Consider the following 144,179-nt stretch of genomic DNA (forward strand, 5'->3'; position numbering starts at 1 on the left):
GCTGAGCCGCCTGACAGCGCCGCGGGCCGCTCGGCCGAGCCCGCATTCACCGCCGCCCCCCGGCCCCGCCTCACAATAGGAGCGGAAATCGGCCGCGCTCCCGCGTCCCCGCTCTATACAGGCCAAAGCCGCTTCTCGGCTCCCGCCCGCCCCCTTCGCGGTCTCTTTGGCTACAATATATTCTCTCTCTTATTCATTCTCTCTCTCTCTCGCTCTCTCTCCATCTCTCTCTCTCCATCTCTCTCTCGTTGAAATTGGGGAGCGAGAATGAGGTCAAGGAAGATTTTGCTTGAGCTCTTTGCCTGTCATTTGTTTAATGTAAACAAAGAGCAAGTCCCCCCCTACCCCAAGCCTCTCATCCCCTCCCGTCCAGATTTTTTGATAAACAAACTGGGGAAGGCCAAGCCAGCGGGTGGAAGCGGGCTGGCTGGGTCTTTTAGAGTGCAGGAGAGAGGGGGACGGGGGGTGCATCTGGGGGAGCAGGAGCCGTCGCGCTTTTGGTGGAGCTGGCAGGTGGTAGAAAAATTCATAAGCGGAAAAGGGACCTGGGCTGGGGGTTGGGGGTAAAATCCTCACTTTGGTCGGGGTCGGTTGAAAAGTAAAGACGCCGGCGCTTTGCACTCCGCTGGAGTAATTGCTTTCGGGGAAATTGTTACGGGAAAAGAATTCAAGAAAAAGAAAAAAAGAATCATAGGAGAGTTCTCCAAATTCAAGAAACTTTCCACATTGCTGCTACTTGAGATGACAGTAATAACTTAATACAGAATAAAATTGATACAGAAAAAAATCTTTAAGAGGAAATGAAAACCTTTACCTGTCATTGGAAAGATTTGGATCAATTAAAATAAGCCGCTAGGAAGTTTTGGACCAATTTCCAAATAACCGATTATTCACAAAAGCAGTGCAACTACGTCTCAGAAAACATTTGAAAATATTTTATATGTCATGCTCTCAAATTCTAAAGGAAAACTTAAGTTAATAGATCTTCAGATAGGTGAAACAGAATAGCTATTTTATAATGTAATCTTAGATAGCATGTTAAATCCAGCAAATAATAGGTATACTCTAAAGACTTTCATCAAAGCAGTAAGAAAATCTTATCTCACTTTCTCCATTCCCCCTTCCCCCAAGTAATGAAGTAATTAAAAAAAAAAAGTATTTTGTAAAGGAGAAAGCTTAGTTCCCTAGCAATGTAACCTGTTTTCTTGAGAATACCGAGTGGATATTTCTTTTTTGCTTTTAGGTATCGTTTGAACTAGTAAGATAGGATTTTTAGAATCTCAAATTCCTTTACATCATTCCACCAATTAGTTCTTTTCTTTCTCTGCTGGACCTGGAAGCATCAGTTTAAGAGATAAAATCTTCAGACTAATTTTCCATTTGCTGGTTCTCAAAGTCTTCATAGTTTGGATGGGTTGGGTTTTGGGGAAGCAACACTAGAATTCCCTGGATTTTTCACTGAAATGCAGTACTCATTGTTAGATTCAGGACTTTGGAGAAGCAAGGGAGGCATCTCAGTGAAAAATCTAAGGAGGCACTCCACTCAGAATCTTTGCAGCTGCTAAGTCCACAAGCTGCTCTCCATGATATTCTAAGAAATACCAGGAGCACTAGGAAGCAACATTTGAGTCTTAAGAAAGCTTTAGCATCCCATCATTTCAGAACCTGCAGAAGGTTCTGAAGTAGCTTACTTGCATAATTGTTTACTTTCGGGAAGCACACCAGCTAGATCACAAAGATTTACTACTCCATCTAGAGAATGTATGCAAGAGAGATTTGATGTCAACAATTCTCTGGATATGGGCCATTTTATGTAGTGACAACCACTTATCAAGTCTAATTGAGGCCAAATCTGTTTCAGAGGACTAGAAACCAACAAATTCTACCCTTACTCATCTCTGGGCTCCCCCATATATCTGACCACTTGACTGCTTTCCCCCCTTTTCCATGACTTCATTTATTTTGGTGGGATTACGCACTTATACTCAAGAAAGTCCCCCAATTTCTAAATCACTGATTTTTATGTGCATCTGCTAAGGACCAAAAGCAAATTAAAAGGAGTCTGTGGGGGTTGGGAGACAATTTAAGGGTGAAAGTTCAGCTCAAGTGACTTAAAGATCAAATTTTACAATCTGCAATCTCACTAGAAAAAAAGGCTTATGATCTCTCTGGGTAGCATTTTACAAATTCTTTTGGTACAAGGACAGTGGGTATTTTAGTGTGTATGTTCACTTGTGTATGCACACTACCTCTACACTTTGGGAGGACGAATTAAATCCTGAGAATATTTGCTATTTTAATTGAAGACCATTTTCAAGACAGTGAGGCTCTGAATGACTTCATATTTAATACAGGGGTCAGATTTTTAAATGCCTACCTTTCTCAACAATTTTATCTCAATATGTGACAAGATTACACCTCCCCACTTCAGTATCCCTTTTGTTGAAAGTAATTCATTTGGTTAAAAATGAATGAGTTTGGTTATTACGACCTTGTATCTTCTTGTACTTTAACCCATATGTTCATGGATTCATACTGCTTTAGTATAGGAGGTTGGGAATATTAAAGGAAATGGGAAACCGTTCTCATTGTTAGAGCCTGTGTCAGAATAGTCTTGTACTTTTATAAAATTGGACTCACTAGTAAGCCCCAGAGTTTGACTTCCTAAATTGTTCTTGACAGCCAGTCACTTCATAAGTTTCAGATCAGGTGAACAAACCATAGTTATTTATGCTAGGAATGTGGGAGTTCTCTTATATAGGATGCTCATGGCACCATTTTTGGGATTAAATATACATACATACACACATGCAATCTGATGCTGAAGGTTGTTCTGGAACTACCAAAGGCTGTTTAAAAAATATGCCAGGAGACATCAGAAAAGGCAAAAGATAGACTGTTTGCACAAGGGCCCCTGCCTGCCAAATGAGAGAACAATTTTGTCTTCCTTCCTTCCTTCCTTCCTTCCTTCCTTCCTTCCTTCCTTCCTTCCTTCCTTCCTTCCTTCCTTCCTTCCTTCCTTCCTTCCTTCCTTCCCTCCCTTTTTTCCTTTTCTTTCTTTCATTTAGGAATCTGAGAGAACCTTAATTAAGAAAGGATGCTCACCAGTTTTTATTGTTTGGCTTCTCACACAGAACCCACCTTTCCACCCTATACCTTTAGAAACATTAAGTTATCAAGATATAGAGAAACCTACCACGGTAGTCTCTTAAATAAGTAAACAGTATATATATGTTTTGATTTTTAAAAATTTAAAGCAAAAGTTATACATATATAACAGCGTCCTTTTGACGTGAAATACCCACGAGAAATTCAGGGCTGTCGCGCAGCTTGCAGTTCAGGTTTCCGGAGGCATCTTTGCAGCTAAATCCTTGGGGGGAAAGCAAAGCAAGGAGACTGTGGCACTGGATTGGCCTCGCCAGGGAATCCGGGTGGCAGTGGGAAGGTGCTCCTGGAGCCAGGCATGCAGGGCAGCAGACAGGGAACCTGGCCCCAGTCTCCAGCCACTGTGTCCCGGTCGCTTGGCTTCTTAAGTCCTGGGTTTGCTTAGTCTTGCATCCTCCCTACTGCCTTCATTTTGTTTGTCTAGGTCCTTTTTCTTTTTTCTTTTCTGTTTTGTTTTTACACTGAATTCTCTTTCTGAGCCGGCTGGGTGAGAAACTCAGATATCGCACTCGCTGTCGCTGGACGTGATGGAGATGGCCGAAGTGGCTGCCTTGCTGGATAGGCTGGCGGCTGGGCTGGCGGCGCCCAGCACCTCGGGTGTGCCTTCTTCCTCGGCCCGCAGTACCCTCCCGGAGCCTTGCGACAGAACCTGCTGCTGGAGTCTATAGGAAAGGAAAAGGATACTAGTCACAGTGTGTAACATGGCCATATTGTCCCCATCTACCCCACACATCCACATGCCTCCCTTCAGTGGTGGATCAGATGTGGGCAGCTAATGTGGGTAAGGAGGCAACTGAGGCCAGCAAGGAATTGATAGGACCCAGCAGTTGCCCCATCCTCCTATGAATCTTTTCCCTCTCCTGCACAACCCCCTGACTCATTTCTGTGATGGAGTTTTTATTAAGAGGTTTGCAGGACTGTTGATGACAAATGAGGTAGGGTGACAAGGACAAATCAACTTCTAAGAAAGACTCTGGCCTGTGTCAGTGTCCCCAATGCCAGCTGGGCTCAAACTAGTGGCGAAAAAAGAGCTGTCCTGGGTTGGTTGCCCAGAGTTTTAGGCCTGGGAAAGTAATCAACTCTTGGACAAAATGTTTAGCTAAAGCAGGGGAATGAAAAGCCTCAGCCAACTGCCCTGTTGTTTTGAGAGAGGGCTGGTTAGGGGTGGGAAAAGATCTCCCATTTTCTAGGTGAAAAGAACCACCGTCAGCACTAGTGATGTAGAGATCTGGGCTTTTAAAATGACAGTGCTCAACACAGGTGGCTAATACACTCCGCTTCACTCTACAAGAGCCTGGATCCAGGTTGACAAAAATTCGCTTTAGGTGTTGGGGTCCCTAAATGTTTCAGAACTATAATTTTCCTCTTCTAATGCTGACCATGGTTTGGTGACTGGGAATGGCTGCTGGTGAGATTACCCCCAACCCCACCTTGTGTGTGTGTGTGTGTGTGTGTGTGTGTGTGTGTGTGTGTGTGTGAGAGAGAGAGAGAGAGAGAGAGAGAGAGAGAGAGAGAGAGAGAGAGAGAGAGAGAGAGAGAGAGAGAGAGAGAGAGAGAGAGAGCGCCTAGACTGGGAGAACCCCCAAATATACTCCTACTCAAGACTTCAGAGCACAGCGGTCCCAACTCAAACTGAGCTCCGAATGCCGAGTGAAAAGAAGCCTCGGGGCTCCAGGTAGAGGGGCAGGGGTGAGCGCTCGGCGGGCGCAGAGATCTCGGTACCAACCTGTTCTTGGCTGCAGCCGCCCGGTCCCTTTGTCGGCGGTTTTTGAACCAGTTGCCCACCTGCGTCGGGGTCAGTCCGGTTGCCTGGGCCAGCTCACGTTTTTTGCTGGGGTTGGGGTAGGGGTCCTGCAGGTACCATTCGCGCAGCAGGTGCCGCGTGCGCTCCTTGAAGCAGTGGGTCTTCTGCTCGCCGTCCCAAATGGTGCGCGGCAGCGGGAACTTCTTCCTCACGCGGTACTTGTCCACGGGCCCCAGGGGCCTCCCCCGCAGCTTCTCCGCCTCCTGGTAGTGCGCCTCGAGCCACAGCGCCTGAAGCTTGGCGTGCGACTCCTTGGTGAACTTGTGGTTCTCCAGGATGTGGTAGAGCTCGCGGTAGTTGCCGCCGTGGAAGGCCACGATGGCTCGCGCGCGCAGCACCGATTCATTCTTGTTGAGCGCCTCGCAGGCCGCAGGGGCCACGGGCAGAGACCAGAGGAAGCGACCCAGCCGCTCCACGTCGCCGCTCTCCTCCAGGGTCTCGCAGACCCCGGCCACTTGCTGGGGGCTGAAATTCAGGATGGGCAGCTGGAACATCGAGGCGGTGGGGGCGGCCGCGGGGGCTCGGAGCGTCGAGCGGGACACGCAGCGGCTGCCCGCGGGCCGGGCGGGGTGTGCGGGGCTCTTCGGGGCCGGCGAGGCGCAAGGCCCGGGCGGCGCCGGCAGAGCGGGAGCGCGGGGAGCAAGCGCGGGCTGCCAGCGCTCGGGTTCGACTCGGCTCCGTGCGGGCGCGCAGGCAGGCCAGCGAGCGGGCGCGGCTACTGGGGTGGGCGGATTGGCGGCGCGGGCGCCATGGAGACCCTCTGTCAGTCACCCGCACGCTCTGCCAATCAAGATTGCGACCTGCGCGCCCGGGCCATTTCAGCACCTCCCCGCTCTCGACAGCGCCCGCCGTCCACCCGCGGACTTCCCCCGCAGTATTTTGCAGAACCTGGAGGAAAAGGACGCGCGAATGGCAGGGGGGGAGAGAGATAGCGAGAGAGAGAGAGAGAGAGAGAGAGAGAGAGAGAGAGAGAGAGAGAGAGAGAGAGAGAGAGAGAGCATTTCAAACCCCACCTCCCCCGCCTCTATCCTCCTTCTCCTCCCCACCCCCACCCCTATCCCCGAAAAGAGGCAGTGATGCCACTGGAATCCACTTTGAGGCGAGGCGATTGCTTGGGTCAAGAGGTCTCCAGAAGACTAAGAGGACAGGACCAAATAGAGAATTCGTCCAAGTTTAGTTGTTAGGACGAAATAGCAAACCTTGCGGGGAGTGTAGGGATGGGGAGGGAGCAGGAGTAGATCAGCCCATTTCTTCCCAACACCTAACCCTCCTCCTCCACCCCCCCCCCCCGCGTGCATTCCCTCCTTTCCCGTGGAGCCGCGTGGGAACCGACTTTAAAGCCGAAGTATGGGAATCTATAAGATTCTATTCCCAGTCTTCTGAAATCGCCTCAAATCATTCATAATATGAGGTTGGCCCCTCAGCCCGGGCCCCAAGAACAGAAGTGCTAACCATGAAGTCACACCCTCGCAAGTAAAGAGGGGTTTGACCCCAATTTTATACTTTTCCGTTGCCCCCCACCTTCCTCAAGATTAATGGACTTGAACAAATATGAAGCATAGCCATATTTAGAGTGAAAAGTCATAGGTAGACCAAGACAGCGACTTAAAAACTTATTTTTAAGAAGTCGTGTGTGTTTTTTAAAGGAATAGATTCTCTTTTTCTTTTCTTTTTAGCAAACTAATTTCGCCCTACCCCGCTTTAGAACATTCAACTCTTGAGCTGGGAATAGAAACACTAATCTTGGCCTTATCTATGGCCACAAAGTAATTTAGTTGAACTCAAATTAGAGAAGAAAAAAAAAATCTCAGCAATTGAGAGGGGGGCAGAAAGTCTCTCCTAGCCACGGAGCACTGACCCCTCTGCAGAGAGGAGGAACTGTCTTGACTGCTCTACCCTCAGGCCAGCGGACTGAATTGGCAGATCTCATTGATTCCCAGTTGATGACCACATCATCCCACTTTCCGAGAGACGCCACGGTCTCGTCAGGGCCTTTATCTAATTTTATTTTAGTTTGAAGAAAATGAGTAGAAGAGGAGAAGCCAACAAAACACTAGAAAAAGCGTCTGTGGGAGGCCCATGCTTAGGAAGAAAACATCGCGAGTAGGCGTCGCAGGACTGGGCTGGCCGGGCTGGCTTTTCTTTAGTATCAAGTACAATTCGAAAGCGGCTGGTAGGGATCTGGTCAATCAGAAGGCAGATAGATAGCACAGATGGTTGGAGGTGTCGGGTCAGATCACGCCACGCCTGAGTGCAGGGCAAAGCTCATTCTGACGGAAAGCCCTGATACTATTTTACTATTTTCATAGATCCTCACAGTTCTATGCGGGGCGGGGGGATATATCGGGGGTGAGGGAAGCCCCCCTCCCCCATTCGCATCCTTTTTGAGAGGCTTCCTTTTCTTGAAATGTGACAGGGCAGAGGCAAAATAAAGAGGGTGATGAGGATAACGACGAAGCGCAAACCTTCTGCGACTCGGGCCGACGCCCAATCTGGGGAAGGGCAACTTCTAGTGGGGAAACATTGCTTCCAAGGGTCTACAACGCGCAGCGGGGGCGACCTGGCTGGCGACGGGGGCTGGACAAGAAGTGGAAGCGGCGCCCCAGGGGGGCCGCGTTCCTGCACTGGTCAAAAACGGACCAGGCTCCAGCTCGCAGTGTCTTTAATGTCCCGCCCCACCCCCCCAGACCCCCCCCCCCCACCTCGGAGCTTGTCCCATGTTTCGGGATGGTTCCCCGAGACAGAATCGCTTGGCGCTCGCCTTCGGTTGCAAAGCAGCCCGGCGCACCCCGAGCGGATGCTGAGCCCTGGCGCGCCGCCGCGGGAGGTGAGAAGTTGCCGGCGTCCCAGGGGACCGCGGTGCGTTCCTTTCGCCTCGGCTGGAGAGCCGTGAATTTGGGGACCTTTAGATTCCGTGAGCAAGTCATGCTTATTTCCCCAGTTTAGGGGTCCAACCTCAGGTGCCCAGAGCCGTTTCTTGAACAGCAGATCTGCAAATGTTTTAGTGCGAGGACGCCTGGGCTTCTGCGAGTCTGGAGCCGGCGGGCGATCGAGGCTGAAAGCCTGCTCGGCCGCTGGCGAGCCGCGGTCAAGGGCGCAGCTGCAGGCGGCGGGGCGCGACCCGCTGGACCCCGGGCTGGGCGCTGGGCGGCCGGGGCCGAGAGTGTCTAGAGGCCTGGGTTACCCTCGGGTGACCCTATCTTAGTCATCGTAGGAAACTTGGTCTAATTCTTATTAACTGAAAGGAAAGAAACTGCCCGGGATACCTTGGAATCATGTTTTCGTTCACCAGCTTCACGCTGGGAAGGGACAAACGAGGAGAAATGAGCGAACCCCTTTATCCCTGGAAATAAAAGAAGCGTTTCCAGCTTCCTTAGAAATACACCTGTTGTGGCGGTGACACTTCCACCCCCACCCCCAATCTTTAAGCGCACTTTCCCCAGGCTAAAGCTTCCGGTTGGCTTTCTTAATTTGACAAAAGAGTAGTTTTGTTGTTGTTTAAATACCAATTTTGGAACTTTGTGTCAGCCCTCCAGGAAGCCCCCTCCTCCCCCTTTTCTTTGGTTTTCTTTTACACTAGGCCAGAAAACCTAGAAGTGCTGCCAGACCCTTGGCCCAGGGCCTATCTGGGCAGCAAGATAGATTTGGGCATGCCGGCTGGGGCACATGCTCTTTTCTCCCAGGGAATTAATAAACTTCAGTTCTGCTTTATGCAGGAAAAAACAAACAAACAAACAAACAAAAAACCTCCCACATGCAGAAGACAATGGCCAGGGTCAGATTCTTTGCACAAATCAGTACTGGATTGATTTCCCGCAGAGTGCCCGGAAAAGCTGTGGTGTTTTTTCGAGAAATATTCAGACTTCAGTCCGGAGTTCTCTCGTATTTTGGTCTTCTTCCTCTTTTTTGCCCCTTCTATTTCCCTTTCTAAGACAGAGGAAAGTATGGAGCAGGTTACATACTGTCAAATTTCCATTTCCCACACTTCCCAGCGGCACCCCTGCTTCCTGGTCAATACATTCTTACTTCTAGGTTCTAATCTCTTGTCTTTTTTGGCCTTGTCTTATTTATTTATATATTTTTTGACTTTTCCTAAAAGAGGTATCTGTTAAAAGAAGACTTGTCTTTGTTTTCCTTTTCTACACAATTTCACAGTCAGGGATTTTAAGAAAGTGGCAATTGAATGCATTTGAAATCCTTGATAAAGACATTCCTGTTGAATGTGAGTCACAGCATCGAAGACAATGAGGCCCCAGCCTTTTGTTTATGTCCATTTTCACTTTTGTGGAGGAAAGATCTTGTTTTCTCTTTGCTATGCCTCAAAGCCTTGCACTTCACAGGATGAGGATAATGTTAATAAAAAATAGAAAATTTAAGAATGCATCTTAACTTAAATTTGGAATTTTAGTTTAAAATTTCACACTACAACATTTATTAATGAATTTAGTATTATGATCTACAAATGATACCAGAGCATAAAAGTAGATGTGTTGATGCATGTGGTGATCCAGATTTTCAGATATGAAACGAATTAAATGTGTTAGTTTTAAAATACCAGCTATCTTAATAAGCTTTCAAGATAGAATGTTCTATTTCATGCACCCCTTCCCTGGCAACACACAACTTATAACAAAGAACAGGCATGCTTCTTTATTGTACATTTGTGAAAATAAAAACAATAAGAGAATTATTTTGTAGCTTTTCTGTCACAGTAAAATTGGCAAGTATTACAGCAAAACTATTGATCTAATTTTAATAATTAGGATATTTGTTGCTTCTTGCAAAATTATTTACCAGCTATATTTTAAATGAAAAATTACTTATATATTAAGTGGATAAAATTGTTATGTTTGAATTTGAGAAAATGTGCTCTCAACCCCCAATGTTAGACTGACTATGTTACTCTGTTTTGACCTCAATTTGTGGCATTCATAAGCATTTTGATAAGAATTATATTTAAGCCAAATTACAAGTCTTTTCTTAGCCTATGCCCTTAGATTCATTTTTCTCTCTTTCTTCTTTGTCTTCTATCTTTTTCTCTTTAATATTTTAAGGTAAGCCTAAATCTGAGGAAAGCTACCTGACACAATGGCATTGCTTTCTGATTGCTACGTATCAATAATATTTCATCTGAATTCTCATGTGTAAAACTGTAGCAAGCATATATCACTTACACATAATTTATTATCAATAATAAAACATTAGTTGAATGATAAAAGAATCTTTAAATCATAGTTGTTACCAGAAAATTATTTTTTCTATCAATGAATCTAAGATTAAAATTTCTAAATTATGCCTAGAGATCTTGGTATTCAGAGAAGAGAAAAAGTGTAGGTTTGTGTCCTCTAGGGTGGGTCAAATATTATTCACACTACGTTGCATGTGTGTCAAATATGTGTATTCATTACATGTATCTTAAGTAAAATAAATAGTAATTATTTTCAGAGTACTGTAAAGTCAAGTAAGGCACCATTGGTCTCTGATAACTTGAATTAATCCCATTGATTAGCAGAAAATTCTTTTTAAAAATTGCATTATAAGAAATATCTTTTCATGGCAACTTACCCTTCGAAACTGCAAGTTTCAATGAGGGCAACTTTACTTTCCTGCACCCCCAGGGGACATATGACAGTGTCTGAAGATAGTCTTGGTTGTCACCATTGGTGTCTCTGAACAGAGGCCAGAGAAACTGCTACAAATCTTAAAATGAACAAGACAGTACCACAACAAAAGGAACATCAGTGGTGCCTCTGTTAGGAAATCTTTCTTGGAAGAATCTCAATCAACAAGGTAGACAAATAAAACCTGCTCAAATTCTGTTGTGGAGTTGAAACACTTTCAAAAGAATCAGTTTTCTTTTCATTTCTCTTTAGGTCTAGGTCAGATACTCTTAAAAGTTTTTCTACTCATGACCTTTTCACCAGAGAAATGTAACAAGCCATCACTGCCTGAAAAACCTTGGATTCATTACATGGTAGGATTCATTAATTTTTGGTCATTGTATGTTCAGAAACCTTTAACTGCTGCAAAATTTTCCCCAACCCCCACATTCAGCTATGTGATCTCATCTTGGATTGCAACCCACAATTTAAAAAGTGAGGGTCTAGTCTACGCCAGTGAAATTTGTTCATAATTTTTACTTCTTTAAAATTTACTGTAAATGGTGAGCTCGGTGACTGAATACTTACACATTTATAAATATCTTTGAGAAACGTGGATTTTTTAAAAATCATTTTGCAATCTATATTCTTTGAGTGATTGGAGGACAGATAACACTGTATACTTCATTTTACAAATAGTTGAAATAAATATGAAAGCCAGAGGTTTCTTATATTACAAGTACTATAATCTTATAAGATTACTCATATTACACAACTAGTTAGTGGCAGAGATAGATGTAGAGTACAGATTTAAACCCCTCTCCACCTTTTTTCCTATAAAAGGAGGATAGTCTTACTCTCATCAAGCGGAGGATTTGGATCACAAGTGAAGATTTCTGGTGGCTGCATTGTGTGTCTGCATAAGTGCTTATGCTGATTCTTGTTGCTTTGACTTTCAGAATTTCGTATATTATAGTCCATGGATCTCAGAGAAATTTAAACTATTCTGAATCTTGATGATGATGGGTGGGTCCTTGCAAATTCTAAAAGTCCTTGCACATAAATGTGGCTCTAGCACTTCAGCTGTCTTTTTTGTAGGTCTTGAATGGAGGCAGATGTTGGCAGATGTTGAGTCATTACACTGTAACTAGCAACAAGAAAATGGAACTGAATTCAGGGTTTTGGAGGAAAGATTGAACTTGAGATGCTGTATGCTTTGGTTTAAGTGAAAAAGAAAACCAACAACAAAGCAAAAAACAAGAAACAAAAAAACCTCTGAACTCTTTTGTCAGGTCCTTCAAAAGAATAACAGTGATGCTCACTAGCATTTCTATAATTAACAAGCTGTCAACATTTCTATTATGACCACAGAAGTCTATTACAGACCAGGGAATTGTGATAAATGTTTTTTTAAGGTCTGAAATGTTAGCCTTCATCTTCTTTTCAGCCTGAGGGCAATTTTTGAAACCAATTTTGTTTCAATCATTTTGGATCAGTTGTGTGGTAATTTTGGAAGTGCAGATGCTCTAGGCCCACCTATTGAAATAAAGATTTTTAAATGGAAACACAGAGAGGAGTCTGCTTAAGCCCCAGTGGGGACCAGCTGCAAAGCTCTGGCAGGGAATTATATAGGCAGACAGTGGGAGTAGATTTAGAAAAAAACTAAGGGACAGAGAAATGTTTTGCATGTTTCCTTTAACAACCTATTTTGCCTCCCCCACTCAAATCCTTCGAAGTATGGAATTTTAATCCTCCCTTTTTCTATTTTGTACTTTGTGTCTTTTTACTCTATCATTACTAAATTTTGATTATGTTAATTTGTCATTACAGCCATTAGGATTTGGGACTCAACTGACTTATTTGAATTTTATTATTTCCTTTTTATCCTTCATTTAGTTTAATTTTACCTCTCCCATTTCCTTTCTACTTTTTTAAAAAATCTGTTTACCTCTATTAGTTATTTTTGTAGACTCTGAGAGTTCATATTTACCAATGATTGCATTTCTTTTTTGTAGTTTACTCTGTAGACTAATTTGTATTTGAGTTCTCAGTTCTGTTTACTCTGATTCGATGACTTCTTCTGCTTCTCATTTTCCATTGACAGATAACCTCCTTACCAAATTAAGCCTGGTTGAAACTATGAGGTAGACAAAGATTGATCTCTTCTAAAGTTAGATGGACTATTGCAGTGGTTTGTAGTGACTAAGGAATTCAGTGTCTAAACAAAATAGGGCAGCAATGCTTTTCAAATTTTGTAGATGCAGGTAAAATAGAAACAACAAGGATTTTTAAAATTTGAAGTTTAAATCACTGTACTAATTATATGATTTAAGTTATGTGACTTAAAATCATTATTTAATAAGTAGTATAATACTTTTCATATAAAGTGGTTGTAGGGATTAAGTGAGATTATGAATGTTCCTTCTTTAGTGCTTGGCTCATAGGAAATTCTCAGTAAGTATTAGTTCCCTTCTTGTAGAAAATTCATCCACATAATCTATTAGAGCAACTCCCTATATTAGTGGTGTCTCACTTTCCATCTTATTCTTGGTTTTATAATCCTTTGGTGCTTTGCTTAGGTCTCTTTTCCAGTTTTTCCAGGTAATATGTTCTTTTTTGTTCTGTGTTCCCTTATTTTTATAATTAGGTTTAAAAACTAAGCTTATACGACATTCTCAAGATACCTACTGTATTAATTTCCTGTAACTCCCATAGCAAAAAACTCAAATTGGGTGACTTCAAAAACAGAAGTTTATATTTTTGTAGTGTTGGAGTCCACACGACTGATTCAGTGTGCTGTGCTACTCTGAGGCTCTTGGGAGAAGAATCTTACTTCTTCTAGCATCTGGTGGATATCATAATTTCTGTTTGTGGCACATCTCTTTGATCTCTTTCTTCCTCTTCTATTTGCTCTCATTTTCATTTCCCTTCCTCCTCCTTCTTTGTGTCCTCCTCTTCTGTTGTCTTCTCCTTTTTTCTTTCTTTGAAAATTCTCTCACTTATATTTTACAAATGCATATGATTGCACTAGGCCATTTAACTAGTTGGTACCTTGACCCTAGTACTATCTTCTTGGCCCCAATTTCTTTCTTTATTTTTTTAAATTGCACTTCCTTTTAACATGGTCTTGTAACATTAACTGAAATGAACAATTCGGACTTACAGCTCAGGATATGTTGTAGCACTATGGCACGGTCTCACTGTCATCCTGTGGTTCATTGATTTGCTCGAGTGGGCACCAGTAACGTCTCCATTGTGAGATTTGTTGTTATTGTTTTTGGCATATCGAATACGCCATGGGTAGCTTGCCAGGCTCTGCTGTGAGGACGGGATACTCTTGGTAGCTTGCCGGGCTCTCCGAGAGGAACGGAAGAATTGAACCTGTGTTGGCTGTGTGCAAGGCAAACGCCCTACCCGCTGTGCTATCACTCCAGTTCATAAAACCTCATTTTATGCTTCAAGCAATGAACGATCCTAAGCGTTCCTCAATCTGTACAGTACTCAGTCTTGTAGATTGTGGAATAACATTTTAAAAGGCATTAGAGGAGCCAGGGTGATAGTGCGGTGGGTGGGGCATTTGCCTTGCTCTTGGCCGACCCTTGTTTTATCCCTGGCACCCCATATGGTCCCTGAGCACAGCCAGGAATGATCCCTGATTCTGGTGATGGGATAGGTGTTGGGAAATTGTTTACCTGAAACTTGTTTATGATTAACTTCATACATCACAGCACTATGACTAGCTTTGTAAAACATAGTACCTCAATCTGTCACTGTCACTGTCATCCCGTTGTTCATCAATTTGCTTGAGTGGTCACCAGTAACGTTTTTCTCGGAGAGCCCAGCAAGCTACTGAGAGTATCCCGTCTGCACGCAGAGCCTGGCAAGCTACCCATGGTGTATTCAATATGCCAAAAACAGTAACAATATGTCTCACAATGGAGACGTTACTGGTGCCCGCTTGAGCAAATTGATGAGCAACAGGACTACAGTGATACTGCAGGCAAATTATGTGCTCATCCACTGAATTATTTCTCTAGTGCTGCTCACAGATGTAAGAAGAAATCTGCAGTTTATTAGTTTATTTTATTTTTTTTATAAATTTTATTGAATCACCATATGGAGGGTTACATAGTTCTCTCAGGATTATGTCAGTTATACAATACTCAAACACCCTTCCCTTCACCAGTGCCCATATTCCATCACCAACCATCCCATTATACCTCCCGCCCCCTCCCGCCTTCCCAGTCCCCGCCCTTGAAAGTGATAAATTTCACTTCGTTTATGCTTTATCTTGGTTACATTCCATGTTTCAACACATAACTCACTATTGTTGCTAGGGTTTCCCCCCAAAAAAGAAAAGACAGTCCCACTGTCAAGGAAGCATTTGATAGCTCTCCATTGCTGAGAATGCAGAGATATTAAGTCCCGCTGTTTGTTACATAACTTTTCTATTTTTTCCCCCCACCTCGTCCCGCGCCACCGAGTTCACACCTGTTTAGTAATCACCACGCTGCCTGACAAAGGGAAAACAAACCAAAAAAGATGGTTATTTCCCGTCATCAGCCAGCGTGGGGCTCTGGCTTAGTTGATAGTCTGGTAGAATGTCTGCAAGCAGTTTCTGGAACCAAAAGTAATACGCTGGTATCGGCCCCGGCTCGAGATTCCACCAGCGTCCCGCTGTTCCAAGTACATAATAATTTATTCCCTTGTATCCCACTCCCAAGCCACCAGGTCCGTGTCAGCTTAATGGACATCATACTATGGTTAACGCCACGCCGCGTTTCTTCCCGAGAAAGAAGGATATTTCTTCTCAGCCGGCGTGGGGATATGGCTTAGTTCAGTCTATAGAGATGGCTACCACTTTGATTGCCTTCAATATTTCAGCAAGAGACTTACTATTCTTGTTAGGATTTCCCACCAAAGTCCGACCAGTTAAGAAGGAACCATTTCATATTAGTTATGATTAAATGACATTAGGTCGCGCGGCCATGGCAGCGGCCTCGCAGCTTTGAATTTCTGTATAAAGTACAGGGAAAGTACAGCCAGAAATTACATGTCGCTACAAACTTTAACCCTATTATGGTCCCCCCAAAGTCCAACCCGTTACAAAGGAACCATTTCATACTGCTGATGATTAGATGACATTAGGCTGTCGTGGCCGCGCGGTTTTGGGTTTCTATATAAAGTCCAGGGAAAATTCTGCCTAAAATTCTATCGCTACAATCTTTTACCCTTCAACAAAAAACTCAGTACTATTGTTTGGAGTTTCCCCCCACGGTAAGCCCTGGCAAAAAGGAACATTTACACGTTGCTGACAATCAAGAGATATTAGGTCGCACGGCTGCGATAGCAGCCGCGTGGTTTTGGATTTCTATATGAAGTCCAGGGAAAATTCTTTTGGTAATTGCATCACTCGCTGGCGGTTCAGTTGCCTCCAGGGTCGATCTCACGTGGCGGCACAAAGGAGCGTCCCCACATGGCTCTGTGCTTAAATATCATTGGCATAGGGCGGATCCGGAAGTCCCGCCCCATCGGCTTTCCCGGGCTTCCTGCATAGTCTAAAAACCGGCTGTTGCCTTGCTGCATTCAAAAAGAAAGAGTTGAGAGAGAAAGGACCATACCCCGCTGGCCGCGCCTGGGCCAGTAGCTCCGAGCACACAGTTTGGAGGCATTTTGGGGGCGCCGCTCGTGTCCAAAGTGGTTCAGTTGCCTCCGGGGTCGATCTCGCGTGGCAGCACAAAGGCCTGCAGTTTATTTTAATTTTTCTTTATTTTAGTAAGTTGAAATAGAGTTTTGCTTACTTTTTAATGCTGGTATATAAAAGGTATCTTTATTCTCTTTTTAGGGTTCTTTGGTCACCAAGGCTATACTTGGTAGTGTTTAGGGGTCATGGTGGTGCTATTGAGGATAAAACTTGGGACCTCATACATTCTAGGGATGTTTTTGGTTTTGGGTCACACCCAGCAGTGCTTAGGGCTTAACTCCTGGCTCTGAGCTCAGGGATCACTCCTGATGGGCTTGGGAGGGGGAGGGGTCATATAGGGTCCCTGGGATCAAATCCAGGTCAGCCATGTCAAGGCAAATGCCCCCATACTGTTTTTTTGCTGTTGTTGTTCTGGTCACACATGGCAATGCTCAGGGATTACTCCTGACTCTGTACTCAGAAATTACTTCCAGCAGTGCTCAGAGACCACATGGAATGCTGAGGATTGAATCTTGGTTGACCACATGCAAGGCAAACACTCTACCTGCTGTATTATCTCTCTGCCCCTCCAATACTGTTTTTATAATCTTCCTTTTCCTGAACATTTTCTGAATACTTTGATAGTAAATACATGTTATCATTTTGAATGGCTGCATTATATTCCACAGTTAAGATGCTTATTTAATCGGTCCCTATTAATGTCTTTAAATTTATTTGTTTCTCATCATTATAAACAATGAAACAATAAACATTTTTATGCATTATCTGACTGGTTTATAAATTTTTATAAGTGAAATAGATGAGATAAAGGGTTGATACATTTAAGAAAGCATACATCTCTCCAAGTTTTCTCCAAAAAGGATTTTTAAAATAAGTTTTTATTTCCCATATTGTGTAAGATTGACATCCCCCATTCTGCACCACTAATTCCTAACCATACCATTATTCTTTGAATTCTTTGCGCCTTTGGCAAGTTTTAAAATGGTCTCTCAATTTTTAAAAAATAGTTAGGTTTGTAATACATGGTACATTCACATATTTATTAGTAATATATATTTATTTTGACTTTCTTAGTTTATATCTCTTGATTAGGATTTTTGTTATTTTCAGCCATTTCTTATCCTTTTTCAAGAATAAGGAGACAATTTCCTGTCATATATCACAAATACTTTTCTCTTGTTACTTAATTTTATTGTGCTGTTTACTGTCACTGTCACTGTCATCCCGTTGTTCATCGATTTGTTCGAGTGGGCACAGTAATGTCTCTCAATGTGAGACTTAATTGTTACTGTTTTTGGCATATCCAATACGCCACAGGAAGCTTGCTAGGCTCTCCAAGAGGGGCGGAGGAATCAAACACGGGTCGGCTGCGTGAAAGGCTAACGCCCTACTGCTGTGCTATCGCTCCAGCCCATTGTGCTGTTTAATAAATAAAAATTAATGTTTATAATTTTTACATAGTGGGCTCTATCAAATTTAGTTTTGTTTGAGTATCATACTTAGTAAGTATCTTTTCTAAGATATAGAAATAATAAACACTCTTTTTATCCTACTCTCTTCCTTCTCATTTAGAAAGAGGAATTTGGCTGGAGAGGTATAGGGATTAGGACGTTTGCCTTGCATGTTGCCAATCTGAGTCGGATTGCTGGCATCACAAATGGTCCTCCACGACCCTGCCATGAGTGACTCCTGAGTGCAGAGCCTCGAATAAAGCTCGAATACCGTTGGGTGTGGTCCAAAACCTAAAAAAAGAGAAGAAAAAGTGGAATTTATTATAGACATATTTGAGGGCAACAAGCTTGTATCAGAAACAGCAGCTAGGGTATATAAATAGTAAAACAAGTATGGGTCAATTTAACATCAATTGTTATCTATACAATAGTTCGCACCTAGGTAGGAAGAAAAGCATTAAGTATCAAGGAATAACTTTCATTTTGTCGACTTGGTAATTCAAGGAAATGATGGATTTATAAACCTAATTTGGTCAGGAGAGTCAGAGTTTCTAATCCCAAAACAAGAATAAAATGAGGAAACTGGGAAGGATTTTTTTCTTTTCATATTGAAATGCAAATTTAACCATGCATATTTGGAAACTGGCACACTTCAAGGCTGGCTTTTTCTTTTCTTTTTTTTCTTTTTCACTAATATGATTGTCATTCACTGTATCACTGTATCACTGTCATCCCCTTGTTCGTCGATTTACTTGAGTGGGCACCAGTAAGGTCTCTATTACACTCAGCCCTGAGATTTTAGTAGCCTCTCCTTACTCGTCTTTCCCAATGAATGGAGGCTCTTTCAGGGTTAGGGGAAGGAGACCTATCGTTACTATTTTTGGCATATTGAATATGCCACAGGTAGCTTGCCAGGCTCTGCCATGTGGGCGGGATATCTTGGTAGCTTGCCGGACTCTCCGAGAGGTATGTATATATCTTTTACTGTAACTGAGATATGAATACACAATGGGGAGCTTCCCAGGCTCTCCTGTGCGGGCAATAGACTCTCAGTAGCTTGTCAGGTTCTCCTAGAGGGAGAACTAGGCTATTAGATGACGAGCAGCCGCATCGCCGCATAGAGCGACAAGCTTCTGGGAGCTTGGTTTTATAGTCTCTGGATGTTGGCTGTTGATGGGATTACACAGCACTGGGGGAAGTTTCTGTGTGTGACTGCCTAGCTACTGGAAAATGGAGGATCTGGGTGGAAGAGGCCCAGTCCCGACCCGAGCAGCCTTGAAAATCTCGGCCCAGGGTCCCGCACACCTGGGTTCCTCTGCCGGTTCCTTCATGCGTGAGGCTCTTCCAAACGTGTGGAGAGGGGCCTTGAGCATGGTGGTGGCTGGGTTTAGGAGGTCTTCAACTGTAGAGGCTCTGTTCTCTGTTCGGGGCAAAGACAATCTATATGATTGTCATTCATATAAATAAATTTAAATTAGAGGATTTACATTGTTTCACACTCTCTCTTATATGTTTTCCCTGTAGGACTATTCTTAGAATGAAATGGCATTTATTACCTTAGAGTTGCTTGTGAATTGAATTTGGATTATATCTACTGTGGTAACCTAACATATTCACCAACTGCCAAGATGTTTCTATATGTTGGGGGTGGAGGATAATAGGGAAATGGTCTGTTTTCATGGGACCATTACTACAATGGATGAAATGTAGATTTATATTATAATTATACAAATTATGAGAAATTATAGCCATGTTAAAAGCTATAAAGCATAAGTATGTTCACTTAGTTTATAATGGGAATTGTTAATACTACGAGGCTTGAATTGAGTTTTCTTTTCTTTTTTTTTTTGAGGCTACACCTGGCAGTGCTCGGGGGTTATTCCTGGCTCTGCACTCAAAATCTACTTTTGGCAGTGCATGGAGCACCATATGGAATGCTGGGGATTGAACTGAAGTTGGCTGAAATCACGACAAGAATTCTACCCACTGCACTATCTCTCCAGCCCTGCTTGATTGAGAGCTGAAGAATGACCAGATCATGAAATAGATAAGGAAAGTGCAATAAGAATGAGGAACCAGTAAGTGCAATATTCCTGTGATGAAGCATACTAAGAACTGAAAGAGGGGCCGGAGCAAGAGTACAGTGGGTAGGGCATCTGCCTTGCATGTAGCTGATATGGGTTTGATCCCCTGCGTCCCATATAGTCCCCTGAGCATTGCGAGGAGTAATTGCTAAGTGCAGAGCCAGGAGCATCACGAGTTGTGACCCCAAAAAAACAAACAAAAAAAACCCCTGAAAGACCTGTAAGGTTGTGTTACTGAGAGGAAGATAGAGTTAGTGTAATATGTACATTTAGAGATGGACAGAGACAGACCCTTTAAGTCGAGCTAATAACTGTCCTTTATATTTTAAATACAGCAATAGACAGAAGTATTTTAGTGTATGTTTTTTTTTGGGGGGGGTCACACCCGGCGATGCACAGGGGTTACTCCTGGCTCTTCACTCAGGAATTACCCCTGGCGTTGCTCAGGGGACCATATGGGATGCTGGGATTAGAAGCAGGGTCAGCCGCGTGCAAGGCAAACACCCTACCCGCTGTGCTAGCTGTGCTATCGCTCCAGCCCCTAGTGTATGTGTTTTGAATGAGAGAATTAACTTTGTATTTTATAGTCGCTCTGTAGCTGAACAGATGGATAATGAACAAGAAAGCCAGAGAAGATAGACAAAATCAGTTTGGAAGCCATTTATAGTAATCCAGGTGAGAATAATGGGAACTAAGATGGTGGCTACTGAGATGGAAAGAAATGAATGAATTTTACAGATATTTAAGAGGGATAGATGATAGGGTTTATGATAGATTAAATATGGGTGATGATAGGAAAGAAAGATTGTCAAATCTGATGCACATGAACAAATAGCCCCAAACTAACTATGAAAAGAGAGATAATGAAAAAGTCTCAGGTTTAGTGAGAATAACTAAATATTCCTTCTAAATAATAATTTTCTAAATTATTATTTAAAAGGAATAACACGGGCTGTGTTTTGGTTTATCAGATAGGCAATTAGATGTGGGTTTAGAACTCAGAGGATAGGCATTGTGAATGTTGCTATTATTTAGACTCCCAGAATTTAAATCCATGTATGTTTTGAAGAATGTCAGAGAATGTCAGAGTCTGAGAGAAATGAGATGGAGCATGTAGCTTAGGTTTCTTCAAAAATGTACCAATCAAATGTCAAATATTTGAATTGGGAATAAGTGATCTGCAACAATGTGCCCTAGGAAGAATCCTTTCTGACAATGTGACACTGAAATAAAACCAAGTTTGTAGGATAATGTGGTAATGGTGAAATCGGAGCATATTAGTGCTGGTGGTAGTGGTATGAGATATAGCTGTTAGTGCATGGTTGTGATGTCTTCACCACCAGTTCTGTGGTATGAGTTTGGGTATTGCTCCATGCTATTTTGCCCCTAAACCTTTTCTGTAGCTATTCAGGGCATTTTGTGGTACAAAGTAATTTTTTAAACAAAGTTTGTTTTTGCCTAAACCAGTATCAATTTCTATTATTCACTGTTAATAACTTGAATTGATGTTAGAAATCTACATAAGTGACAGACATTTTTGAGTCATGGGTGTTTGGTTGTATTGAAAGTTGTAGATAAGAATGTGATATTTAAGAGTATAGAGTGAGACTAGAACCAATCCTAAGTAAATTATAACATTTAATGACTAAGTAAAAGAGAGGACTATAAAGAGTAAAATCTAAATTACTAGAGCTACAAGAATAATCAATAAGTACAGTGTCACAGAAGCCAATATATCGGAATTGTTGGTTTTCACTTTATATTTGAGGAAACTGAAGATATGTTAAGAAGTTTGCTCTAAGCTTAGACTCAATGTCAGAAACATAGTTGGACCCTTAAGTATCTGAGTACGAAGACTGTTAATGAAGTAGATGGCGTATGTATGAGTGTCGTATGTGTGTACATAATTTTTACAAAAATTGAAAAAGACCCGTTCAATGCGAAATTAAATTCTGATGGTTGATTCAATTGTTCTTGAGTCTCATGTTAAAGTTCTTAGCATTTTAATTATTATTCTCCAAAATATTTCAAGACCATGGTTACGAAAAGGACTGAACAGTCGTATGTATGTATGTATGTATGTATGTATGTATGTATGTATGTATGTATGTATTTAATTGATCTATTTTTGTCTTCAATAAGAGTCCCTGACACGTTCTCTGCTCTTTTTGGACTCTAGCCCCCCACTCCGGGGCGTGGCAGGAGTGTGGTGGCAGGACGGTTCCGGGAGGAAGGCGTGATCGCCGCGGGTCGGTCTCGAGGGGACTCCTAGTCTCGCGGGGAGTGTGATCTAGTTCTCGCGCGCGGTCTCCCCCTCGCGCGGCGCGCTCGGCCTGGCGGAGGCGCGATTTCGAGTAGCTCTAGGAGCCGTGCTCGGGTCCCCGCTTCCCGGACCGTGAGTGGCGTCTGGGGTATCGGCGTAGGAGGGGCGAGGACTTGGGAGCCCTCGAGGGGCCGAGGAGCGGGGACGGTCGAGGGAGCCCTGTGAGGTGGCCGTTCCCCGGGCGGGGGGGGGGACTTTCCGGGCAGGGATGTTGGGGGGTAAGGGGGGGAGGTCTATGTGCGGCCTGAGGAGACCCCGAGGCGGCGTTCCGGAGGCTTCCGGGCTCGTGCGGGCCCCCGTCGTCGCGGGACGCAGCGCGGCTCGAGGCACGCCGTGGGCACTGCCGCGCCGGGAAGTGGCGCCCCGGGAGGGCGCTGGGCTCGTGGGGGCGACTCACGGCCCGTGGGACTGTGCTTGTGGAGTGGGGCGCCCAGCCCCGCCTCCGGCGCGCGTGTTCGGTCAGGAGCCTGGGCGGGCCTGTGAACCGCGCGCCCCTTTGAAATTCTCGGCGACAAAATGTTCGCGCGAAGATGGCTCCGTGCCTGTGGCCAGGCCCCCCGCTCTAGCTGAGGGGGTTTTCTGGCGGCGTCTCCCCACGTTTGGTCCCCACGCCGCGAGGGCGTATTCCGCACTCGAGGGTTTGGACCCGGGGGCCGCGGGCGCGGCGCTCTTGGGTCGTCCAGTCACCGTCGCGGCGGGCGCGCGCGGGAGGCAGCCGGCCCGGCGCGGCTCTGGAGTCTCTCGAGGGCTGAGGGAGCCTTGTGGACTCCGGAAGATTCACAGGTTTAGGGCACTGCCCCGGGTCACTATTGGTGAAGGCTCCCCAGGCCAGTGTCACACATGTCATTTTCTCGTGGGGATTGCTGAACTCTGGAAGGTGATTCTTGAAAAGAGGCAATTCAGGGGGAAAAAATTGTTTTATGTATATATATATATATATTTTTGTTTGTTTGTTTTGTTTTAAATACAGCATCCAAGATGAATGACTCCTTGTTTGTCTGTTTGGACAAGCTGTTGCTAGAATTTGGTAGGTATCAAGTGAAAATGAAGTAGGTAACTCTTTGTCATTTTCATGGAATGTTTTGACAGTGAGTTCACAAAAGAATTATTTTTAGTTTTCCAGTATGAACAAGATAAAAGCGCTAAAGAAGATCTGATGCATCGGATTAATAGTAAGTAGTTTTGCGTGGTAAAGTTCTTTTAGTCTTAACTTTTTATTGGTGGATCAGGTAATGTGTGGTGGCCTTGTTTGGGCTAACATAGTGGTGACTTATATGCCAGTTCTGTGGAATGTTTAATAATGAGCTATTCACCGCGATTGCAATTTTTCAATGATGAGTTGCTGCATTCATCACCGAATTATTTTTTATTGAAGAATTTTGCTTTAAACAGAAATAACCTCTTACATTAGTTGAAAATGTTATTTTTAGGAGTGACCCCTGATCACAGAGCCAGAAGTAAACCCTGAGCACCAGAGTGTGGTCCAAGAGCCAAAAAAGAAAATGTTACTGCTCTTAATTATCACAGGTTATTTAAAACAATTTGACTGAGCAATGAACTATTGTAAACTACTTTATGAAAATAAAATATTAAAAAAATTGCAAAAAAACCCACACCCAAATCAATTTGAGTGAAAGTTTAATCTTTCTAGAAATCACCAAAGAAAGGCCAGGATTTATAGACATACATTTTTAAGAGTAATAATTGTGAAAACTAAATTAGTGAAAAGGCAAAGCAAATTACACAAATGCAATACTTGAAGGCCTACATAGAAACCAACAAAAGAAAACAAACCATTCACTCTCTGAGAAGACAGTTTCTTATCTTTCCTGTGATAAAAATTAATAGAATAAATGAAAAATTTTAACTTTCTATTTACTCACTAGTAAAAATAAGTGGGTTGAAGGTACACTTACTAATTTTTTGGCATGGAATTAATAAAAATTTTCCATTTGTCAAAAGCAAAACTCATGTTATTATTATGTGTGAAGAAATGTGTACATAAAGGCATAGCATCCTAAATGCCGTTGATCTCATGTATAGCCCTCTATGTTAAAGAAGAATAAATATTTACTTCTCGTAACACAAATTCTTAGCTTTTTGATCTAGTAAAGATCCTCTTTTTTAGGTAAATTGACATACTCATTTTTAAAAAACAAATTTATTTTTAATTTGTGATTTATACTTTTAAGAGAAAATATCTCCTCTTCCAGAATGCCTTGAAAATATTAAAGAAAACAGAGCAAATATTTGTAAAATACATGAAACTATAAACAGTATGGATGAGGAAATTGGTTATTACCATGAGCATAGTAAGGAGATCAAGGACAACTGTAATACGTGAGTATTTTAGAGAAATAGGTGTTGTTTAACAATTACTAGATTCTTTTGTTTAAGGTTTCTGAGTTTATAGTTAAAGATACTTGTTTTAAAGTTGTAGTTTATATTTGCTCAAGTCTTACGTTGCCTTATTTTCCACTGTTAGTTGCGATCAAGGGGTAGAGGAAATGTAGGTTATGATAAATTAAGAAAATAAAATATTGATATGTTTAAGAATTTAATGTGGACAAAAACCATAACTGTTGATAGAATTCTTGAGATGGAACTGATTAGATAGCAAAGCTCCAATATTAAAGTCAATAAATATAAAAAATAAATTTTTTATGTGAAAATAATATATTGGAGACACTATGGTAGAAACAGGTCTGGGTTCATTTTCTTTTTTGCATGTAGCTTGCCAGTTTTCCCAACAACACTTGTTGAAGAGGCGCTCCTCATTCTACTTTATATTTTTTGCTCCTATATCGAAGATTAACTGACCATATACCTGAGGGTCTGTCTCAGGATAATCAACTCTTTCCTATTGATCTGAAGATCTGTCTTCATTGCAATACCATGCTGTTTTAATTACTACCACTTTATAATACAGTTTAAAGTTGGGGAAAGTGATGCTTCCCATCTTCTTTCACCTAAGGATTTCTTTTTTTATTTAGGGGCTGATGGTGTTATTGTTCCATATTAATTTCAAAAATGTTTGATCTATTTCTTTGAAAAATAACTTGGATATCCTTATATAGACTGCATTGAATCTGTACAGTGCTTTGGGGGAGTATTGCCATTTTGATGACATTATTCCTCTAGATCCATAAGCAGGGGTTGTGTTTCTATTTGATTTCTTGAAGTCCTCCTTGATTTCTTGAAGTGTTTTGTAGTCTTTTTTGTACAGGTCTTTCACCTCTTTAGTAACGCCGATTTCAAGGTATTTGGTTTTCTAAGGCACAATTGTGAACAGGATTTTTTTTTTGTTATTTTTTAGTTGAATCACCGTGAGGTGCAGTTACAAAGCTTTCATGATTGAGTTTCAGTAATACAATGCTCAAACACTCATCCCTCCACCAGTACACTTCTTCCACCACCAATGTTCCCAATATCCCTCCCACAACCCCCCTCACACTCCACCCTTTGCTTCTACATAGGGCAGACAATTTCCTTCTTACTCTCTTTCTGCTTTGGGGCATTATGGTTTGCAATACAGATACTGAGAGGCCATCATGCTTGGTCCTTTATCTACTTTCAGCACACATCTCCCTCCCATCCTGAGTGATCCCTCCAACCATCATTGATTTAGTGATCCCTTCTCTATCCATGCCTTCTCCCCCAGCTCATGAGGCAGACTTCCAATCATGGAGCAGTCTTCCTGGCCCTTGTCTCTACTGTCCTTGTGTGTTAGTCTCATGTTATTTTATATTCCACAAATGAGTACTGTCATTCTATGTCTATCCCTCTCTTTCTGACTCATTTCACCTAGCATGATCCTGTCCATCTCCATCCACTTAAAAGCAAATTTTATTAACCCTAACCCTAACCCTCAAGACTTACGTTGCCTTATTTTCCACTGTTAGTTGCGATCAAGGGGTTATCTTTCCTAATAGCTGCATAGTATTCCATTGTATAGATGTACCATAGTTTCTTTAATCAGTCATCTGTTTTCAGGTACTTGGGTTGTTGTGCCTTGTCTTGTGCCTAATCTTAGAGGGAGGTTTTTGTTTTTTCCCACTGATTATAATATTTGCTGTGGATTTATGGTAAATGAGTTTGACTATTTTGTGGATAGTTCCTTCAATTTTCATATTTTTTTAGGATTTTTTTATGAATGTATGCTGGATCTTGTCAAATGCTTTCTCTCCATCTATGATGTGATCATATGATTTTTTATTAATATGTTGAAGTATGTTGATTGACTTACATATGTTAAACCATACTTGCATCCCCTGGATAAATCCTCCATATATATGTATATTTACTTATATATATATACATATATATAAAATTACTAACCCCCTCTGTTCCATTTCTTTTTTTTTTTTGCGTTTTTGGGGTCACACCTAGAGATGCTCAGGGGCTACTCCTGGCTCTGCACTCAGGAATTACTCCTGGTGGTGCTTGGGGGACCATATGGGATGCCGGGGATTGAACCCGGGTTGGCCTCATGCAAAGCAAATGCCCTACCTGCTGTGCTATCGCTCCAGCCCTGTTCCATTTCTTCCTTCAAAGAAAGTATTTCTTTAATAAGCTTTAGTCTAGTCACTCTGTCAGTTGTGACAGAGCAGTGTTGATATCTTCAACTACTATTGTGTTATTATTAATGTCTTCAAGTTTATTAGCACTGTTTTAAGTATTTTTTTGGTTCTTCATTAGGTGCATGTACATTTAGGAGTGTGAGTTCTTTCCACTAAGAAGTAACTTTCACTCTCTTTTTTAACCTTTTCAGCCTGAAGTGTATGTCATCTGATGAAAGTATGGCCACCCTGGCCTTTTTCAGGGGATTATTTGCTTAAGAGTTGTCTTTCAGCATTTGACTGAGTCTGTGCTTGCTTCAGCTATTCAGATTTGTTCCTTGAGGGCAGCATAATGTTGGGTTCAATTTTCTTTTTTTTTAATTTTTATTTTTTAATTGAATCACCATGTGGAAAATTACAATACTTTCAAGCTTAAGTCTCAGTTATACAATGCTGAAACAACCATCCTTTCACCAGTGCCCATATCCCACCACCAAAAAAAAAAAACCACAGTACACCTCCCATCCCGGCCCCCCCCCTACACCCCTCCTCTCCTCCCCCCTCCCCCCCGCCTTGTAACTGATAAATTTCACTTACTTACTTTCTGTTTACTTTGGTTACATTCAATATTTCAACACAAACCTCACTATTATTGTTAGGAGTACCCCACTAGAGTCACACCTGTTGTGAAGAGATATGAGGTTTTGGATTTCTGTACTTTAGCAACTAAGTTCAGAGAGATTTCTTCCAGATATTGGATCATTGTAAGCTTATAAACCCCATCTGTGGTCGTCATAATATGGCGGTCACCACGCCCTTCACCCCTGGCAAGGAAGAGGCGCGAGAGAGAAATACCTTTCCCTTCCTGGCCGGGCATGGGGCCGAGGCTTAGTTCTCCGTCAGGAGACATTCTGCGAGGAGCTGCCCATGCCGAAAAGTTTAGCTGGCGTCTGGAGTCACGCTCGTGGAGCTGCGGAGAGGCCGCACACACGTGCGGCCCCCGGGATCACATCTTGGCAGCAGCTGGTTCAATTTTCTAATATATTTTGTCTCTCTGTATGTCTTAATTGGTGCATTTAGCCTATTGACATCGAGAGACATTGTTGTCATGGGGTTTTGTGCCATCTTTCTGCAGGAGTTTGGCATGTTTGTGGAATTCATCTGAAAGAGCCCCTTAGTTCTTCTTGTAACAATGGGTTTTGAGTCTGTGAGGCTCCTGAGTTACTGTTTTTCTATGAAGTTTGTGTATTGAAGTTGTGTATTGTTCCTTCAAATTTGAATGAGAGTCTGACTGGCTAAAGTGTCTTTGGTGAGGTGTTTTTTTTTTTTTTCACTATATCCCACCACTGAAGAAAATTTTTGATGTGTATTTCAAATGGAATTAAACAGGTTATAAAAACAATAGTAAGAACTCTACTTGATAGTGTAGTTACATATAGCTAGAAAACAGAAATATGTATATCACTGTTTACAGTGAATATATTTTAAGTACACCTTTATTTCTTAAGGAATTTTAAAATACTAAGAATAGATATAATGTAATCTTTGGTATTATTTTATTTCACTTGGGGGAATATTTTTAAAGAAATGATTAGAAAATCAGACCAAATATGTATATACCAGTTCTGTTAACAACAAAGAAACTCAGGATAAAAACAATCAAGGAGAATATACTGTATTTGCATAAGATACTAATATATGTTTATAGTAAGATCCGAACAGTGTGTTAAAATAAGTTATCTCCAGTATTGAGTTATGAATGATAATTTTTATATATACCTTTTTTGCTTCCAAATGTGCATGTATTTATTTTTAATTTGGAAAATTAAAAAAATTAGAGGAAACATTTGAATAATACTTAGGATATCAGCTCCCAGGGTATATGCTAACTTTATTTTTTTTACATTGTTAATAGTTCTTGAGTCTTAGATATCCAAGATGATTATTTTGTTATACAGTCTTAAAATTCATTTTTGCCTATTTTCTTTCTAGCTCAGGAAGACACAGCAACTTGCCTTCCTAAGTTTCAAGGTGTAAATGTTTTTCTCTTTAGCTCTTGTCCAAGCACTCTGAATGTTTTCTCCAGGAGAATTTCTTAGGGACTTAGAAGTATAATAAAGTGATATTGCAATGTTGTAGCAACACATAATCTAGCCACCTTGTATGTAATCTTTCCCTCCTAATTGTTCTAAACAGGCTTTATGTAAAACTTAGTGGATATTGATAGTTGAGCATGTTTATGTTGCATAAATGAAGATAGTAATGATGATGGGAGATGAAATATTTTTCTTTTTCTTTTTTTTTTTTAATTTTTTATTGTGGAAAGTTACAAAGTTACAAAGTTTTCAGGTTTAAATCTCAGTTATACAATGCTCGAATACCCATCCCTTCACCAGTGCTCATATTCCACCACCAAGAATCCCAGTATAGCTCCACCCCGCCCCCTCACACCCCAAACCCCCCCACGCCCCTAGCCCCCCCACCCTAAGGCCCCCCCGCCTGTGTAACTAATAAATTTCACTTTACTTTCATTTTGATTGCATACAATATTTCAACAAAACTCACTATTATTGTTTGGAGAGTCTCTCCCCTAAAGTCAGACCTGCTGAAAAGGAAGCATTAGGTAATTTGTTTTCCATTGCTGAGGATGAAGAAGTGTGAGGTCGAGTGACCACACTTAGCGGCCTCTCAGTTTTGGGTTTCTGTAATTTAGTATTTTAGTAACTAAGTCCAGAGAGATATCTGCCAGAACCCACATCCCCAAAAACAAAAGCAACTGGTGTTGGCGTGGATGTGGGGAGAAAGGGACTCTCCTTCACTGCTGGTGGGAATGCCGACTGGTTCAGCCCTTTTGGAAAACAATATGGACGATTCTCAAAACGTTAGAAATTGAGCTCCCATTTGACCCAGCAATACCATTCCTGGGAATATATCCCGGAGAGGCAAAAAGGTATAGTAGAGATGACATCTGCATTTCCATGTTCATTGCCGCTCTGTTCACAATAGCCACAATATGGAAAAAACCAGAGTGCCCGAAAACAGATGATTGGCTAAAGAGGCTCTGGTATATTTACACAATGGAATACTATGTGGCTGTCAGGAAACATGAAGTCATGAAATTTGCATACAAGTGGATCAACATGGAAAGTATCATGTTGAGTGAAATGAGTCAGAAAGAAAGAGACAGACATAGAAAGATTGCACTCATATGTGGAATATAATGTAACTGAGAAGTACAAGTTGGCAACGAAATATTTTTCTTTATGGAACTTTATTTCCCCAGAAAAAGAAGGGATCCTGTATATTTAATGATTATAGTCATTTTTCTTTTTTTCCTTTTTTCTCTGCATTTTTTATATATTTTATTTTCATAAAGTAGTTCACAATAGTTCATTGTAAATAATGTTCAAACATCAATCCCACCACCAAGCACCTTCCCACCACAATAAGAGGGACGTGTGTGAAGGTTGTTGTATGTTGTATTTTATTCTGGAGCCATTTAAGCCCATATATAAGAGAATACAAGCTAGTATGTTAAAACCAAACAAATGTGTGCTACTTTTGGTATGTAAGTGGGCTGTCGTATAAGAGGTTGTGCTACTGCAAGTGTGACCATGAGCTTCAGGAAATTCTGCGTTGCTGTCTTCCGGGAGCTTTGGTTTAGTCTCTGGATTTTGGCTGTTGAGGAGATTACATGGCACCAGGGGCAGTTTATGGGTAATGTCTGCCAAGCTACTGAAAACTGGGGAGCTGGGAGAGGAGGCCCAGTCCTGATCTGAGCGGACTTGGAGGTCTCAGTCACGGGGCCCACATATCTGGGTATTTTTGCCGGTTCCCACTAGGGTGAGGCTTGTCTGAGTATGTGGAGGGTGGCGGTTGTGGAGGTTTTCGGCTGCCGGGGTTCTGCTTGGTGCAGGGAGGGAAACTCAATTCACCCCATTCCAAGGTGCCCCAATGTCAATCCACCTCACTCTTGAGGTGCCCCAGTGAAGACAGCCTGGTGCAGGGTCAGGACATTCTGCCCATTTCGCTTTATTTCTTACAATGAAACATTAAAAAAAAATTACTATGTTATTTTGTTCTTATTCTGAGATGCTATTTATGATTTTTTTCCATAGCTGGAAGCCAACCTGTGATGTTTTTCATAAACATGAAGACTATATGCAGAACCAGTTTGCTACTTATCAACAAACTGTTGAGAAAGACAAGTATAGTATCTATCTTAATTTAAATGTATAAATTCTATAAATTTGGAATTGCCTACCAAAAGTAGCACACATTTGTTTGGTTTTAACATACTAGCTTGTATTCTCTTGTATATGGGCTTAAATGGCTCCAGAATGTATAAATTCTATAAGTCTTAAAAAAACATGGAGAACATATTTTTTAAGAATGTTAATTGAAAAATGTAGCAATTTTGTGTGTAAATTTCTTTTTGGAGTAGGGTTTTTGGGCCACACCATATAATTGACTCAGAGGTCACTTTTAGAGATACTGAGGGACCATATGTTGTGCTGGGGATCAAACTAGGGTGGATTGCATACAACACAAGCATCTTAGCCCCTGTGTTATCTTTCTGAATCCATTTGTTTTCATTTTTTTAAGTGTAAATCCAGTTTTCTAGACCCTGGATGCCTCTGGTGGTTTGCCTATTAAAACTCTATACAACTTCAGATATGTTTAGATATGGCCTTAGAAACTATCAAATAGCAATTATAGCAGAGTGCTTCAATTAGTGGTTTTTATAACTGAATTATAAGCAAAGATCTGGTAGTAATTGCTGTAGAATTTTAGCATGTAAAAATTTGGTGCATTAGTGTACTTCATGTTAAACCCCTATTTTTCAGATTATTTATTTAGTGGGATATTATGGAGAATGCTAATAGATGTGTGGGTTTATTTTATTATGTATGAAGTCACATGATCTTGAGGATTAATTTAATTAGTTGATATAATGAAACAAGGATATGTAGATATACCTCAGAAAAGTTTTACATATTTATATATTTAACATAATTGAATGAGGACAATATATAATTTAATATTTTTTTACTCTTTTGTCCTGACTTAATTCAGAAGACACTTATAATATTCAGATTTGAGGGAGATAGCATAGCAATATAATACGTGAATTTATTGCAAAATGATTGCCACAATAAGGTTAAATAATAAATCTATCACCTAAATGATAGTACTTAATGTGATAGACATTAATCTATCACATAAGCAGTATTTTGTAGTGAGTGTGTTTAAGATATATGCTTTACCAATTTTTAAGTATGTATGTGTATAAAAATAGTATGACATTCACCATGCTGTATGTTAGATCTCCAGAATTTAGTCATCTCATAACCTTTGACCAGAACCACATTTCCTTTGCTCTTTAGTTCTGGCAATCACCATTTTACCACTTAGCATATTTTTTAAGATCTGTCCACCATGTCACAGATTGCATGATTTCTTTTTATGGGTGATAATTTTCCAGTTATGTTTCATTATTATCTGTATCTCACTTTTTGTTTTGTGTTGAGGCAGACTTGATGGTTCTTTGGGCTATCTTCTGGTTTTGTGCTGGTATCATTCCTGGTGGGGCTTGGGAACTCATATAGAGTATAGAGGATTTAACCAGATTCAGACATGTACAAGGCTAGCATCCTACCTGCTATCCTATCTCCCCAGCCTTGAACTTCATTTTCTTTTTCAAAAATATTTTTCTATAATATAGTTTCATTTTGTTTATTAGTCATTGGTTATTTCCATGTCTTCTCTATTGTGAATATTGCTTCAATTTTGGTTTGCAAATAACCTTTTTGAAATAAGACATTTCATTTTCTTTGATGATATACCCAGAAATGGATTGCTGGATCATATGATGGTTATATTTTTAATATTTTAGGTACTTCCATACTATTTTCCATAATCAGTTTGCATTTCTGCCACTAACGCATAATGTATAAGGACTCCCTTTCATTGTATTCTCATCAATACACAAGTATCTTGTCCTTTTAAAATAGCCATTCTTATGTGAGAGGATAATATGGTTTTGACTTGCTTTCCCTGATGATCAGTAAAGTTTAGAACTTTATTTTAATCTTGTGCCTGTTTGCCATCTGAATGTCTTTGCAAAATATCTCTTTAATTCTCAATTTTGTTTTGTTTAGTTTCTGGGTTACACCTAATGATACTCAGGGCCTGCTTCTCGTGGTGCTTGGGAGTAGTATCAGAGATCGAATCTGGGTCTTCTGCATGCAAACCATAAGTACTTGCATGTTGAACTACCTCTCTGGCCCGTCCTATATTGTAATATATGATTTATTAGTGATTTTGAGTTATGAGTTCCTTATATACTTTGGATTTAACTCCCTTACTAGTTTGAACATTTTCTTTCTATTCTGTAGCTTGTGTCATCATTTTACTGGTTGTTACTTTTACTACACAGCAGCTTTTTAAGTTTCATGTAGTCCCACATATTTATTTTTGCTGCTTTTTGTTTATAAATAATGTCATCTATAAATAATGATAGCTCTATTTTTTTTTCTTTTTGGGTCACACCCAGCAATGCACAGGGGTTACTCCTGGCTCATGCACTCAGGAATTACTCCTGGCGGTGCTCAGGGGACCATATGGGGTGCTGGGATTTGAACCCGGGTCGGCTGTGTGCAAGGCAAACGCCCTACCCGCTGTGCTATCACTCCAGCCCCGATAGCTTTATTTCTTTTTCAATTGGATTCCATTTATATATTTTCCTTGCCTCATTGCTCTGATGTAACTACAAATTGAACACCACTTCTGTTGCTCTATCATTGCAACCTTTGTTATCTTTTTCCCACTTAAACCATTCTGCTAACTTCTTAGCTGTTTCTCTATCGCTCATAGACCCATCTTGCAATTCAGATCTTTCTTAACCTAAAATGTGGTTATTTTTCATTGAATTAAACTTCGTCAGTAGAAACCCATAACTCTTCTAGAAGGTCTCATTCAGGATCTCAACCTAAAGCTCTTTCTGATTTAGACCTCTAACTACTGCTTGTTATACTGGAGTGATAGCACAGTGGGTAGGGCGTTTGCCTTGTACGCGGCTGACCCGGCTTCAATTCCTCCGTCCCTCTCAGCCCAGCAAGCTACCGATAGTATCCCGCCCGCATGGCAGAGCCTGGCAAGCTACCCATGGCGTATTCTGTATGCCAAAAAACAATAACAAGTCTCACAATGGAGATGTTACTGGTGCCCGCTTGAGCAGTCGATGAACAACGGGAAGACAGTGCTACAGAAAGTGCTTGTTTTGATATCATATAAAAAATTTGTTGCCAAGACCAATATGAATGAATTTCTCCTTATTTTTCTTAGGATTTTTATGGTTTCAGTTATTTCATGTAAACTTTTGTTCTGTTTAGAGTTTGTGAGTGTGTGTGTGTGTGTGTGTGTGTGTGTGTGTGTGTGTGTCTGTTATGAGATAGGGATACTATTTCATTCCTCTATATATCCAGTTTTCTCAGCACATTTATTGAACTGACTATGATTTCCCTGCTGAGTATTTTTGGCTCTCTTTTCAAATATTGTTTGATTTTGGACATAGAAATTCATTTCTGTGTTTTTGACTCTGTGCCATTAGTCTTTTTATTTTTATGCCAGTAGTATACTGTCCTGATTACAATATCTTTGTAGCATAGATTGAAATTTGGAAGTTTGAGCTTCTGATTTCATCTTGAGATGAAGGTTGGCTATATGGGACCTTTTGTAGTTTAATAAAAGTGTTAGCATTTTCCCCTATACATTTGAAATTGGAGATTTGATAGGCATTAATATTGACAGACCTAGGTACTATAACTTAACATTAATTTTTCTGATCAGAGAAAACAGGGTATCTTTTAATGTATTTTTGTTTTCAGTTAATTTTATTATTTCTTATATGTTTCAGTGGATAGATTTTTCACCTTCCTGGTTTAATTTATTACTAAATGGCTAGATGTTTTTAAGTATGTATTATAAATGAGATTGGTTTTTAAAATATCTTTCTCATATAGTTTATTGTTAGCATATAGAAATACAACTCAGTTTTGATATTGATACTAAGTTTTGTTTTTTGAAGTAAAACATTTTATTTGGAGGGCTTTTGAAGGTGTGGAGGGGAAGAGAATGAGAGAGAGAGATAGAGAGAGAGAGACAGAGACGTGCTCAAGAGAGAACATAGGCTTCTGCAGAGAGAGCCCCTACAAACATCCCAGCATTAGACATTGAAAGCATGGAAGAACACATCTCAAGAGGGGAGGTTCGGGTGACACATGTGCTTGGGCGCCACATGTGCTCAGCTACATAGGCGCAAACAGAACATGGGCTCGGGCAGCATATGCGCCTTGATATTGATTTTTATAGGATGCATTTATCTTTTATTTTACCCCCAAATTTTATTTTAGTAAATCACTGTGAATTATAAATAGTTGGGTTTTTGATATACAATGTTCCATTACCAGTCCCGCCACCAGTGTCAACAACTTCCCTCTACCAGTGTTCCCTGATTCCCTCTCCTCCCCCACTTGCCCCAGCTTCAGCCTGCAGTCTAGACAGGTACCTTTTATTTTTTATTTTTATTTTTATTTTTTGCTTTTTGGGTCACACCTGGCGATGCACAGGGGTTACTCCTGGCTCTGCACTCAGGAATTACCCCTGGCCGTGCTCAGGGGACCATATGGGATGCCGGGGATTGAACCCGGGTCAGCTGCATGCAAGGCAAACGCCCTACCCGCTGTGCTATCTCTCCAGCCCCTAGACAGGTACCTTTTAAATTTGGTTATTGATGTTTGGTTCTCATGATTTCAGTGTTATTCATTCTGTGGTTTTGATATTTAGCTTAATACCACCAATGTACCTGAATGCTCTGCCCCTTGCCCCCATTGCTTCTCATCTATCATTTTCCCCCTTCCCCTTCACTCTATTTCTTACCTTCTGCCTGTACTGTGGGGTCAAGGGTGATCTAGGCATCCCCCTTAAATCATTGCATTCCTCATCCAGTTACTCTGAATATAATATTTAGATGCATATATTTTATATGTATGTATAAATATCACATATAAGTGATATCCTGGTTTTGTCCTTCTGGCTTATTTCCTTTAACATGCTGTCTCCCAGTTCCATCAAAATTGCATGATTCAGGGCTGAGGTGATAGCACAGCGGGGAAGGCATTTGCCTTGCACATGGCTGAACCGGGTTCAATTCCCAGCATACCATATGGTCTCCTGAGCACTACCAGGAGTAGTTCCTGAGTGCATGATCCAGGAGTGGCCCCTGTGCATTGCCAGGTGTGACCCAAAAGGAAAAAAAAAAAAGGAAAAAATTCCATTAGTTTATTTCTTACAGATGTGTAGTATTCTATTGTGCGTGTGTGTGTGTGACATATTCATAATCCACTGATCTGTTGTTGGATATCTAGACTGGTTTCAAATCTTAGCTATTGTACTAAGTGGTATAGTGAATAGTGGTGAGCATATGTCATTTTGAATGAATACTTTTCTGTCCTGGAGGTAGATACCCAAAGTGGAATTGCTGGGTTATCAAAAGGTAGGTCAATTTTAAGTTTACTGGGAACCTCTATAACTGTTTTCCATAGCAGTTGAACCAGACAACATTCCCACTAATAGTGGATAAAAGTTCCTTTTTCACCGTATTCCCGCCTACACAGATTGTTCCCATTATTTTTGGTATGTGCCATTCTCACTGGTGTGATATGGTATCTCATTGTTGTCTTGATTTGGATTTCCCTAATAATAAGTGATGGTGAGCATTTTTACATGTGTCTGTTGGCCATATGTTGGTCTTCCTCAGTGAAGTCCCTTATCATTTCCTCTCCTTATGTTTTGGGGAAAGTTTTAAAATTTTCTTGTTGCTGATCATTGTGACTACTTTTTATGTCTTGGATATTAAACCTTTATCTGATGTGTTGATCGCAAATATATTCTCCCATTCAGTTATCTGTCTTTTAGTTTTACCCTGTATTTCTTTTGCCATGTAAAAGATGTAATTTGATGTAGTCCTGTTTGTTTATTTTTGATTCTGTTGCCTTTGCCAGTGGCATTGTATTAATGAAGACAACTCTCAGTAATGGGAGTAGCTAGGGATATTTTCATAGATTCTTGTTTGATCCACTTTGAATTGACTTTTGTCTAAGGTGTGAGATACAGATCCAGTTTTAATTCTTTGCACGTGGTTATTCAGTTTTGCCAGTGCTATTTTTTGAAGAGGCTATCTGTACTCCATTTGATGCTTTCAGCACCTTTGTCAAAAATTAGCTGGCCATATATTGTTCTTGGATATGCTATTCTGATCTGTAGTAGGTCAGAAGTCTGTCCTTATTTCAGTACCATGTTATTTTGATCACTATGACTTTACAGTAGAGTTTCAAATTAGATAATGAAGTATCCCTCTCCCTGGTTCTTATTTTTCAGTATTGTTTTGGCTATTTGGGGTCTTTTGTGATTCCATACAAAGTATATTATGAACTTTTTCTAAGTCCTTGAAGAATGAAATATTTTTCTCGTTTTTAAGGTCTTCTGTTTCTTCATTAAGTGTTTTGAAGTTTTCATGGTATGGATCTACCACTTCTTTTGTTAATTCCTAGGCACTTGATGTTCTTGGACACTATTTTTTTTTTTGGTTTTTGGGTCACACCTGGCGATGCACAGGGTAGGTTATTCCTGGCTCTGCACTCAGGAATTACTCCTGGCGGTGCTCAGGGGACCATATGGGATGCTGGGATTTGAACCCGGGTCGGCCGCGTGCAAGGCAAACGCCCTACCTGCTATGCTATCACTCCAGCCCACTATTTTTTTTTTATTTTTTATTCCTAAAAACTGTTTTATTAAATTTAGACAGAAAACATATTTGGCACCATAAAGATAAGGTTAAACTTATTTCTATTAATATAAAAAGATGGATACTTATCAGCTAGATTTTAGCAGGTAACTTTGCCTTTGGATAATTTAGTTAACATCCTAAAATAAAAACGTATAAAATTCTTAATTTTATATAAACATATAACAAAAAATCTAATTACTAAATTGGAATTTTGTAGATATTTATTTTTTTATTTATAAGGATTTATTTTATGTACTTATATCATTAATTAGTCATATAAGTGTACATAGTAACTTGAAAATGTATTTAAATTTCACCTTAACTCTTTATCTGATGATTATGTGCAGCATTTTCTTCATTCACTATGGTGTTTTTTGTTTGTTTTCTTGGAGCTTGAATTTCTTTCATTTTTTTTTCTTTTTTTATTTAATTAATTTATTTATTTTTAATTCGTGAATCACCCTGAGGGCACATTTACAGATTTATACACTTTTGTGCTTATGCTTCCCTCATACAAAGTTCGGGAACCCATCCCTTCACCAGTGCCCATTCTCCACCACCAGTAAACCCAGCATCCCTCCCACCCTCCCCGATCCCATCTCCCCCCACCCCACCCTGCCACTGTGGCAGCAGCCCACTATTTTGAATGTGATAGATTCTTTGATCTCTTGCCCGAATGGCAGAGCCTGGCAAGCTACCTGTGGCACATTCAATATGCCAAAAACAGTAACAACAAGCCTCACAATAGAGACGTTACTGGTGCCAGCTTGAGCAAATCAATAAGCAACGGGATGACAGTGATACAGTGATATAAGAATGTGACTGATTTTTGTGTATTAACTTTGTAGCTGGCCCTTTGCTGTACTGTTTTATTGTTTCTATACTTTTTTGTGGAATCTTTTGGGTCTTTTATCTATAGTATGTCACTTGCAAATATAGATAATTTGACTTATTCTTTTACAATTTTTACCCCTTTGATTTTCTTTTCTTGCTTTATTGCTGTTGCTAGGACATCTAATACAATATAGAGCAAGAGAGGAGACAAGACAGGTACAACCTTGTCTTGTACCTGATCTCTCTGGGAATCCTTTTAGTTTTTCACTATTAAGAACAATATTTGCTTTGGACTTGTTATAGATTGCCTTTACTATCTTGGAGAATGTTCCTGTTTTGTCCACTCCTATTTTTATGAGGTTTTTTTTCATAAATGGATGTTGGATCTTGTCAAAAGCTTTCTCTGCATCAATTGCTCATATATTTTTATCTTTCCTTTTACTGAAGTGTCATATTATGTTAATTTATTTCTGTGTGTTAAACTGTCTTTGCATCCCTGGGATAAATCCTAATCAGTTGTGGTATATGATTATTTTTATATATTGTGGAATTTGGTTTGCTAAGATGTTGAAGATTTTGGCATCGATGTTCATTAAAGAAACTGGTCTGAGTTTTTCTTTTTAGAAATGTCTCTATCTACTTTGTGTATCAGTATCTTTATAGAAGCTATTAGGAAGGACTCATGTTTCTTTGATTTTTTTTTTTTTTTTGCTTTTTGGGTCACACCTGGTGGTGCACAAGGGTTACTCCTGGCTCTGCACTCAGGAATCACCCCTGGCAGTGCTCAGGGGACCATATGGGATGCTGGGAATCGAACTCAGTTCGGCCGCGTGCAAGGCAAACGCCCTGCCCACTGTGCTATCGCTCCAGCCCCTGTTTCTTTGATTTTTTAAAAATATTTTTGAAGAGTGTAAGGATTAGTAGTAGTAAGTCTTCTCTGAAAATTTGATAAAATACATCTGTAAATGCATCTGCACTAGGGCTTTAGTTTTGGGAGAGATTCTTGATTACTGTTTCAGTTTCCTTGCTGGTCCTTAAATGTAGAAAAAAGTAAATAAATGGGAATGTATAAAAAAGTAAATAAAACCAATATAATTTCATTGCTCGAAGGAAGCATTGTTCTTTTGGTATACTGAGATCTAATTTATAATTTATAAATTATAAATTTATAATTTAATAAACTGACAAAATTGTTTACATTAAATGTAATTATGTAATTAATTTAATTTAATTTAATTTTTTTTTGCTTTTTTGGTCACACCCGGCAATGCACAGGGGTTACCTCCTGGCTTTGCACTCAGGAGTTACTCCTGGCGGTGCTCAGGTGACCATATGGGATGCTGGGAATTGAACCTGGGTCGGCCGCATGCAAGGCAAACGCCCTACCTGCTGTGCTATTGCTCCAGCCCCAATTTTATAATATTTTTTAAAGCAAGTAACAAAAATTGCAAAGCAAAACATCAAATATTTAATTAAATGTAACACATCTATCATTTAGCCTAAGTAAATATTTTCTCATTTACCTCATTATTGTTTACCCATTGGTAGAGAGTGACAGAATAAAATGATTAAGGAAATGATTAAAACTATAAGAAAGGTTGGATTTTTTTTAAGCAAGAAAGATTTTATTTCTTGAAGTATCTTAGATTATAAGAAATGATAGCAATAACAGTATTGGAATTCCTTCACATTTGAATAACTATTTGGGCTGGAGTGATAGCACAGAGGGTAGGTTGTTTGCCTTGCATGCAGCCGACCTGGGTTTGATTCCTCCACCCCTCTTGGAGAGCCCGGCAAGCTACTGAGAGTATCTCACCTGCATGGCAGAGCCTACCCTTGGCGTATTTGATATGCCAAAAACAGTAGCAACAAGTCTCACAATGGAGACGTTACTGGTGCCCGCTCAAGCAAATTGGTGAACAGGATGACAGCGATACAGTGATAGAGTGATCTAATGAGTTTAGCCAAAGGTTTATCTATATTATTTATTCTTTTCAAAATAACCAGCTTCTGGTTTCATTGACTTTTGGGGGGGGGGTTATTGCGTTCTTGGTTTCTATATTATTGATTTGTGCTCTGGTCTTTGTTATTGCCCTTTGTATGCTGGTCTTTGGATTAATTTGTTGTTGGTTCTGCAGATATTTGAGATGTGCATTTTGATTGTTGGTTTTATCTTTTTCATCTTTCCTAATGTAGGCCTACATTACTATGATTTCCCTCTAAGAAAGGTGGAAATTTAGAGAAAAAATCTTGCTGTTATTTAGTAGTGTGTTGTTCAGTCTCCAGGTGTTAGAGTTTCTCCATATCTTCTTTTTATGATTAACTTGTATCTCTGTGGCATTGTGATCTGACAGGATTGTTGGTATGATTTTTATGTCTGTGAATTCATGTAGGTTTATTTTATACCCTGATATGAGATCTATCCTGAAGAATGTTCCATATACACCAGAGAAGAACCTATTTGGCTTTGTGAGGATGTAAGGCCCTGAATTTATCCACTAGCCCCAGCTCTTCTAGTTCTTCATTTAGTGCTCTTATTCCTTTGTTCTGTATAGTTGATCTGTCCATTGGTGACAGTGGAGTGTTGAAGTATCCCCCTACTATTGTGCTTTCATCCATATGTTTAAGTTTTTGAGTAAAAGCTATAAACTTTGCTGATCCTACATTCAGGGCTAGTTTAGTTATAGCAAATGCTCTCAGCTCTTTTTGTTTCAGAATGATTTTATCCTTTCCATCTAAGTGAGAGCTTCGTGGGGTAGTGGACTCTAGGTTGAAAGTTTCTTTTCACTGAGTAATTTGAACATACTGTTCTACTCTTTTCTCTCCTGTACCATTTCATATAGGCTGGAGCAATAGCACAGCGGGTGCTTTTGCCTTGCATGCAGCCAACCTGGGTTTGATTCCTCTGTCCCTCTCAGAGAGGCTGGCAAGCTATCGAGAGTATTCCACCTGCATGGTAGAGCCTGGCAAGCTACCCGTGGTGTATTCCTTCACCACGATGTGCCAAAAACAATAACAAAAAGTCTCACAATGCAGATGTTACTGGTGCCCGCTCGAGCAAATCGATGAACAATGGGAAGACAGTGCTACAGTGCTACAGTGCTAACATTTCATACGAGAGATCTGTTGTGATTCTTACGTTGTTTCCATTATATTTAAGTTTTCTCCCTGGAATATTTAAGAAGTGTGTCTCTCTCTTTGAATTCTGCCATTTTGATTACTGTATGTCTTGATGTTGTTCTGTTTGGGTAATTTTGATTGGTATTCTTTGGGCCTCTTGAATCTGTACATCGGGCTCCCTCCAAAGAGGTGGGAAGTTCTCAGCTATGATCTCTCTCACCACTTGTTCTTCCCATTTCCCGTTTTCTTCTCCTTCTGGTGTTCCTATAATTTGAAGATTGTTCCTTTCTCTTATCTATTAAGTACCCTACATTCTTTCCATTCTAGTGCTATTCTTTTGCCAGTTCCCTATCAGTGCTGGCTTGTATTTTGCCTTCAAGTTTGTCTATATGGTTCTTCACCTGTGAAATTCTGCTACACTGGCTTGCTATTACTTCAGTTAATTTTGTATGGAATCTGTCATCCTTTCTATCAGTTCTTCTTTGAGTTGGTTGAATTTCTCATATAGTGATACTTAATTTCATTGGCCAGTACTTGCCTAATTTCGGTTGCTAGTATAGTGAGTGTTGATTTCAGGTCCTCATCAACTAGGCCCAAGAGTTATTTATTTATTTTCAAGATAAATATCTTGAGATATTTATTTTAGAGTTCAAGATGCCACTCTGTCTAACATTCACTGACTTAAAGAAGGCCTTCAATTCTGTTGAGACTAAAGCAGTCGTCGAAGCCCTAGCCAAACAGAGTGTTCAAACTCAGTACATAAAGATCTTCTTCAAGCTGTATTACGAATTCACCACCAGGATCTCACCATTCTACAAGGAAGTGATCATTGACATAAAGAGAGGGGTTCGGCAGGGCGAAACCATTTCACCGAAACTCTTCAGTGCCACCCTCGAGAATGTCATGCTATGACTGGAATGGGAAGGAATGGGAGTGAAGATAGACGGTCGGCAACTATACCCACCTCTGCTTTGCTGATGACATCGTTCTCATAATGCCAAACATTAGCCAAGCGGCACAAATGCTGGCCAGCTTTGACCTCGAGTGTGGAAAGGTTGGACTGCAGCTGAACCTCAACAAGACGATGCTCATGAAAAATGAACTAGTCCCTGATGCTCCATTTGCTCTCAATGGAATGAATATCTCCAAATGCAGCAGCTATGTGTACCTGGGTCGAGAACTCAACATGAGGAACGACTTGGCGCCAGAACTGCGCAGGAGGAAGAGAGCAGAGTGGAAAGCCTTCAAGAGCATCGAAGAAGCGGTTAAGAGGATGAAGGACCTCCAACTCTTTTCGATTCCACCATTATTCTTGCACTAACATATGCCTCAGAGACCTGGGCCCTACACAAAATGGATGAGAACACTATTCGGGTATCCCAAAGAGGAATTGAAAGAGCTATGCTAGGAGTATCACGTCTCACTCAAGTGAGAGGATTTCGGAGCTCCGATCTCTGTCGACGGACAAGAATCAGGGATGCTGTCTCGTTTGCCAACACATCAAAAATGAGATGGGCTGGGGGCTGGAGTGATAGCACAGCGGGTAGGGCGTTTGCCTTGCACGCGACCGACCCGGGTTCGATTCCCAGCATCCCATATGGTCCCCTGAGCACTGCCAGGGATAATTCCTGAGTGCAGAGCCAGGAGTAACCCCTGTGCAGAGCCAGGTGTGACCCAAAAAGCAAAAAAAAAAAAATGAGATGGGCTGGACATGTAATGCGATTCAGAGATGACCACTGGACTAGAGCTATTATCGACTGGATTCCATGGAATGTCAAAAGACTGTGTGGCTGCCCACCAAGGAGATGGTCAGACTTCTTCATCAAAACCTTGAAAGAACAGTTTGAGGCTATTTCTGTTCCTGGAGCGAGCAGATATCATTGGACTACACTAGCACGCGACAGGGACAAATGGAGACGTTACTGGTGCCCACTCAAGCAAATTGAAGATCAATGGGAAGACAAGTGATACAAGTGACAAGTGATATTTATTTTAAATGTAGGAGTACTGCTATTTATTCAGCCATTGATTGAGCTGGGCATGAACTCATTACATTTTTTTAATCACTGAGATATAGTTACAAAGCTTTCATATTCAAAATTCAGCCATACAATGATCAAACATCCATCCCTCCACCAGTGCACACTTTCCACCACCAGTGTCCCCAATATACCTCCCCCCTCCCAGTCCTCACCCTGACTCCATGGCAGACAATTTCCCCAGTACTCCCTCTCTACTTCTGGGCATTATATTTTGCTTGAATTTTCTCACCACCTTTCAAGCCTGGCTGCCAGGGGCAGATGCTAGATCATTTATTGTCCATTGCTCATTTTGAATATCATGGGTGCTGTGATATCGTACTTCTGGAATTCTAGATTATAAATGGGTTATAATCTAGGGTTCCAGAGACATTTCTGTAGGTCATTAATCCATTTTGGGATTCAACTGGGCATCTCAGGACGAGGGCTATTAGTCCGCTAAGATGGCGCCCGGAGGCAAATTGTGGGTGTGACAGTGGGCGGACAGCTGGGGAGGGACAGCCCAGCACCTCTGCTGCCATGCAGCATGGAGATTTAATCCTGGAACCCACATACACTGGCCTTGCTTGTGGAAGCTCTTGGTTGCCAGGATTCCATCTGGAGTAGGTGGGAAAAGTGCACCTACTCCATCTGGGGTGCCCTGGTGAAATTGATTCGGTATAGGGTCCAAAGAGATCTCTGGCTCTGTGGTGCCTTTAAGGACTCGCTCCTGTGTCTCTGGCTTTTGATCTTTTTCAAGATTTATTTATGGGTCTTTGAAGCAAGGCCAGTAATAGCGTTTACAGGGTAGCACTGGAGTTGGTTCATGTGGGTGACTGCCAGTGCTCCCATATTTATTGGGAAGTTGGGGGAGGTAGCCCACCCCAACTTCGTGAAAGCCTGGAGATTTCAGTCACAAAACCCACATACCCGAATTTTCAGCAGATTATATCTTGGTGAGGTCTGTCCTGAGAAAGCCGGGTGTATGGTGGCGATTTTGGATTGTGGAAGTAAGCAGCTGCTGGGGACTCTGCTTGGGCAGGCACAGACCAACCTGCCCCCTTCCAATTTACCCCAGTCTGTTCAGCCATGCGCAGGTCCGAGATTAACTGTGGCTTTTGATCTCTTTCGAGATTTATCTATGACTCTCTGAAATAAGGCCAATAAATGAGCTTTTATATCTGAGCTGGAGGTGCTTTTGGGCATGGCTCCCACATACCTAACTTTTGGCCTTTTAGTTTCTTGGTAAACTTGGTTCCAAGTTGTTGGGGTCTCACCATAGGCACAGTGGCAATTTTGGGGTACCAGGAAGCCTGAAGGCACCATCAGGCTGCTGATGCACTCGCCCCGCAGGTACAAGTTGACCTATTAGCAGCACCGTACCCCCAGACCTAAGAGTTTTAATGAGGTGAGGATTTGCCTGGGTTTCTATACTTGTCTGATACAGCAGATGGGTTCTTTAGTTTCTCCATTGTTCTTTGAGTTTTGTGTGGACTAATGTAGAAGTTTAGATTCCCAGTTACTTAAGAACTAATATGTTCAATTGTTCATATCTGAGGGCTATTGATAATTCCTTTACCATATAGTGCAATTGGACTATGACAAGGGGTTTTTGAACTATACACATGTTTAATTGAGATATAGGAGTATAAGGTTAGTGAAGTATGTTGCATTCTCTGGCTTCTGTCTTCAGTCTCAAGTGTGTTCAGTTAAAATCTTGTATTGATGTATTTCCACATGATTTTGGGTTCAGAGAATTAAAGCTGATGTCAGATTTTGCCATTCCCTGATGTAGGGGCTGGGATTGGTGAAAAGGAAGCTCTCAGGGTCCCAGATATGAGGCTTTCTTTCTGGAGCCTAGCCATGGTGAGATAGCATGGGTGGATGGAAATCCCTTAAATTTCATTTACAAAGTAGTCGTGGAGGGCCAGAGAAACAGTACAGTGGATGAGATGCTTGCCTTGAGCAGAGATGTCCTAGGTTTGTTCACTGGCACTGCATATGATTACCCAAACACCACCAGGAATTATCACTGAGTCGGTGATGGAGGATTCAGTCTTGAGTACAACCAGGTGTGCCCCCCAAACAATAGAACAGTTGTGGAATACTAAAGAATAACTGTGAACCCAAAGTTCTAACATAGAACTTGACTTCACGTAATATTTTTAGCTTAGAAATTGAAAAACCACTGTTGTACAGCTGGTAAACTGTATAGAACAGAAATCTTGTAGTAAAGAGATTTAGGAAGTTGGGGCTGGAGTAATAGTTCACAGGTAGAACACTTGCCTTATATGTTGTTGACCCAGGTTTGACCCCCAGCACCAATATGGTCCCCTGAACCCTGACAAGAGTGATTGATCCCTGAGCATAGAAGCCGAGTAAACCCTGAGCACTGCTAGTTGTGCTCCTCCCGCAAAAACAACAACAACAACAACACACACGAAAGATTCAGTAAGTAATTTATCAAAAGAATCAGGTTCTTTAACTGTAGTGTCAATTATTAGGATGACAGACAAGAAATTACAGAGTTGGACATATTAAATTATTGTAACCTTTGAAAGGAAGCATAGTTTCCTAAGAATGGAAGAGGATTAGGAAATAAAGAACTACAAAGAAAAAGAGTAGAGGATTGGAAAATGATGGAATTAAGGAAAGTTCTAAGGTATGGCAGTATTGAGGGAAGTGCAGGGATAAGTAGATATTTGACTTACCTTTATGCTTAATTTGGTAGACTTCAAGTTACATTTAGTAAGGTTTTGAAATGCTTTTGTTGTGGCAACATAACTTTTGATTTTTACAGAAAAATGTATGATGCATATGTATGTGAATATAAAGATGTTTTGAAGCAATACCAACTGAAATACTCAGAAATACCCGTTTCACATGAATATTATGAGAAGAAAAGAGAGTATGAAGAAATTCAGAGCAGAGTCTTTGCATGTACTGAACAACTTAAACGGAATGAAACTATTTTTATTGAGTTTCTAGGTATTGACTTTTTTGTTTTTTAAAATAGTGGTATCTTGTTTTGGAATAATATATCAATCTAAAATGTGGCTTTATTTTTCAGTGCCGCCTCCCTTTCCATCACTTACTAAGTGGACATTACATCTGTATCCATTATAGTATTTCTAAGTAAAATTTATATTAGAAAAGTATTTTTGTGTTTTCATTGTTAATGACATTTTTCTGGTAAAAATTGGTAGGTGTTTTTGAAGATCATTTTGGATTAAGTTCGCATAGGTAGTAGTTTTATTTATTTTGTATTTAAAATTTTTAATAACAAATTTTAAAAGTTTTTAAAATTTTTTATTGACTGAGATTCTGTGGTTTAAAATACAATTAATAATGAGTTTTCACGTACATACCACACCCATAACCAGTGTTCCCACCTTCCTTTTCCAATGATTAAGTTTTATAAATGTGTGCTTGCAAGGAGTAAGCAATTTTAATGAAAGAAAAGTGATATATGTATTCAAATTTTAAGTGGTTTACCTTAGCACCTATATAACTGAAAAAAAATTTTATGTCTCACTAAAGATAGGATTATAGTTAAATTGATTTTTTTATTAGTATGAAAGGTGTAGGAAGGGGTGAGTCACAATTATTTGTCTATAGAAATTCACTGGGGACCTATCTTGTGATAGGCAGTATTAAAGATCTAAGTTTTTGCTGTCACCTGAAAGAATGTTCCTGTTAGGCATGATTACTGTTTGGGAGTAGAAATGTTGATGTTGTTAATATAAATGGACTTTTTAGAACTTTCTCAGAGCCAAAAAGTAACAAATCATACCAAAATAGGAGCATTCTAGTTTTTAATTCTACTGGCATTGAATTACATACTTATGTAACTCTTAATTAGTCTAAATCTTGTTTAAGATCTTTCCTGATGATGAATTTGGCACTTAATACGCATCTAACCCCCACAATCCTTCATAAGCTTTTCTATGATTATAACTCCCCAGTTTGTACTAAGTCTTCTTTATCCCTGCATTCTACCTTGCATCCTTATGTTTTATTCCTAATAATTCTTTTAACTTCTTTGCTTCTAGTTCTCTATTCTATTTTTATGCTGTTCTGTACTTAGCTATTCATTTGCTACCATCTTTTAATTTCTTAGTAGTAAGGATAGAGGTTGTAGTGCAGAAGTGACAGCAGGGTTTTAGGGAACTGAACCATAGGATGGTATAATATGCAACATCACGTCACCAAGAGAATAGAGGTGCTGGAGGTATGGAGAAACAGAAGTTATGATTAAAATTTCTGCTTAAAGTTTAAATGAACATTTTATGGTATTGTATGATTATATGGCAGTGGTATTATAAATAATATTCAACTGAAACTTTGTGCTCTACCATATATTTATGTAAACCATGTATTTAAGACAGTAAGAAAAGTAAGGTTATGATATTGACAGATTTTCTCTGAGTTTAAAAATTTTTTAGTTGAGTAAATATGGTTACAATAGTGTTAGCATTTATGGTTTTAGTATACAAAGCTACTTTTAACTACTATAACCACTACTGTGTTTATTTTAAAACTAAATGAATTGTATAAAAAGCTTGACCCATTCAGGTTATCTGTTATCAAATGAGAACTTCTCTACTCAAAAGCCAACTAATTAGTCAAACATAAGATAAAACACTTAAAAAAATTTAATTAAAAGGAGAAAATCCTCTCACTGTTTTGGATTACATGTGTTTTTAAGCTCAACATTAATGTAAACAAACTTTCTTAGTCTCTTTGCCTAATTTTTATATTTGCTTTATCCCTGTTCTCAGATGCTATTATTATTTTTATTATATGAAACAAAAATGATATTACATAACATTACTTATTTCTGACATAACACAAATATTGTAAATGAAAATTTACTTCTGTAGTATGGTTCCTTAATGTAAAAGGGTTAATTTGAGAGTTAAAACACAAGATATTATCAAACAAGCCAACAATGTTTCAAAAGGCTCATCTGAAATGAAGAAAGAAGTAGATGAAATAGAAATAGAAATCAACGATTTAAACCAGGTATATATTTTGTTACCTGTGTATTATGTGTGTAATAGTGCGAAAGTGTAATGGAATGCTTGTTGGCAGTCTTAGTAGAGCTATTTTTTAAAAAAATTATTTATTTTTTAATTAGTGAGTCACAGTGAGGGTACAGTTACAGATTCATACATTTTTGTTCTTGTTTTTCCCTCATGCAATGTTTAAGAGCCCATCCCTCCACCAGTGTCCATTCTCCACCACCAGTGAACCCAGTATCCCTCCCACCCCCCAGTCCCATCCCCCCACCCCACCCAGCCTCTGTGGTGAGGCATTCTAATTTGATATCTCTCTTTCCTTTTGGGTATTGTGGCCTGAAATAGGGGTATTGAGTGGTCATCCTGTTCAGTATCTAGTCTACTTACAGCATGCATCTACCTTCCCGTGCAGGATCTCCAGTCACATATTACTAGGTGTTCCCTTAGAAGAGCTATTTTTAAAAAGCCTAAACATAGAGAAATGCCTTAGATATTTTATTTGCTCAGATCACTTTATATTTAGTGTATTCAACTCTCAGTTTTGAGGAAATGAATAAAGAAAGTGGATGAAGGAATAACAAGATTAATAGCAGGAATAAAAACTATTAAAAGAACTATAAGAGTAAATCAGCAAAGCAAATAGAATAGTACATGGTTTGAAGAACTTAATCTTGAAAATTTATTGTGCTTTATAGAGCTAGAATTGTCTTACCTTTAAGGTACAGCATGCATTTCTGGTGTCACATATTGAGATATGACTTTTGTTGAGAAGTATGAGAACACTGCAAAGCCACTCAGGTTAAAAAAAGTTGTCAATACCCCTGTTGCAAACCACAGCACCAAAAGGAGAGAGAGAGAGAGAACAAATTGGGATGCCCTGCCACAGAGGCGGGGTGGGGTTGGGGGGATGGGATAGGGGTGGGAGGGATACTCAGTTCATTGCTGGTGGAGAATGGACACTGGTGGAGGGATGGGCTCTCAAACATTGCATGAGGGAAAAACAAGCACGAAAAGGTGTGAATCTGTAACTGTACCCTCACTGTGACTCACTAAAAAAAAATTTTAAAAAAATAAGAAAAAGAATAAAGAGAAAGGGTTAGAAAAAAAATAAAACATTTTTGTCAATCAAAAAAAAAAGGAGAGTTGTGTGTCTGTGTGTGTGTCTGTGTGTGTGTGTGTGTAGGAGAGCATAAAAATAAAAGAATAATTTCTGAAATTTTTGAAAATTACTTTAAAAATATATGTTTATCATCCATAGGTAGGAAGTTCCAACTAATAGTATTATCTTAGTAATTAGAACTGGAGACCACTTCCTTTGAAATACATGAGAACTATATGTCAATGAGGAGAAATCAGTGTCTACTTTGCTTCTAACTGCTTTTTAATTTTATTTGTTTTTTAACTGCTTTTTTAGAAAGATGGGAATTTATTGAAATTATGTTTTACTACTGAAATGTGAGGAAAGTAAAATGAGTTTGGTTCACTGATAAATTCGGCTCCTTTGCAAATTTCACAAATACCATTCAAATCATTAAAGCATTTTTAATGCTTTTTACTTAATATTTAAAATTTCACTTTTATTTTTCTTTTTAGCACATTAAAAAACATTATGAAACCAAGAGTCTTTTAGAAACTCTGGAAGAAAAAAATAAAGACACGGAAAACAAAAAGGAATTGGAAGAAAGGTATAGATTGACTTTAATATCAGATTTTATGTGAATAGATATTTTGATTCTATATATTATACCAAATCACTAATATTATAGTATTTATAATTTATTATAAGTATTTTTTGTTTATTTTCTATAAAATGTTATATTTTTAAATATTGTGAATTAGTATTAAAATCTCCTTGCTTTTAGTAAGGCCAAGAGTAATGTGTAGAAAGTGATAGGATGGTAGCAGTAGCACATCCATTGTTTTATACCTGTCATGTCTGTACATGTCTTTGTTTTTTTTTTTTTTTTGGTTATTGTTCCACACTGACAGTGCTCAGGACTTACTTCTGGCTCTGAGTTCAGGAGAGTCACTCATGGCAGGGGACAGGGGATGTGATTCAGGGGATCAAACCCATGTTGGCCATGGTATATACATAGTATACAGCGGGGTAGGCACACATCCTACCCCACTGTATACCATCTCTCTGGCCCTCATCCTGTTTATTTATATTGGGTCAGCCAGTGAAAATAGGCACAATGGTGAGAGCAGAAGTATTGGGTTTACCTGTTTGGCACCCTGACCTTGGCTTGGCAAATTTCTTTACGAGAGTGAAGATAAGCTAAAATACTAGATCTATGACAATGTGTTTTCTTAACTTTTATCTTTCTTGCTCGAGAAACTTTTATCTTAATGGTGATAAAATAAATATAGAAACATTAAAGAAAATAATGATTTTGCCTACTACTGTTTCTTTTTCTGCTATATATTTTACATTTTTCCTTCCTGCCTATACCATCCTTTATTTTTAAATTTCCTCTACTTAGGTTCAACTACCCTCTTCATCATTATTATTATTATTATTATTACTATTATTATTTAGCATACTCTGCCAAGTCAGCTTTTCTTGCTGCTTCTCTGGATCCTTTCTCTTCTTGACTCATTTATCTCCTATCCATGAAAATGTGCCTTTAATTTTATTTATTTATTTGTAATACAAAACGATCATAATTTCACTTATCACAATTTTTAATATAAAAATTCTATTAAGAGTAACTTAGAATAAATATTACTGACAAATAAGATCAATATATAAATTAGTATTTAACTCAATTAATCACTGTATCACTGTCATCCCGATGCTCATCTATTTTGCCCAACTTGATTAATAGTTAAAGAAAATTAAATTCCCTCATCTATTATCTTTGTTAGAAGCTGGAGCGATAGCACAGGCGGGTAGGGCATTTGCCTTGCACATGGCCAACCCGGGTTCAATTCCTTCGTCCCCCTCAGAGAGCCCGACAAGCTACCGAGAATATCCTGCCTGAAAGCCAGAGCCTGGAAAGCTACCTGTGGCTTATTCGAAAAGCCAAAAACAGTAACAACAAGTCCACAATGGAGATGTTACTGGTGCCTGTTCAAGCAAATCACTGAACAATGGGACAACCATGCTACAGTGCTACATTATCTTTGTTGTTAATTTAACAGTTAATTTCGGTGCTTTCTGGGGGTTACATAGACTTGGTAGCAGTGCACTATTGATTGCACATGCTGTGGTACTAGGGATCACAAGTGGTGTTCTTCCAAGAATCATACTCTGCTGTGCTGGGATCACACTTATCATGTGAGGCAATATGGGGAATGAATGACAGCCTTGTAAGATAGTGCTCTGCCACTGTGCCAAATCCCTAGGACCAATGTTATTTCTTTAATTTGGGAAATGTCAGCGAAATCTTTCTTCCACAAAAATAAGACCCATTTATCTGTAGAATTAAGAAATTTAACTATATAATTATAACTTTAAAATATATTAATCTTTCTAGCTTAGTCATGTAATTCACTTTTCTCCTTAGAATTTTTGAGAAAGATGAGCATGAACATGTACTTGCATTGAATAAAATATCTGAAAATACTCAATTGTTTCCTCCTCATGTGTCACAGACATTGGTCAGATCAGTAAAGATACATTCTTCAGAAGCAAGAGTATCAGGTATAGTATATTTATTACTAAAATACTTCATTTTCCTTAAGAACACAGAAGAAGAACTAGAAGAAATTTCAGTTACTTTTTTGTATAAGTGGGAATAAACACAACTAGAAACTAATAGCTTTAGGAAAGTACCACTTAGATTTTTACTGAGAGTAGACAAGTTTTGACTTCGATACCTGTTTTTTCTCTGTGAGAAATAACATGATTCTAAAAATGTATTTTGGTCTGGTTGAAATTCTAGCAGAAAAGAATAAATAATTACATCTTCTTTTCTTTTTTACTTGAGAAGTTGTGCTGTAAGCATGTATGATTAAGGTGGATATAGTTTTGTGTTTTGAGATATATGAGTGATGTTCATTGAATCTGCAGATTAGGTAAATTATATTGGATGTTTTTCCCTTTAGTTATTAACATCAGCAATGTAATTTTTCTTGTGGGGGTGGGGGAGGCCACACCTGGAGGTGCTCAGCGCTTTCTCATAGCTTTGCACTCAGGAATTACTCCTTGGGATGCTCAGAAGACCATATGGGATGGTATGACAGGGATTAAACCCAGCTCAGCCATATGCAAGGCAAGTGCCCTACCCACTGTACTATCTCTCTGGCCCCAAAAGAAATTTTTGGTGCTGTGCTTAGGAATCACTCCTAAGGCAGTGGAGTCTGAGGGACATATCTGGAACCAGGTATTGAACCTGGGTTCGCAGTGTGCCAGGCAAGTACTCTACCCACTGTACTATCACTCCAGCCTCTGCACCAGTATATCTTCTTTGGCTCCTCATTATAAAGATGTTTTGTGGGGCTAGAGAGGTAGTACAAGAGATATGACACATGCCTTCCACACAGTCAACCCTGGTTTGATCCCCAAGATTACATATGGTCCCCTAAGCACTCCCAGAAGTGATCTTTAATCCCCTCAAGGTGTGCCACCCCTAAAATAAGAATATAAAGATGTAGGTTTATTAACTGGTTTTATATTACATTCATAATTACTGTAATATTAATAACTTTAATAACATAATAAGACTGACTTAATTTCATAATTCTGTATTTTAGTTTAAATGAAATATTTCATTAATTTTTTAATTTACAAGGATGGGTTAAATGTTGGGTATATATGCAGCTGTTAGAAAAAAGGAGGTCAAGAATTTTGTAGTTAAGTGGATGGGCATGAAAAGTTTCATGCTGAGTGAAATGAGTCAGAAAGAGAGAGACAGACATAGAAAGATTGCACTCATCTATGGTATATAGAATAACAGAGTGGGAGACTAACACCCAAGAACTGTAGAAATAAGTACCAGGAGGTTGACTCCATGGCTTCGAGGCTGGCCTCACGTTCCGGGGAAAGGTCAACTCAGAGAAGCGATCACCAACTACATTGCAGTCGAAGGCCATGTGGGGGAAGGGAGTTGCGGGCTGAATGAGGGCTAGAGACTGAGCACAGCGGCCACTCAACACCTTTGTTGCAAACCACAACAGCTAATTAGAGAGAGAAAGCAGAAGGGAATGCCTTGCCACAGTGGCAGGGTGGGGTGGGGGGGAGATGGGATTGGGGAGGGTGGGAGGGATACTGGGTTTACGGGTGGTGGAGAATGGGCACTGGTGAAGGGATGGGTTCCCAAACTTTGTATGAGGGAAGTGTGAGCACAGAAGTGTATAAATCTGTAACTGTACCCTCACGGTGATTCTCTAATTAAAAATAAATAAATTATAAAAAAAAAAAATCAAAAAAAAAATGTTGGGTATAATATTTGATTCAATATCGAGAATTTATTTGAAATAATTACTATCTAATAACCTAGACAAAAAAGAAGAATGTTTTATGAAGTGGTCAAAGCTTCCAAGTATTGACTTTGGACAAAAAGAGGATGATACACAGGTAGGTATTTCTATTTCAATATATAACTTAAATGTCTACTTTAAATAAGATAAACGTGCTTCCACTTAAGAAGCACACATCGTGTGTGTGGGGTGCGTGTCTGTGTGGGTATGTGTGTGTTTTGTGCACGCATGTGCACAACAAAGAGAAAGAACTATGCTGAATTAGTCTTAAGTATAATAGCAGGGTTTAAAAACTTAATACTTAAATATGACAACTTGAACAGATGTTGTAACTTTCTTTATAAAAAAAAGCCCAGAAAATATATTTAAAAATACCAAGCTTTGTACATAGTTGACCAAAATATGAGACATTTCTGTAGGAACAAAAAAGATTGGAGTGGGAGAGAAATTGTCCAGAACTTACATGGAAGAATACTCTTGCAGAAGTTTTAGGTCTGGGGAAAATGAATAGAGTTAGTGGTTGGGTTGTTTTAGTGGGAGTTAGTGTGGTCTTTTATTATTTTATCTATTGAATTCATAAGCATATCATCTTTGTCTAGGCCTCAACAATAGGTTAACTCTGTAGGCGAATATATAAGATCTTGGTTTACAAGGATAGATGGTACTCTGAAAGGGTCTTTTGTTTTTGGTTTTGTTTTGGGGCCATACTATTGGAACTCAGGGACTTGGTGCTTGGGGCTTATTCCTGTGGTTCTCGGAGACCTTGCAACACCAATGATCCAGTCATTTGAGCTATCTCTCCAGCCCTATCTGTGTTTCTTGATAATCATGAGAAACAAGGAGCATACCATCCTGAAAGCTGTCTCCTTATATGGCACTTCTGTGTTCCCACATTTTTTTATGGAAATCATCCAAAGAGAAATTCACAATGAAAAATATGTTGATTTTGATGAATTACAATTATTACACATAGATATAGGGCAGAGGTATCTAAAGTAATTAGTGGGCCTTAATAAGTTTGAATATGTATTAACTGGGGCTGGAGAGATAGGATAGTAGGTAGGGTGCTTGCCTTGATGCTGTCAACCTGGGTCAGTCCCCAGCACTCCATATGGGTCATGTGTGTCCTACCAGGGATGATACCTGATTGTTGAACCAGAACTTCTGAGCACAGCTGTGTGTGGCCCCAGAACCAAAAAACCAAAGATATTTTAACTATATATTAAAAAATCTGAAAATCTGGAACTGAAATTCTAGATGCTATTAAATATAGTTAAAAAGATGTAAGATAAATGAAAATTTACCAAAGTTTACTGAAGTTCTTTTTATGTTTGAGAATAGAGGGAGCAGATATACTAATTATGTATGTTGTTAGAAAAATGTAAATTTGTGCTGTAAATTTATCCTTTATGTCAAACATATAAGATTGATAACCAGAAGAGATAGGAAATGTGTAAGTTTTAAGTGGTAAAATAAAAGAGGGGAAACAAAAAAAAATCCAGTCTAACAATGCAGAAATGTGGGGAGGAGAAGAATTAAAAACAGGAAAGCATTATAAATAGAAGTCAAGGTACCAGAAATCATTTTGAACAAATCAGCGATCTTAAAAGTTTGACTGAGTTGCTCCAGAGAGCACAGGGAGTTACAGAGGTTAAGGCACTTGCTTTGCACATAGCCAACCCAGGTTCAATCCACAGCATCGCTTATGGGATCAAACCTGGGGCAGCTGCATACAAGGCAAGTGGCCTCTTTTTGTACTGTCTCTCTAGCCCCCAAATACATAGGGGGTGCTGGGTGCAAGGCCACAGGCAAAGGAAATATCCTACCCATAGTACTATTACTCTGGCCCCACCAATTAGTATACTTTGAATAGCCTAGGAAACTGGCTGTTTCTACCATTGAAACAAATTAAGTAGATGAAAAAAAAGGATAAAGGGGATTTGAATATCACATTTAATATACTTTGCCCAGCATTCATAGTGTTTACAGTATTCATCAAACTTACAAATAAAAAGTATCTAAGTCAATTCAAAAGTTGTTTTCACTTATTAAAATATTTTTTAAAAAGTTTAACAAAAAGATATAGCTCACTCCCCAAATACTGTTTTGCTTAAGGAAAGAAATTTACTGTACTTGTCAACTTACTTTTAGGCTGTAAATGAATCAAAGTAGCAAGCAGTCACATTTATCAAACTCAAATTTCAAACTCATTTTGACCTATAAGTTAAAAACTCATTAATTTTTTCCTTACAACTCCATTAGTAAAACAAGTTTTCCTTTTTAATTTTTATTGAATCACTGTGAGATTGTTACAAGCTTTCATGTTTGGGTTACAATCACACAATGATCAAGCACCCATACCTCCCGCATTGAACATTCCCCACCACCAATATCCCCGATATACCCCTCTTTCCCACTCTCCCCTTACCTCCATGGCAGACAATGTTCTCCATACTCTCTACTTTTGGGCATTATGGCTTGCAACACAGACACTGAGAGGTCATCATGTTTGTCCATTGTCTACTTTTGGCACACATCTCCCATCCTGACTGATTCCTCCAGTCATCATTTTCTTACTGATCCCTTCTCTCTTCCATCTGCCTTATTCCCTCCATTCATGTAGCAGGCTTCCAGCTATGGGGCAATCCTCCTGACCCTTGCATCTTGAACTTTTGCAAAACCTCAATGAGCTTGGTCACCATGTGGATATGGTCATTCGTGCTGAATCCTTTTCGGGACCTGGCTTGCTCACATGGTTGTGCTTCGTCTAGTGTTCTGCCAATCCTATTCAGGATGACTCGAGTGAATAACTTGTAGACGACAGACAACAGGCAGATTGGGCGATAGTTGCCAATGTTGTGAATGTCTCCCTTCTTGTATAACAGGATGGTCCTGTTGGTTTTCTATTGTGATGGAACCTTGCATCCAGACAGGTAGCATGTGAAGAGCCAAGCCAGTGTATTGACGAGTACTGGCGGCAGATTATTCAGGTGTTCGGGTCTGATCTTGTCTGTACCAGGTGCTGTACACTTCTTTACCAATGAAATGTCGAGTTGGAGTTTGGAAGGGAGAATGCTGGGAAAGACATATCCATCCACGTAATTTGGTATGTGGGCAGGTGGACGTGGCTATCAAAGATTTCCGAGTAGAAGTTGTGGATAACCTATTCCATTGCCCTTCTGGAAAATGGGATAGATCCATCAGGATGTCGGAGGGCAGTCAGCTTGGTCTTAGAGTTGGCAAAGGACAGGTGTTGAGAATACTTTTCCCGGCTTCTGCCACATTGGCCAACACTGCTGCTCTTCTCTCTTTGAGGTCTTCCTTTATCACTTCTCTGCACAGCTTTGTGAACTCGGACGTTAGCTTGTGATTGCCTGAGGCTCGCACCAGACCACATTGGCAAATGAGCTCGAGAGTTTCTGAAGACAGGCTACTTTTTGTGGCTTTTTCTCTGCATTCCTTGCACAATCATGGAGGTGCTGAACCAGTCGATCATATTCCTTGTTGATGTGAACAAGGGCGTCTTCCCATATTGCTGCAATAGTGCCAAAGAGCTCCCAATTGGTGGTCGTTCTTGGAGTTTTCTTCTTAAACTTTGCAGCCCTTTCTCCCTGCTCCGTGAAGTAGAATTTCACACGAAGGAAACAGTGGTCTGATCCTGTTTGGAACTTTGGAACAACAGTGACATTGGTCAGGCAGAACTGTCGATTGAATATGATGTGGTCTATTTCATTGTGGAACTGTCCACAGGGAGACTCCCATGTTCAACATTTAGACTCGGCTTTCTGGAATTGCAAGTTACCATGGATGGTCTTGGTCAACATGACGAACTCAGACAGTCTCTCACCCTGTTTGTTCCATTCTAGGCCGTGGGTCCCGATATGGAATTCTTTGGGTGACCTTCCAGGTCCTATCTTGGCATTAAAATCACCAACAGTGACCTTATAGAAGGTTTGGTCTTTATAGAATTTCCCCAGCTCCATATAGAACTTCTCCGTTTCTTCATCGTAGTTGAGTGTTGGTGCATAGATGATGAAGATAGAAACTGCCATTAACAAGCCACATCTGTTCAAATGTAAGCGACCGATTCGGGTTATTAAGCATTCGAATGAATCAGTGCTCATGGCCAAGTTTGTGTTGACAAGGACACCAGCACCACCGACACTCTACTGTCACATGTTCCGAGGAACAGTTCTTCTCCAGTGTCAAAAATGGCCTTCTCGTCTCAGTCAATCCAATGATAGTCGTACTTGATTTTCCGCCCTTGCAGCATCAGGTCCTCAGTGATGCTTCCGATGCCAGCGCACATGCATTAAAAGTGCAAATAGTCATTTTAGTCCTTCTATGTTTTGACAGCCTTGTTTGGCCCTGAGATTTTATCAGCATCTCCTTGTTCGTCCTTCTTAACGCTGCCATATTGGGTGCTCTTCCAGGGTTAGGGGAATGAGGCCCATTGTTGTTACTGTTTTTGGCATATCAAATACGCCACGGGTAGCTTGCTAAGATCTGCTGTGAGGGCAGGATACTCCTGGTAGGTTTCCGGGCTCTTTGAGAGGAATGGACGCTTTTAGGCCGGCCTCTAATCACCATTATAGGTGTTCTGATGATTCAGACCATATTTGAACCCCATCAAATATGGTGCGGTAATGATGGAAAATGGGAAGTGCTTATGATGTGTCATGGTCCAGAAAGTGGTCTGGAGCATGGCGTCGATTGGGTAGTGGAGGTCGGCCGATGAGGAATTTATCTGGCGCTGGCAGGCTGGGTCTTGTGGGTGTGGCCCCTGGGTCACCGGAGATTGGTGGAAGCAGGCAGAGGATCTCTGTTTCTGGGTCCCGTTGAGCCTAGAGTCCAAGGTCACAAAGTTCCGTATTACCTGGTTCTGTAGGACTTCACTCATGCGTGAGGCGCAGCCCAAGTGTCTGGAAAGCAGAAGTATAGGATACTTAGAAGTATAGTGAAATGCAAATGAATATTTTTTGATTTTTGAATTTTTTTCATAAAGTTGCTCAAAATAATTGATTTTATTCAATGTTTCAACACAAGTCCCACTACCATTACACCTTCTCACCACCATTATTTTGAATTTTCCCACCATCACCCAAAACTGCCCCATAGGCAGATGCTAAATAATTTATTTTGTATTGTTATGAATAGTATGAAGTGTCCTGGAATTTTAAAATTTAAATATTGGGGGCCAGAGGCATTTCTGTGGAATGCTGCTCTCTTCTGAGACTCATTTGTGCATCTCTGGGTCATGGCCGTTAATGCGCTTAAATGACGCCCAGAGGCAGTTTGTGGATAAGATTTCCAGGAAACTGGAAGGGTGGGTAAATGCAGGAGGATCCAGCTCCTGACTCCATGAAGCCTGGCATTTCCAACCACAAGTCCTGAGTACCTGGGTTTTTCAGGGGGTTCATTCTCATGGTTGGGGCTGGAACTTGGGACGAGTCTGTGAAGGTTGACAGTGAGTGTGGCAGCAATTGGATTCTGGAGATTTGCAGCTGCAGGGGTTCATTTGGGGCAGGCGGAGGGACATATCTTCCCTCCTCCAGGGTCCCCAGATGAAATTAGCCTGGTGTGGGGGTGGGGAAACATCTCTGTGGCGTGCTGATCTCTTTTGAGATTCATGTGTGAGTCTGTGAAATGCAAATTGAACCAATGAATGCAAATAAAACCCATTTTTACCTATCAGAATCAGCCTTAAAAAGTTTGATAATAAGGGTGTCAGAGTGATAGTACAGGGGATAGGGCCCTTGCCTTGCATACAGCCAACCTGGGTTCAGCTCCCTAGCACCTCATGGTCCTGTGAGCCCCACTAGGAGTGACCCCTGAGCACAGACACAGGAGTAAACCCTAGCAACTGCTGGGTGTGGCCCCCAAAACAAAAAGGTAAATAAGTTTGATAATATTCCTGTGACCATAAAAGTTCTTATAACCTAAGAGATGACATAATTAAGAGTAGTAGCTGTTGGCAGAAATTAATGGGATATAACCTCACAGCCATGCTCAAGGCTGCTCTCCAGAGGCTCGGATGAGCCTCACCTACAGGGGAACCTGCAGAAAAGCCGAGGTATGTGGGACCCATGACTGAGATCTCCAAGCTCACTTGGAACGGGACTGGACCTCTTCCCCCCCAGCTCCCCAATTTTTTAGTAGCTTGACAGCAACACCCACAAACTGCCTCAGGTGCCATATACCATATAATCTCATCAATAGTGAGGATCCAGAGACTCTGAAATAAAGCTTCCAAAAGAAAAAGACACAGAAGGTCCTGGAGCGCTCAGCCACGACCTCTTAAACTCTAGCCCACTGAGGAACCAAAAGTAGCACACATTTGTTTGGGTTTAACATATATGTTATACAAGGGCTTAAGTGGCTCCAGGATGAAATACAGCAATCTTCACACACTTTCCTCTTAGGTTGGTGGGAAGGTGCATGGTGATGGGATCGGTATTTGAATACTCTCTTTAATGAACTATTGTGAACAACTTTAGAAAAATAAAAAATTTAATGGAATGAAATATTCATATTTTTGTTTTGTTTTGGGGGCCACACCCAGTAGCACTTAGAGCTTGCTCCTGACTCTAATCAGGGATCACTCTTGAAGAGCTTGGGAGACCATATGGGGTGCTGGAGAATGAACCTGGGTCAGCAGTGTGCAAGGTAAGCACCTCCCTGCTGTACCATCACTCCAGCCCCTAAACTTTTCCTTTTAAATAAGTTTTTATTTTGGGTCAAATAAAAAAATTAGGGACTCTTCAAAATGAGTGATTCATGAAAGAGTTGAAAAAGACAATGCAAACAATATGGCAGTGGTTTAGATATTTATATTATGTAAAACTTCACTGTATCACTGTCATCCCATTGCTCATCGATTTGCTCAAGCGGGCACCAGTAACGTCTCCATTGTGAGACTTGTTACTGTTTTTGGCAAATTGAATATGCCACGGGTAGCTTGCCAGGCTCTGCCATGTGGGCGAGATACTCTTGGTAGCTTGCCAGGCTCTCAGAGAGGGGTGGAGGAATCAAATCTGGGTCAGCCATGTGCAAGGCAAACGCTCTACCTGCTGTGCTATTGCTCCAGCCCTATATATAAAACTTAAAATAAAAATATTAGCTCTTTAATACAAATATAAAGCAAAGTTGCAGGCTTTAAAACAACTTCTTTTAGCTTCTGTACCTCAAAAGAAACAGTGACCAGAATACAGTCTACAGAATTGGTAAGGATATTAACCCAATACCCATCTGATAAGGGATTAATAGCAAGGATATACAAGGCTCTGGTTGAACTCTACAAGAAGAAAATATCCAATCCCATCAGAAAATGGGGCAATGAAGTGAACAGAAACTTTCTCAGAGAAGAAATCCCAATGGCCAAAAGGCACATGAAAAAATGGCCTTTATCATTAATCATCAGGGAGATGCAGATCAAAACAACAATGAGATATCATTTCACACCACAGAGACTGTCACACATCCAAAAGAACAAAACCAACTGGTGTTTGCGTGGATATGGGGAGAAGGGGACTCTTCTTCACTGCTGGCGGGGATGCCGACTGGTTCAGCCCTTTTGGAAAACAATATGGACGTTTCTCAAAAAATTAGAAATTGAGCTTCCATTTGACCCAGCAATACCACTTGTGGGAATATATCCCAGAGATGGAAAAAAATACAGTAGAAATGATATCTGCACTTGTATGTTTATTGCAGCACTATTTACAATAGCTAGAATCTGGAAAAAACCCGAGTGCCCAAGAATAGATAATTTGTTAAAGAAACTTTGATACACCTACACAGTGGAATACTATGCAAGCTGTTAGAAAAGATGAAGTCATGAAATTTGCATATAAATGGATTGACATGGAGAGTATCATGCTAAGGAAATGAGTCAGAGAGAGAGGGACATACATAGAATGACTACACTCATTTGTGGAATATAAAGTATCATAATGGGAGATTAACACTAAAGGATAGTAGAGATAAGGGCCAGGAGGATTGCTCCATGGCTTGGAAGCTGGCCTCACATGCTGTGGAAAAATGCAGCTGAGATAGAGAAGGGACCACCAAGTAAAAGATGCTTGAAGGGCTCCCTCAGGATGGGAGATGTTTGCTGAATATAGGCTATGAGCTGAACATGATGACCACGTAGTACCTGTATTATAAACCATAACACCCAAAAGGAGAGATTGTAAAAGAGAATTTGCCTGCTACAGAGGTAGGGTGGGGAAGGGGGTGGTAGTGGGAGGATACTGGGAACATTGGTGGTGGAGAATGGGCACTAGTGGAGGGAGGGGTACTCGATTGTTGTATGACTGGAACGTACTCATGAAAGTTTGTAAGTTTGTAATTGTACCTCACAGTGATTCATTAAAAATTTTAAAAAATAATAAACAACTTCTTTTATTTCCCATGATTTTGAGATATCTTAGAGAATAGACTCAGAACTCATATGTTCAGTTGATAAAATGCTATGATTCACAGGCATGTGGGATAATGTTTATTTGGTTAAAATGTAGAATTATTGCTAGGGATAGCTATTATACTCATTAAATGCATTGAATTATTTGAAAATATTAAACATTTTTTGTTTCTCAGTATTTGACTTAATATTTTATAAGAAAGTGATTTCAGTTATTATTTGTAGTTTTTGATATTGATAATGTGATGGTAGTAAGGTTGACAATGCTAATGCAGAACCCTGAGTAGCCATGACAAAAAGTTTTTATTTTTTTGTGTGTCCAATTCTAATGCTTAATTTCTTCTATTCAGGAATTTATTGATTCTTCTATGAATAAACATTCAAAATGTTCACATATTAAGACTATTAAAAGTTCTCAAGATTTTATGCAGTTCAGGTAACTTTTAAAAATAGAAAATTCTTTGTAGAATTATCAACTCAGAAGATAAAAAGTTTGCTGTTTTTTTTTTTAGGTTGTTAACCCCACAGAAACAATCAAATTGCAGTCAATGGTTTGAAAAAAGAGATTTAGGTAATGCATAATGAGTATTTACTATATAAAAGTTACACTGTTTCTTATCTATACCACATAAATATTGACTTTCATTTTCAGGTTTTAAGATGGTTAATTCTTTCAGCATAAAAATTCTATATCTATAAGCATATTCAGAATAATTATGTAATATGAGTTTATCTTGGTATAATACTCATACTACATGGTTTTAATACTCAGCCAGTATGGATATGAGACATAGTCAATATGGTCATTCTGTGAAGCCGGATATTCTTTTATTATGCAAGAATTATTTACCTGTCACAGGTGATCTGTTCCACCTGCTTATTATCTATATGTTCCAAGTTGATAGTGTTGGGCTGGAAAAATAGTACAATAGGTAGGACACTTGTCTTGCATGTTTGAGTCACACCCAGTGATGTTCAGATGCTGCTCCTACTTCTGCTTAGTAGTCATTTCTGGTGGTACTCAGGGGACTATATTTGGTACTAGGAATCTTAACTAGAGTCAGCTACTTGAAAGACAAGAGCTTAGATCACTCTAGCCCTTCAGTAAAAGTTTGTTTATTGAAGAATGTTGTATTTTTTGTGTTTGTTTGTTGGTTGATTTGTTTTTTGTTTTTTGTTTTTTTTGTTTTTGGGGTCACACCTGGCGATGCACAGGGGTTACTCCTGGCTCTGCATTCAGGAACTACTCCTGGCGGTGCTAGAGGACCATATGGGATGCTGGGGTTAAAACCCCGGTCGGCCGCATGCAAGGCAAATGCCCTACCTGCTGTACTATCGCTCCAGCCCCAAGAATGTTGTATGTTGAAAATAATAGTTGTTTCTTAAATTCAAGGGGCAAAATTATAAAGCTTCTAGACTGTCATATACAGAAATATCTCTATTCCCTAAGGACAGATTTATAGATAAAGAAAATGTACATATGCACGGAATACTACCCACCTATACGACTAGATAAAGTTTGATTTTTGTGACAACATGAAACAGGGATGGAAAAGCGTTCATACCACACAAAATAAGGAAAGACAAATATTGAATGCCACTCATATGTGGCATACAAAAAAAAACCAAGCAAGGGAACAGATAAAATCAAATTCAAACAAACCCTTGAATTCAGACTGAAAAACTGAGATTACCAGAGGAGGAAGAGGGAGATGTGAGTGAAGGAATGAAGTTGGAGAATCCAGTGTTCTGTGATGGAGGTATATTGGTACTTTGGTGGTAGGTTTGGTGTGGTAATATACATTTGGACGAAGTGTAAAATTATACCCTTTGATATAATTTTTTTGGTTTTGTTTTTGTTACTGGGCCACTCCCAGTTGTACTCAGGGTTCTTGGTTCTGTGTTCAGGGATTACTCCTGGTGGTCTCTGGAAACCATACTGGGTGCCAGGGATCAAACCTGGGTCAGCTGCATGCAAGGAGACTCCCCTGCCTGCTGTATTCTCTCTCCAGCCCCTAAAATACAGTCTTATAAACCAACATCTCAATAAAAATGAAACATCAAGGCTGGAGGTATGGCTTAGTGGTAGAGCATATGCTTTGTCTGTGTCACTCTCTGAGTTCTCTGTGTGTGGAGGGAAATAAAATAATAGTTTCAAAATAGAAAAGGAATTCTGAAATTTTAATAATTTAATAATCATGGTTTTTTAATAAAAAAATTTAAGAGTTAAAAAAAGACTATCAAAGGACATTTTTCAAAAACATATAAAGAACTTATATAAAAAGAAGAAAAAGACAGCTCAGTTGGAACTATGCACAAAATACACAAATAGGCAGTTCAAAATACACAAATAGGCACTTCAAATAGAAAAACTTTTTGACATGTAATATTATTAACAAATCATTTAAATTAAAATACATATTAAAATAAACTATAATTATACCTGCATCTTATTAGCAGAGTTGTTCTCTATGTTGGTGAGAATGTAGGCCAATAGAGAATCTCATAACTATCAAACTGACATTTATATATCACTGTATATTGCGATCATACCCAAATTATAGTTGGAACTAATGATTTTATCTGGTGAGATTGATTTCCTAGAGTATCTTAGGGTGGCTGGTTGCTACAATAAATACTGGTACGGTTTTTGAAAATGAAAATGTACATACTTGTACCTTGTAATTCTAATCCTAAGTGTATTTCTAGAGTAACAGAGTATGTTCATGCATACGATATGTATGTAAAATAATGTTATACATTATTTTTTCTTCTCAAAGCAGAAAACCCTAAACACCTATTTGAAGTTAAATGGATATATTGTCCTGTGTTTATATATTTAATACTTTGCATCCATAGAAATTAATAAGCTAAATAGTAGCAGTGTAGATGAATCTTACAAATATGCTAAACAAAGAAATCAAGAACTTATTTAAGGTCTGGAACAATAGTACAGGCGGGTATGGCATTTGCCTTGCATGTGGCTGAACTGGGTTCGATTTCCAGCATCCCATATGGTCCTTCGAGCACCACCAAAAGTAATTCCTGAGTGCAGAGCCAGGAGTAACTCCTGTGCATTGCCAGGTGTGACCCAAAAACCAAAAAAAAAAAAAAAGACCCAAACCTAATTTAATTATTATATTACACTTTAAATAGGAAAACTGTTGTTTATAGTTATTAAATATTATCATTTAGTAATAATACTTGAGAAAGGAAATTATTATCATAAAGATCAGCAGTGGTAAGTTGGAGAGATAAGCAGTGGGTAAGGTGCTTGCCTTGTTTATGCTTGACTCTGGTTTGATTTCCAGCATCCCATAATGTCCCCTTAACACTGCCAGAAGTGCAGAGTCATGAATGATCCTTAAGCATTTTCAGGTGTGACCCAAAACTAACTAAATTAAAAAGTCAATATGGTTTCCTGGGGCCAGAATGATAGTACACTGGGTAGGGCATTTGCCTTGCACACAGCCCACCTGAGTTCAATCCCCAGCATTCCGTATGGTCCACTGAGCACTGCCAGGAGTAATTCCTGAGTGTTGAGCCAGAGCACAGCCAGGTGTGACCCCCAAAGCAAAAGAAAAAAACAGACAGCAAAAAACAAGTGGTTACCTCAGTGGAGGAATATATGAGGAATTGAAATCTTTACTCATAATGTTCCTTTTGGGGGGCCTGGTTGATATTTACATAATTTCATGTGGTTCAACTAAGTTTTACTTTTCAATGAAATTGCAAAAAGGAAAAAATAGTGTTCTCATATAACAAACAGATGCTGAGTATGGAGATAAAGGAACAGGAAGACAATTAAGAGAATTAAAATGTTCTTCACAAGTAAGTGAAATACTTGCTTTCCTACACGTAGTTTTCTTTTTTAGTTGGTCTTTTTCTCTTTATGGTCTTTATAGTTTATTTTTAAAGCATAATATCAAATTTAAAATATTATCTCTATCTTATTTTATTTATTTATTTATTTTTTACTTTTTGGGTCACACCCGGCAATGCACAGGGGTTACTCCTGGCTTTGCACTCAGGAATTACTCCTGGCGGTGCTCAGGGGACCATATGGTATGCTGGGATTCGAACCCGCGTTGGCAGCATGCATGGCAAACACCTTACCCACTATGCTATCGCTCCAGCCCCTCTATTTTATTTTTGATATAATAAAATGAAGGCTGTTACATGAGGTCTCAATGTGGTGTTAGAAATTCTGTCCTTAGAAGAGTTTTTTTTAATTAAAAATGAAGTCTCAAAAGGTTTACATAAATACATACCATTTTCAACAGTGAACTATATATATCTTGACACAACAGCTAAATCATGGCTTGACAAGACAGTTTTGTTTGGTATTATTTGATGAGTTTTCGAAACAGTTTATGACTAATAGTTGCAACAAAAATATCTTAAAAATATTTTTTTAAGGGGGCTGGAGTGATAGCACAGCGGGTAGGGCATTTGCCTTGCACGCGGCCGACCCGGGTTCGAATCCCAGCATCCCATATGGTCCCCTGAGCACCGCCAGGGGTAATTCCTGAGTGCATGAGCCAGTAATGACCCCTGTGCATTGCCGGGTGTGACCCAAAAAGCAAAAAAAGAAAAAAAATTTTTTTAAGGTGGAAAACTCATGTATAATTTACCATAAATATTAAGGGTTGAAAACATCATAGCAGGGGTGGGAGCGATAGCACAGCGGGTAGGGTGTTTTCCTTGCACGAAGCCGACCTGGGTTCGATTCCCAGCATCCCATATAATCCCTGAGTACAAAGCCAGGAGTGACCCCTGTATATCGCCGGGTATGACCCCCCCAAAAAAACAGTATTCTACTGTAAGGAAAAAACACATTTTATCACTCCAGTTGTGTTTCTGTAATGGAATTTGGAATAACAAACATTTGAGAAATCATATTTATAGTTTTATAAAAATTATATCACTGTATCACTGTCATCCCGTTGTTCATCGATGTGCTTGAGTGGGTGCCAGTAACATCTCCATTCATCCCTGTTGCATTCAGGGCTAGGGGAATGAGGTCCATTATTGTTACTGTTTTTGGCATATTGAATACGCCACAGGTAGCTTGCCAGGCTCTGCTGTGTGAGATTCTGCATCGCTCTCTTTCAGGAGCTTGTTTTATAGTCTCTGGATCTTGGCTGATGATGAGATTACATGTCTGGGGGCAGGGGGGCAGTTAGTGGGTGTGACTGCCAGGCTACTGGAAAACTGGGAATCTGGGGGAGGAGGCCCAGTCCCAATCCGAGCAGGCTTAGAGTTCTTAACCATGGGTCCCGCATACCTGGGCTCCTCTGCCAGTTCCTTCATGGGTGAGGCTCGTCCGAGCATCTGGAGAGTGACCTTGAGCATGGCTGTGGCTGGGTTCTGGAGGTTTTCTGCTGCCAGGGCTCTGCTTGGGGCGGGGAGGGAGACTCAGCCCGTCCCCCCCAGGGGGCCCTGGTGAAGACAGCCTGGTGCGGGGGCAGGAGATTCTTAAATAAGGAAATTTAATATTCAGTTTTCAGTCTTAACAGAGAACATATAATGAGAATTTATGAAAGGTACATATAGCACAATGAGACCAAGATTGCTTTTTCAAATGGCATGGAATTATGTAATTAAATAGTGTGGGGGACATCTTGCCCACAGGCTAATCCTGTGAAGGTCTGTAAAATCGTATGATCTGCCCCTAGAACAGGATAAGGCAGACATAATATGGTTATTATTTGTTGCCACAGGCCCTTCTCTGTGTATTATTTGGTCCACAAATGGCCCTTGGCATAAAAAAGTTTTCCCATTCTGATCTAGAGCATGATGTGGAAATTATAATAAAGATATTACTTGGGACCAAAGAGATAGTATAGCAGGTTGTGTGTTTGCCTTGCACATGGCTGACCTGATTTTAATTCCCAGCATCCCCTGAGCCCATTAGGAGTGATCCCCGAGAGCAGAGCCATGACTTAAGTCTTAAATAGCTCTAGGGTGGCCCCCAAACCAAACAAATTAACAAACAAATGAGGCATCATTCATGGGCAGGGCAGGTCAAGGGATAGGAGCACATGCTTTGCATGTGGGGGACCCAGGTTTGCTCCCCATCACTGCATAATCCCAGCACTGCCAGGAGCACTTCCTGAGCCACTGGGTGTGTGGCACTGTCTGTTGATTTGCTCGAGCGGGCACCACTAACATCTCCATTGTGAGATCTTCTTGTTACTGTTTTTGGCATATTGAATATGCCACAGGTAGCTTGCCAGGCTCTGCCGTGCGGGCAGGATACTCTCGGTAGCTTGCCAGGGATACTCTTGGTAGCTTACCAAGCTCTCCAAGAGGGATGGAGGAATCAAGCCCGGGACAGCTGCGTGCAAGGCAAAGGCCCTACCCGCTATAGTGTGTGACACAAAAAAACAAAAAAAGAAATATAAGTCCTAAACATTTATTCAACAATTTGAATATGTTCTGGTTATCATTTACTTTTTTCAGGAAGAAAGTAAAAATTAGATGATTTTTTTCATTTTTCCAAACAGATCTATTTGATATCTGTTTCAAAAATATACTTTTACTTTACTTCTTATGTTTCATTTTGGTTAGGGGATATACTTGGGTTTCCTCAGGGATTATATCTAGCTCTATGCCAAGGGATAATTCTTGGTGATGCTTGGAGAACCAGGAGGCACTAAGGATCAAATCAGGGTCATCGTCTTGCAAGATGAGCAACTTACACCTTGTACTATGTATCTAGCCTTTTAGTTTGTCTTTAAGTAGCAATAATAAAAACATCAGCATGTATTTTTATTAATTTAACAACATTAATTTGTGTACTGTTGTTACTTTTAATATGCAGGTTATAGGTACAGAAATTTTTGAAAAGCCAACAGAAATGACTAGTGATGAAGTAGAAGAAAGGACTGAGAATTTTCCACGAACTCCTGAAATACCTATGTTTTTAAGAACTGAATCTACGAAAACTCCTGAACCTTTGGAGAAAACACTGTTCTCTAAAACTCCACTATTTGAAAAGTAGGTTATTAATTGATGATTATAATAAATGAGTCTACATCTTGCATGAAATTTTTACACAAATTAATGAGAATAAAATGCCTAGGGTCTGTCTGTAACTTAAAGGTTTAATTATGGAATATTTAAAACATACAAAGGAGTAAGAGATTAGAAGAATATTATGTACCTATTATTTACCTATCACTCTTTGAATATCTACTAACATGCTGCCATTCTTGTTTTATTAAATGTTTTCCACTACTTTCTAGTAACATTTAACTGAGTATTGTCATAGACTCAGTACTATCCAAAATAAGATTATTTAGATTTAAGATTTTCCAAAGGATAAGTAAAAATATGAACAAATTTTAAGTATAATATTGTTACATATAGTCGATTGTTAGTGTAAAATTTTATCAGTCTATTCTTTTGTTATAATTTAATGCTTAATGCAAGAAATACCATTCTCTTTATTAACTTTGGTTGGCATTAATAATCTATACTTTTATTTGACTTTGGAAACTATGTATTTTTAGTGTGAAGTCAAGAATATACTGTTGCATTTAACCTTTCTTTAGTTCATTCTCTTAACACTCTGAAATTCCTCTAAAACATTATAATAGATTCTACTGGATCAGGGGTCTCTTGTCTATATTTTACTTCTCTACTTTAAGTTATAGGATTTTATATATTAGTGTCATATTGTGTTTTTTTTTTTTTTGCTTTTTTGGGTCACACCCAGCGATGCACAGGGGTCACTCCTGGCTCATGCACTCAGGAATTACTCCTGGCGGTGCTCGGGGGACCATATGGGATGCTGGGATTCGAACCCGGGTCGGCCGCGTGCAAGGCGCTACCCGCTGTGCTATCACTCCAGCCTCTTGTTTTGTTTTTTTAAGATGTTGCTCTTGTTTTGTTCTGGGGCCACACCCAGAGGTGTGCTTAGGAGATACTCATGGCTCTGCACTCAGGAATTACTCAGGGGCTTACATGGGATGCCTGGAATTGCCCGTGCAAGGCAAGCTCCCTCCCTGCTGTACTATATTCTATATTGTTTGTTTGTTTTTGTTTGGGGGCCACACCCAGCAATGCTCAGGAGTACTGCTGGCTTTGCACTCAGGGATCACTCCTCCTGGCAGGCTCAGGGGACCATATGGGACGCTGGGAATCGAACCCAGGTTCGCTGTGTGCAAGACAACAACCTTGCCCACTGTACTATTCCTTATTGTTATATTGTTGACTGAAGCATAGCAAGTTCAAAGTGGAACTTAATCAAATATGAGAACTATAAAGGATGTGACAGTAATGTGTTTACTCTTTTATAGATGAAAAAATTTTTTTGTAAATTTAACAGACTCAATTTAACAGACTCAGTAATGGTCTTGTAAATAGGGAAGTATCTATAGACGTCTGTCGTTTTTAACAGTAATATCTCACTGACCATGTATAAACATTTTATGAATGGTGTTTATTTTATTTTCACAACTTTGTGAGATATAAGTATTTCATTATCTTTATTTTACATAAGATGAATAAACAGTATCACAAGTGACACTCCATCTTTAATGGAGTTAAGTTTCAAACTAAGACTGTTCCTGCATACAGAATTCTTGCTTTTAATGTGTCAGTATACTTTTGTATTTGTGTTTTCAGTATACTTTTGTGTCCAACTGTTATTTATGAATCATTTATTTACCTCATTTGTCCAGTAATCTATAAGGGCCCCAGATTCTCATTAAGATGGGGAATCTTGTGACTGGCTTTCAAGATTTTGGGGGAATACCACTACCTTAGGATTTAGTTTGGACTTCTGAGGTCTGGAAGATAGTTTACCAGGCTGAGCACTTGCTTTGAATGTAGGAGGCCCAACTTTGATCCCAGGTACTGCATGGTTCTCAAAACACCTACAGGAGTGATCCTGAGCACAGAGTTTAGAGCTCAGGGATACCCTGAGCAGCACTAGGAGTGTTCCCTACCTAAAAAAATTTGGACTTTCAGGGCCGGAGCGATAGCACAGCGGGTAGGGCGTTTGCCTTGCACGCGGCCGACCCGGGTTCGATCCCCGGCATCCCATATGGTCCCCCAAGCACTGCCAGGAGTAATTTCTGAGTGCAAAGCCAGGAGTAACACCCCTGAGCATCGCTGGGTGTGACCCAAAAAGCAAAAAAAAAAAAAAAAAATTTGGACTTTCAAAAGTAGTTTGCTGCATTCAACTAACTCTTGAAATTATATTTTTTGTTTGTTTGTTTTTGGGCCACAACCCAGCTGTAATCAGGGATACTCCTGGCTCTGTGCTCAGGGATCATTCCTGGTATGCTCAGAGGACCATAAAAGGTGACAGGGAGGGATTGAACCTGGGTTGACTGTGTGCAAGGCAAGTGTCCTGAATGCTGTACTATCTCTCTGGCTTCCTTTAAAGCATTATGCTTCAAAATCCTCTTAAAATTGAAGTGATAGTAGCTATTTTATAGGGTTCTTTTGGGGTGCTGATGAAAATATCTTGAATAGAGCCTAACAGAACATCTCTAGTAGAAATCCACAATTAGTTTTTATTGTTCCATAATTAGTTTTTCTTTCTGTCTTTATTTTTTAAATGTAGACAAAAGCCACAACTGTCGATACAGTTCTAGAGTTGAAAAAGATTAGATAGCAATATTAAAATTGATGTTTGAAAATCATTTTTATGAGAATTTATTGTTGTATCTGTTAACTCCTTTTCTAAGGATATACTAAATTGTTTGTTGCTAGTTGAGACTTCTGTTATTTTTGTTTATTAAGTTTAGACAGCTTCTGTGTTACTTTCCATCTAGTTTGGAGTGCTCCTATTAGAATTTATGTATTGAGGAATTTGGAGGTGTCTGTAGGAGGTGGGTATGGCTGCTGGGGCTTTTGTAAGCACTGTGGAGTGGGGTGAGGGGAGACTGCTTGTCCCCACTCTGAGAAGACCTCCGAATTCTCAGTCTGAACACCTGGGTATCTGAAAGTTTTTGCAGTTTAGTGTCTGTCGAGTATTAGTGAAACAGTGGGCTTCCAGCAGTGGGGTGTGGGTGTGGCTACTGAGGCTTTGGCAGGGCAGGGACTTGATCTTCTCTGCTCACTGAGGGCAGCCCAGAATTTTCAGCTCGGGGTGGCACTGGTGTATCCATAAATTTTAGCTGCTTGACTTACGTCTCCTCTAAGATTTAGTCATGAATCAGTAGAGCAGGACTGGTCAGTGAGTAAACATGGCAGTACTATGGGAGGTTCAAAATTGGTATTTCTACTATATTTAACATCATTCTCCTCTCAAAACATCATCCTCTTCATGAATTAATTACTTTACTAACTTATTTGTCCCTTTTCCTACTGTGATAAATTTTGTTTTACGCCATTGCTTATGATATTTCTAAGTCTGTAGTATTTAATGGATTTTTGAACATTCTTAATTATACCTTATTTCTCTAACAGAAATAGAAATACAGTAACTGAAGGTCATACAAAAAAGGACTCTCCTGGATTTTCTTTCCTTGCAACTTATACTTCTAGATCTCCTGGATTGAATTTATTTGATTCTGCTATATTTGATTCAGAAATGTCATCAGATCAGGTAATATGAGAATCTAGTGTTTTGTTTTGTTTCAATTTGGGGTAGGGGTGCAGAGACATCTGTTGGTACTCAGGGCTTACTCCTGTGCTCAAGGATCAGTCCTGATGTAGGTGTAGTGATTTTACAAACAAAATTGGAGTACTGGGGATATAAGCCTGGTTGGCTAGGCTGCATACAAGTCAAGTGCTCTAACCACTATGCTCTCTTTGGCTCCAGAAGCCAGTTTTATTTTTGTTTGTTTATGGAGCCACACTTGGACATGCTCAGGATTGCTCCGGGCTCTGCAGTCAGGAATTTCTCTGGTGGTACTCAGGAGACAATATGGGATGCTGGGGATCCAGTCTGGGTTGGCTGTATCCAAAGCAAACACTCTACCCACTTGTACTATTGCTCTGGTCCTGTAATATTAGTTCTTGAGTACTGAACTGCTGTGGAACAGAGAAAAACAGGCAATTTTTAAGGTTGTAATTGAGGTAATATAATAATGTTAACATTTATGATTTTTGTGTATAAAATTACTACACCTACATTACCACTAAAGTGCGAAAGACCCTTCACCACTGACCTCATAAAATAGAGGCAATTAAAAAATATTTTTAGTATTATGTAACAAATACTTGACATAATGCTATCTTTACATAATACTACCATTATCTTTTTGTTTTCAGGTTCCCCAAATTGATAATTTCATACAAAAGGCATTTCAGTACAGGGATAATTTTAATGACAGTTAAAGGAAGTCTAAGAATTAATTGGCTTTATAGTTCATGTGCTTAACTTGCAAACAAATTTTATATATCATCATTCATACACATATGTGAAAAATGCTCCAGGTTGGAGGTTGACATTTTTGGTTTTTTTCTTTTTTTTTTGGGTCTCACCCAGCGATGCTCAGGGTTACTCCTGGCTTTGCACTCAGGAATTGCTCCTGGCTGTGCTTGGGGGACCATATGGGATGCAGGGGATCGAACCCGGGTCGGCTGCGTGCAAGGCAAATGCCCTACCCGCTGTGCTATTGCTCCGGCCCCGGAGATTGACATTTTAATCTGTACGTGTGTACATAAAGAGCAACATTTTCATTTGTTATTTTAAAAGATGTAGAAATTTTCCAAATAGTGTTCTAATCTTAAGTAATCAAAATCATGAAAAAGTGCTATGTATATATAAGTAATCAAAATCATAAAAAAGTGCTATCTATATATTTAGTAATTGAAACTAAAATTATGACATTTTATTTTATTAGTAGAAAAATCATAGTATATTCTCTAAAGTTAGATTACTTGAGTGTGTCTAGAATGTGGGATTTAGATATGAAACTTGCTGTTTCTTATCTGTAAAATAGAAGTAGTTTTTAACTTAGTTTGTGAATATTGATTGAGTTTACATACATAAAAAGACAAAATTGATTTTTGGGTGAAGAATGACAAAATTTATAAATTTTCAAAGAAAAAGGACCATTTACTTGAGTAGGGATGTGGATTATCATTACAGATCCTATAGATAATAATAGGAGAACATTATGAAATAGAGGTCTGATAAGGGAGAACATCACTTTTTCCATATTTAAACAGCCTACAAAACTAAAAGAATTTAAATAGAGTGAAAATGGTACAGTGATTGATGAATAAGTGGTACAAACTATAAAGTATTGGAAAGAAATAATTTAGATGATCAAGATGGGAACACATGAATTTTGGTGGTGGGTGTAGTTAAGTTTATACAAATAGGTGTGAAGCTAAACCCCTCAAACTCAGTAGTGTAATAAACCAATGATGAATTGATAGTGAAAAATGTGGTTTATAATAAAAAGATAAAATTATAGGATAGATATTAAATTGGATGAATAATAAAATATAAAAATAATAGAACTGTATGTTCATTGCTACCACTGGAAAATAAATATGCATTAAAATTTTAAATAGCAACCATAAAATTCTCTAGAAGTTCATACCAAATTTTTAGAGAAAGAAGAGTTACCTGAGGAAAAAACTGTAGAGGAGTGGGATGGAGAGATAGTACAGCAGGTAGGCCACTTGCGTTGGATGTGACTGACCTGGGTTCAATCCCTGGCTCCCCATATGATCCTCTGAGTCCTACTGATAGTGATCCCAAGCGCAGATCTAGGAGCAAGCCTTAAGCCCAACGAGGTGTGACCCCCTCCACCCCAAATAAAAGTCTAGTATATATTGCTGTTAATATTTCATTTACTCTCAGAACTAAACGAGTAGGCCTTTTTGTTTTTTATTTTGGGGCCACAACTGTTGATGCACAGGGCTTACTCCTGGCTTGTGCTTAGGTATCATTTTGGTGGTGCTTGAGGGACCATATGGCGTGCTGGGGCTCTAACCCAGGTCAGTAGTGTGTAAGGCAACTGCCCTACCTGCTGTACTATCTCTCAAGATCTTTCAGTAGATTTGATAGATTTTGAATGTAGATATGTACTAATATAATGTTCTATATAAAATTGACATTTGTGTATTATAAGTACTTAATCGATGAAATAAAATTTAGGTTTAGTTATGTTGTTATACTATTCTCTAGATTCTTTGAGTAACATTTAAAGAAAATTATTTTTTTCAGTTTGATGAACATTCTGCGGTAAATATAAATCCCCACTCATCACAACAAGAAATTGGTAAGTGATTATTAAAATTTGCTAAATGTAAAAGCATTTTAGCTTTTATTTCCCGTTTGTTGTTTTATTTTTGGCAGGGGGAGGGCAGGGGATTAATCCCAGGACTTCATACATGCAAGGCATATTTTCTACTACTCAGTCACATTCTCAGAATGGCATTTGAATTTCATTTTACTTTCTAGGCTATAAATTCATTTTTAAAAAATTGCTTCTCTGTGTTACTCACTGATCTTATTTACTTACTTAGTTTTAGATTTTTGGGGTGACACTTGGCTATAATCAGGGCTTACTCCTGGCTCTGTGATCAGGTATCAGTCTTGGCAGGACTCAGGGGACTATATGGGATATCAAGGATCAAATCCAGATCAGCTACAGGCAAGGCAGAAACCCTGTCCACTATACTATCACACTAGCCACATTGATTTTATTTTTAACTGCTTTTCTCAATGCTCTAGAAAAATTTTATCTCTTCGGTATTGCTAATAAATTCCTAGTTATCAAAGTTAAGGGTAATTTGTATTTATTATCATACTATCTCCAAGTATTTGACATAGATTATTCTCATCTTTTTTTCTGGAGTTTTTTTTTTTTTAATTTTCTCCTATCTTTGGGGCTGGAGTGATAGCACAGCATGTAGGGCGTTTGCCTTGCACACGGCTGACCCGGGTTCGATTCCCAGCATCCCATATGGTCCCCTGAGCACTGCCAGGGGTGATTCCTGAGTGCAGAGCCAGGAGTAACCTCTGTGCATTGCCGGGTGTGACCCAAAAAGCAAAAAAAAAAAAAATCTCCTATCTTTAATGTTTACTTTCTTTCTTTTTTTGTTTTTTGTTCTGTGCTCAGGGGTCACTCCTGGGGCCTCAGGAGGTCATATGGGGTGCTGGGGATCGAACTTGGGTCAATCACATGCAAGGCAAGCACCTATTTGCTGTACTATCACTCTGGCCTTTCTAGTGTTTACTTCTTACTGGCTTTTATATTTTCTTTAATTTCTTTATTCTTTAAAACTTTATATATGTATACATAGATGTTTTATATCAGTTTCTACTTTTGGCTCTCCAGTAGAACAGTGGACAAGAAGTTTTCATGGATTTATATTCTAGTGGAAGAGAGATAAATGGACATAGGATCATGTAATATGAGGAAGTAGTGTTCTGAGCAACTGTTAACATAAATTTGAAATGGTAATCAAATTCACATGTTCTACTTTCAAATCCAATATTAGATTTAGTTAAATATGTAGAAAGATACAAAGTAGGCAATAACAGAATATACAACATCTTTACCTCACTAAAAAAATCTACTAGCTAGCTAAGTAAAAATATGCTTTATTTTGTTACTTCACCCACATGGCATGTGTTGGACTACCATGAACAAATTATGACTCGTACTTCCAATCTTTTTGTCTTTTTTGGGAAAGCACATCGGGCAATTTTCAGGGGTTAATCCTGGCTTTGCATTCAGAAATTAATTCTGGTGGTGCTTGGTGGACCATATGGGATTCTGGGGATCAAACTCAGGTTGGTCACATGCAAGGCATATGCTGTAACCTCTGTACTATCACTCAGTCACCTCCTCCACCAGTCTTACAATACCATTCTAATCACAAGATACATGCCTGTATTCTAACATCTGTCACATTGTCATCCCATTGTTCATTGATTTGCTCGAGCGGGCATCAGTAATGTCTCTATTGTGAGACTTATTGTTACTGTTTTTGGCATCAGATAAGGTGTTTGCCTTGTATGTGGCCGACCCGGGTTTGATTTCTCTGCCTCTCTCAGAGAGCCCGGCAAGCTACCGAGAGTATTCTAACATAGGTTCTTTAATTCAGATACTATCCTACAATTGACATTCACAGAGTTATAAATTTACCTCATTTTAGTCTCTTTTAAGAAAACAGTTTTGTGAGAATTCAGACTCTTATTATCGCTTAGGTAATAGGTTTACAGTAGTTAATGTTGATGGCTTTGACATACACACTGAGAAGTCAGACTTAAGTCATTCTTCCAGGGGGGCCTACATAAGCAGAGACTTGATGACTTAATATTACTAACTGATGCTAATAATTACTAAAGAAAAGTAAAGCAGAATAAGAAAAATTAATAGGAATTACTTGGACTAGGAAGGTTGCCATGTTAAGGGAGTTAGCAAAGGCATCATTAAAAAACAACATTTGAGCAGACTTGAAGGAAGTATAGGTACATTTTGCTGAGATACAAATGTTCTAAGCAGAGTACACAGACCTTGATATGGAAACATGCTTAGCATGTTCATGGTGTTGCAGGTAAATTGATATAATAGGAATCAAATAAGGAAGAAATAACTGGTTGGAGATTAAACTGGGGGAGGGATGTGAGGGAGAGAGATAGTAGAGAGAGACAAGAGAGAGAGCAGCAGAGAGAGATGAAGTGAGATTCTTAGTGGTAAGGATTTATTTTCCCCAAAGAAGGTAAAAAGCTATTTGAAAAATTGACTAGGAAGCTGTTAAAATAATACCTGTGAGAATTGATGGTGAAATGACATCAGATTTTGGTAAGTTTTTTGGAGATAGAATTTTAAGAATTTTTTATGAGATGATTAAAGATTAAAACAAACAAGAATGATTGCCAATATTTTTATCCAAATAACAAAATGGACTGCCATTTATTGACATAAGGAAGGTTATAGAACTTAGAGATGCTATAGTGGGACAACATTTTCAACTCATTGTCATAATTCTCTTTGAATAACTTATTACTTCTCAGTACTTCTGAGAAAATGAGTTAATTTGCTATTCATATTTTTATTATTTTTATTTTTATTTTTTGAATCACCGTGAGAACAGTTACAAAGCTTTCCAGTTTATGTCTCGGTCATACAATAATCAAGCACCATCCTTTCACCAGTGCACATTTTCCACACCAAGAACTCCAGTATACCCCCACCCCACCCCTCCTCCTGCCTATGTGGCAGACGACTTCCACTTTACTCTCTCTTCACTTTGATCACAATCAAGATTTCGATAAAAGACCCACCATTATTATTTGGAATTTTCCCCAACAATCAGACCTGCCGAAAGACCATCAGTAGATAATTTGTTTTCTATTTCTGATTATGAAGAGCATATGATATCATGCAGCTGCAAAGTAGCTACGCGATTTTGGATTTCTGATATTTTAGTAATAAGTCTAGAGAGATTTCTGCCAAAAGCTTCCGGGTTCCAAGATTGGTTTGTGTGCCTCTGGGATCATGGCCATTCAGGAGCCAGGAGCCATTCATGGGCAGCAACTCTGGGCCTCATCAGGGCAGGGAGAGGGGCCGGTTGCACACCCCTCCCATCATGTGAGGTCCTGCGTGTCACATCACTGCAGTATCACACCTGGCTGTCCAGTAGGCTCTGAAAAGGTGGTGGTCGCTGTGCCACCGAGGAGAAAAGGCGGAAGGGGCAATCATCTTTCCCCACCCGGGGTGGCATGGCACTGTAGTTTAATTCTCAGTCCAGATGCATTTCTGCCAGAAGCCGCTGGGTTCTGAGATTGGCCTATGTGCCTCTGGGATCATGGCCGTTGAGGAGCTAGGAGCCATTCGTGGCTGGCAACTTGGGGCCTCGTCGGGGCAGGGAGAGGTGTTATTCATATTATTTGGATTTTATTTTTGGTCCACCCCTGGTTTTCTCAGGGCTTAACTTCTGACTGCCAGGAAACACTCCTGGCAGGGCTGGGATTACCGTGTATAGTGCCAGGGATTGGTGAACTGCATGCAAGCCAAGCATTGGTAAGGCGCTGTATTATATATCTCTCTGGCCTTGATTTTGTTCTTACCCTATCTATGCATTTGTTTGCATGTCTCTCTGTTACTATCTCCACTGGGAGTACTTTTACTATCTTTCTACCTTGTATACTAGATTTTTACATGCTTGAATTCAGATTACTTGAGAGTAGGGTTGAGTTTGAATCTCTTTAACTTCCATAGTGCCAGCATCAGTGCTTTGCACATAAGAGGAATGCAGTTACTCATTTGTGGAATATAAAATAACATAATATGACACTGACACCCAAGGACAGAGACACAAGTGCCAGGAATATTGCCCCATAGTTGGAAGCCCCATGAGCTGGGGGAGAAGGCAGCTGGAATAGAGGAGAGATCACTAAGACAGTGATGGTTGGAGGAATCATTCGGGATGGGAGATGTGTGCTGAAAGTAGATAAAGGATCAAATGTTATAACCTCCCCGTATTTGTATTGCAAACCATAATGCCCAAAAGTAGAGAGTAAGGGGGGACTGGAATGGGGGGGTGTATACTGGGGACATTGGTGGTGGAAAATGTGTACTGGTGGAGGGATGGGTTTTTGATTATTGTATGACTGAAACTCAAACATGAAAGCTTTTTAACTCTTATCTCATGGTGTTTCAATAAAAAAAGAGGAGTGCAGTTAAATATCTGCTTAATTGACAAGGAATCAGAGTTGCCCTTATTTATTGAATGCAGTAGAATTCAATAGGTTATGCAGATTGTGTAATACAAATGTCATGATATTGTAATATTTATTTTCCCCAGGAAACTTATTTGGAAAACCAGAAGAAGACTCCTTTACATTCCCTTTTCCAACAGACTCTTCAACTCATACATTTGAAACTGGAAAAGATGATTTTAGTTTTCCATTTTCACTTGAACAGAATCAAAGCACAATGCCTTCTACTGTAAAAGGTTTTTCATCACAAAATACTTCCTCACAAAATACAACACAGCTTTCTTTTTTTTTGAACTAATTACCTTGAATTATTTTCTGTTCTGTAGTCGTGTAGGGCTTAAATTTACATTATTACTTAAAATATCAAGACTGCATTTTTGTTGATTAAAGCCATAATGGGTTACCATAGTTACATTATTTGATTATATTTATTAAATATTGAAAGAAAATAATGCCATATATTCTAATTTTGTTTTTATTGTGGCATTAACTATCATATTTTTTGCTTTGTATTTTGCAAGTCATTCAGGAGGAAATTTTACTCAATACAGTATTATGCTTTTTCTGTTAATTTTTGTTCGTACATATTAAGCTTCTCCCCAGATTCTAAGTTTTATCCTGGTAATATATATATTTGTTTTTGCTTTTGGGAAATTCTGGTAATATTTTAAGAACAAGAACTATATTAGACCATGAGATCTTTTAATGATAATTTCACATTTCTTTCATATTTGCTCTGTACAGAATGGTACATAATAATAAATATTTTGTTATTTGTATTCAATAAAATGTGCAATTTTAATACAAAAAGGATAAAGTTGTAATACAGTTTAATGTAAGATTAATTGTGAAGGAGAATTTCTGAAAATTTTATTGTACTAAGGATGACACTATTAAAATTTTGTTTTTGTTTAAACATTTTTAAAGAATATTTAAAATTTTGTTTTCTGTCTTCAAAAGTCACTCATATTTTATATGCAGTATTTTCTTATCAGTTATTTATCCTAAATGGAGATTTAAATTTTGATGAAGTTATATAAACATTGCTCAAAATCTTTGTACTTTTGTGTTTCAAATTAATTATAGGTATTCCATTCTGCCTATTTCTTTCTTTCACTTCAGGAGCTTTCTCCTCTCTCTTGAGAATCCCACACTATTTCTTGTATGCGTTTTCCTTTCTTCCTATTAGTAAAATATCTTTATCTCACTAAAAAATTAAATGTATTTATGAAGAGATTGACTTCATATTTTGTTTGTAACTAATGACAGATATTAAACTTCCGTATTATTACCCTTTCTGACCCAAATTGGATCAAGTTGATGACAACATTTATGTGTGACTCCTTTGGCACCAATGGGAAGTCTGAACTACGTGGAGGAATTCCTGCTTTTGCCACACACCTAAATTCAAAGTGACTTTCCTTTTTTTTTATCTGCTAAGCCATTTTCATACCAACTTTCAAACCTGTTATTTTCCCTGGAAAATGTATTTGTAAGTAATAATCCTCTTTATAACCTATATTTAAGTTGCATGTATTTAAGTATCCCCATATTTTAATTTAATTTAGTTTTTGTGGCCACACTCAGCAGTGATCAGGGCTTACTCCTGGTAGTCCTTGGGGACCATATGTAGTGCTGGGAAGTGAACCCATGTAGCTTGCTTGCAAAGCAAGAATCCTACCTGCTATACTATCTCTCCAGCCCTCAATCACATTTTTTGGTGAGAGTTTTTCTTCTTTTGTAGAGATGGAGAAACTGTCCCTGTGATGCTTAGTACTATAATACTTGACTAGGTGGTACCAGATCTGACATGTGTGTGGGCAGTGATACCATGCTACTTTGCAGGACCTTACTAGGGGATATGCAGTGATGGGATTCACTGGACTTGGGGGCCTCATAAACAAAAAAGGGCACATGGTACACTCCTCTGAGCTCTCTCCCTGGCCCTCTATTTAGGGTGCCCACAAAATAATTAAATTAAGTCTTCTTTTTAAAAAAAAAAATCTTATTAGTGAATCACCATGAGGTATAGTTACAAACTTAGGAGCTGCATGTATGCAGTTCAGTCACACAGTGATCGTTTACCCATCCCTCCACTAGTGCCCATTTTCCTCCACCAGTGTTCCTAGTATCCCTCCCACCATTTCCAAAATTAAGGCTTCTTAAAGAATTTTTGCAAGTCAAAAGAACAATCTGCTGGTTTGGTAAGAATAAAGAAATTTGGGACTATAGTAAAAACTTTAATAGCTTGTTTGAGGATGAAAATTTCGGTTAAAGAGCTAAATTTTTTTGTTCTACTGTGATGCTATATTAGGTCAAACGTTGCTGCTTGGGGGCCTTCAAAGGCCAAGCCTGGAAATGTGCTGGGGACCAGATGGTGCTAGGGATTGAACTCAGGTCTTGCACCATACTAGGCAAGTGTTCTACCACCTGAACTGTCTCTCTAGCTGGGATATTTTGCTTTTATATTAAAATTTTATTGACCTTCGGGGCTGGAGTGATAGCACAGCGGGTAGGGCATTTGCCTTGCATGTGGCCAACCCAGGTTCGATTCCCAGCATTGCATGTGGTCCCCTAAGCACTGCCAGGAGTAATTCCTGAATGCAGAGCCAGTAATAACCCCTGTGCATTGTCAGGTGTGACCCAAAAAGCAAAAAAAATTATTGGCCTATGATTAATGGGGAGTTTTGGTCTTATAAAGACAAATTATGTATGTGAAAGGACAAAAATTTTTAATTGGTTTACTAAGAGGCTCAAAATTTGTTTTAGCCTTCAGTGACTCAGTGACATTTTGCTTTTTTGTGGTGAGACCTTCTAAATAATGCTTAGGAAGTCCCAGCAATACTCAGCAAACCAGGCTAGAGGTTTGCTTAGAGGAGCTGAGGGTGCAGTGCTACTTGGGCCCACTAGTGTCAGGGACTAATAAGGGCCACCTAGATGGTGCTCAGGAGGCCATGTGGTACTGGGAATCAAATCCTGGTTGGCACATCCATAACCTCTTACTATCTGTCTTCTGGTCCCACATTTTCCTTTAAATGGAGTTCAACCCTAGCACATAAACAGTTTCAAAATTTTGAATTCACATTTGTGAGAAGCAAATGTATCAATATAAATGTATTGGTGTCCTGTGACTGCTGTAGTGATTGCCATGAAGTTGGCAAGTTGAAAGAAAAGAAATCAATTATTTTCCAGTTCTGAAGGCCAGAAGTTCAAGATTGGTTCTCAGATGAACTAAAGCTCTTTGCAACCTCTTAAAAAAAAAAAAAAGAGAGAGAGCAATCCATTGCTTGTCTCAGTTTTTGCTGGCTGCTTAGCATTCCTTCATATCATTCCAATTTTAAAAACCATTATTCCAGGATTTAAAGAAACAAAACCAGTGACATTTGTACCTACCAACCTACCAAGTTTATTTAAAGGAATCGACTTTGATGATTCAGGTGATTATAAATCTGAAATCCACAGGACATTGGACTGAAATTTTAGATAAGAGTTTATATTGCAATCTTAAGTTTGAAATCTGCAGAGCAGACCAGGCAAACTTTCTATGTTATTAGTATTTTGTATCATTTTAATTTATTTCACATTTATTATTGAAGTAATGTGATTACAATAGTTCTGATGTTGATACTTTTGTTATACTACCTTAGTGGACCTCCGTTATCACCAAAGTGTCAATTCATATTATGTTACAGTCTTTTTTTTTTGTTTGTTTTTTATTTCATCTTAAAGGATCTGTATAGCTTTATTGGACATTTGAGGAATTTGTTTAAAATATAAAGTATCTTGGGTTTTTTTTTTTATTATTATTAGTGAATCACCGTGAAGTACAGTTACAGGCTTACAAACTTTCGTGCTTGTGTTTTGGTTATACAATGATCGAGTACTCATCCCTCCACCAGTGCCCATTTTCCACCACCAATGATCCCAGGATCCCTCCCATCATCCCCACCCTGTCCTCTCCACCCCATCCCGCCTCTGTGGCAGGGCATTTCCTTTTGCTCTCTCTCTCTCCTTTTGGGTGTTGTGGTTTGCAATAGAGGTATTGAGCGGCCATCATGTTCAGTCCGTAGTCTACTTTTGGCATGCATCTTTCAGCCTGAATGGGTCCTCCCCACATCCTTTTACTTGGTGTTCCCTTTTCTATCCGAGCTGCCTTTTCCTCCAGCATGTGAAGCTGGTTTCCAAGCTGTGGAGCAGACCTCTTTGTCCTTATCTACACTACTCTTGGTGTTAGTCTCCCATTCTGTTACTTTATATTTCACACACGAATGCAATCTTTCTATGCCTGTCCCTCCCTTTCTGACTCATTTCACTTAACATTATACTTTGCATGTTGATCCACTTATATACAAATTTCATGATTGCATCTTTTATAACAGCTGCATAGTATGCCATAATGTGTAGATGTACCAAAGTTTCTTTAACCAGTCATCTGTTCTTGGGCACTCAGGTTTTTTCCAGTTTTGGCTATTGTAAACAGTGCAGCAATGATCTATGTTACAGTCTTGAGGCCAGATTTCTTTTTTTTAATTTATTTTTTAATTAGTGAATCACCGTGAGAGTATAGTTACAGAGTTACAGATTTATACATTTTCGTGCTCATGTTTCCCTCATGCAATGTTCGAGAACTGATCCCTTCACCAGTGCCCATTCACCACCAATAAACCCAGCATCCCTCCCACCCCCCAATCCCATCTCCCCCCACCCCACCCTGCCTCTGTGGCAGGGTATTCCCTTTTGTTCTCTTTCCAATTGGGTGTTGTGGTTTGCAATAGGGGTGTTAAGTGGCCATTGTGTTCAGTCTCTAGTCTACTTTCAGCACACATCACCCTTCCCCCGCAGAGGCCAGATTTCTTTTTAAGGAAACCCACTTGTGCAAGATCCTTCAGTTTATTGGATTAAATATGTCCACATTATGGAGAATTACACACTTTATTTAAAATCTACTAATTTAAAGGCTAAATGTGTTTAAGAATATTTTTGATAATATGTGGAATGGTTTTTGGGTACACAACTATTTACTGTTGCCTAGTCAAGTTGACAGAATTAACCATCTGAACATTATCTTTAAATTTCCTTTTCTGTGACCTTCTCTGTGTTTGTGAACTCCTTCTCTGCTGCCCTTTTATAAAGATGTGATTTTATTTAATATCCTCTAAGTTGGATAACTCTGTTTTATCACCTCAAGATACATAATACATTTGCAAAGACCTTCCTCCTTTTTTCTTAAAGAGGGAAGTCAAGAGTTCCAAGGTGTGCTTCTGGAAATATATCTCGAGGGTGAAAAAAAACACAGTGGAAATGACATCTGCATCTTTATGTTTATTGCAGCATTGTTCACTGTTCACAATAGCCAGAATCTGGAAACAATCCAGGTGCTCAAGAACAGACGACTGGTTAAAGAAACTGGTACATCTACACAGTGGAATACTATGCAGCTGTTAGAAAAGATGAAGTCATGAAATTTGCCTATAAGTGGATGGTCATGGAGAGTATCATGCTAAGTGAAATGAGTCAGAAAGAGAGGAACAGACATATAATGACCGCACTCATTTGTGGAATACAAAATATCATAATATGAGACTGATACCCAAGGACAGTAAAGACAAGGGCCAGGAATATTGCTCCATGGTTGGAAGCCTGTCTCATGAGCTGGGGGAGAAGACAGCTGGAATAGAGAGGGGATCACTAGTTAATGATGGTTGGAGGGATTGTTCGGGATGGGAGATGTGTGCCGAAAGTAGATAAAGGACCAAATGTGATAGCCTGTCAGTATCTGTATTGCAAACCATAATGCCCAAAAGTAGAGAGTATTGGGAAAATTTAAAATTGTCTGCCATACTGCATGCAAGCTGGGCTTCCTGCCCACTATCTTACTGCTCTGGTGACACTGATCGAGGCAATTTTTATGGATTTTCCCCTTAACACAGCTTTAGCTGCGTCCCATAGGTTCTGGTAGCTTGTGTGTTCATTCTCATTTGTTTCGAGGTATTTTTTGATTTCTTCCTTGATTTCCTTCGTGACCCACTCAATATTCAATATTGAGTTGTTTAATTTCCAAGTGTTTGATTTGGTTCTCCGCGTCTGTGCTTGATTGACTTTCATCTTCAGTGCATCATGGTCTGAGAAGATAGTTGATACATTTTCTATCTTCCCGATTCTATTAAGGTATAATTTGTGAGCCAGAATGTGGTCTATTTTGGAAAATGTTCCATGTGCGTTGGAAAAGAATGTGTATTCTTTCTTTTTGGGGTGTATAGCCCTGTATAGGTCTATTATCCCTGTCTCTTCCATTTCTTCCTTCAGAGCCATTGTTTCCTTGCTGAGTGTTGTTCTTGTCGATCTATCCAGAGGTGATAAGGCAGTGTTGAAGTCTCTTACTACTATTGTGGTGCCACTTATGTCCTCCTTAAATTCTGTTAGGAGTTCTTTTAAGTATTTAGCTGGTCGTTCATTAGGTGCATATACGTTTTTTAGTGTGATTTCTTCCTGTTGTACATATCCCTTGATGAATAGGAAATGACCTTCGCTGTCCCTTCTAATCTTTTTCAGCCTGAAATCTGTGTTGTCGGATACTAGTATGGCCACCCCCGCTTTTTTGAGGGAGCTGTTTGCTTGCAGGATTGTTTTCCATCCTTTGATTTTGAGTCTGTGTTTGTTCTGACTATTCAGATGTGTTTCTTGTAGGCAGCAGAAACTTGGGTTTGGTTTCTGAATCCATTTTGCCACTCTGTGTCTGTAGATTGGTGCATTTAGACTGTTAACGTTGGGAGAAATTATTGTCATGGGATTTTGTGCCATTTTTCTGTAGGGTTTGTTGTTCTTGTAAGTTTTTTCCTTGTCTTATAGTAGCCCTTTGAGTCCTTCTTTTAAATTTGGTCTTGAGGCTATGAAGTTCCTGAGCTGTTGTTTCTCCGTGAAATAGTGTATGGTTCCTTCAAGTTTAATTGAGAGTTTAGCCGGGTAAAGTATTCTTGGTGAGGCATTCATTTCATTGAGTTGGTTCACTATATCTCACCATTGTCTTCGGGCTTGGAAGGTTTCTTCTGATAGGTCTGCTGTGAATCTAAGGGGTGCTCCTTTGTCTATGATCTCCTTCTTTGATCTTGCTGCTTGCAGTATTGTGTCTCTATCCATAGCATCCATCATTCTGACTATGATATGCCTTGGGGATTTTTTATTTGGGTCCCTTTTAGCTGGCACCCTTCGGACTCCTTGGATCTGGATGTCCATATTTTCTAGCTCTGGGAATTTCTTAGCAATGATGTCTTTAATTGTGTTTTTTTCATAGTACTGGTTCCCTGTGGTTCTGGTAATCCAATGATTCTTATGTTGTTTCTCTTGAGGTCATCCCCTAGGACTCTAATTTGCTCTAGAGCCATTTTGAGGTCTTTTGCCATTATTTGTTGTTGCCTATATGCTTTCTGTAGCTCCTCTTCAAAATCACTGATTCTTTCTTTGGCAGTAGTCATTCTACTGTTAAGGGTTCTTACTGAGTTTTTTATTTCATCTACCGATTCTTTTAATTGTGTCACGAATGGCTAAAAGGCATATGAAAAAATGCTCTGCATCACTAATCATCAGGGAGATGCAAATCAAAACAACCATGAGATACCACCTCACACCACAGAGAATGGCACACATTCAAAAGAACAAAAGCAATCGCTGTTGGAGAGGATGTGGGGAGAAGGGGACCCTTCTACACTGCTGGTGGGAATGCCGAATGATCCAGCCCCTTTGGAAAACAATATGGACGATTCTCAAAAAATTAGAAATTAAGCTTCCATTTGATCCAGCAATACCACTTCTGGGAATATATCCAGGAGAAACAAAAAAGTATAGTCAAAATGATATCTGCACTCACATCCAAAAGAACAAAAGCAACCGCTGTTGGAGAGGATGTGGGGAGAAAGGGACCCTTCTACACTGCTGGTGGGAATGCCGGCTAGTTCAGCCCTTTTGGAAAACAGTATGGACGATTCTCAAAAAACTTGAGGTTGAGCTCCCATTTGACCCAGCAATACCACTGCTGGGAATATATCCCAGAAAAGCCAAAAAGTATAGTCGAAGTGACATATGCACTTATATGTTCACCGCAGCACTGTTTACAATAGCCAGAATCTGGAAAAAACCCGAGTGCCCTAGAACAGATGACTGGTTGAAGAAACTCTGGTACATATATACAATGGAATACTATGCAGCTGTTAGAAAAAATGAGGTCATGACTTTTGCATATAAGTGGATCTACATGGAAAGTATCATGCTAAGTGAAATGAGTCAGAAAGAGAGAGACAGACATAGAAAGATTGCACTCATCTGTGGAATATAGAATAATAGACTATAAGACGAACACCCAAGAATAGTAGAAATAAGTACTAGGAGGTTGTCACCATGGCTTGGAGGCTGTTCTCTCATTCTGGGCAACTCAGTGAAGGGAACAGCAAGTAAAATGTGGTTGTTGGTCATGTGGTGGAAAGATGATGCGGGCCAAATATAGACTAGAGACTGAACGCAATGGCCACTCAACACCTTTATTGCAAACCACAACACCTAACCAGAGAGAGAGAACAAAAGGGAATACCCTGCCATAGTGGCAGTGTGGGGTGGGGGGAGACGGGACTGGGAAGGGGGGGTGGGATGTTGGGTTTACTGGTGGTGGAGAATGGGCACTGGTGAAGGGATGGGTTATCAAACTTTGTAAGGGAGAAACATGAGCACAAAAATGTATAAATCTGTAACTGTACCCTCACGTTGACTCACTAATTAAAAATAAACTATTAAAAAAAAAATGATATCTGCACTTATATAGTCATCGCAGCACTATTTACAATAGCCAGAATCTGGAAAAAACCTGAGTGCCTGAGAACAGACGACTGGTTAAAGAAACTTTGGTACATCTATACAATGGAATACTATGCAGCTGTTAGAAAGGATGAAGTCATGAACCTTGCATATAAGTGGATCAACATGGAAAGTATCATGCTAAGTGAAATGAGCCAGAAAGAGAGGGACAGACATAGAAAGATCGCACTCATCTGTGGAATATAGAACAACAGAGTACGAGACTAATACCCAAGAATGGTAGTATATATTACCAGGATGTTGGCTCCATAGCTTGAAAGGTGGCCTCACACGCTGGGGGAAAGTCATCCCAGACAGAGAAGGGAACACCAACTGGAGATCCTGCACGGGAAGGGAGATGTGTGATGAAAGTAGACTAGAGACTGAACAGGATGACCACTCAATACCCTATTTCAGGCCACAACACCCAAAAAGAAAGAGAGATATCAAATTGGAATGCCTCACCACAAAGGCTGGGTGGGGTGGAGGGTGGGACTGAGGGGTGGGAGGGATACTGGGTTCATTGGTGGTGGGAAATGGACACTGGTGGAGGGATGGGCTCTTAAACATTGCATGAGGGAAAAACATGAACAAAAATGTGTGAATCTGTAACTGCACCCTCACTGTGACTCAGTAATAAAAAAATAAATTAAAAAATAAAAATAAAAAAAATAAAATTGTCTGCCATAGAGACAGGGAGAGGGATAGGATGTGTGTGTGGGGGTGTATACTGGGGACATTGGTGGTGGAGAATGTGCACTGGTGGAGGGATGGGTGTTCGGCCATTGTATGTCTGAAACTTGAACATTAAAGCTTTGCAACTATATCATGGTTATTCAATTAAAAAAGGAAGGAGTTTTAAAATGTATGATGTAGATATTTTGTGTATAACCATTTTTCTGACCCACAACATAGGGTCTAGTGCTTATCTGCTTTATTTTAGTTGTAGAGTGCCTAGTCACAACACGAATTTCCAAAGTAATGTAGGATAGTGCTTGTTCTTCTCTGTTCCCTTAATTATGACAATTGTCGTTTACTTGTTCTATGGTTAGATTGTTTGGTGGCCATCTGCATTGTCTTGTTTATTTGAATTTTGGTTGATTAAAAAGATCTTGAGAGGCTGGTAAAGGGGTTCATGTAGTATTCTGAAACAAGAGACTAACTGTAAACATCATAGTAAACTGTGATACTTCATTAAAGAATTTAAAGATTGTATATGTAAAATTTTTTTGTCATGTGCAGTTCTTTTGGTTTCAACAAGCAGAATGATGTATCCACTACTGCAGTACCATACGGCACCGTTCATTCTCCTCCAGATTTCCTAGCATTGGCCTTTTATAGTCAATTCCTCCTCTACTTTTCAAGCATATAGAGCATAATTTTTCTGCCCAACAGGAAAAAAGAAAGGGACAGAATTCTATTTGAAAAAATAATATGCAAGAAGCTATCTAAGTTGAGAAATGATGTGAACACTGGTGAAAGAAGACCAAAGGATTTCAAACAAATTTAAACAAATTGCAAACAGACACTAATTAATAGTATAATTAAATATCAATGCTCATATATCACTTCCACTGTCATCCCGTTGCTCATTGATTGCTTGAGCGGGTACCAGTAATGTCTCCATTCATCCCTGTCTTATGCTAGTGTAGCCCAGTGGTGTCTGCTCACTCCAGGATCATGAGAACACATTGTTGTTACTGTTTTTGGCATATTGAATACGTCACGGTTAACTTGCCAGGCTCTGCCGTACGGGCAGGATATCCTTGGTAACTTGCCAGGCTCTCTGAGAGGGGTAGAGGCTTTGAGCTTATATAGCTGAGTGGGGGTGGTTTGTGGGTGTGTCTCCTACATACCTAACTTTTGGCCGCTTAATTTCTTGGTAAACTTGGACCCAAGTTGTTGGGGTCTGGTCAAAGGCACAGCAGCAATTTTGGGGTATCTGGAAGTCTGAAGGCACCATCAGGCTGCTGATGCACTTGCCCCACAAGTATAGGTTGACCTGCTGATGGCACCATGCCCCCAAATGCTCATGTAAATGTTGAAATACAAAGAATCCTAGTCAGGGAGAAGCTAGTGATAGACCACATTCTTTACATGTTAGAGGTCTTATACATATCACCAAGGAGAGTAAGAAGAAAGAGAATCCTAAAAGTAACAAGAGAAGAGTCACATAAAAGGAAACTCCCCAAAAGGGAGAGACATGATATGTATAAATGCTGAATCGGAACAACTTCTAACCAAGAATACCTACTCTGCAAGGTTATCATTCAGATTTGGAAGAGAAAGAGTTTTTCAGATAATAGTTAATGGAATTCAAGAAATACATAACAGGATTATATAAAGGGGAATGAAGCCACCTTGAAAACATCAAGATAGTGGCTTAAGAGTGCCTGCCCTGTAAGCATATGGTAATGAATTTGTTTCTCCAGTGTGAACCGTGCAGCTCTCCTTGCACCAAAAGCAATTTCTGTACGTGCTACAGCCATACGTGTATGAACAATACAGAAATGGGGTGTGAGCTTCAGCAAACCATACAGCTAAAAAAATTTTTAAATCCTTCATTATAGTCAGTTGTGCATGCAAGCCCAATCCACACAAAAACATGGGCTGGAGAAATAATATATCAGGTAAGGTGCTTGCCTTGCAATGCGGTTAACCCAGGTTCAGTCCCCAGCATTACCTGGGTTCCGTGGGACCAGGTAATGAGGAACTTTGTGATCTTGGACTCTGGGCTCAATGGGAACCAGGAGCAGAGATTCTCTGCCTGCTTCCCCCAATCTCCAGCGACCCAGGAGTCACAGGGGTCACACCCATAAGTCACTTCCTGCCAGCACCAGATAATCTCCTTCTCTGTCGGAGCCTCACGCATGAGCGAAGTCCTACGGAACTCAGGTAATGCAGAACTTCGTGATCTTGGGCTCTGGTCTCAACGGGACCCAGGAGCAGAGATCCTCTGCTTGCTTCCCCCAATCTCCAGTGACCCAGGGGTCACATACCCATAAGCCACCTCCTGCACTATTTCTTTTAGCCCAAATTCTTTGGATTTGTTTGTTTGTTTGCAAGTTTTTTGTTTTGTTTTTGTGGTGCTGGGGCTCAAATTCAGGTGTCAAGCAGGCTAAAGAGAGAAAGAGGAAATACAGAAAAAGGCACATGAAAATGTGAATTGCAGATGAAAATAACAGTGAGATGTCACTTCACATCTATGCAAACGGCTGACATTAAAAAGGCTTGCAGGAAAAGGAACCTTCATATACTGTTGGTAGGGATGTAAATTGATTCAGCATCTATTGAAAACAGTATGGATGTTTCTAAAGTATTAAAAATATATCTACCATATGATTCAGCATCTTCAGTCCTGGATGTCTATCCAAGAAACAGAAACAGTAATTTGAACATATATGCATACCTATGTTCACTGAAGCACTGTTTACAGTAGTTAAGATATAAATTAAACAAGTACCTAACAACATATGAGTGGATAAAGAAACTGTGACAAATATATAATGTTTTCTATAAGGAATTTTACTTTTTGCAACAACGTGAATGGAACTGGAAGAGGTCATGCTAAATGAGATGTCAGAAGGATAAAGAAAAACATTGCATGCTCTAACTCATGTTGGATACAGAGAAGTAAAACAAGGAATCAGCTAAAACATACTGCAAACAAACCCATCACAACCAAATGTGCATGCCTCACAACCATGTTTGCTCTTCACAACATTAACAGATGGAAGGGAAAAGGGTGGTGGGGGAAGGGAGAGAGGCAACTAATTAAAAAAAAAGAATGGGCTGGAGCCATAGCACGGCGGGTAGGTCGTTTGCCTTGCACATGGTCGACCTGGATTCAATTCCCAGCATCCCATATGGTCCCCTGAGCACCACTAGGGGTAATTCCTGAGTGCATGAGCCAGGAGTAACCCCTGAGCATTGCTGGGTGTGACCCAAAAAGCCAAAAAAAAAAAAAAAGAACAAATTGAACCTCATTAAAATAAAATACACAGCTTACTAAGATGTCAAATTGTAAAAAGCATATGAAAAGATGCTCTCAAGGTAAATCATCACAGAAATATGACTTTAATTCATATTAAGCTAGCAATATGTGTGTGGTGCTCTCATATGATGGGCTCATATCACTACAAGTTTACCAAGCTCAGAGAAAGTATAATACCAATAGGGAATATAATTTTGTATAAACCTGGCTAGTAAGTTAATGCTTTCCATTTGAATTTCAGTTGCTGCTTACATAACTTGCCTTAGAGGCTGAATGGCTCATTTAGAAACATCTCATTGCCTTGTTTTTATACTTTGTTCTTGATTTCTTCAAAGTTGACACAAGTCACATGCAATCAACTCTCTATCCCTGGTGGACCTAGAGTCCTGTCAAAATATTTTTGGGCTCAAAAACAGTTGTTTGAAGTTCAACACTTTTACTTTAAGATACACAGCTTAGTATTTTGATGTTAATATGTTCCTGAGAAATTGTCACTTAAAACACCATTCTATAATAGTGTGCCATTTTTACATTTGATATAAATCTCTCTCTCTCTCTCTCTCTCTCTCTCTCTCTCTCTCTCTCTCTCTCTCTCTCCTCTCTCTTCCCCCCCCCCCCGCCCTGTCCCCACCCCCCTGCGCTGGATACCACTGAGTCGCATCCCAGATCCTGAATATGACTTGTTTAAAACTGCCCTAATTTTCTTGTTTGTTTGGGGGCCACAGGGCTTCTGGCTCTGTGCTCAGTGCTGAGGACCACACACAGTGCAAGGATTAAACTGGGTTGACCAAGTGCAAGGCCTTACCTCCCTATTATCTTTTGGTCCCTCTACATTTAAAAGGTACTTTCCTCCCACCTTGGCTTGGGAGAGTGATTTAGGGAGTGAACCCTGTTCTTTCTTTTGTTCTTATTATTCTTGCCATGACTTGGGGTTGCACATTTGCCAGGAGTATTTTTCATGAAGAATGTGTAGCTCCAGATTAATGAATCACAAAAGAGCATATGGAATAGAAGCTGTGAGTGTGGGCCCTGGGCTTACTGTCTGGATTTAAACACAGAGAGATTGATGCTCCATGTAACTCGGAGCCAGTTATTTATCCTCTTAAACTTCATGTTCCTGATTTTGAAAAATGAGGTTGATTATCTTTCCATGCAAAGGTATTCTTGGAGCGAGTATCAAAGTGTCTGATGGCACTTGTCAGGGTATGTCTTGATAAATGGTGGTCTGATTTACTTTAGAGATAAGAGTTTACAAATTTTCAAACAAAACATGATGATGTTTAGATTTTTAAACATTTATTAGAAAATTCTTGCACTCTTGCATCTCTACATTATTTTGGGCCAGGGGAAGCAGGTAGTTGTATGGATTTTTTAGGTGAAACTCCATGTTTAGGAGCCCCTCCTGGCATGGTGCTCAAAGGTCATTTCTGTTGGTGCTAGGGGCCACAAATTGAACCCAGGCTTCCCACATGCAAAACATGTGCTCCAGCCCATTGAACTTATCTCTTCCATAACAGTGTGTTTGTTGTTGTTTTGTTTTTGTTTTGTTTGTATTCCTAGCTCTGCACTCAGGAATCATTCCTAATGGTACTCGGGGGATCATATGGGATGCTGGGATCAAACCTGAATCAGCTGCATGTAAGGCAGGCACTCTGCCTGCTGTACTATCACTCCAGCCCTCCAGTCCTGGTTTTACATTCTCATAGGAATGACTCTAATAGATAATCAAATTTACTCCTGAGTCAATTCATAATACAGCTTTTGGATCACTTGATTCTCTGACCTTATGGTGATTTTGATTTTTACAACCAAGACAACATTTTAGAGCAAAGGTTCTTGCATGGTAGATCAGGGTCTATAACAGTTTATTCTTCTCAAGTCTTGCCTTGCACATCTCCAAAATCTTATATTTTAGGATTTCTGTCATTAAGGGAAAGAATTCATCTTCCTTTGCCCTTTCTCGGAATCCTTCAAAACCTTGAAGGAACCTAATCTCATTTTGTTTTCTCCCTTTGGAAAATGCTTTTTTATCTTATGATACCTCAGGATCTTTTACTTTTGACTAGTAAATTATCTGAAAGTAACTTGTAGTATCTTTCTCTGTTGAGCCCTTTTTGGAAAATTGACATACTGCCAGGTATGGCCCAGAAAACAAAAAGGGAAGTAATTCTTATTGCTAATTTTTGAGTTGGGGGGAGTGGGTCACACCTCCCCAGTCCTAAGGAGCTATTCCTGCTGTGTTTAGGATACCTTATGGGATGCCAGAAATCAAACCAGCATCAGCCAGAGGCAAGGCAGATGCCTTAACCACTATCTCTCTAAAATATTTTCGAACATTTATTATGTAATTAGTGCTGTTGTAAGTTCTTTGCAAGTGGTACCTCATGTGTATATCTCATGTATGTCTCATGTAACAGTTACTATTATTACTCTTGTTATTACTCTTTATAAGTGATAGAGACAAAAGATATCTTATGCAGCTTTTAGTTTGGGGACTACACCCTGCAGTTCTTGGGGCCACTCCCAGCTTCACACTCAGGGGTAATTTTCAGTTTAAGATCCTGTTACTCCTTTGAGTAACTCTTAAACATTGAGTACTCTCTAAAGTAACTTTTAGAATATGTTCATTGACAAAATAAATATTCAAGAGTAAGGAATTTTTATATTCAGTTATAGCATGGTTAAAATAGGTATGAAATATAACAGTTTATAAAAGTTATGCATGTTTTTTCCTGGCCAAGGGAGTAATAATTCTGTCTCTCAACATATCATAAAAGTAACATTTAGATATTTGCTCCCTATTTCCCTTTTTTGTTCCTTATACCTTTGAGACTAATTGATGCCTTATAATAATATATTTGAATTGTGCCTTGATATTTGGTATATGTGGAATTAGTCTCATTTATTATTCTCTGTACTTGGTGAGCAAAAAAAAAAAAAAAGAAAGTTCAAAGGTAAACTGTGACTAGCCTAATAATAATTTATTCCAGAAACACTTGGTATGGCTACAAAGTGGAAAGTACAGACAGTATAAAAAGCATACAAATCACTTAAAATACCTTAAGTAAGGGCATAAATGGGCAAAGTCTCCAGGGAGGAACTAAGCATTTTTAGGAGATGGAGACAGTCAGTATAACCAGAGAATGAAAAGGGTAAGAAAGAAAGAGGAAATAGTTCTGTCTGGCAAATCTCTCAATAACATTTTGCTTATTGTCATTTCATTATCACAGTGGAGAGAGGAAATAAGTTCCAGCAGGAACCACTGCTTGCTCATTTTTGCCAGTTTCACAGTTTTTCTCTGGGTAACTCACTTCCCTTGCATATCTCAAAGGTGCCCTTATTAGGTTCACTGGCATTGGTCCCATCCGAGTATGGATGTGTGTGTGTGTGGGGGGGGGGGGTGTGCACTCGCGTGCGCACGCACTGAAGCACTCACACATGTGGCCTATCCAGGGGTTGTTCCTGCATTATTCTTTTAAGTTAATTGGATAAGCAATCACTATATCATTGTATCACTGTCATCCTGTTGTTCATCGATTTGCTGGAGCGGGCACCAGTAACGTCTTCATTTGTTCCTGTTGCATGCTATTGTAGCCCAATGGCGTCTGCTCACTCCAGGAACACAAAGAGCACGTTGTTGTTACTGTTTTTGGCATATCAAATACATCACGGGTAGCTTTCCAGGCTCTGCCATGCAGGGAAAAAAATAAAATAAAAATAAAACAAAATAAAAGTAAAAATAAAGATAAAATAATAGATAAAAGATTTAAAAAAGATAAAAATAAAAATAAAGCAAATGCGGCCACGCACTCCAGGAAAAATTGCATTACTCTCTTCCAGGAACTTTGTTTTAGAGTCTCTGGATCTTGGCCATTGATGAGATTACATGGCACAGGGGTTTGTGGGGGGTGTTGTGGGTGTGACTGCTAAGCTACTGGAAAACTGGGGATCCTGGTGGAGGAGGCCCAGTCCCGATCCGAGCAGGCTTGGAGATCTCAGCCACAGGTCCTGCATACCTGGGTTTCTCTGTCCGACAGAGGGCAAAGTTATGAGTAACATTGTAAATCACAGTGATTTAGTAAAATAAAATTCGAAAAGAAAAAATTTTTAGCTCCTAATAATAATCCCTGAGACTATGTCCAGTTTGAGATTACAATGAAAGCTTGCGTGCAGCTAACCCAAGTACAATCTCCAGCAATATAGTACAATCTATACGTTTCTCTCTGCACCACCAGCAGTAAATCCTGAGTGCAGAACTAGGAGTAAGCTCTGAGCACTGCTGGCTGTGGCCCACATTAGTTATAGAGAAATCACCAAGGGTTGGGGTAGCAATTACACATAGATGAGGTAGCCTGGATAAGCAAGTTGGAAAAATTGTTTAATAATTTAGGGACTTTAAATTTGGTGATTTTTTTTTATGTCATGGAAACTTAACTCTTGTTTATATCAATTAGCCGTGACTAAAATTAGTTTTGTTATAAATTTTGCTTAGTTATTTTCCAAGATGCAATTGGCAACATTAAGTGAGAACTTACTTATACTATCAGATATAAATAAAAATTAATTATATTCAATGAAAGTAGTATCATTCTAAGACCTTAGGGCCAGGGTTATAGTTCAAGTGGTGGAGTACATGGGTTGTATGTACAAACCCTGGTTTCAATGCCAGCACCACAACACCTTCCTGGGAGTGCCGAGTGCAGTCCCCGCATTACAGCAGCAGCAACAACAGTAACTGCTGAATTTGTTCACACATAAAATCAACCTGGTATCAAAAATGCAATTCAGAATATAATACAAGAAACTTTTATTACTGTAGCTTCACATAACAATGAGAATTACTTATTAGTGCATTTCTAATTGCTTCAGTTAAACCAATGTAATTCCCAGTCCATGCTTACAAAAACAAAATCATAACAATAGTGTATTTTTTCTTTGTGATTAGAGAATGATGAGGGAAATTTTGTTATTTGATTCAATTGATTAAAATACCATGAAATGCCGTTTACTCAGACTTTACAACTCAGCTCAAAGGCACTCTGCAAAGTTTTCTCTAATTTTACTAAACAGATCTTGGTACTTCCTGTATGCTCTAAAAATACTTTGAGGCTGGAGCAGTAGTATAGCAGGTAGGGCATTGTCTTTGCATGTAGCTGACCTGGGTTCGATTCCCAGGATCCTATATGTTTCCTGAGCCTGCCAGGAGTAATCCCTGGGCACAGCCTAGTGGCCCCCAAAACAAAATAAAATAAAAAACCACTTTGTTCATACCCATTGTCATGGACTGGAGAAATAGTACAGCAGGTAAGGCACTTACTTTGCATGTGGCCAACCTGATTTTTTCCCCCAGCCTCCTGTATGGTCCTAAACCCTGCCAGAAGTGATCCCTGGGCACAAAACCAGGAGTAAACCCTGAGCACATATAGACATGGCCCCTCAAAATAAAAGAAATTAAACAAACATGCCCATTATTATAGACAAATAAAATATTCTCACATTATTAATATACTTTAAAGTAAAGCTAAACCTATATTTCACAAAGATAAGAATTATGTTCATTTGATATATCCAAATGAAATAATGCTTGTGTATATTAATGATTTAATTATTTTTATTGTTCTTAAGTACATTCCACATTCTCCACTAAAATTATCTAATTTATTTACCAGTGTCTCCTCAGAATCTGGTATGGTTCTCAGCCCCAGGTAGGTATTTTGCAAATATTTGTTGAAAGATTAATGGAATGCTGTGACCTAGTCAGTGCTATAAAGATTAGATTTTACTGATTCTTATGTCACCAGTTAACAGCTCAACTCTTATAATCTAGCTTTCTATAATATCTAGCTAAAGACTTTTCCCATTATCCTATATGATCTGTTGATGTGGCATATCATGTTCTGTGATTGTATATATAGAAACATCCCTGCATTTAAAAAATATCTTTTCAATGCGGCAACCTGGGCTGGCCACGTGCAAGACAATCTGTTGAACTCAGATTGCTAGTAATTTGTTGGGGACTTTTGCATCAGGGATGTTGATATGTAGTTTTCATGTATTATCTGTTAGACTTTGTTATCAGGGAAGTGTTGACTTCATAATATAAGTATGAAAGTGTCCTTTTTTCTTCAGTTTTTTGAAGTGTTTGAAGAGGGTTGGTATTCATTCTTTTAATGTTTGATACAATTCTCAAGTGAAGGCATCTAGTCCAGATTTTTCTTTGTTGCAAGGTCTTCACTTAATTCTTTATTTTAATCATCGGTTTGTTTAGCGTTTACATTTTTGTTTGTCAGTGAATGTTTTCATTTCCCTTGGGACTTTGACTCACTTTTTAAAAGAGTGTTAATGGGATAGTGATAATATAGAGATTAAGGCACTTGCCTTTCTGTTTCTTTCTTTTTTTAGGGGTGGGGTCATACCTGGCGATGCTCAGGGTTACTCCTGGCTCTGCATTCAGGAATTACTCCTAGCGGTGCTGGGGTGGGGCACATATGGGATGCCGGGGATTGAACCTGGGTTGGCCGAGTGCAAGACAAACACCCTACCCACTGTATATTGCTCCAGCCCCAAGGCACTTGCCTTCCACTGAGCCAACTCTAGTTTGATTTGAGGCAGTACATATGGTTTCCTTGACCCCCCACCTCCACCTCAGCACTGCCAGGAGTAAGCTCTGAGCACTGCGAGGTGTAGCCCCCAAACAAAACAAAATAAATGAAATAAAATTGTTTTTCTTTTCATAAGTTTGTGGGCTTTTCAGGTAAATTAGCTCTTACTTTTTATATAAACAGCCCCTCCTCTGCTTGGGCACAGTGAGTAGCAGAGGCTCTTCTGTCCTCTTTGCTGACCCCTCACCAGAGGACCCAGGTCTTCTCTACCCAGGTTCTTTAGGTATCTACTCCTTGATTCCCAAAGTCATAGTTAAATGGTGCAACAAGTAAAAGAACTTTTTGAAACTTAAACCACAGGGTCCCTCCCAGTGCCCAAATATATCCTACTTCAGATACCACATACCCCACAATCTGGTAAATTGTTTCTTCCAGCTCCTAGCTTTACCATAAATTCTATTACCTATTACTACATAACAAATTTGGTAATAGCTGGGGCTGGAGCAATAGCACAGCAGGTAGGGCATTTGCCTTGCATGTGGCCAACCTGGGTTCAATTCCCAACATCCCATGAGCACCACCAGGAGTAATTCCTGAGTGCATGAGCCACCTCTGTGCAATGCCAGGTGTGACCCAAAAAGAAAAAAAAAAGAAATTTGGTAATAGTTGATTCATTGTTTTCTAAAAATAATGTACTCAATAGCAGTTCTCAGAGTTTGCTTGTAATAGAAAAAGATAAAACCTTTAAACTATTTGCTCATAAAAATAAATTTGGACAGTTTATTTATTTTATCTTCATGTGTTTACAATAGGGAATTTGGAGACAGTACAATGCAAAATTATTCTTTTTGTATTTTTTTGACTTTTTATTTGGTGGGGCACACCTGGTTGAAGCTGTCGAGCTATCTCCCCAGCCCCTGTTAAAATATTCTTCGTAGTGGTTCATAAAACTCCATGCCTAATAACATGATAAAATGAATGTTAATATATGACTTTTCATCCATTTTCATTTCTTATAAAGATGTGGTTAGCATTGACCATCAAATGTCATGTCATATACTGATAGCCCAGAGAAAAGGTAACACTATTTGAAGTCCTGGAAAAAACTACCAAGCCTTGAGCATTCCCTTGTCAAAATGATCACCCTGGTTTAAAAGAAATGTGAAATGAAAAAAAAAAAACACCAAATAGTTGTTTTACATTATGTCAATTGATCCAACCGCTGCACTTAGCTTCTGATGATAATTCTAAAATGATGTTTCCTTTAAGAATATCAGGCGTATGTGATATACAAATTAGGACTAGACACTGGGGATGGGAAGAGATTCTGTGATCTAAATTCCAAAAAGCTCTTTTTCATGTTTCATCATTTGACTAGGACTTTGGAATTGAGGTGCAGAGTAGAGCATGAGCCCTTTGTTACTATGAAGGATAAAAGATCAGCTAACCTGGGAGAGAAGAGCCTGCATTACTCACAATGGCCAATCAGACATGGGGGTTATTTATTTGAAGATATTAGTGCTTTTTACCTGAAAAAAAAAACCCAAAATTTCTGTTAAAATGTTTGCTCCAGGACCCTAGCTTTACCATGAATTCTGGTTATCGATTGCTACGGGATAAAAAACCTACAAAGCAGTTGGTGTTGGTTAAGCAGTTGCTTATCAAAATAACAGCAGAATGTATTGGTCATGAGCCTGCAACTGAGGACTTTGTGTCTGTTCTCTGTCTACTTGCAGAGACTTGAAGTCTGAGTTGAGATTATGGGTCACTAAAGCTGGTGCTGTGCTGGGAAGACAAGGAAGGCTGAAGCCTGGAACAACTGCTAGCAATGTGTCTCACTGCGTAGTGCCAAGTACTGTGGTTCCAGAACAGACTTGTCAGACTTGTCTGTCACCTGTAGTTCAGAGATAGGAGTTGTATTGTTTTTTTATGACATAACCTCAAAAGTATTACTGTATCTCTTTTGGTGCAGCTTTGTTCTTTTGAAGTGAGTCAGAATGATCAACATACTTAAAGAGAGAGGAATTAATTTCTAAATAGACTACAACTAGTGTCAAGTGCAACTTGTGTGTGTGTGGTGGGGTGGGGGTGGGGGAACATAAAACCCAGGTCCAGGTATTCTACATGCTAGCCATGTGCTCTACCACTGAGCCACATCCCCACCCTAAACTCATCTTATTAAGTTTTGGAAGCTGGAGCTCAGAAGGATAACCAAATTGCTCAAACTTTTTATTCAAGGCAAAAGCAAGAATAAAAATATTCTCTTGACTTTTCATTTTTAAGACTGCCTACGGATTAACAACTTTCTGAAGGTTATAACATTATTACCTGATTACCCTCTTTACTTCCCTCCCTCCCTCTCTCCTTCCCTCCCTCTCTCCTTCCCTCCCTCTCTCCTTCCCTCCCTCCCTCCCTCCCTCCCTCCCTTCCTTCCTTCCTTCCTTCCTTCCTTCCTTCCTTCCTTCCTTCCTTCCTTCCTTCCTTCCTTCCTTCCTTCCTTCCTTCCTTCCTTCCTTCCTTCCTTCTTTTTCTTTCCTTTCTTTCTCTCTCTTTCTTCTCTTTCACTTTGTATGTTTCTCTTTTTGGGGTTTTGGGCCAAACCCAGTGGTGCTAAGGGATTACTCTGGCTCTTCACTCAGCTATCACTCCTAGCAGGCTTGGTGGACCGTATGGGCTTCCAGGATCCAACCCAAGTTGGCCACATGCAAGGCAAAAAGCTCTACCTGCTGTATTATCAGTACTACCACTCTGGCCTCATTCTTCCTTCCTTCTTTCCTTCCTTCCTTCCTTCCTTCCTTCCTTCCTTCCTTCCTTCCTTCCTTCCTTCCTTCCTTCCTTCCTTTCTTTCTTTCTTTCTTTGTCTTTCTTTCTCTCTTCTTCTCTTTTCTCTTTCTGCCTTCTTTCCTTTTATTCTTCCTTTTCTTCTTTCTTTCTTTCTTTCTTTCTTTCTTTCTTTCTTTCTTTCTTTCTTTCTTTCTTTCTTTCTTTCTTTCTTTCTTTCTTTCTTTCTTTTTCTTTCTTTCTCTTTTTCTTCTCTTTCTGTCCTCTTTCCTTTTATTCTTACTTTTCTTTTTTATTCATTTCTTTCCATATTCCTTCCATCTTTCTTTCTTTCTTTCTCTCTTTCTGTCTTCTTTCCTTTTATTCTTCCTTTTTTTATTCCTTTCTTTCCTTTCTTCCTTTCATCTTCCTTTCTTTCTTTCTTTCTCTTTCTCTCTTTCTCTCTCTTCCTTCCTTCCTTTCTTTCTTTCTCTCTCCCTCTTTCTTTTCTCTTTCTGTCTTCTTTCCTTTTATTCTTCCTTTTCTTTTTTATTCCTTTCTTTCTTTCTTTCTTTCTTTCTTTCTTCCCTTCTTTCTTTCTTTCTTTCTCTCTCTTTTTCTTCTCTTTCTGTCTTCTTTCCTTTTATTCTTCCTTTTCTTTTTTATTCCTTTCCTTTCTTTCTTTCTTTCTTCCCTTCTTTCTTTCTTTCTTTCTTTCTTTCTCTCTCTTTTTCTTCTCTTTCTGTCTTCTTTCCTTTTATTCTTCCTTTTCTTTTTTATTCCTTTCTTTCCTTTCTTCCTTCCATCTTTCTTTCTTTCTTTCTTTCTTTCTCTCTCTCTCTTTCTGTCTTCTTTCCTTTTATTCTTCCTTTTTCTTTTTTATTCCTTTCTTTCCTTTCTTCCTTTCTTCCTTCCATCTTTCTTCCTTCCTTCCTTCCTTCCTTCCTTCCTTCCTTTCTTTCTTTCTTTCTTTCTCTCTCTCTTTCTTTTCTTTCTCTTTCTTTTCTCTTTCTGTCTTCTTTTCTTTTATTCTTCCTTTTCTTTTTTATTCCTTTCTTTCCTTTCTTCCTTTCTTCCTTTCATCTTCTTCCCTCCCTCCCTCCCTCCCTCCCTTCCTTCCTTCCTTTTTTTTCTTTCTTTTTTCTTTCTTTCTTTCTTTCTTTCTTTCTTTCTTTCTTTCTTTCTTTCTTTCTTTCTTTCTTTCTTTCTTTCTATTTATTTTATTGAATCACCATGTGGAAAGTTACAAAGTTTTCAGGCTTATTTCTCAGTTATACAATGCTTGAACACCCGTCCCTTCACCAGTGCCCATATTCCACCACCAAGAATCCCAGTATACCTCCCACCCCCCTCACCCCCCCCATTCCTGCCTGCGTAGCTGATAAATTTCACTTCATTTTCTCTTTACCTTGATTACATTCCATATTTCAACACAAAACTCACTATTTTTGTTGGCGTTTCCCCCAAAAAAGGATGGGCAGAATCTATGACCTGTGCTGAGAAGTGGAGAACGTCTGGCTCCAAGCCTATAAAGCCTGGAAAATAATGTGGTCTGTTCTGCTATGTGATGGGACAGACACATATGCTTCGTTGGCTGCCTGAGCCCATCTGCCTGTGTTGTATAGCCTGTGAATAATGTTTAAATGCCCAAATGGTACTTGGGAGAAAAAAAGGTTTCCCATCTCTGCTAATTGAATAGTACTGGGATGCCAGTCAATGATTTGGTTACAAAAGAAACTGGCTTCCTCTTAGTAGCTTGTTCTGAAGCTATCTCTCCTACCTCCTTCCATGTATTGTGCTTTCTCCCACAAGAAGCCAGCAGCCATGTTGTAAGGTGCTCCATGGAGAGTCACATGTGAAACGGACATTTTAAAATGTTAGGTAAGTGAAACAGAATTTATCAAATTCCTGTGATTGTAACCACACACCTCTAAGAAACCCTCAAACAGCAAATGCATCTTTTAGTAGCAGATATTTTAAATAAGCTTTAATGGGAGTTTAAATATTTCTTTCTTGCAAACTATAGGGAGAAATGTATTATAGGGAGAAATAATTTCACCTCAGGTAAATTAGTAAAAATATAGTTTCTAAAGTTTTAATTTTTCTAGTATGTGTATCACTGTAGCACTGTCTTTAGCACTGTCTTCCCATTGTTCATCCATTTGCTCGGGCGGGCACCAGTAACATCTCCATTGTGAGACTTGTTGTTACTGTATTTGGCATATCAAATACGCCACGGGTAGCTTGCCAGGCTCTGCCGTGCGGGCGAGTTACGTTCAGCAGCTTGCTGGGCTCTGAGAAGGATGGAGGAATCGAACCCAGTTCGCCTGTATGCAAGGCAAATGCCCTACCCGCTGTGCTATAGCTCAGTGACATTTTTTTCTGTTTCTAAGAATTATTTTCTCTTTTTAAAAAATAATTTTTTCTTTAAAAATTTGAGATATAAAAAAAAATAGTATGAGACTACTATCCAAAGCCAAGAAAGACAGGGATCAGGAAGACCAGTCAATGGTTGGAAGCTTGCCACCAGTATGTGGGGAACAAAGGGCAGTTAGAATAGAGAAGGGACTAGTATGACAATAATAGAAATAATCACTCTGGACAAGAACTGAGTGTTGAAAGTAGGTAAAGGGACATACATGATAACCTTTCAGTATCTGTATTACAAATCAAAATGCCCAAAAGGAAACAGAGAGAGAGAGAGAGAGAAGGAGGAGAAGAAGAGGAGGAAGAGGAGGTGGAGGAGGAGGAAGAGAAGAGGAAGAAGAAGAAGAAGCCTTTCAGTATATGTATTACAAATCAAAATGCCCAAAAGGAAACAGAGAGAGAGAGAGAAGGAGGAGAAGAAGAGGAGGAAGAGGAGGTGGAGGAGGAGGAAGAGAAGAGGAGGAAGAAGAAGAAGCCTTTCAGTATATGTATTGCAAATCAAAATGCCCAAAAGGAAACAGAGAGAGAGAGAGAGAGAGAGAGAGAGAGAGAGAGAGAGAGAAGGAGGAGAAGAAGAGGAGGAAGAGGAGGTGGAGGAGGAGGAAGAGAAGAGGAAGAAGAAGAAGAAGCCTTTCAGTATATGTATTGCAAATCAAAATGCCCAAAAGGAAACAGAGAGAGAGAGGAGGAGGAGGGGGAGAAGGAGGGGAAGGAGGAAGAGGAGGAGAGGAAGAGGAGGAGAAAGAGGAGGAAGAGGAAGAAGAAGCCTTTCAGTATCTGTATTGCAAATCAAAATGCCCAAAAGGAAACAAAAGAGAGAGAGAGAGAGAGAGAGAGAGAGAGAGAGAAGGAGGAGGAGGAGGAGGAAGAGGGGGAGGAGGAGGAGGAAAAGAAGGTGGAGGAGGAGGAGGAGGAGAAGGAAGAGGAGGAGAAAGAGGAGGAAGAGGAAGAAGAAACCTTTCAGTATCTGTATTACAAATCAAAATGCCCAAAAGCAGGGCTGGAGTGATAGCATAGCAGGTAGGGCGTTTGCCTTGCACACGGCCGACCCGGGTTCAAATCCCAGCATCCCATATGGTCCCCTGAGCACTGCCAGGAGTAATTCCTGAGTGCAGAGCCAGGAGTAGCCCCTGTGCATCGCCAGGTGTGACCCAAAAACAAACAAACAAACAAAAAGCCCAAAAGGAAACAGAAATAGAGAGAGAGAGAAGGAGGGGAAGGAGGAAGAGGAGGTGGAGGAGGATGAGTAGAAGGAAGAGGAGGAGAAAAAGGAGGAAGAGGAAGAAGAAGAGAAAAAAGAAGAAGAAAAAGGAGGAGGAGGAGGAGGAGGAGGAGAGGAAGAGGAAGAGGAAAGAGGAGAAGGAGAGGGGAAGGGGAAGGAGAAGAAGAAAAGTGTTTGCCACAGAGGCAGGTGTGGGGAGGGGGTGGCAGAAGGGAAACTGGGGACATTGGGGGTGGGAAAAGTGCACTGGTGAAGGGATGGGTGTTGGAACATTACATAACTGAAACCCAATCATGATCAACCTTGTAACTGTGTATCTCACTGTGATTCAATAAATAAGTAAATTAGCAAACAAATAAACACACAAAAATTTAAAAGGATGCTTATAATTGCAAAACATAAAAATTTAAGAACTTTAAAAAAACTAAAAGTTTATAAAAAATCCAACTTGACACCAATAAACTTCATTATTCAATGCCTTATATTCAAAATAGGGTTACCAGCTTTTAAGGTTTTGAGTGATTTTGGAAGAAATATATAAAGAAATGAATTTATTTACATATCTATTACTTCTCTTTTCACTTTTTACTTGTTGCAGTGACTGGAGGTTCCACACATGTGACAACAGTGCTCACACAATGATGGTGCTTGCACATATGTGTGCACACCAGAGGCTTTCTCTTTCCTGCAGTGTTTGTCAGGGGTTGCACACTTGGCCAAGTTGCTTATATTATACCCTTTTTCTTTCTTGGGGGGGTTGGGGGGTCATACCCGGTGATGCTCAGGGCTTACCATGTGCTCAAAAATCACTCATGGCAGGGCTCAGGGAAACAGATGCATCACAGGATCAAACCAGGGTCAATTGTACAAAGCTAACACTCTTCCTTTTATACTACTTCTCTGGCCCATCCTGCACAATTTTAGTAACTGTGTTGGCACACACCTGGCTGCAGGGCACCAGAGATTATCCACTTTGTTGTGGCACTGGGATCACAAACAGTAGTTCTGCTAGGAGTGGGTGAAGCAATGCCAGGAATTGACCTTGAAGCTTTATGCTTGCAAGGCAGGTACTTTGCCACTGAGCCACCCTTGGGATACTAGGTTTTCTTTTTTATTTTTTAAGTGTCAGGAAAAAAATATGACTTGAGAGGATAGCTGTTTAAATATCTATAGACATACCACAGATCTCACTATTAAATATGTCTGACACATAGAAGATTCTCAATAAATCTGAGTGAAGAAGGGAGTGAGAGAATGAGAGAATTGTACAGTGTACACATCTTTACTCAGAGTCTCACATCAACCTGAATGCTCATTCTTACACCTTGTCATAGCACTCAGAGGAGTAAACAGAAAAAGAAAATCAAATCCAAAACCTATAACATTATTTGAATGTAACAAGAGACTTGCAGTGCTTTGTAAGAGTTAGTAGTAATTTTGAAAGGTTGAAATTTTCTTTGCCAGCAAATAGTCTCACACAGATACAGAGGAAACAGCAAAATTATACCTTGAAAATAATTTTCAAAAAAGAGGCATATTTGGCAAAGTAAGGTGAATATTTGATTTGATTTGATGCCAGCATTATATTCCGAAGCCAGGAGAACAAGTAGGCACACCATGTGTGTGTGTGTGTGTGTGTGTGTGTGTGTGTGTGTGTGTGTGTGTGTGTGAGATGAAGCTACAAGAGGTTGTTTCATGCTACAGAGAATCTTCTGAGTTGGTTGGTTTATTGTTCATTAATCTACCTTGTTCAAAGGTATGCTCTTCAAATGTTTTCACATTTATATCTTTTGGGGGTCTTTTTGAACCATATCCAGAGGTGCTCAGGTCTTCTGGCTCTGTGCTCTGTGATCATTCCTGGTGAGCTCAGGGGACCATATATAGTGCCAGGGACCCAAAATAGGTCAGTCACATGCAAGACAAATGCCCTACCCTCTGTACGTATCACTTAGGCCCCAACAATTATATCTTGACTTTTGCCAAAAATCCTAGCTACTTAAATTTATACTGAGATGATTCAAATTATAAAAGCTGTTTCTTATAAACCCAAGGACCATTATGAAACATCTTCCCTGTTGCTGAAGAGTTTTTGTATCTCAATTACAAAACTTTTACCTATTAGATATGAATTATGCTACATGTGCAGTGATGTCAAAACCAAAAAAAGATACAGACTATGAGGGAAATAGCAAAATAGAAAGCTTTATTCAAACTAACATCCAGAAATTTATTTTAAAAACTACAAAGAACTAATGGAGAAAAATGATTGATAATTACTGTTGTTGGGTTGTTAATAGATGCAAAGGGAATATTAATATAATCCCATTAGTGCATCACTCTCATTATGCATACTTACAGCAATTAGAAGAACTTGTTAACTAAAAGATGAATTTTTAGCACTAAATGAAAAACATCTATATTTGCTACAAAATCAAAGGTAATCAGCTACCAAATACCAAAATTTATTAATGAATTTTATTTAATATTTATTTTCTCTAATTAAAATGTAAAAAATTCTTTATAGTTTGCTACATAAATATAACTATTTTTTATATTTATTTTTCAAAACAAACCCCTTAGGGGTCCTAGTCTTGAGCACAGCCAACTGTGGCCCAACAATTTTTTTTTTTGCTTTTTGGGTCACACCTGGCGATGCACAAGGGTTACTCCTGGCTCTACACTCAGGAATTACTCCTGGCGGTGCTCAGGGGACCATATGGGATGCTGGGAATCGAACCTGGTTGGCTGCGTGCAAGGAAATGCCCTACCTGATGTGCTATCGCTCCAGCCCCCAACAATTTTTTTTAAATGAAAAAAAAAGTCTAATTGAAAGTAAACTACAACAACCAAACTTAAAGATGTGCCTTAGGAGGCTGATGGGGTATGGAAGGGAACCCCAGGTCACAGGAGGAGGAAAATTGACACTGGTGGTGGGATTGGTGTTGGAATATTGTATGCCTGAAACTCTTATGAACAACATTGTAAATTACCATGCCTTAAGAACACCAACAAAAATATTTTTAAATAAAAATTAAAATGAAGTAATCCTTACAAGGCTAGGGAGATGGCTCAATGAGACGGGTGGGAGCACATGCTCTGCAAGTAGGAGCTGAGGGTTTGACCCCCAGCCCCACCAGAAGTGAGTAGGAGTAATTCCAACCACTGATATGTGTGGCCCATAAAACAAGAAATTGGTAAAGAAATTCTCCAAATCCATTAGGAAGAGTTAGATTTTTATCATGTTAAGAAAACTTTTGAAAAGTATACTTATAGAGAATACAAGACTTTTTTACTATCTTAATTCATTAGCTCATTTTCCTCACCAATTTATTGCTCAGCAGATATAATATGAACATGTACTATGTGCTATGAGCTGTGCTCCTTGCTGGGGTATAGTGGTTAGCCCAGAAAACCTGATCCTTTTCCTCATGAAACTTCAGCCTCCAAAGATGCTTTATCTGAAAGACAAAGCAACACATTATGGAGCCTCACAAGTGGATTGCAGTATTGTGATTTGATTTGGACACTAGATCTTGTAAAATTGTCATACTATGAAATAACCAATCATTAAATTCAGTCAAGATCATCATCAGTCCTTCTCAAAAACAAGAAGTGAAATAACCTAAACACTCTATACTACAGAGAGGCAGCAGAGAGCACATTAAAGGAAATACAATCTGTGCCTCGTAGTATTCCAGGCCTGCAGTCTTGTTGAATCAACTTGTACAGCTTACATCTGGACTTAAATTTTCTCACTTATAAAATGTGATTAGGTCTGGAGAGATCCTACAACAGGTAGGGCAGGTTCGATCCCTGGCATTCCAAATGGTGCTCTGAGCACCGCTAGTAAAAATTCCTGAGTGCGAAGCCAGGATTAACTCCTGAGCACTGCCAGGTGTGGCCCAAAAACCAGATCAATAAATTCGAAACAAAATATGATCAGTTATGAAGGCTTTTAAACATAACTGAGGTCATATACAGAGTGTTCATAGGAACCACTTACTTCAGACTATGGTACATTATTTTATCTTTGATGGTCAACAGGAAAGATAAGGAATCAATATCCTAAGCCAAAGTCCATCAATATCCTGGGGAGGTTCAGATGCTCTTCATAGGAGACTGGGGTTTTATTAATTTATTTATTTTTAAAAATTGGGAGCCCACAGCCATAGTAGAGTGGGGAGTGCATTTGCCTTGCATGCAGATCACAGGTTCAATCCCTAGCATCCCCTAGGGTCCCCCAAGCACCACCAGGAGTAATTACTGAGTGCAGAGCCAAGAGTAACACCTGAGCATTGTGGGTAGGACCCAAAAAACACATATATATAATATTTTTTAAAATTGATCACAATGAGATACACAGTTACAATGATTGTAATAGTTACAACAACTGTTCAAGATTGGGTTTCAGTTATGTAGTGTTCCAATACCCATCCCTTCACCAGTGTACACTTTCCACCAACAATGTCCCAAGTTTTCCTCCCACCACCTGCTTCTGTGACACTTTTCTTCTCTCTCTCTCTCTCTCTCTCTCTTATTGGGCATTATGGTTTTCAATACAGATACTGAAAGGTTACCTACTTCACCTACTTTCAACACTCAGTTCTTGTCCAGAGTGATCATTTCTATTTTTGTCAAACTGGTTCCTTCTCTATCCTAACTGGAGACTGGGGTTTTAGCTCATACCTAGATTTCAGAAATACAGATTATCAAGCCACCCTTTAAGTTAGGCAAGTGATGAGGCACGCTGCTATGGGCTCTATCATCCCACATATACAGACATGCAAGCAGTCTACTGCAGAGACATGTATTAAAAAGAGTCAAAGGCAAAGAATTAACACCTGCATAAAGGATGCAAACCAGGCCACCACATTAAAGAGTATAAATTGATCAAATGAAAATGTAGTAAATGACATCTCCTAATGGTCCTTATTCTGGCTTTCTAATTCTCTACGCACAAGATGCTTTTATGCACCATTGAAGTAGAGCCATCACAACCTCCAACTAGCCCCGGTTAGTCTAATTACAGCCTAATGCTCTCCAAATATATCTGCCATAAAAGCCTGCATAACCTGCCCTTCCTTAATTTAGATGGGTCAGATTGAGCACTTTTAAAAACCTGACTATAATATAACCTTATGGTACACAGAATACGCACATTCCTAAGGGAAATGTGCATTCGGATATCTTCTGCATAGTATCCTGTCTTTATCTACAGAGAATTCATGAAACCTGAGACGTTTGAAGATTAATGACAGCATGGCATGTAATTAAATAGCTATAGAAACACTAAGTAAAAGGTATAATTCCATCTTGGTATCTTAATAATTTTATTCCCCTTGCACCTGCCATGGTGAATGCCATCATCCATAATAATAATGATAATAATAATAGTAATGATAGTGAAAGAGGAAGCCTCAGTTTACCCTTTCCAGCTGCTGTGAGCAGTCCCGCTTTTGGAAGACCCATCTTACATTTTTGACTCCCTGCAAATTCCTGGGCTTTTTTTAATAAACAGGGAGTTACCAATTGTTCATAAAATTCTGCCCCAAAACTTAGGCTCACGGGGAGGCTAAGATAATGGGCAGTACCGGAGGCAGAAGGCCAGAAAGACTCAAACCAGCCACACCGCCCTGTAGATTCCCTGCATTCTCTGTAATGCAAAGACCCGGTTTTCCTATAAAAATCACACAATAAAAATCTCACCAAAATAAAGCCATAGTTACATTAGTCCTATACTAAGTTCCTCCCCACTTGGGGAGATCTGTTCCTTTTCTCTTCTACTTTCCAATAAACCTTTTTTCTGCCAACTCTGAGTCTGAGCATCTTTATTATTCAATATTTTCATCCCTGAAAATATTGAAGAACCTGGGAATTGCAAACGAACACAGAGACCTTGTCGCCGCCACTTCTGCCTCATCTGAATTATGAATAAGCACCAAGTGTTTTGCATCGTTATCTCACTGGATCCTGCAGCAACCTTAATCCCATGGTATTATTACTAGCAGTATCTTAACAATGAAGAAACCAAAGCAAAGATGACAAACTTAGGTTTTGAGCCCCAGTCGTCAGGCTCCAGATCAGATCATTCTTCTGCTATGCCATCTTGCCTGAATAGACAGAATGTAAATCAAGGCCAGTTATATCAGTAAGGATTCTTAGACTGTATCTTAGTTCACAAAATATCTAGGAGAGAGGGGGTGTTAGCTGTGGGGTCATCCTGATGAACCACTAGTGTTGAGAAATCACATGACAGATCTAGTTCCTTAAAGCCGTTAGTCCTCCCTCTGGACACAGCACCACACTCCTGACATCAACCAGACAGAATTCTGGGCCACTGCTATAATCCGCCACAGCTCCCTCCGGACACTGGACATATCCACAATCTCCCCAGAGTCCAATCTTCTTGCACTCTGGATCCAGGTCCGACCTTTGCAACTGAAAGTGACCACAGCAAGTCTGTCCTACAAAGACATTCGAGGTGAGACAATTTGACCTTTGTTTCTGGTCAAATCATCCCATAACTCTGAGATAGAAAGCACTGTTTAATTGTTGTCTTCACTGAGAGAAATGCACAACCACCAAGAACATTTCAATTAATTAGGCGCCATCAAGCTGTAGAGATAATGGAAGGCAGGAGCGATTCCTCAAGGATATGCATTCCATTCCTATTGGTAAGGAGTATTCCTGAAAATCCTCAGAGGAAATGAGTAATCACGGGCAGTATCTACTGAGTCTACCTCTTTGCACAGCAGAATGTTTCACCTCGTGTGACGCTAATGGAGAAAAAATAGTTTGTTGTTTGAGGGTAAAGACTAAATAATTATAAATTGGCTGCCTGAAGTGCAGGCAGAAAAGAAACAAATGGATGTGTGGCATTAACAGAGTTAATTATAGATGCAGATTAAAAGGCAAGATTAAGTAGTGGAAGAAAAGCAGAGTCACCTTCGGCCCAGACCCGCCAAGCAGCAGTGGCCAGTCACCTAGCAACAAGTTTCCTATCCCTGCTGTGCTCTTTAATTCAGCAAATCTGCTCAGGATGGCAGGCTGTTCTCCTGACAAAACGCATTATGTAGGAGATGGAGGGATACAAAAATCCACTGTACACAGCACTCTGCTCCCTATTGACCACTGATCCTTTCTCTCAATCCACAAAAGAGGCTCACATAATGCCCTGAAAGGAGAAGAGTCTCCACAGAGAAAACATTTGCTTGTAATTGAGATTGACTACATAATGAAAATGATGTTCTTTTTAAAATTCTGCTTGTTGAGGCCACACTTTTTGTCTACTGGCACTCAAAACACATCCCTGCTGGGAAAAGGGGCAAACATTGTAAAAACTCAAAACTGGGATTTTTTTTTTTCTCTTTGCATTGAAAACACCCATTCTATAACAAAATGGCCAGGTCTCTCTCCTTAGAACTTAAACAAGTGATAAGAAGGTAAACAGGAAAACTTCTATTCAGAGTCGCTGTCACAAATGCTCGCTTCGATGAAGGCAGACGGGAGATGTGTGCTCATTCATTTGCACAACAGCTGAACAAAAATGGTAGAGAAATTTTTGATTTCTTGATTGCGCCTCCTGTGAAGAGACTAAATTGCTGATCAAAATGCAGTCACCTTCTTAGAGGCACACTAAAATTTTAATCTTGCTCAGAGAACGAGTGTAGAGACAAAGAGCAAAAGAATAATAGCTCATCGTCTTAATCTAGAAGACACCATTAAAGTAACCTGTGTAGGTAGAACTTAAGTTGATTTGCTCTAAAAATACTATTTTAGCATCTCTGTGAAGACTGGTCCAACAGAGTCACGATTATTATAGAAGAAGATTATTAAGTGACTTTTGAGCTGATTTTTAAATCATCCTTAATAAATCAACAAGCTTTAATAAGCGTGTCTGGGTTCCTCTGTCAAAGAATGTTATCATATGAAGAGAATAACTTTCAGAAAAATTAATGATTTCCCACCTCCAATAACAAAGTACTCTTTCTGGAACATGCATTCAATAAACACAAGGCAACTACCTGTACCAGGCATGAATCCAGGTGCTGAGACCCAGAGATGAAAAATTGAATCCTAATAAAATGTCTATATACAATTATTTGTATACAATGATTTGTCGACAATCTTACCCTAACAGTACTCTTTTCAGGCCCAAAGATTTTATTTTATTTATATTTTGCCTAGCACTTTAAAATTAAATTTCCTACAAGTATCTAAGTCTTCAGATGTACTTTGAATCAACCTTAGTATTTAACTGTTCTCTTTGTTAATAAATGAGTGAAAAACAAATCCTTAAGATAAAGGAATATCATGCAGTTGTTACTGTAATGGTTAGTAGGAGGAATGCTTAGCCTGGGGTCCTACAAGAATGCGGAGTGATAGATACATGGATCAGAATGTAGGGTGCTTGACTATGCTCAGTAAGACTTTCTAATATCTATTGTTTAAGCTTTAAAAAGTTCTTTTGGGGCTCGAGTGATACACAGTGTGTAGGGCATTTGCCTTGCATGCGGCAGACCCAGCCGCATATGGTCCCCCGAGCACTGCCAGGAGTAATTCCTGAGTGCATGAGCCAGGAGTAACCCCTGTGCATCTCGGATGTGACCCATAGAGAAAAAATAATTCTTTTTTTTTTTTCTGGTGGAAATGACACCAGGTCTAATCCTTAAAATTCATTTAGAGGCTGAACAGTGAAAGGAAAGTTGTTGGCAAAGAGAACGTTCTACAAGAATTTTGACAAGAAGTGCCAGAGAGATAGTATGGCAGGTAGGGCATTTGCATTGCATGTGGCTGACCTGGGTTCAATCCTCAGCATCCTATATGGTTGTTCCCCTCCAATTCCCTCCCTCCCCCGCCCCCCACCCCAAAAAGCATTGCAAAGAGTAATTCCTGAGCGCTTGCCAGGATTAGCCCTGGAGTATTAGTGGGTGTGGCCCAAAAACAAAACAAGAAAAAAAAGAGAGAGAAAAAGAAAGAATTTTGAAAAAAGAAAGAATGGTGCTTTCCATGACAGTAATTCATATGGTGGGAAGCCACAGGTGAAAAAGTATTTGAGGACCAGATTGGTCATAGAGAGCATTGAGGTTTTCTGGAAGCAGTGAGGAAATAGTAATATATTTTCCACAGATATAACCAGATTTGTGGTGGCATTCACAGGTGATTTTTTATTTCCTCTTCTTACAGAATTCCAGGTCATAAAGAAAGTCAGCCCTCCCCCCTCAACACACACACCATAGGTTACTGTTTAAGTTAGTTGAAAGCTCAGATTTTGCTGAAAACTCTGATGGGAAAAGATAATTGATGCTTTTATTGAGTAGACTGAAAGTGAAAAATAATACTTTAATTTTTAGGGCATAGAGAGATGGTAAACCCTTGATATTACTGAGGCTGCCTCAGATTGGCACACAGAGAAACAAAGCAAAAGTTAGTGAAAGTCAGGGTTGGAGCGATGGTACAGCAGGTAGGGTGTTTGCCTTGCAAGCAGCCAGTCTGGAGAATGGCATCCCATGTGGTTTCCTGAGCTTGCCACAAGTCAATCCTGAGTGGAGAGCCAGGAGTTACCCATGAGTACTGCTGGATTTGGCTCAACCCCCCCGCACCAAAAAAATAGTGAAGGCATTTGTGTATCATTATTATGCTGGTGAATAAAATCGTAGCTGTGACAAAATCAAAATAGCAAGGAGAAATAGATTGTCTCAGTGAAAGTTGCAATGCCCTTGATATGAAAACACTGTTGTTGTTGTTGTTGTTTTGGTTTTTTTTTTTTTTTGCTTTTTGGGTCACACCTGGCAATGCACAAGGGTTACTCCTGGCTCCACACTCAGGAATAACCCCTGGCCGTGCTCAGGGGACCATATGGGATGCTGGGATTTGAACCCGGGTCGGCCGCGTGCAAGGCAAACACCTTACCCACTGTGCTATCTCTCCAGCCCCCTGTTGTTTTTTTTTTTTAATGTCTTATTGAATGGATTAGATTCCTAGATTTTGAGTACTATACATCTGAACAGAAAAATGGAAGATTATAGAAAACATCAAACAGCTACCAGTTTATTTATCTCCACGGAGATAGGATTAAAGATTAAATCCATAGTATAGCACTTTTCTAGTAGCTGTTATAGGAAGGCAGGTGTGTGTACAGTCACGAACACCTACACACTCTTTCTACCCACACTCCTATTCCCATACATTCAAGGCATAGTTTTTTTGTCTAGACAAGGCATAGAGAGAGAGTACAATTTATTAAAATCAAAGACAAATTAGCTCTCAATGATGATTTCCTGTCTCTGCTACAGGAATATTTGCCTGATATGCTTCTGTATTTGCCACGTTGCTCATAATAAGGAATATAAGACTCAGAACAAAGCACAAGTCTAGAAAACTTCTTCCTTGGTCACTACCTAGTTTTAAAAAGTCCCATAGTGCAACTTAAAGCAATACAGGGATTTAATGCAAACCATATCAAAACTCCAATGACATTCTTCAAAGAAATAGAATAGGTAAGTCTAAAAGGTATGTGATACAATTAAATACCCACAAAGGCAAAAGAATCTGGGAGTCAGTAGGAACCAGGTATCTTGCTCCTGATTTCAAACTAATCTTTGAAGTGATGATAATCAAAACAGTATGGTGTGGGCACAAAAATAGACACAGACGAATGAACTAGAATTAAAAGCCCAGAAAAAGGAACCCATGCTTATAAGGACAGTTGTTACAACAATGAAGCTAAGATAGAGAAAAAGAAAGCCTCTTTAACAAATGATGGTGATGTCTTTGGAAACTTGACTCCAGCAGCAAAGGAAACAAAAACAAAATTAAATAAATAGCACTACTGTACTTTTTATAAAGTACAATAAGAAAGGAAGAGGCTGCCACAGAAATGAAAAGGTTCTCTGACACTGCACGCGCGCAGGCACACACACACGAAAAGGTAAGGTAACCTACTGATTGGGAGCAGATATTTGTACACTATACATAAATAAGGAGTTAATAGCTGAAGCATATTAAGAAATCATGGAACTCAACAAAAAGTTCCAACTGCCCAACAACAATAAAAAAAGGGCAGAAATCTGAACAGACACTTCTCCAAAGAAGATTTGCAAATGGGTGCCTGGGTGATAATACAATCAGTGAGGCGTTTGCTTTGTATGAGGTCAACCCAGGTTTTATCCCCAGCATCCCACATAGTCCCCTGAGTGCATAGTCTCCGGGCGGCTAGGGAAAGCCCCAGCAGCTCTCCCTCTCGACACCCACGTTCGGTGGACTCAAGCTGCTCCCCCAGCCAGGGTGGCCCATGCTATGGTCGGACGGAGGAGGAAACGAGGGCCAAGCTGGTTGATGATAAGTTGCCATTTATTCCATTCTCCCCACGCGCCTGTTCCAGTCTCACTGAGCTCACCATTCAAGTCTCACACTGTCCCTCATTCCCGTCTCCTCCTGTTTCTCCAGCTAATCTCTCCATGCTCTATCTCGCAGCTGTGTCTCTCGTCTCTCCACGTGCCAGTGCCTGCATTCTTCCCCTACATTCTTACATTCTTCTCTCTCTGTCCCCCTTGCTAGTCTCTCTGTGCTCCATCTTGCTGCCCAGCTCGTTCTCTCTCTCTCTCTCTCTCTCTCTCTCTCTCTCGCTTGCTTGCTCTCTCTCCTCTCTCTCTCTCTTTCTTTCTCTCTCTCTCCTCTCTCTCCAACTCCCTGTATGGGAGTAGTCACCACACCCCGTCAGGAAGCGAATGGCAAACTACCACTTAAGATGTTTTTCTCTTTTCCTTAGTCCAATAACTTAATTAACATCTTAATTCTACTTCTTAATATTAGTTGTTTTGTATGGACACAGTAAGAAATACATTGAGCTTGTAGGGTGGCTCTCCTGGGGACATCTCACCATAGACTCAGACTACAGTGCTCAGGCTGGATTAATCATTCCTAACCCTAGCAGGCTGGAGCAATAGCACAGCGGTAGGGCATTTGCCTTGCACACAGCCAACCCAGGTTCGATTCCTCCGCCCCTTTTGGAGAGCCTGGCACGGCAGAGCCTGGCAAGCTACCCATGGCATAGTAGATATGCCAAAAACAGTGACAACAAGTCTCAAGATGGAGACGTTACTGGTGCCCGCTCAAACAAATCGATGAGCAACGGGATGACAGTTACAGTGACTGAACCCTAGCAGGGTCTGAATCTAGTTATTGTTTTTGGATCATGACAGCATTTGTCCATGACCATGCTCTTAACTTAGAGTTAAGCATCAGGCACTTTGGCCAGGCCCATCTCGATACCAGGGTAGCACATAGCTCAGGGCTTGCCTGGGTCCATCCAGTTCCTCATTGGGACCCTGCTTTGGGGGTGCTAGGAAGTAAGGGCAACTGAGGCTTAAGTCAAGAGAACACATGCCCCAGAGGTAATATTATCTGGAGTCAATTAACTCCCAAGTTACAAAAGCATAGCATAAACTGTCTTCTTGTGCCCATACAAAATGGACATTGCTCTGAATTAACTATGCAAAGGACTTAAGGAGAAGAGAAAAACAATATTTACAGTCAACGGAGCAAAGAAAGAAGTTACAAGTAAACACAGAGGAATGGGAGCACTGTGATAGGAGTAACCAAAAAAACCTAAGCTCCCAGCGGCAAGGCAGAAAGGACAAACCATTATTATCCTATACCCTAGCACTGCCAGAAGTAATTTTTTCAGTGCAGAGCCAGGAGTAATCCTTGGACATCTCAGGGTGTGGTAAAAAAAAGAAAGAAAGAAAGAAAGAAAGAAAGAAAGAAAGAAAGAAAGAAAGAAAGAAAGAAAGAAAGAAAGAAAGAAAGAAAGAAAGGAAGGAAGGAAGGAAGGAAGGAAGGAAGGAAGGAAGGAAGGAAGGAAGGAAGGAAGGAAAGAAAGAAAGAAAGAAAGAAAGAAAGAAAGAAAGAAAGAAAGAAAGAAAGAAAGAAAGAAAGAAAGAAAGAAAGAAAGAAAGATGCAGACGACCCAAAGACACTTGAAATAATGCTCTACTTAACTTACCACTGTATCACTGTCATCCTGTTGCTCATAGATTTGCTCAAGTGGGCACCAGTAACATCTCCATTGTGAGACTTGTTACTGTTTTTGGCATATCTAATATGCCACAGGTAGCTTGCCAGGCTCTGCTGTGTGGGTGGGATAGTCTCAGTAGCTTGCCGGGCTCTCTCAGAGGGACGGAGGAATCTAACCTGGTCAGCCGCGTGCAAGGCAAATGCCCTACCCGCTGTGCTATCGCTCCAGCTTATCAGGGACATGCAAATAAAAACCACAATGAAATCTCACTTGTGCAATATTAGTTATTGCCTAGCTGAAAGACAGGAGACTTCAGTGGGCTTGGGGAAGATGCAGAGAAAAAGGTGCGTATACACTGCTAGTGGGAAGATGAAGCTGGTAGTCTCTGGAAATTCAACTAAAAAAACAACAACAAAAAAAAAAACCCGAGATTCAGCAGTACTACTTCGAGCTTAAAAGGTTAGATGAACCCTTTTGTTCACAGCAACTTTATAACAACAAAGACATGGAAACCAGCTAAATGTTCATTCATATATGACTGGATAAAAAAAATTGTGGTTTTAACCCAATAAAAACCTATTCAGCTTTTTAAAATGATAAAATCCTGCCTTTTGCAGCAGCTGGGATGGAACTTGAAGTGATTCTGTAATGATACGGGAAGTAAAAAATAATAGACAATTTCTTTCCTATGTGTACAAATAACTAAAGCACACAAACGAACAGATCATGACAAAAATAACTCTCACATCCAGAAGAATAAGATAGTTACCAGAAGTGCTGAGGGAGATGAATGGGAGGAAAATGTAGAAGGAATCAATGAATGACAAATAAATATTGCACTTTGTCACTTGTGTACCCAGCAAGGTAGAGATTATTAATCATATGGATGCATGAAAATAGATTAAATTGTAGAAGTTTATGTTGGAACCCAGAAATTACATTACTTTGAATTTCTGGAATCCTCAAAACTTTACTCTGGGGCTGGGTGGGGCATCGGGTGCATTTGCTTTGTACACTGGCCTACCTGGCTTTGTTCCCCGCCACCCCACATGGTCACCCTGAGCCCTGCCAGAAGTGATACCTGAGTGCAGAACCAGGAGAAAGCTCCAAGCACAGCGGGTGTGACCCAAAAACAAAACAAAACAAAAAAAACTTTGATCTGCTATGTGATGTGTATTTCATTCTAGAAATTGTTTGCTTGAATAAAAATGCCTAATTATATATGCAGGACTGAAGTTAATCACTGATGTTCACAATTCTTATAGTTTTTGGTACCTTTTGGTCCAACGAAAGAAAAAGTCTGTCCTCAGAAAACTTGTATTGTAAACCAACAGCAAATCAATAATTTTTATTTAAAAAGGTAAAAATTTAAAAGGCCAGGCAGAGCTGAAGGCATTGAAAGGTCGTGAAACATTAGCAGCATTGAAATATCAGGGCACTCAGGACAGGAGCTGCCTTCACCGCAGAGCCCAGGCGCCTCGCCTCGCCTTGGCTCTGAGTAGCCGCTGAACTGATGCTAATTGGCTTAGCTGACTTCAGCATTCCTTTTTCCTCTCCCCAAAGCATATCCTTGCAAAAGTTTCACTGCGGGTACTTTAAGGACTGCTCCATAGTGGCTTTCTTCTTTATGAGGTGGAATCCATTGGGCAAACAGGGTCACGATGATGCCAGTCAGCTCCCTCCGAAAGGTGAGTTGAAATTCTCAAAAGAGAGTGGACCCGGTGAAGCCTGCAGCAGGATCTGCCGGGCATTTATGACAAGTGCGTGGAAAATAAGCAGTAAGGAGTTTCACGCTTGTATTTTTTTCATGAGAGCATCCTGAATAACTGTGCAAATATTACCTCCTCACATTTATGTTTAATTAGTTAAACTATATTATCCAGTCTCTTAGCTTTCTTATAGAAGATTATCTGACATTTAGCATTCACCAGTTTTTCTGCAAAGGTTAATAGTTCACCGGCCAAAGTTAGAACTAAACAGAATTGATCATTCCTAAAACTCTGGTTGAAATGTGAGGGCTTTGTGTTGACAGCCTAGGGGTTGTAATGAGTCTCCAGTACATTCTTAAGGCTTGTTTCTTTTGCTCTGTGAATGGAGAGAGTAAAATTATAGTCTCTAGGTGTTTTCCACGGTTCTTTCACATGGAGGCTTCCCGACACCAATTAAAGAGATTATGTCATCTCGTGAAAGGAAAGCTATAACTTGTATGTTAATGCTGTGATTGCTTGAGACAGGGTCACAGGACCCAACAGCATAGCAACTGACCTTCGAAAAATTAACTTTGAGCTCAATTCCTAATTAACCTTTTTTTCAATACAAGAAAGTATAATTTCAGGCCATCTGTCTCTCAAAAGACTCACTTTTTCTTGTACAATGAATGTTACAAAATCAATTATTAATTATCAGGGCTCCCCCAACTGAATGATGTTATCTTTGAGGATAAATTTTATTTCCTCTCAAAACATTCTGCTTTCTCAGTGAGTAAAATGATAGGAAACATAAATAAACCTGAAAAAAAAAATCAGTGTTAAAATTAGGTCAAGGCACAGCAATGACAAATAAGTACTGTACTTTTTCATTTGTGTACTCAGCAAGGTGAGATTATTAATTGGACATATGAAAAGAGATGTGAATTTTAAAAGATTACATCAAAAACCCAAATTTTCACTGCTCTGAATTCATGGTTTCTATAAACCTTAAAACTTTGTTTTGCTATGTGATATGTATTTTATTCCAGAAAAAAATGCTTGCAAATAGAAGTGTCTTGATGATATTCATTCTTCTTTAGTCAGTCCTGAAGTTAATGGAAGTTAGCAGAGTTGCAACTCTGGTTCAACAAAGGAGAAGGTCATTTTAAAGCAGTGCTGTGTAGTGGTAGAAGGCTTTGGTCCTGGTAGTCCTGATTTGCCTCTGAAGATTCTCTGAGCAGGTGATTCTTATTTCACTTTGTTTTGTTTTTGTTTATGATTTTGGGCCACCCCCTGCAGTGCTCAAGTCTTACTCCTGGCTCTGTGCTTAGGGATCACTCCTGACAGGGCTTGGGGGACCACATGGGATTTCAGGAATAGAACACAGGTCAACCGAGTAAAAGGCAAATGCTTCCCCACTTGTATTATCTCTCCAGATCTAGGAGGTGACATTTTTATTACTCTCTATGATCTCATGATAGACCAGTCTTTATTAAATTTTAAATGTAAATGTCATTTTTATGCCATAGATTTATAAAATACTTTAAATGCCTGTAAGATACCAGTTCTATAGACATCAAACCTTGACTGTTTTCAATTTAGATTGTAGTAAACCCAACAAATGTTGTTTTGTTAATTATCCAGAGATTATCCTAGCGACATCTGTAATTTTTTATTTTATATATCCCCATTTTATATAGCTGTACTTTTTAATTGGTCATTATTAGATAATACTACATAAACTGGACACTATTTTAATAAAAAGCATTGATAATTAATACTCTTCCATTCAAATTACCCCAATCGTCTGGTCTGAAGTGATGCTGTGGTAGAAATAGAGCAATAGCTATTTTTAAAGGGCCCCCAAAGTGTCCCCAAACACACTAGCAAATGTGTTTCCAGATACTCTCTGCTTCATAAGTAATGCACAGTGCAGTGCACTGCTGTTTTGTTTATTAGTTATGTTTCCCTCAAGCATTCATACAGGCCAAGATTGAAAAGAAGAGCAAGGACCAGTAATGAGACACAATTAATGCCTTGCATAGGTTTCACTGGAATCAGAAAAATGACACGAAGAACATGGTAGCAGACACAATAGAAAACAGTTGGAGCACAGCTGGAAAAGTTGCCTTGATATCTAAGTATGCAATTGACATTGATCCTAGGCTTTTAGGATGACAAGGGGGAAAAACCTTCCAGCTCTCAACCCAATCTATAAAATAAACTCATAGTGACAAAAAAAAAGTGCATCTTTTTTCAAGCAAATTTTATGTAGATTTAACATTGTTCTACGATTTAAAAAATAATTCAGAAAAATGTTTCGGAGTCCTTCTGAAGAGTGTGTGTATGTGTGGGTTTATGCATGTACTTGGCACAGGAAAATTGGGCACAGGAGTCTGGCATGGTTACGAAATGCAATTTTCAGTTTCAGGGAAAGGCAAATGACTTCTACAATTACCACCAGAACACTTATTCTGCTCCTGATGGATTCTTTTGTACTTCTGAGTCGTGTGAACTCATTTTTAAACAGAACAGTATTATGACAGTGTTATAACAATGAGTTCTAAATAAGCCTCATTTTTCAACTGGCGATAGGGTGACTTAGACTGAATGCACTGCTAAATGCTCACTATTAACATTTACCTTTATCTGGTTGGCTGAAATACAGAGACTCTCCTAAAGGTATAAGATAATTCTAAAAGGGCTGATTATAAGTACATTTATTAAATGTTAGCAGATACGGTCATGAGTTGAAACAGTTAAAACATAAGTGAAATAGCTGTTGGAGATTAATCACTTGGCTATAACTATCCCTTGGTTCATAGATTCTTGACCGGACTCTCATTAGACTCTAGTTTTCAAAATTGATCCAGAAGTGAAAGCTCTGCTCTCAACCAACAAAGACAAACTCTGATTTAAATGTCTAGAAAAAAACACCACAATCAGCAACTATTCAAACCTTCCACCTGGTGTAGAACAGGACTCTCCTCTAACACGCGTTTCCATCTTTCCCCACAGCCTTTCCACTTTCTTGATCCCCAGAACAGCTGCTCACCTATTCACGGATGCATCCTTTAAAGCCTCACTGAATTATTCTCCATCTATTTAATCCACAAACATTGGACAAACACCTCCTATTCCAAACCCTCTTCAATGCCTCGTAAACTAAATGCTTTTGAGGAAGGGGAGGGGGGGGGGAAAAAGAAAGAAAAAGAAACTCAACTGTTCTGGGCCTCAATCTTCACATCCTTAAAGCCACATTTGTCAAGTCACTTAGATGTTAAGGTTGTGCTGGAAGTAAAAATGTCAGCCAGCGTCTGAGTGGAGACCCTTGTTCCTCGTTATTGGTGCTTTTGCCAAGAACGTGTGAAAGCGGCTGGAGCAACTGACAAAGGAGCCGGGCAGGGGAAGCTCGCGGTTTGCAAACCCTTTCATCAGCCCAGGCCCTGGGATGGCAGGGAGGTCTCTGCGGAGGAGGGAGGCTCTTTGGATGCACCTCGGCGTGGACTGCTCTGCAGGCAGCGGGGCAATGGAACGTCATTCCAGCAGTTCAGATCCGCTTCCCGCAGCGCCGGCCCGGGCGGCCCCCGGGGAGCCCACGCTGCGCGGTGAACGCTGGACCAAAACGAACGGTGGCCTGGACCAGCCGCGCTGCCCGCTGCGCGCAGATCGCCCGAGCTGCCCAGCATTTCCTTACTCCAAGCACAACCTCCAATGCAAGTCTCTGCGACTCAGTAGCACAGAGAGAGGAGAAAAGCGACGAGGAATTTTATTTTTATTTAAACAAAAACCTGGTCCTTGTGTTACAATGCAAAGGGGGCGAGGGAAGCCAGCGCGTTTACTGTCGGCATTTAGCTTGACAGTGGATTTGTACTTATTATTATTATTATTATTGCTGAATTTAATGAAGCCTTCAACGCTAGATTTATTTGGTTGATACTGATTCCCGTCCCCGCTCCCTCCCCCGCAACCCGTTTTCAAAGGATTTAAATTTCTCGGGACTAGGTTTGGGAACAGTGTTGACAGCGCCACCTGCTGGTCATTTAATAATGATGCTGCTTTCCGGAGCTCGTGCTGGGAACCGCCTGCTTCTGTCTTGGTCTGTGACACGGCCTGGCTGAAGGGGAAAGGATTCACTTGGCCTGGATGAAGGTGATACATCCTTGGTCTGACACGGTCAGATCTTGTGCAGGTGAAGGTGGACTGGCGTCGGAGTCCCCAGTTTCACCACTTCCTCCGTGGCCAGTTGCTTAAGTCCTGACAAGTATGTATAAGGACCATATACTAGTCAGAATTTAGAGGTGGGATTAACAGCAGACAGTGATCTCGTGTCTTCCTGCAATCTGTATTTCACATAACTATGACACAAAGGTCCAAATGAGAAGAGTGAAAGCATATGATTGCTTATGCATATATGCATGTGCGCCCGACCAGTTTCCAACTTCAGCGCCACCATCCCTTCATTTTGTCAACACACGTATTCCATCTAAAATGATGAAATCTTCCAAAATTTGTACTTTGAATAGCGAGCGAAATAATCAAAGCAAAATTACTTTTGTGATCTTTTCCAGTTATGCCAAATTGTATTCAAAGGCAGCCTCAATGGAATTCAGGGAGACAAAACAGACGCACAAAGAATAAAGACCAAGATTGAATTGATTGAAATTGCTACGTTGAAATTTCTTTTCCTTTTATTTCTTTTTTTTAACCATTTCTTTATTCCCTGACTATGGAATAGTTTGATTTTAAAAATCCCTATAAAATTCATCTTTTTGAGCTTTAATACAGACTTGCAGGTATTCATAAAAGGCAGGTCTGGCAAAACCACATCCTCCCAACTGCTTTATTTCTTCACATAAATATCCCTAAAAATAGTCCTTTTTCATTCTCCTGAACAGCACTGTAATCACTCTCACAAAACACAGAATTCTGAACCCGGGCAAGCCACTAAGTCTGCCCGAGGGAGGCAATGTCTTCCTTGTCACTTGGTTTTGTCTTTATTTTTTTTTTTAGAAGAGGAAAAGTTTTGTTTTGTTTCTTTTTTCTTTCTCTTTCTGTCTCTCCCTCTCTCCTGTTCGTAGACCACCCATGAACCTTTTTTATTTTTCTCTTTTAATCTGAGGAAGGGGAGAAAAGAGACTTGTTGCCCTTAGCAGTTCTAGGCTTTTCTCCCAATAGGGCAAGTTAATTATTTTAACCTTCTGAGGAGGGGTGGCAGGGCGGTAGGCCTTAGAGGGAGGGGAAACAGGTGTTTCTAACACCTGCATTGCTGGGCTTAATTGCTGAAATCTTCAACTGCCTTCTTTCTTTAGAAGGCTCAGGGGGAGGGTTTTTCTGTGGACTTCTTAACAAATTGTAGGATAAATATGCAGACACTTTTGACTAAACAAATTATTTTCGTTAAAATGAAATCCAGGTAAATTTAACTAGGAAAAAGGAAATGGACAGGTATTACTCTGAGTGTATGGATTTAAAGTCCTACTGTTTGTCAAAGACAAAAGGCAGAGTCAGGAATTATTATTGTCCTAGTTATTTTCGTTTCACAATTCTAAATTCAGGTAAAGAAAATCTGGGTCAATGATTCTGGAATTCTCTCTGTGTGTTACATTATCTAATACAATTAAGCACCAAAGAATAATCTTCTTCCCCACTAGAATATATGAGAAATTTATGTATAGAAGATGTTGATATAATGCATGCACCAAGGTAAGTATTTAATATCAACTTAAATGCTTTACAAATAAACACAGCTTTTAATAACTGAGGTCTGATCATGCACCAGGCACAGTTAATATGTTTTATTTCATTCAATCTTTACACTTTCTGAGATATTTTCTCATTTTATAGGAAATGATGATTAGCCTCATTTTATAGCTGGGGAAACTTAGGCATTTGGAAGATAATTAACTTCTCCAAGGCCAGTTAACAAATGGTTGAGTAGAGACTCAAATTCAGGCAGCAGGGTCCAGCAGAATAGTTCAGTCCTTGCCTTGCACGCATATGGTCGTGAATTCAAAACCCTGGGGCCTCTTATGCACAAAGCATGATTCTGGAAGCTCTGCTATTATTCGTGGTGAACAGAAGCCAGGTGTAAAAAGAGGTACAATGCCTGGTGAGACCCAAAACTAAAAAGGTGTATCCCAGCCAGAAAGTGCAGTCTCAGGTGAGCACATGTGTGAACATCGCAGCAACCCTTGGTGAGCACCACAGCCAGAAACTTGTGTGACTCAACTAGGAGTTTGTCCCTTGGGCCTGGGAGATGCCTCAAGGACTGGCATACATGCTTTGTGTTTGGGATTCCTGAGTTCAATCTTTGGCCCTGCACGTGCCCCTGGGCATTGTCAAAAACAACCTCTGAGCACCGTTGTATATAGCAAACAAAAAGATGTGAGCCTTCCTAGTGATTAACCTTGCTAGCAACCCAAATCTTGGTGAGCTCTGGAGCTCACCAAGAGTGTGCAAGAGCCACAACTTGACGGACAACACCTACTGAGCACCACAGCCAAAAATGTGCAAGTGGGTAAGGCTCTTACCTTGCACGTGGCTGACCCAGGTTCAATTTCTGGCATCCCATATGGTCCCTAAGACCACTGAGAGTGATCCCTGAGCACAGAGCCAAGAATAAGCCCTGAACACAGCCTTGTCTAGCCCCCAAACCAAACCAATCCCCCAAAACCCACCTACTGCCACAACCCACCTAGTGCCACAACCAGGTATGACCCCTGAGCACACAACCAGGAGTAGCCCCTGAGTATCCACCTGGTGTGAATCAAAACCCTCCTCCCCCCAAAGTGCATATAATTTAAAAATTCCAGAGAGATTAAACAACAGGTTACATCACTTTTCAGTTTACCAAACACAAAAGGTGGATGGGGGAGGGGTGGAGAGAAAAGAAACACTCAAATACATAGCTACATGGAAATTCCAAGTAGATCAGAAGCCTAAATGTAAAAAACAAAATTATTTAATTTTTGGAAGATAAATATCTTTATGGCAGGGAACGTCTTAAATAAGACTCTAAAAGCACGAATCATGGAGGAAAAGTCCAACAATGAAAAATGACTTATCTCAAGATACTATAAAGAGAAAATTAAAGATAACATTTCACATTCTGTAAGTAGGGAAAATATTTAAAAGCATGATCAAATCAAATACTGGCAAGAACATGGAAGGAAAATCTTCACACGCTACTGGTGGAAATTTAGATAGTTTCAATAACTGTGTTGGAAAATAGCAATTTGGGAATTAGAAACAATAATTGGGAAAACAATGTTATCTGATCTAAAGAGAAAACAAAAGCAATAAAAAAAGCCCAAATTAGACAAACTAAAACCAAAGATGAAGGGCATATGATCCATTTAAATAAGGTCACAAGAGGGAAGAATATATTTGCAGAAAAAAAAGAATATTCAGAGCAGCAAACGTCTTCATAGGAAAATCCCTGGGCCTAACCCAAATGTTCATACATGTAGACTATTATACAATATTGAAAATGAAGTAATAATAGTGCAGTGGGTAGGGCTTTGCCTTTCACACGTATAACCTGGGTTCAGTCCCTAGCACTCCGTATAGTAACCTGAGCACTGCAAGGAGGGATGCCCGTGTATAGAGCCTTGAGCACCACCAAGTGAGGTCCTCAAAAAACAAAACCAGAAAACAATATAGAAAATGAATAAAAAGAACCACTCCCAACAGGAATACAGTTCCAGAGAATAAATGGAGCACCAGGAAGCATCAAGTCTACCACCTGGTACTCCTTTGGCCCATAATGAGACCCATGTAAAGCCGTCCAGTCTCATATCACTAAGAGCACTAGGCACTGCTTTAGCATAGCTCCTCCTGCAGGCCCTCCTGCCCCCATTTCTGCACAGAATCAAGTCTGGTTTTAGAAAGACCTCAGAGTTACCCAGAGGGCGCTGTCCCCACATGGAGCCCTAGTAGTGATTGGCTCAACGACTCTCTGAATGTTCATTGAATTTATGATCAGGGCTGTTTGTGGTCAGGACAATTTTTTGTTCTGTTTTGGTTTGATTTGGGGCCATGCCTGGCAGTGTTCAGGCATCACTCCTGGTTGGTTTGGGGAAGCACATGGGGTCCTGGGGCTCAACCCTCCGGCTGACTGCATGCAACACAACCCACTGTACCATTTCTCTAGTCCCTAAAGGCAGGATGTTTGTGGTCATTTGTGATCAATTCCGTCTTCAAGTAGATCTGGAATGGTTCCATCATGTGAGTTCCATCATGTGAGCAGACCTGAGTAGTAGGTGCTGTACAAGTTGCTTCCCTGTATGGGGCACACAGGGAACTTGTAAATAGTCCCTATAATACAGTTCTAATGCTTTATCAGTCTAAACCAGAGGGAAGATTCAGTCCGAGCACTAAGCCTGAGGTGGGCAGCTCTTGAGAAAGAATAAAAGCACTAGGGAGATGAATGGACGGGGATGAAGTGACTCCAAGACCTGATTTCTAGTCTTGGTTCATCTCACATAACAATGTGACTCCAACAAGTGTTTGTTCTCTACTGTGTTGCAGCTCACCCATCTGTAAAAAACATCTGCATGCTGAGAACAGGTAAAGGAATAAACATAATAGCTTCTCAGTATCTGTATTGCAAACCATAATGCCCAAAATGAGAGAGACAGACAGATAGATAGAGACAGAAAAAAGAAGAAAGAGAGAGGAAAAGGATAGAAAGAAAAAAGAGAAAGATAGAAAATGAAATAGAAAGAAAGAAAGAGAGAGAGAGAAAGAGAGAGAGAGAAAGAAAGAAAGAAAGAAAGAAAGAAAGAAAGAAAGAAAGAAAGAAAGAAAGAAAGAAAGAAAGAAAGGAAGGAAGGAAGGAAGGAAGGAAGGAAGGAAGAAAGAAAGAAAGAAAGAAAGAAAGAAAGAAAGAAAGAAAGAAAGAAAGAAAGAAAGAAAGAAAGAAGAAAGAGAGAAAGAAAGAGAGAGAGAAAGAAAGAAAGAATGAAAGAGAGAGAAAGAAAGAAAGAGAGAGAGAAAGAAAGAGAGAAAGAAAGAAAGAAAGAGAGAGAGAAAGAAAGAAAGAATGAAAGAGAGAGAAAGAAAGAAAGAAAGAGAGAGAGAAAGAAAGAGAGAAAGAAAGAAAGAAAGAAAGAAAGAAAGAAAGAAAGAAAGAAAGAAAGAAAGAAAGAAAGAAAGAAAGAAAGAAAGAAAGAAAGAAAGAAAGAAAGAAAGAAAGAAAGAAAGAAAGAAAGAAAGAAAGAAAGAAAGAGAGTCTGCCATAGTGACATGCTGGAGGGAGGATGGTGGAAGGGAAACGGAGGACATTGATGGTGAGAAATAAACACTGGTGGAAGGATGGGTGTTGGAACACTTATGACTGAAACCCACCATGAACAGCTTTGTAACTCTATCTCATGGTGATTCAATTTTTTTAAAAAGCAGATCTGTACCCCTTCCTGGGTTGTGTGGCTTGCTCAAGACCAGTCTCACACATAGTGAGCAGGGGGAAGTGAGGTGATGGGTACTGTGGATGACTAGGGTTCCACAGGAGAGAAGAGAAGCATTTTCAGGGCAATGTGGAAGCAGAAGAGTCCAGATTAAAACAATATGGACAGTCCTTCAAAAACTAGAAATTGAGCTTCCATATGACCCCACAATACCACTTCTAGGAATATATCCCAAGGATGCAAAAGAGCACAGTAGAAATGACATCTGTACCTATATATTCATTGCAGCACTGTTCACAATAGCCAAAATATAGAAACAACTCGAGTGCCCTAAAACAGATGACTGGTTAAAGAAACTTTGGTACATCTACACAATGGAATACTATGCAGCTGTTAGGAGAGATTAAGTCATAATATTTGTTTATAAACGGATAGACATGGAGAGTATCATGCTAAGTGAAATGAGTCAGAAAGAGAGGGACATAGAAGGACTGCACTCATTTGTGGAGTATAGAAGAACATCACATGAGGCTGACACCAAAGGACAGTAGATACAAGGGCCAGGGGATTGCCCCATAGCTGGAAGACTGCTTCATGAGTGGAGGGGAGAAGGCAGATGGAATAGAGAAGGGATAACTAAGAAAATGATGGCTGGAGGAACCAGTTGGGATGGGAGATGCATGCCCAAAGTAGATAATGGACCAAACATGATGACCTCTCAGTGTCTGTGTTGCAAGCTATAATGCCCAAAAGTAGAGAGAGAGTACGGGGAATATTGTCTGCCTTAGAGGCAGGGGGCGGATGGGAAAGGGGGGATATACCCGGGATATTGGTGGTGGGGAATGTGCACTGGTGCAGGGATGGGTGTTTGATCATTGTGAGATTGTAACCCAAACATGAAAGCTTGTAACTATCTCATGGTGACTCAATAAAATTAAAAAAAAAGAAGAGTCCAGATTGAGAGGAGCAGCCTAGGATCTGTTTCAGAGAAGAAAGCTGCCTCTGGGGAGTGTTAGCTTAGTCCTGGAGGAAAGGAATGGGGCCAGTTTGTCTTAAAGCCAAAGGATTGGTACCTTCGATCTTGGTCCAGAGGGCATGAGACAAACAAACACACAAGGAGACAAACAAAGACAAGGACTGCCCAAGCTTTAGGGTCATCAGTGCTCTCATGGGCGGGCCATTTACTCAGCGTGGTATCACTCCCTCACCCTGGCTCCCAGCATTGTTTAAATTGGCAGAAACTTTGAGGGCAGTTAGTCAGCTCATCAAAACTCAATAGGTGCATGAGGACAGAGGGTGGGGTCTTGCTCACAGTCAAGCATCAGATTCCCTGAAATATAAGGCAGGGGCCATTTCCTATTCTAGTGCTGCCTATGTGGCTTTTTCTATCTAAAAGACCCTAAACTGTTTTGTTCTATTCTTTCCTGGGTACATTTTTTTGCTTGCCCAGATTATATTCTAAAAGACCTAAATTGTTTTTTCCAAATACTATCACAGCCTTGGGGTTATTGTTAGGGTGACAATCTCCCACAATAAGTTCACCTGTAGGATCATTCTAACCTCTAATGGAGTCCATGAAAAGAACATAGATGCAGAGAAACAGCTAAAAACCATTGCAAAATCTTACTGTTTGGGTCATAATACAATCACACTGTCATTACAGAAAATAATGCCATCAATTATTGGACATTGCAATCCCATTATGTTTGTATTTGAAACCTAATACAGAGTAAAGAGAAATTTATATATAGGAGACCCTGTGGCTCTCTGTGAGCCTCCAGGATATTGCAAGGGCTAGTAAATCATGTAAATAGGGAGTATGCTTGAGACTGGGGGGTGGGGGAGCTGCTAGTTAAAGAGGGAGTCAGAGGAAGAAAACAAGGTGGGAGGGAGACCCTGGTTGGGAAAGGGTTGAAGAAACACCAGTCTACTGCTCAAATTACTATTTCATTAACAGTGAAAAATTCCAGATGTGCTGCTGAATCTGGAGACTTTGGAGGGCTGGTGCAAAAGCTCCGTTGCCCTGTCCTTGGCACTCAGGGTATGTCTCTGGAGCACTGAACCTTTAATATCACATGGAGTAGCCCCCAGGTCACCCCCAAATTTTCCAATAATGTGAGCGATGATCATCTATTTTGCTAAAACTGCACAAGCCAATTGATAAGAGAATTTCTCACCAAGAAGCTGTGAGAACGAATTCAGCCAAACCCGGTTCTTGATTCAAAGACTCAGGCTCTGACTGAGACGGGTGTGTGTGTGCGCGCGCGTGTGTGTGTGTGTGTGTGTGTGTGTGTGTGTGTGTGTGTGTGTGTATGTAAAAAGAGGGATCAGATGCTGTTTTCAACTGAAGATGCTTTCTTGCTTTTATTTTTGAAATAGCATGGCAAATAGTCACCATGTAACAGATTATAGTTGTCCCCTAATAAAAGCATGGACAGCTCGGCCTGAAGGATAAAGAAGCTCCTTTGAGCCTTGGAATATCTTTGAAAGCAGTAAAGCCCACCCAATCTCTCAGTGCCATCCTGGAACAGAACCCAAAGCCCTCAGCAGTCCCAGGACTGCGAAAGCATCTCCTGCCAGCCCACACACTTGGCTCTGGCCTCCTAGTCTCTTGATGGCTTTGCCAAAAATTGAAAACTAATCAGGAAAAAAAAAAAGGCATGAAATGTGTTCCCTGTGTGACTTCCTGGTGAGTGGCTTGGAGCAAGTCAAGTTTACACAGGGTGGGCCCGGGATAATATGACTCTGCTCTGGTGGTGAAGGTGGGTTTGTCTCTTCCGTGACTCCCAAGTACAAAGCCCTTCCGCGCTTCTCTAAATGTCCTGCAGAAAAGATTAAACTTGGGAGGAAACAGCATTTAAAAACAACAAGAAGCCTTTCACTGGAAATTCCATCTTGTGTGTGGTTAGGCTTCTTGCTGTCCCTCTCTGTCCCTACCTCGCACCCATTTTCCCCTACAGTATGTCACTGGTTATTCGATGAAGTGGCAAGGTGGCTGTTTTGCCAAGGACATGTGGAGAGGTAGGTGGTAGAAAGAAGACAGGTTACTGTTGCAAAAGATGGAAAAGAACAGGGCAGGTGCAGACCTGCATCCTGGTGACCCTGATGGACTGCTAATCCATGGTCTCTGCTGTCACTATCAGGCTGCCCACAAGCCCACAGGAAATTACTTGTGTGTGTTACCGTATCAGCATCAAACCAGAGAGAAAGCAGGAGTTCAGGTGGCAGCCCAGAGGCAGGACTGTCTCACATCAGGACCTGCTGCATGCCTGTATGTGCCTCTTCTGAGGAGCGCTGAGTCAGGGCGGGACAGGACAGGGATGGGGGGAAGGACCCAAGAAGTCACATTATCCCTCTGGGCCTGAGTAACCTTAACTTGTCTTTTCTGGTTCAAGGGAGAGTGCAGGCTGCTGAGAAAACAGATTACAGCAGTGCGAGTCCAGCAGAGCAGAAGCCACATACACTGTGAAGAGCTGCAGCCAAGATGCTGGTTCCCCCCACTTTTCCAATCTTTGCACCTGGAGAGACTCTTTGGGGGAGGAAGGTCACAATGCATCTGGAGGACATGAAGGCCAGCGGTGGAACTACTGGACAGTTATTCCCAGCCCTTGAAAGGCATCAGAATCTTCCAAAGGGAGGGTGAGGGTCTGTTTGAAATGCTGATTTTTAGGCTCTTTTCCAAATATTCTAATTTCATAGTATTAGGATGGAAATTTAGGCTATGTGTCTGTTGCTTTGATTTTCATACTGATTTCATAGCATGTATACTGGGAGATAACTTTGTTTATGGGAGGAAAGTTTTTGAGGCTCACTTGAGATGAACTTCTCTGTTTCAAGTTAAGAAAATGCTGATTGAATGATAATGTCCAAAAGAAGAGAGAGAGGGAGAGAGAGAGAGAGAGAGAGAGAGAGAGAGAGAGAGAGAGAGAGAGAGAGAGAGAAGAAAAGTGTCTGCCATGGAGGTGGAAGGTAGGGTGGCAGGAGGGATACCAGGGACATTGGTGGTTGGAAATATGCACTGGTGGAGGGATGGGTGTTGGAACATTGTATGACTGAGATTCAATCATGAAAATGTTGTAACTGTATTTCATGGTGACATGGTGATGCAATAAGAAAGAAAGAAGGAAAGAAAGAAAAGAAAGAAAGAAAGAAAGAGAGAGAGAGAGAGAAAGAAAGAAAGAAAGAAAGAAAGAAAGAAAGAAAGAAAGAAAGAAAGAAAGAAAGAAAGAAAGAAAGAAAGAAAGAAAGAAAGAAAGAAAGAAAGAAAGAAAGAAAGAAAGAAAAGAAAGAGAGGGAAGGAAGAAAGAAAGAGAGGGAAGGAAGAAAGAAAGAGAGGGAAGGAAGAAAGAAAGATAAGAAAAAAAGGAAGATAAGAAAGAGAAAAGAAAATGTTGCTTGTTGGAAACTCCTTGCAGCTATACTGATAAGGAGCTGTGATGTAAGCACACCCCCATTGGTTACAGTGATGTATGGTCATGATAAATTTGTGGCAATGTCCTATAGAATCAGGCTCCTGGACCCCTGAGTTTTGTCTGAGGTTTGAGGTGCTTGCCTAGCCTAGAGCAGTGTAAATAAAGTCCTCCTTGTTCTCCTGCCACAGATTCTGCACTTGATTTCAACGTGCTTGATTAAGTGAACTGCCACCACAGTAGATGTTGCTCACACCCGAGTCTACAGTTGGATTAAGAATCTCCCCCACTGGGTCGGAAGCATCCCCCACTGGGTCGGAAGCAGTAATACAGTGGGTAAGGCGCTTGTGTTGCACGAAGCTAACCCAGTTTTGATCCCAGACACCCCTGAGCCTGCCAGTAATGATCTTAAGCACGGGGTCAGTAGTAAGCCCTGAACATGGCCAAATATGGTGCCCCTCCCCCCAATAAAAAAAAATAAGAATCTTCTCCACTTATATAAAGAGACATAGTAGGGGCATAACATACCTATAGGTAACAGAAATTGAGTTAGTTCATGGGAGGGGTAGAGGGGATTAGGATGGGGAGGGGGACACTGGGACAGTGGTGGAGGGAAGTGGACACCCTGGGGAGGGTGTGGGGAGGGATTGTGCTATGATAAAACCCCATCATTAACAGTATTGTAAACAACGGTGCCTAAAATAAAATTTTTTTTTAAATCTTCCTACTTTCATCACAAAGAACAAAACAACCAGTGTTGGCGTGGATCCAGAAGAAAAAGGGGTCCTCATTCACTGCTGTGGGAATGTCGACTGGACTAACATTTTTCAGAAAGCAATATGGGATGTCTCAAAAAACTAGAAATTGAGCTTCTGTACGATCCAGCAATTTCACTTCTGAGCATCACCTCCAGAGCCCAAAAACTTGAAGCAGAAAAGACATTTATCTGGGATTGAAGCAGTAGTACAGCAGGTAGGGGTGATAATTTCAACTTTCAAACATTAAATACCTGAGTTTTCCCTTCAAATAATGCTCAAGATTGTGGTTAAGTTCCACTGAAGTTACCAACCAATAGACTTAGAAAATAGGTTGAATTATTGAACATGACATGACCTATTTATAAATTAATTATGAAAGAGCAAATCTTCCCACAAGAAGGCCAATGTTTGTCTTGCATTCCTTTCTTGCTTGCTTGCTTGCCACAGCCAGCAGTGCTCAGGTCTTACTCCTGGCTCTGCAACTCAGGGACCATTCCTGGCAATGCTCAGGGGACCATGTGTGGTGCCAGAAGCCAAGGGCACACCAGGCAAACACCTCTGATCTAACTCTGCAACTCTCTTGCATTCTATTTCTATAGACTACATTTTTTTCCCAAAAGCTGCTTATTTGGGTCAACAATAAATTTATTTTGAAAATCTGAAACATTGAACTTGCTAAGCAAATAATTTTGCTAATTTATAACAAATCTTTCTTATTTTCATTTCCTGGGTATTACTAATAGAAGTCCAAAAGGAATACTCATCACCCATCAATAAATTCTAGAAAACATGCCAGTAAGTCTGCAATCCTTTAAGTTTATAGCTTCACTGGCAAAGAAAAGTATCTCTTCTTAGAAACGAGTTTCAAAAACTATTCTGACTTTCCACAATGCACTATGATGCTGCAAAACCTAAATTCTGTGGTTTTGTCTTTTCAAATGAACTATTTTCAGGCATGTCCATTTTACCACCAAATCCCACTGCTTAGGAGAGTTCAGAATGCTGTGTAGTCACCTGACTGTTAAAACTGACCTCATGAGTTGGAGGTGGGGGCGGTGATCTCCTTCCTGCCACCCAGGCAGGAAACCCAATTCTGTGATCAACACCTGTCACACGTGGTAACAGAGCCTTAGAGGATGGGGAACCAGGGTTGGAGCAGACCACACTGCCCAGGGGAAAGACGCCGGGTAAGGAGTCCTGAGCATTGCTCTAGTTTTTAAAAGCATACACATTGTGGGAATATTGAAGCCTCATGAGCCAGGGACATTTACCAGTAACAGGAAACGCTTGCTGAGAATATGTCACAAGTCTGCCCCTGTTCTGAGAGCATGTAATAAATTCTCTCCGGTAATCACAACAACCTGGTGAGGCTGCTCTTGTCACCAGTTTATGAATAAGGAACCAGAGACTCAAGCGCGTCCAAGGTCTGGGTGAGTAAGAGGTACATCCAGGAGATCAAACCTGTGTTTGATTTTCTAAGACCCTAACTCCTAACCATGGTGCAGTCCCGTGTCCCCAAAACCAGAAGGCTGGGTACAGTGACCTGTGAGTGGTTGCCAAATGTTGGCCTTTGCCCCAAATATGTGGCAGAGCAGGAAGCGGTCGGTCCATCCTGCTCTCCTGGCAGAGCCTGGACACACAAAGAAGGGTTACCTGGGAGCTGGGATTCCTCTCCTGCTCTCCTCCTCACCCCTCCTTACTCCAGCCCACGCTTGCCCACTTTCCTGGCAACTACACTCACAGCTAACTGGGAGAGGAGCTGCGAACTGAGTCATGGTTACAATGGAAGGACTTCTGGGGGTCCCATCCCACATGGCAAGAGTGAGTCAGGGTGGTTAACAGAGCAGCTTCAGACCCTGGTCTGGAGGATAAATTTCCATCATCAGCTCTTTCCCTTATCGGTACTGTTGGAAACACAATGAGCTGAATCATGTACTAAGATGGCCTGATGACCACAGTTTGGGGGTATTTTGTTCACCTGAGCATGATGACATTGACCAACAGGTAATATCCTTCATATGTATCTATTTATCTCCTCTTTACAGGAGGACACAGATTATTTCTGGAGAGTGGTGCTAAGCCACACCTGACCTCTATTTCAGGACAACCAAACATGCTAAACATTCTCAACTAGACAAGTAAGAACAATAAAGTATAATGATGAGAAGAGAAAGTGGGGAACTTTCTGCGAGAACAGAGGAGGAGGGGCTCCCAATTCAGAATTAGAAGGGCAGGAGTCATACAGTTGTCTCAGAAGAAAGCCCTGAGACCCCAGGGACAAATAAGCTGACATAGAGTGCAGGGCCAGAGAAGCATGACAGGAAGACAAGAGAGACCAGCCCCAGGGAGAGAGAATGGCAGCTCGGGGGAGAGAACTCAGAGTTATCTGCCTTTACCTTTAAGGACTGAAGTGCTTCATGTGAAGATTTTATTCTTTCAACTGGAAGTTTGCAGATACTGTCCTCAAAAACAAATGGCTCAAGGGATTAAGTACCTGCATTGCATCCAGGAACCTCAGATTTGATTCTCAGCACCCACACAGTACCCTGGAGTGACCCCTAAGCACTGAGCTGGTAGAAGCACTCAAGCACCTCTGGGTGTGATCTAAAAGTCAAAAACTAAAACTATCCCAACTGGATACTTGCAGGAAATGAGGTGGGAGTCAGCTCTGTTTGCATCACACTAGTGAGCTGTGGGGTTCTATGTATGCCCACAGAGGCACTCACACCTCTGGCTGTGAGTAATGTGTGTGAGGAACACCATCCTTCTCCCTGCAAGCTGCGAATCCTCTAGAAGCTGTTTTCTTGCCACATCTCCCAGGATAACTGGAATCTCTGGCCTTCCAAGGTGTCCCTGGATGCAAGATCTCTCTGCCTTAGGGAAGACACAGTCCGGCTCTTCTCGCCTTGAGTCCAGGAAGGTTTCCTGCTCTGTTCACATCAGTGGTGACAATAGTGTCAGAAGTGAGAGTGATGGGACAACACCTTACAAAGCTTTCGTATTTGAGTTGCAGTCAAACCTTGCTCAAACACCCATCCCTCCACCACTGTACATTTTCCACCACCAGTGTCCCCAGTATCCCTCCTTTCCCCTTACCTCTATGGCAGTCAGTTTCCTTCTTACTCTCTCTACATATGGGCATTATGGTTTGCTATACAGATAATGAGAGACCACCGTGTTTGGTCCCTTATCTACTTTCAGCACACATTTCCTGTACCCAGTGATACCTTCAATCATCATTGACTTAGTGATTCCTTCTCCTTTCCAGCTGCCTTCTCCCCTCAGTCTACACCTCGGTGGAACTCCAGAGGCTGGAGGTAGTAAGTCCTGACTCAGTTGGTTGAAAGGAAGAGGCAGGCCCTTCAGTGGGGACTGCAAACAATCTTGAGGTGGGACTTTCTTTCACAGTGGGTATAATAAAAATAAATTCTCCTGTCCGTGTGGGAGCAATGGTGCCTGCTGATTTGGAAGCTCAGCACATGCTCAGTCCTGTTAACACCATGGGGAAAATGAGGGCAGATACTGCTGAAGGGGAAGTTTCCTGGGATTGGTTGGCTCCTGAGACGAGGAGTTGGGATCAGACCAGCTGTAAGGTACTGCAGGGACTACCTGGCAGGAGCTCAGGAGAAGGGCACTATGTAGAAGGACTTCTCTCGGGCCAAGCAGAGAGAAACCCTGCGGGAGACACTGAAACGCTAGTAAAAATGAATTTATATCCCTTTTTATCCTCCAGGAAAGGCAGAGCAATGTGGGTTACATCATAAAACAGAACCTGCATAGTTCAGCACAACAGGCGCATGCAGCACGAAGGCAAGTGTGGTCGAACCCTCTGCAGTGCTTTCTACATGTTCCACAAAATACACCTATATGCCAATGCCACTTCTGGGAATGTATCCTGAGGGTGCAAAAATGCACAGTAGAAATGACATCTGCACCTGTATGTTCATTGCAGCACTGTTCACAATAGCCAGAATCTGGAAACAACACAAGTAGCCCGAGAACAAACGACTGGTTAAAGAAACTTTGGTACATCTACACAACAAAATACTATGCAGCTATAGGAGATATAAACTCATGAAATTTTCTTATAAGTGGATGGACATGGAGAGTACCATCCTAAGAAAAGTGAGTCAGAAAGAGAGGGACAGACCTGCCATGGAGGCAGGGGCAGGGTGGGATAGGGGGGTATACCGGGGATATTGGTGGTGGGGAATGTGCACTGGTGAAGGGAATGGGTGTTTGATCATTGTGTGATTGTAACCCAAATATGAAAACTTGTAACTATCTCACGGTGATTCAATAAAATTAAAAAAAAGATATATACATCAAAAACTACAAATCACTATTTAGAGAAATAGAATAGGACACTGGGAAACAGAAATATATTCCATGTTTGTAGAGTGGAAGGCATGACATTGTCAAAATAACTGTTCTACACAGAGCACTATGCAAACTCAAAGCTACCAAAATAAAAATTCAATGAGATTCTTCAAGAACTTAGAAAAGAGGGGCTGGAGCGATAGCATAGCGGGTAAGGCGTTTGCCTTGCACGCGGCCGACCCGGGTTCAATTCCCAGTATCCCATATGGTCCCCTGAGCACCGCCAGGGGTAATTCCTGAGTGCAGAGCCAGGAGTGACCCCTGTACATCACCGGGTGTGACCCAAAAAGCAAAAAAAAAAAAAAAAAAAAAAGAGAAAGAACTTAGAAAAGAGAGAAATAAAGAATAAAGGATGAATAGAGAAGTATATAGATCTAATCATAAAGTGTTTGCTAATAATATTTACTATGTCCAAATGCAACATAAAAAACAATAACAAAATATTTGCATACTGTCACTTCCTGTTTCGGTTTCATTAAAGCTTTTCTATTATTGTTAAAAAAAGAGAGAGAGGGGCTGGAGCAATAGCACAGCGGGTAGGGCGCTTGCCTTGCACTCGGCTGACCCAGGCTGACCCAGGTTCGAATCCCAGCATCCCATATGGTCCCCTGAGCACCGCCAGGGGTAATTCCTGAGTGTAGAACCAGGAGTAACCCCTGTGCATTGCTGGGTGTGACCCAAAAAGCAAAAAAAAAAAAAAAAAAAAAAAAAGAGAGAGAGGGACAGACATAGAAGGACTGCACTCATTTGTGGAATATGAAATATCATAATATGAGACTGACACCCAAGGACAGTAGAGACAAGAGCCAGGAAGACTGCTCCATGGTTGGCAGCCTGTCTCATGAGCTGGGGGAGAAGGCAGCTGGAAAGAAGAAGGAATCACTAAGTCAATGATGATTGGAAATATCACTCGGTATGGGAAATGTGTGCTGAAAGTAGATAAGGGACCAAACACGGCAGTCTCTCATTATCTGTATTGCAAACCACAATGCCCATAAGTAGAGAGAGTAAGAGGGAAACTGACTGCCATAGAGGCAAGGGGAAGGGAGGGATACTGGGGACACTGGTGGTGGAAAATGTACAGTGGTGGAGGGATGGGTGTTTGACCAAGGTTTGACTGTAACTCAAATATGAAAGCTTTGTAAGTGTAGCTCATGGTGATTCAATTGAAAAGAAAAAAAGATATATATATCTATATGTATGTAATGACCAATGGCATGTTTTTCTGTTAGATCTTCCTGGACAGAAAGCGTTCTTGAGGGTTATGATGAAACAGTGAGGGCTTAGTGAGGGCTGTTGCCCCTTGCCACACACTCAGACACTCAGCTACTTGCTCAAATTTTCACTTTTCTTTTTTTGCTTCTGAGGATCAAACTCAGACATGTGAAGTACCCATTTTACTGCTGAGCCACAGCAGTGACACTCATCAATTTTTCTGGAAGATTCTTTAAACAGTATTTAAACTTGTAAGCAATTTACTTCTTTTTGTTGTTGTTTTGGGGCTGGAGCGATAGCACAGCGGTTGGGCATTCGCCTTTCACTCAGCCGACCCGTGTTCAATTCCTCCGCCCCTCTCGGAGAGCCCGGCAAGCTACCGAGAGTATCGAGCCCGCACAGCAGAGCCTGGCAAGCTACCCATGCGTATTGGATATGCCAAATTGGATATGCCAAAAATAGTAACAATAAGTCTCTCAATGAGAGACGTTACTGGTGCCCGCTCGAACAAATCAATGAGCAACGGGATCATATGGGTATTGGGTAATATTATTTCCCATTCTGTGAGCTCTCTCTGTATTTTAGTCACTGTTTCTTTTGAGGTGCAGAAGCTTCTTAGTTTAATGTAGTCCCATTATGTTTGTTCCACTTGCTTGATCAGTGGTGTTTCATCCTTAAAGTTGCTTTTAGCTTCAATGTCATGGAGGGTTCTGCCTATATTGTCCTCCATGTACCTTATGGATTCAGGTCTGATATTGAGGTCTTTAATCCACTTTGATCTGACTTTTGTATCTGGCATTAGACCAAGGTCAGAGTTCATTTTTTTGCAGGTAGCTCTCCAATTTTCCCAGCACCACTTGTTGAAGAGGAGTTCCTTGTTTCACTTCACATTTTTTGCTCCTTTGTCAAAGACTAAGTGATCATATATTTGAGAGTCTGTGACAGAATATTCAACTCTGTTCCATTGGTCTGTGGGTCTGTTTCTAGCCCAATACCATGCTGTTTTAATTACTACTGCTTAGCAGTACAGTTTGAAGATGGGGAAGGTGATGCCATCCATCTTCTTTTTCCCAAAGATTGCTTTAGCTATTCATGGGGGTTTATTCTTCCAATGTTTTGTCTATTTCTTTGAAAAATGTCATGGGTATCCTGAGAGTGACCACATTAAGTCTGTTCAGTTCTTTGGGGAGTATTGCCATTTTGATAATGTCAATCCTTCCTATCCATAAAGGCTCACCTTCTTTAGCTGTGGTGCTCGTGTGTGTTCCAGCCATAGATCTCACAAAGGGTCACCATGGTGCTCACACATATGCCCATGGCACCACTAAGTGCCCTTTTTTAGACTGCAATTTATGTCTGCTTTGCAGTGAGAAATTGTTTGTGGCACTGGGGGTCACAGACAACAGAAGTGGGATGTGGCAGCCCTGGGGGTTGAACTCACAACCTTACTTTTGGTAAGACAGGTATTGTAAGCCACTGAGCTAGTCGCACAGTTCTTGTACTTGCTCTTCTTCCCCTTCTCCTTCTCCTCTTCCTTCTTTTCTTCCTCCTCCTTCTTATTTTTTGAGGGTGGGGAGCTCACACTCAGATGTGCTCAGGACTTACTCCTGTTCTGCAATCTGCATACAGGGATTACTCCTGGCGGGACTCAGGGGAACATATGGAATGCCAGGGATCAAACCCAGATCAGGCTTGTGCAAGGTAGGTGCCAAACCCTCTCTGCTATACTCGGCTCTGTTTTTTGCTTAACAACAACAGTAATTGCAGCAACAAAACAACATAATTTCATTAAACACTACTTAAGTATTTTTAAATACCTTATCTAAACTACACGGGCTGGAGCGATAGCACAGTTGGATAGGGCGTTTGCCTTGCATGTGGCCGACCTGGGTTCTATTCGTCCACCCCCTTGGAAAGCATGGCAAGCTACCGAGAGTATCTTGCCCACACGGCAGAGCCTGGCAAGCTACCTGTGGCGTATTCAACATGCCAAAAACAGTAACAAGTGTCACAATAGAGACGTTACTGGTGCCTGCTAGAGCAAATCGATGAGCAATGGAATGACAGTGATACAGTGATACAGTGATCTAAACTACACATACACATACACACACACACACACACATACACACACACACACACACACACAGAGGCCTATACTATTGAAGTGTTGATTTTCTGGGCCAGAGTGGTAGTACAGCAGGTAGGGTGTTTGCCTTGCATGTGGTTAGCCCGGGTTTGATACTCAGCATCCTATATGATTGCTGAGTACCCCCAGGAGTGATTCTTGAGTGCAGAGCCAGGAGTAAACCCTAAGATTTGCTGGCTGTGGTTCCCCCACCAAAATGATACTAATACTGCTAATAATAATAAACAAAATTGTTGTGTTGATTTTCTGATGAGAGATTGAGACACAGTTGAACTAACACAACACGAGGGCTATTGGATGGAGATGGCTTTCAAGTCCAGGGAAGTTTCAAAAGCCACCGGCTCTGGAAACGCCAGTGAGCAATACTGCCCCCTGCTGGAGAAACAGTCTGTTGGTCCTAAATCAAAGCAATCAGCTTCGTAGAACTTGCAGGCCTGTGGCAAGACCACTCATCCCACAGGCATGTTTTTTATTGGTGATGATGCACTGCCATGATCTCTCTCGTGTTTTCATGAGGAAACTGTGAATTTAAGACCATCGCAGAGGAGACAAGCAAGGGCAGAGGCAGTAAGGAAGCAGTCTGTGCGGAAGCAAAGCAGTGGGGGCGGGGAGAGGCCGAACGTGATGCACTGGCGAGATGGGCCGGGGCCCCCGGGTCGAGTCCGTGGCAGGGGCGAACCGCGCTCTGCTTGTCCGTTACGGCTGTCGGGGCGACTCCGGGCGCGGCTCCTTGTTTTTTCTCACCTCCGGTTTAATCTTTCAGCCGTCCCGGGACTCGGAGGTGGTCCGACGCGCTCTTCTTTCAGCCTGAAAGCCTCACAATACCTATTCAGGACAGGTCTGTGGGCAAATCCCATCTCCTTTCGGGGGCTCCGGTTTCTTTTCAGGAAGTAGGGCAGTGGTAGTTCTAAAGCCGGGGTGATGCTGCCCCCCCAGGCAGCTGGAATGTGTGCTCGGTGGGGGAGGAGGGCATTTTGATTGACACAAAGACTTGGGTGGTGATGGGGGGGGGGTGCTGCAGCTGACCTGGAGCACCCAGGAATCAGGAATGCTAATGAGTACTCCTGCCCTTAGTGGGGCGCTGGGGGATGCTGACCGAGTCTCTACAGTTGTTCCTTCTTATAAAAATACCAACAAATCCACTTTTAGCTCTGAAGCTCTATTAAATGCGTTTCTTACAATTAAATGTTAAAATGTTGAAAGGGAAGCTCATGATTTATATGGAGCTTTTGGAAACAGATTTTTAAATACTGGGAGATTTTTCGAAAGGAA

At 40.2% G+C, this 144,179-nt stretch overlaps 2 protein-coding genes across 2 annotated transcripts; one reads left to right on the top strand and one right to left on the bottom strand.

The window, feature by feature from the left end:
• Window positions 1-3,661: 3,661 nt before the first annotated feature.
• On the bottom strand, window positions 3,662-5,538 carry SIX6 (SIX homeobox 6). The gene is made up of 2 exons (XM_004612383.2): window positions 4,892-5,538; window positions 3,662-3,827 (listed from the first exon to the last, which is right to left on the bottom strand). Exons 1-2 carry the CDS (start codon window positions 5,461-5,463, stop codon window positions 3,662-3,664), a joined length of 738 nt encoding a protein of 245 aa, XP_004612440.1. The 5' UTR covers window positions 5,464-5,538.
• Window positions 5,539-23,097: 17,559 nt separating this feature from the next.
• Window positions 23,098-80,332, top strand: C3H14orf39 (chromosome 3 C14orf39 homolog). Its single transcript, XM_055132073.1, has 17 exons — window positions 23,098-23,158; window positions 23,247-23,303; window positions 24,345-24,471; window positions 30,809-30,898; window positions 46,312-46,499; window positions 46,582-46,624; window positions 48,416-48,536; window positions 50,126-50,217; window positions 52,042-52,178; window positions 53,977-54,053; window positions 62,729-62,814; window positions 62,891-62,949; window positions 66,148-66,209; window positions 69,205-69,380; window positions 72,807-72,945; window positions 75,526-75,580; window positions 80,121-80,332. The coding sequence occupies exons 1-17, from the start codon at window positions 23,110-23,112 to the stop codon at window positions 80,330-80,332; spliced, it is 1,770 nt and encodes a 589-aa protein (XP_054988048.1). The 5' UTR covers window positions 23,098-23,109.
• The last annotated feature ends 63,847 nt before the right edge of the window (window positions 80,333-144,179 follow it).

The sequence above is a fragment of the Sorex araneus genome, chromosome 3 (genome assembly GCF_027595985.1).
Source record: "Sorex araneus isolate mSorAra2 chromosome 3, mSorAra2.pri, whole genome shotgun sequence".
Taxonomy (NCBI): Eukaryota; Metazoa; Chordata; class Mammalia; order Eulipotyphla; family Soricidae; genus Sorex; species Sorex araneus.

Excerpts from the sequence above, each read along its gene's own strand:
- SIX6 (XM_004612383.2), bottom strand. The coding sequence starts at position 5,463 with ATGTTCCAGCTGCCCATCCTGAATTTCAGCCCCCAGCAAGTGGCCGGG. Across the intron at positions 3,828-4,891 it reads GCGGCTGCAGCCAAGAACAG|ACTCCAGCAGCAGGTTCTGT; the intron begins GTTGGTACCGAG and ends CCTTTCCTATAG.
- C3H14orf39 (XM_055132073.1), top strand. The coding sequence starts at position 23,110 with ATGAATGACTCCTTGTTTGTCTGTTTGGACAAGCTGTTGCTAGAATTT. Across the intron at positions 69,381-72,806 it reads AAAACTCCACTATTTGAAAA|AAATAGAAATACAGTAACTG; the intron begins GTAGGTTATTAA and ends TTTCTCTAACAG. Across the intron at positions 72,946-75,525 it reads CAGAAATGTCATCAGATCAG|TTTGATGAACATTCTGCGGT; the intron begins GTAATATGAGAA and ends TATTTTTTTCAG.